Raw genomic sequence first — 144,179 nt, 5'->3', positions numbered from 1 at the left:
AGAAAATGGGGTAAAGGGATATTATGGTAATTTTAATTACGAGTCAACGAAAGAATAAGATACATAGAAGCGATAAGGAATAATTACAATCACACAAGGACGAAATGGACATTTAGACTTAACGGGTCAAATGGTGAAGCTATCACCATTTGACGATGTCGACTAATGATTGTATTGTCAAGTATTAAGAATTCACAGGGAGAATAGCGAAAGGATTTGCGTTGCTATTAACTAGCATCTTGGTGGACGACGTATTAAAACGGGTCTTAGCTTTGATCCGAGCCAGGTACGTGTGATTACAGTTGTAGTTATATCGTAAGATTGGTTAAATATGCAATGAAGTCCTTTGTTGTAAAGGATGGAGCAAAGTTGACAAAAACGCCCTTGATATGTATATCGGGCAAACGACCTTAAAAGTCATTCGAAAACAAGCTATTTGATTAGAGTAACGTTTTGGTCAAGTATGAAAGCGAAGAGTATGGTTTTGTATGTCATAGATCATTTAATGCGTAATTACCCATAACGGGTCAAAATAAGCTTTTGAGCGAAAATGGGTTAAGAGGATGCAAGACATCCAAGAATTTAATCTTTTATGATAGACAACGTTGAAATTATAAAGTTCATGAGAAATTGAGGTCAAATAAACAGATGATTTTGATAAATGCATGAACGGGTCAACTCTTTGTAAAAAGGTAATAAGTCGAAAGCTTAAAAGTCTAAAATTTTGTTAATCCGGATGTCGGATGTTAACTCCATGTGATGGAGAATTAAATTACGATCACGTAGGAAAAAGAATTGTGTAAAACGGATAAAAAAGGAGAGTTATGCTCGTTTCTGTAAAATTGGGTTATGCTGGGAATATGCAGCAACAACTGCAAACATTCTGTCCATTTTAGGGCGTCGCGCCACACGACGACATGGCCCAAGGGCCGTCACGCGACGCGACGGGGGCATGGTTCGGCGAAAGTTGTTTGTTTGTTCCGTTTTGTCTTGGGAACTCGTTTAAACGCGTTTTAAGTTACGCATGACTAATTTAACTTACGTTTTTATGAGCATACGTATATGCACACATGTAGATAGGTATTTATGTATGTATGTTTGCATGTATCTATACACGTATGTAGAAATGCGTGTAAGCATGTATGCACGTACGTATGTAAGTTTATAAGTGTGTGAGCAAGTACACACGGATATATGAAGGTATGTATGTGAGTAGGCATGTATGAGTTAGGTAAGTTGCAAGTAGGGATGTATGTATGTATATTGTATAACGTCATGAGTGTAAGTAATGATGTAGGTATGGGTGTATGTAGATACGCATGTAATGACGTAGATGTGTTTATATGTGGGTATGTACGTACGTATGTAATTGGTTATGTGTGAACGTATGAATATGTATAAGTATGTAAGAAAGTAGGTACGCATGTATCCAATGAAATTAGTACTAACGATATTAATAACGTGCCTGGTGAATGAAGTGTAACGTAGGAATAGCAAAGAAGTCTCACCGCGGATTGTATGATCAGATGGAAAGCCGGAATGTAAAGAGTTAACGGAACGAAAAGTAAACGTGAATAAATCTTGTATGTTTATGATGCATACTAATGTTATGAATTTTATGTGGTGAGCGCAGGTAGTACGAAACACGAGGATCATCAAGGGATAAAGATCAAAGACCGAGTCACATGAAGGATTGTACGGGGTTGTCTGAGAATGTAACTTGTTATACATAAGTTATGTTGTATTCTATAAATGAGTTAGATTGATGTATTCAATATAAAAGAGTTGTTTTAAAAATGAACTTTCAAGCAAGGCATAAGGTTTATAATGAAAGAAATTTTATGGCACGAATTTTCCACTGCGACTTTTTGTCAAATACGAACTAGGGTCTTACAAGTAACATTCTAAGACTGATATTTGAATATAGTTTTCCAGTTTACTTAGTTAGTTGTGTATATTTCAGGTTCAAGGTGCAAGTGCGGGTGCAGGATGAGAGTGGTAGTGTTTCTTTTGTTACGTTTGATAGAGATGTTCTAAAGCTTCTTGGATTAGCAGCGAGTGACATAAGAGAGAGGCAAGTTAAGGCCAATGATACTGGATTCCCTCATGAGATATTCCGATTGGTTGATAAGAAGGCTGCTTTTAAGATTGATGTTTCAGAGTTCAATCTTAAAAATGACTATCGTGTTTATACTATGCAAAAAAATGTGATGATCAAGTAATAATTGCTGAGTTGGTTGGTGGAGATGGTAATGGTGATGAAAATACTGATGAGGTAGCATATAAAATTACTCTTTCAATCTATTTATTTTTCTTTTGAGTTTTAAACACTGGATTCTGCACTTTTTATATGATATCATATATTATGATCCTTTAGGTTACTCAAGAGGTAGCTGACGTTAAAGATGTTAACCTTTCAGAATCTTCCCAGGTGTCTGCTGAACGAACTTCAAGGGTGAGTATTTATTTTTAAAGTATGTTTAGTATGTTTAGATAGAGTTCATTATTTTATTAAATGAGATCAATAGTTGTTTTGTGTTCTGTTGCAAGGATGCTGTCTCTGTTACGGCCGACTCTTCAGCAGTTTTTAAAACACTCTTATTTGTAACTACAAGTTGTATACTATTTTATTAATTTTGAGTCTTATATTTCTTTTTGTTGAGTGACCGGGAAATGTAATGTAAAATAGTAATGTTTAGATGCAAAATATAGTAATGTTTAGTTGAAAAATATAAAAAGGTAAAACCACAAAGTTTTGAAAGTATATACTAAGACTACATAACTTCATTCTTAAGTTAGTTTCCAAAGAAGAAATTTGTCCATCAAACATGTCAACTAAAACATAAATTATTAAAGGCTGAAAAGGCGTTCAAAGATCATGTCAACAAACTTCAAAGTGTATTTTATCTCCTTTTACACTTTTTTCTTCGACTATCTCAAACCTCAGCTTTTTCCCCACAGATATTCCCGTTTCATCCATGATACGCTGCCAGTTTGTATGCATCACTAGATGGTTGTTGTCGTCAGGTCTTTTAGGATCTCTCCTAACAACCAGTTGTACCAAAAACTTCACATGACCAAATGACAGCACAGCTCTACGGTAATCATTTAGCTGGTGTTCTCGGACGAAGTTCCTCGGTATTGTCTGTAAAGGAAAATTCTTTCTTTAGTTATTCATTCAAAACAACATATACTTTAAGTAATAACAGATAGATCCAAGATTATAAGTAAAATCAACCATATTAAAAGTATATATGTAAATACCAAGCTGTGTGTCTCTAAAACATGGTATTCAAACTGTTTTTTATAATGTGGACGCTTTTTGCGGTGTTGGTGATTGGTACGGCTGCAGTGATGTTTTGTCTCCCCGTGAAGTGCAATCCCGTATTTGTTAAAAACCTTCACAGTGAAGTTAAAGTCGTCTTCAGGAGTACTTCCCATCCATTGAAACAACAGTTGGCAACTTTCCTTAATGTCATTTTCGAAGCAAAAAGTTGTCCATCCTGGTCCCATAAAACCAGCAACTAATCCCTTTTTGTTTTCAGGAGAGAAAACATAATGCACATCAACTTTACTACTCTGCTTTGGTCCATGTACTTTTGCAACCAAGTTATCAATTTTTAATCTACTCTGCGACAACAGCTTCAGCAAATCGTGTGGTAAATGCTATAATTTTCATATATTTTAGAAATGTCATATTAGATTTTATATAGGATACAAAATATAAATTAGAAGTTTTTCTAACAGTCCAAAAGATACACTGGCAATATATAAAAATAAGTAGCAATTTTTAACCTGTTTGCAGTATGTTTCTTCTTCAGCCTGTATCAAGCAACCATGAACATAATCTCTGTTCGAGCCATTGTTTCTAATCTCCAATCCCTCATTGTTCAAAACATTTATCTCAAATTTTGCTTCCTTCAATTTTTTTTTAAACACAGCTTGTCTATGTTGTTATTTCTATAAGTTTCAACAAACCGAGTCCATTCTGGCCCGTTTATCCTCTTACTTTTATGACCAATGCTCTGTACTGCAATCTTATACTTAAAACCCGTATAATCAACCAACTTTATTACTTCACACTTTCTTGGTAATTGGTTACTCATTATCCTTGGAAGTACCTATGTATATAAAATACACAACATTTAATATATCTTTAATTTTATAAATACATTTTTTAGCATATAATTGTGATTTAAGCTAATTTGTTCTAAGAATATAGCTTACCAATCCCTCATTTAGGTCTGCCAATTCAGAGACGTTGATAATTATCATAAACTCCATCTGAAAGTAAAAAAATACAATAACAGTTAAATACTAAAACATAAAATCAGTTGTATCTGAAAAGCATTCTATTTAAGGTATATAAAATATCCAACACTCTGTAGGACCAAACTTATATGTTGTGTACTTCAATATGGTCCTTACAACCAACAATATGAATCTAACACTGTGTAAGATCAAATTTTTATTCTTGTATAAATAAAAAAGTATTATATGGCAATAAAGTTTTCAAATATCCATGTTTGTGTCAACTTTAAACTTCAGTTTTTTTTTTCAGCAGACAAGGCTATATTCACTTACAAATCAGACATATGAGTACTATAAACTGATTGCAGAATATTTTATCAAAATTAATATTGATAGAACAAATGTATCAACACTACATGGCAGTTCATACAATAATTCTAAAACCATTCGTAAAATTTTGAACCAAATATTTTGGAAACAATAATATTTCAGATTGTTATTTAGATGGAATGATCAAAATGTAACTAAATAGGTTGATATATATCTTATTATAAAATAAAGAAAATAAGTTCATATAAGTTTATCTATTTTAACATCAGTAGATTATGATTTTGATGTTTATATAATTTGAAATGAGGAAACTGAAAGGAACATGTCAAAGCATACCTGTAAAATACACAAGAGAACCAAAAAAAAAAAAATACCTGATCTAAAACTTCAAATTTCTGATCGTCAAGTCTGAGGAAGAAGAAACTGTAGAGTTTTTTCGCTGGAGAAGAAGAGGTGAGATTGTATTGGGATTGTTGAAAATAAGATATTTATCTATTAACTTGTAATTGTTTATTTATTTAACTTATAATAATCTTTAATATCGGGATTTAAAAACTATTTTTAATTATATAAATATAAATATATTAAATTAATAGATAAGTTTTTCGTATTTAACATTTTTAAATTTATAGTCAAACAATGGTTATTGCTCTGCAAAAATTGCGTTGTTTTAATGTAAAAGGGGGTAAAGTATAAATTTTACAAAACTTAATTTCAACCAACCAGTGTAAATGTAACATCTGTATTAACTCCATTTAATATACTTTTCTTCTCCATTATTGAATATAAGCTCCAGAAAACATATTCGGAAGTTTTCTCAAATAACTTTCTTATCAAAATCGGCAAGGTTCTATTGCATAATATAGATTACACGCTATAAAATCAAGTATTGTTTCTTTGAATTTATTGTTTGTATTATATATGTTAGATTAATCATTATTTGATGTTATGAGTATGTGTTTGTCACTGACGGCGTTTCATATTCTCTCTTGAAGCAAATAATAGTTGTTGTAATCCGGTGTATTTTTATTGATTATGTACTGCATTAACTTAAATGAAGTTACTGATAGCATTCTCTGTCACAATTTGTGCATGCATCTTCGTGATGTTGTCTTCTACATTACGATTGATAAATCAACCATATAATTTTTGGTTGATGCTCATTTGCTTAACTGTTGTGAGAGATGATGATTTTCGTTTTGTGATTTGTTTTTATAATACCTTAAGTGTGTGATTATACAAATAGTCCGGTTAATATTTGGTACTTTGTTCTTTAAGTGCTGATTTATTTTAAGGGATGTTAGTGATATCTATTTTATAATGTTGTTTGTCTATGACTTTTGTTGGATGTTGTTCATCTTTATAACTTGTATTTTAAATTGTTTATTGCAGATATGAATCTATCCAATCAAACACCATCCTTTTTACAATTCCTTAATGAAGATGATTTTATATTTTTGGTATGTTTTTTAACTTTCTTGCTACTATTAGGATTCTATGTTAATTTTTGATGTAAGATGTTTGTTAACTACTGTTGCAGAATATACCACTTGATTTTCAGACTCTGTTGTGGGACAAGGAGGTCCCGTATGGGCGAATTGTAGAGTTACTTGATGGTGACAAATCACGGTTAGTAAGAGTAAGGAAGAGAGATGATCATTGTATATTTACGGATGGATGGACAAAGTTTGTTAGAGATTGTTGTTTGAAAACGAAAGATGTTGTATTGGTGAAAGCTATTGGACGTTTGTCATTCGTTGTCTCATGTTTTAAAGAAAATGTCTACGAGAACTCTTACATTTCAGCAAATATTAGCCCTGAAGTTGGCATGACTGTAAGTAACGATATATTATTTTGTTACTTACTGTAAACGTTTTTTGCTAGCTCAACAGCTTGCTAACATCTGTTTGCCCTTTTAATGTCTGTTTCCTTATAATCTTAACATCTGTTAACTAACCTTTCTAACTTCTGTTGACTAAGTCTTTTAATCTCGGTTGACTAACATCTGATATTTAAGATCTGTCCACGTTGCAACCCTGCTGGACATAATGGATGACAGTTGTTACGAAACCTTTGTTGGATAGCAACATAGGTATGTAATAGTTGATAGCCAAACAGTGGTTAGGTTGTGTGCAAATACTGTAACTACTGTTGACTAACCCTATTGAGTAATTCTCATTTTAACTTTGTTTGACTAATCTGTTGTAACTTCTGTTGCTCATTAGTTCATATCAAATTTGTAAGGCTGCACTAAATATTCCTTTGCTTCTTCTATAGCTAATTGCTGACAAATTTTGGAAACAATTCTATGGTAAGAATTACGAGTATGGGATGGCAACTATCTATGTTGGCGAAAGGTTTTGGAATGTGATGATGAAAGGATGGACTGATGGATGCGGATTTACTGATGGATGGTTAAAATTGATTGAAGAAGTTCCCATAGCAGTTGAATCTTGGTTGGTTTTCACCATGATTGCATCTAAAACGTTTGAGCTTTCCGTTTTCCATTCCGAGACTGGAGCTGAGGTTTCCTTCAAGAAAGCTGATTTAGTTGTTTTGGATGATTTAGTTTATGGAGATGATGGGTTTGATTTATCGGCTGCGGTATAAAATTTTGAGGCTAAAATACATTGTTTGATAACATGACGGTGATAAGTAAATTTTATTATATTATGGTGATAACTTTTGAAATCTCATTTTGTAGGCTAAACACAAACAGCTTCTGGATTCCGGGGAAGTTTCTTTGGATGATGAGGATACTGGAGCTTCGGTTGGTAATTCTAAGCAGTTTACGGGTTTTGAGGATATTTTTAATGTATATATACACATGTAATATTTATATATTATTATGATTAAAATATGGTTTCTTATATATGATCCTTCTTATAAATATAGTTTGCTGATGATGGGCTATTTGATTCAAAGATTGCGCGTCTGGTTGACGAGTCAGATGTTAAAAATGTTGTAAATTTATAATTTTCTACGCATATATTTTATTGTATAATAAGTATAAGAAGTTTTTTTTTAATTTTGTTGTAGCCTGAAGATCATTCTTTAAAAATAGCTGATGATGTTAACGATCCTCACTATAGTCTAAAGATTTTCCTGTTCGTGACATTTCTGCCTCTTCAAGTGTTGTATCTAATGTAAGCGTTTATTAGTTTTATACTGTCTATTTTATTATTGTATCAATATATTGATATTCTTCTGTATGATTGAGTCTTAAACTTCAAAGCTGAGTTGAGAAGATAGTTTGTGTTGATAAAGAAAGTTATAAAATTTCAAGAATTTAGAGTTGTTATATTCTAAATTAATTTACTTAGGTGGATAAGATGCACAAACTTCGTGGCAAGACAATTGTAGAGGATAACCAAGCTGTTGATAGACTGTGTAAAGTTCAAAAGGTTCGTTTAGTATCATCCACTTCAGAATCAGTCTTACACTTCACCATACATGCTGAAGACAGACTTGTAAGCTTTTGCAGTCGTTGCTTTGTTTCGTTATTTCAACAATTTCAGTTATATCTCAATATTTTATAAAATTCACTATTCGATTTTCTGTTTTTTAGCATCTGCCATTAGATGTATCTTCTGCGTTGGATCTGCATACTGATAATCCTAAGCCTATCAAGATCCAGAATCTCAAAGGTGAAGTCAAGGAACTATTTACAACATCTCAAAAAACCAATAATGGATTCAACTACGTTGTTGTTGGATGGTCTTCTTATCTGAGATCTTGCAATATTGCTTTTGGTGATAAACTTTCGTTAGAGTTTCACAAGTCTACTCAATTGCTGAAGTTAAAAAAAGTTGTGCATATCGTGACAAAGATTATGTCCTCTTAGTTTCATGTCATGATTGTTTGTGGTTGTACATTTGGTTCGTTGGTGGTGCTAATTTTGCTTCTTAGACATGTTCTATATGTAGTTATGTCTATAAACAGCTTTCATTGTCAATGGGTGGGTGCTACTTTTTTTTTGTGGATTGGACAATTGATGTGTGTAAAATGCAACATATAAATCACATCAATTAAGGCATAAAACTAACCCTTTTTAAGTACTAATGTTGGAAAAAGAGTGTTTTTGTCTTCCTTTTGTATTTTCAGGATGAAATGAGCTCAAATTCACAAAAGAAGCAAAAAGACAACTAATTCTAGCATAAATACAAGAAAAGGAATAAAAGTAGACTGCCCGGACCCTCAACGGCATCCTCCAAAGCAAAGAAGAGAAAACAGAAGCCTGAACACGCCCCGTGCTCAGCCAGCACGGGGCCGTGCCCAAGAAGCAACATAAAATACAAACTTGTAGAAGCTTCCATTGCCCACCACGGGGCCGTGTCCAGTGAGCACGGGGGCGTGGTGAAAGTACAGCAGGCGCATTAATTGTAATTGGGAATTACAATTAATGAGGAGAGAGACTGTCAGACGGGCACGGGGGCGTGTCCAGCGGACACGGGGCCGTGCCCAGCCTTCTGTTCAGCCTATAAATAGGGGTGCTTGGTTTCATTCCATCTCATCCCTTGGCACACCACCTCTCTCACACTTCATCCACCACCCACCACCACCATAACACCATCATCCACCACCATCATCCATTGTCCATCATAGAGTGTGTGAGTCGTCTCGGGATCCAAGATTGATCGTAAGAGTTCTTGACAATCAAGGCCATGTTTGCCTAAGTCTCTTACATCACTTGGTGAAGACAAGTGTTTAGTATAATACTTTTTATTTTTAATCTTTTGCACTTTTTATTTGGTTTTGTATTAATGACTTTAATAACTAGTTGCTTATGTTGAAGGTGATCTTTCCTTATCGTTTGTCCGTGGTGTCTTGGCATTATTTTACTGTCTATATAAAATAAAAGATTTTCACCATTCATATCTCCACGGTCTATATGGAGGTATGTTGGCTACCTGGTCGGGGGTTAAGGGAACGGTTTGGTAAGGGTCTTGCCCTTGTTCAGCGTTTAGAGGTCCTGCTTGGGACCTAGGTCAAATTTAGTAGGATCTCCTTCAATGCCCATAGGTATTGGATGGCGGGGATCCAAACTCTTTGACCCCCTCATAAGTTAACTACTATTAATACTATAACCCGGCTATTTAGGACTGTATCCCTGCTGACTCAGACTACTTAGCCGAGGGTAACGTCACCGCCAAAAGCGGGGCCTACCATAATTTGCATTAATAACTTAATTCATTATCTTCCAATAATCCGACCCTTTAGGATTGTATCCTTGCTGACTCAAACTACTGGGTTGAGGGTAACGTCGCCTTCAAAAGAGGGGCCTACTACAATAACTAAGATAATCTCTTAAATAAGTGCAAAAGTGCGAAAATAATCAAAGGTTATACTAATACACGAGTCGGATCCAAGTGATTCATCTTGTCTATCTGTTTTTATTTTATTTTATTTTTCAGCATTTAGTTAGTTTTTATTTTCTTAGTTTAAAAACATTTTTCTCACTTTCTGATTTGATTAGACGTTGAGGATAAACCGGTATTAAAAGCTCTTGTGTCCTTGGACGACCTCGGTATCTTACCAACACTATACTACGTCCACGATGGGTGCACTTGCCCATATGTTTAGTAAATATCGTGTTTTATAAATTTAAAACTTGGCTAAAGGTGTAAAAAGGGCTTAATTATATATCTAAACTATATACACACCAAGACACATCAAGTTTTTGGCGCCGCTGCCGGGGACACAAGGATTTTAAGAAAGTTAGGAATCAACGGCCTAATCATATTTTTATTTTTCTTTTTAAATTTTTAGGATTTTTCTTAGTTTTTCAGCTTCTGCAGAGCTCAGCACGGGCCGTGCCCGCTGAACACGCCCCCGTGCTCAATCATTGGAACTGGCAATCCTATTTTAAGTCAGACAGTAAGCTGAACACGGGGCCGTGTCCACTCAACACGCCCCCGTGCCCAAGATTCTCTTACTGAAAACAGAACCGTTAGATCCCGGCGGTTGGTAATTTCTGACACAAACATGAGTGATAGTAATTCTTTTTACTTTCGGAACTCTTATGGTACGTGGTGTCGATTATGTGGAGGCGAACATGAAGAATTAAAATGTTATTTTCTAAATTATAGGCCCCACTATATAGACCCACCGATTCCTTATAACCTTAAGAGGGGCGAAAGTAAAAATAAGCACTATCTCTCCCTCGAATGCGCCCAGCCAGATATTCTAGGGGAAATGCTCCTTGACGAGTTATTTCAACTAGAAGAACTAATTCTAAATTGGTCAAAGGAACTTAGGAAGGATTTTATTGATCCGCCCCAAGACGATGACCATGAGGAAATGTTAGAACCGCATTCCGACAACCTCGTTGCTCCCGAAAATATCTTCATACCTAGAAAAGACTTGGATGATAGTCGTCCCTGTGCCGATTGTGCCGTGAAGGACTCTCCATCGACTTCGTTCGATGCATACATAGACCTGAGCGATTCGGCATACACCTTCTTTAACGAGAGCCCGGGAAAGGGTTGGACTTGTCCACCTAGAATGAAAATAGGAATTACCCTCACCGATAACCTCTTGCGTTCTCGCCTTAGTATAGGACAATTAAGGTATCTTAGGCACTTTGGGGTTGTCCCAACCAATCAAGAGCCACCCGATAATAGGTAAGTTCCATAAAAAAAACTAGACAACTTCATAAAAATATAGAGACCACTCGACACGGGGCCGTGTCCAGCCAACACGCCCCCGTGTTCACCAAAAGATTCCCTTCTGATCAGAACGTCAGAATACGGACAAACTGTGTCAGAATTTCATCTGCACACGGGGCCGTGTCCAGCGAACACGGGGCCGTGTCCAGAAGGCTGTCGTTTTCTATAAATGCAGCCAAGAATTCTGCACATTTGGACCAACTTGGGACAGAGATTTGAAGGAATCTTCTCTCAAACAATCCTAGGTAAGTCTAAAAGAAGGTTCCAACAACCCATCTTTTCCTTTCCTCTTCTAGCCATTTCCTTCTTTTTCATCTTTCTCCAAGAACTACCATCAAAAGTTTGAATTCTTCAACCTTTGTGGTAGGAAACAATGAGTTTTGTTCATGGAATCTTGGTAAAAACATGTTGTGTAACATTGTTTAAAGTTATTAATGTCCAAAAAGCCTACATAAATTCAGAAAATAACTTAAAAGCCCAAGATTCCTTGCTTCAAAATTCTGCAGAAAGATGAACACGGGGCCGTGCTCAATGAGCACAGGGCCGTGTCCAGATACTGTTTCATCACATAAACTGTTTTTCGGTTTATTTCATAGAATGGCGAGTGAAAATAGCGAAACATCATCCGTTCATTCATCAAACAGCCGAAGGGGAAGAAGGCCCTCCGTTGAAGCTACGCTTGTGCACTATGTGATAGCATTAAGGGAAGCTCTTGACGAAATGACGTCAGTAGAGGAGGTCCTGATTGACCGTATTAACGATCTTACGGTGGGACTCGAAAGTAGCTTCCAAGAAATTAACCTCTTGCACCAGAGGTTAAATATTCTTGTAGCACCCCCGATGGAACCAATCCTGCCACAACAAGACTGGAACTTGGCACTCGGGGTTAACAACCCTACCGGGTGGGAAGACTTTCCCGCGGAACCTCCCATGGAACACCCACAAGAAATTCCAGCGGAAATCGAAACTCCTCAAACTAATGCAAATGAGCCCTCTTTTCTCCTTCCAAGGGAGGTGGAGGAGTGGCTCGCCGACATGTGAGGCGGACCACGCCCGGAAGAAGGAGTTTCTAAAAGCCTTATCTAACCAAGATTAGTAGCTTCTTGGAAATTTTGCTAATTAAAATAAAACATAGGGCTAAAACTCCATGGTTTAATATTTATGTATTTTCATCTTTAGTTTTATGTAATGTCTCTCTATGTTTGCAATGATATGATGGTTTCTAAGATTGATGGTTATTGATGAATAAAACACACTTATGGTGGTAATGGATGAAAAAGGGAACGAGAAAAATGGCCCCATGCACAAAGAACAGAGCAACCCGACACAAATCTCCATCACAGAAGGCTCAACACGGGCCGTGCCCAACCAACACGGCCCCGTGCTGAGCCACCTGCAGAAAAACGCCCAGTTCAGGTAACTGGACACGGGCCGTGTTCACCAGACACGCCCCCGTGTCCAGGCTTCTGTCTCATTTCTTTAATTTCTGTTACTGGCACCTGACCACGGGGCCGTGCCCGGTCACCACGGGGCCGTGTCCAGACTGCAAGTAACATAAATCTTTGCTTTTTAACACTACACCACACATCCAATCAACCTAAAAATTTATTTTTGGGACACATTGAGGACAATGTGTAATTTAAGTGTGGGGGGGAAGCTAACACTTTGAAATTTTGCAAGTCCTAACAACAAGCCTTACACAAAAACTCTATTGGAACCGCTAAACACCCCAATTTTTATTCAAAAATCCTTTCATTTTTACTTGTCTAAAGTTTAAGTTGGGAATCACAAGATTAATAAGGTTATATTTTTAAAAAAAATTACAACCGAAAGCGTCGTGATAACAAGAACCAACATAAGAAAATTATGAAACGGCATAACAAGTGTAGTTAAAATTTAATTATATATACTTGATCACATTAAAAACCCATTCCCACAAAAGTGAGTTTTGAGCCTTTATTGAGCATACAATATTACATCTTTAGACTAAATGCTCATTTTTCGTTTCTTGTGTGAATAGCCGCTTGGTTCTTACAACTCTAGAACTTGCCACGACGATTCATTCCCGGTCCTTACCAACTTAAACCCAAGTAAGTAAATGATGGAGGCATTAGGACTAACCATTTTTCTTTCTACACCATTATTTTTCAATTTTTTTTACCACCTACCCAAAACCCCCCTAGTTAACCCCTTTGAGCCTAAACCTTTCATTTCATTACCCTAAAACCCTTTTCACCCACCAAAAACCTTTTTTTTATTTTTCACCCTTTATTTTAGTAACAAAGCTCGGTTTTTCGCAGACTCGTTCTTTTATGTGACTTAAAAAAAAGAAAAAAAGATATATATATATATATATATATATATATATGATGATGAAGTTAAAAACAAACAAAGCTATACAAACAAAAGCTTGTTTGGAGAAATACTTCAAAATAAAAAGTCACTAAATTTTTTTTTTCGAAAACCGACGCTTTTTACGCTTTTCGCCCTTTTACTAACCACTAACCTAACCACCCACCTTTAACCCAAGCCTAACCCTTCACCCAAAAAGTCCTCTTGATATTTACAAAGGTATAAAGTTAAAAATGAGGAGGATTGATTGCTTGGCAAGCCTATGGAAGGCGTGAGTTCCATGCCGCTCTCGAGTGATTCACTAAAAATACACCTACGGCCGAGTGTTGAGTGATTTATCCCGTGAGGTATGTGAACTTGTATATAAATAAAATTTTAAAAAAAGGCATGTTATGCCCAAATAAGTAATTTATCCTATGAGACGTTCTTAATAAATCATAACGAATAGGATTGTGAATAAATAAAAATAAAACCTAAAAAGATCTTTGGATTCCCGACACTCTATGACAAACCAAAAACATTCTCTTCTACCTATTCCATTTGGGAGTGTAAGCCACATTTAAAGAGTTTTGCTTGAGGACAAGCAAAAGTTCAAGTGTGGGGGTATTTGATGTGTGTAAAATGCAACATATAAATCACATCAATTAAGGCATAAAACTAACCCTTTTTAAGTACTAATGTTGGAAAAAGAGTGTTTTTGTCTTCCTTTTGTATTTTCAGGATGAAATGAGCTCAAATTCACAAAAGAAGCAAAAAGACAACTAATTCTAGCATAAATACAAGAAAAGGAATAAAAGTAGACTGCCCGGACCCTCAACGGCATCCTCCAAAGCAAAGAAGAGAAAACAGAAGCCTGAACACGCCCCGTGCTCAGCCAGCACGGGGCCGTGCCCAAGAAGCAGCATAAAAGACAAACTTGTAGAAGCTTCCATTGCCCACCACGGGGCCGTGTCCAGTGAGCACGGGGGCGTGGTGAAAGTACAGCAGGCGCATTAATTGTAATTGCGAATTACAATTAATGAGGAGAGAGACTGTCAGACGGGCACGGGGGCGTGTCCAGCGGACACGGGGCCGTGCCCAGCCTTCTGTTCAGCCTATAAATAGGGGTGCTTGGTTTCATTCCATCTCATCCCTTGGCACACCACCTCTCTCACACTTCATCCACCACCCACCACCACCATAACACCATCATCACCACCATCATCCATTGTCCATCATAGAGTGTGTGAGTCGTCTCGGGATCCAAGATTGATCGTAAGAGTTCTTAACAATCAAGGCCATGTTTGCCTAAGTCTCTTACATCACTTGGTGAAGACAAGTGTTTAGTATAATACTTTTTATTTTTAATCTTTTGCACTTTTTATTTGGTTTTGTATTAATGACTTTAATAACTAGTTGCTTATGTTGAAGGTGATCTTTCCTTATCGTTTGTCCGTGGTGTCTTGGCATTATTTTACTGTCTATATAAAATAAAAGATTTTCACCATTCATATCTCCACGGTCTATATGGAGGTATGTTGGCTACCTGGTCGGGGGTTAAGGGAACGGTTTGGTAAGGGTCTTGCCCTTGTTCAGCGTTTAGAGGTCCTGCTTGGGACCTAGGTCAAATTTAGTAGGATCTCCTTCAATGCCCATAGGTATTGGATGGCGGGGAGTCCAAACTCTTTGACCCCCTCATAAGTTAACTACTATTAATACTATAACCCGGCTATTTAGGACTGTATCCCTGCTGACTCAGACTACTTAGCCGAGGGTAACGTCACCGCCAAAAGCGGGGCCTACCATAATTTGCATTAATAACTTAATTCATTATCTTCCAATAATCCGACCCTTTAGGATTGTATCCTTGCTGACTCAAACTACTGGGTTGAGGGTAACGTCGCCTTCAAAAGAGGGGCCTACTACAATAACTAAGATAATCTCTTAAATAAGTGCAAAAGTGCGAAAATAATCAAAGGTTATACTAATACACGAGTCGGATCCAAGTGATTCATCTTGTCTATCTGTTTTTATTTTATTTTATTTTTCAGCATTTAGTTAGTTTTTATTTTCTTAGTTTAAAAACATTTTTCTCACTTTTTGATTTGATTAGACGTTGAGGATAAACCGGTATTAAAAGCTCTTGTGTCCTTGGACGACCTCGGTATCTTACCAACACTATACTACGTCCACGATGGGTGCACTTGCCCATATGTGTGTTTAGTGTTAGTAAATATCGTGTTTTATAAATTTAAAACTTGGCTAAAGGTGTAAAAAGGGCTTAATTATATATCTAAACTATATACACACCAACACACATCAACAATGGAAATACTCATATGTATTTTCTATATTAACTGATGATGCATATTTATAGTTGTCTTCTAGTTATAATAGATAACACGTTTTGGTACAATATCTATATGTTCTATCAATCTGTGTTATGCATGGTTTTCTAACATCTGATACTTACTATCTATCCATCTGGCAAGCTCTCTTGGAGATAATGGATGACATTTTTTAGGAAAGTCTGTTGGAAAGTAACAGAAGTTTTTAACAGTTAATAGACAACAATGGTTTGCTATCAACATAATGGAATTACACTAATTATTTTTTTTACTCTCTGTCAACATGTGCTATGCATGGTTTCTAAGAAACGACCCGTGTTTGCACCTCAGCATACATGTCACCCTATGGTTGATGCCAAATAAGCTGACACCTCAGCATACATGTGGCATAGCTTTACATCAAGGATTGTGAAGCTTATTTTGTACTTTTCATTCATATTCTCTCTCTCTCTCTCTCATTCAATCATTAACACAACCGATTACCCCCAAAACCCTAAACGGCGATTTGGCTTCTCTTTCTCTCAATCTCTCATTCATTCAATCATTAACACAACCGATTACCCCCAAAACCCTAAACGGCGATTTGGCTTCTCCCTCTCTCAATCTCTCATACATCGTTCCTCTTCTAAAACAAAACCCTAATTCAGTCTCTCTCTCTTCTCAATCTCTCAATCACCGATGTCACACCCCAACCGATGGCGGAAACATCGGGATGAGACGAACAAATTGCTCAAAACATCATAACACTATTGTGACAATATGCTTTAAATTCAATTTTCATAAATGCTAATTGTCATACATTGTTCAAATAAATCATACATGAAACAATTGTTCAAACATAATTTATTTTATAGGTGAGTTTCTAGTCCACCCTAATCTTGTTTCTTCAAGATCTTGGCTATCAACCTGCAACATGTATTAAAATAAAAATTAACAAATATGCTGGCGAGTATACAAATTTGATACATAGCATAGTAAAATAAAATGTTTAAATGTGCTCATATCCATCATGAATAAGATGATACAAGTTAACAACCATGCCGAAACGATGTAACTCTAGATACTCAAACCCAAGAATACAACGCAATTAATGTTGCCTATCCCAAAAGTTTAGCGGGAGGTTAATATGTTCAACTTAACAATACCCAAAAGAATAGCGGGCAGGGCGTTACAACCTATAGCATATGCATAATACCATTATTGTTAAGGTAGGCTTGTGAACAAGTTAATAAGCATATAGTCATGAAGTGTTTACATTAGCATCACATGTTTAACAAGCATCAAACTTTTCATGTGTAATTTGGATAGAGTGTGAATAAATAAAGTGTAACGTGTTTGTGAATTTGAATATGAATACAAATTACACCCAAAAGTGTTTAAAATGAAAATGGGATCATGTATATTCACATTAATTGCATTACGATTTCTTGTAAGTAACGCACGAGCAAGAGCGATTAACCTAAGTATGAAATATCACAAGAGAGGAGATCACTATAAGTTTAAATGTATATCATAATATTTATGATTTACAAATTAATAGTTTGTATATTCTATTTTGTCTCATTTATAAAATTTATTGTTATAAAAAGAAATAAAGTTGAAAATTTATTTATGTTATTAATAAATAAGTTAGAGAAAAAAAATGATGATTATTTATCTAAGATCTTAATGTACAAGAAAGGAAAATAAAAGGACTCTTTAAAAAAGGGGAAATGGAAACCATTTGAAAAATATGGAAAACTGTTGGATTTTAACACAAAATAAATAAACTAGAATTTAAAAATAATAAAACACCGAACCAAAATGGCATCGAACAACCCACTGTTCTGAAATTGTTTTTGGTTTACATCATTTAAAAAAAAATTGTTGCATGTCATCTTCTTTATAACATGCAAACGAAAGAAATAAACGATATACCGAATTGAAAGAGGTAAAAGGCGATCATCTTTTACGTTTTTAAAAATGCATACATAACTGTTACGTATACTCATACATCCGGTTCTTTGAATTGTTATAAAGTTCGGGATTTGATACGTATCAGCAGAAGATGGAACGCGAAACAAAAGGAACAAGAAACATATACCGAAACGGCCTTCGACGTGATGAGTTCGTGACGTAGATTCCGGTTCCGGCGAACATGCGGTTGAGCTCCGACGTCTCCGACGTGCGTCCCCGATCTCCGGTAAAGCTCCGGTGATTCGCGGGTTTATCCGACAAGTGTGCAAAGCTATACGAAGAGTGTTATGGTATGGTGTCGACTGTCGAGATGGGGAATCTTTGTGATGGTTTATATAGATGGTGATGTGAAGGTAAAGCCATGATTTTTGGTTTGGTTCTTGATTGATAACTAAAATAGAAACACAGAATGATTGAGCCATAAATTTGGAAACGCGGAAATAATCGAATATTCGAATCCCGATCGTTTAGGAATTTCGAAACAAAAAAAGGAAAGTGGTTGCTGTCTTTTTAGAGAAAAAGGCTGGGCGGCAATTGTTTTGAAACAGGAAACTCCGCTGAACGCGCGTATAAGATCAAGGTGTACTGAAGTCTTGCACCAAACCATAAGGTGGTGCAGTGGTGTGAGAATCGTTTGTGTAACTTGTAGACTCGGGTTCGATCTCTGGGTACTACATGTTTTTAATAAGCTTTATTATTATTTTTTTATTTTAAAAGGTTACGATAAGGCCCCCTTGACTTACATGCTTATAATAACTAACACTAACTTGGTTACTAACTAGGTTAACTTAAACTAACTTTAAACTTAACCAAGCTAACTAGATTATTTTATAAAAGCAAAACTTTTAATTTTAAAGTTAATTAATTTAATTAATTAAACAATTAAAATAAATAATTAACCATATTTAGTAACGGATTAAATTAACGATAATATCTTTCAACGATTATTTATTCGCGAAAAATTCCCGAGTTTCAAGGATTAGGATCCAAAATTTCAAAGCGGGTCAGATTTTGGAATCCAATTTGACGGATGTTACAACTGACACGCCACCGCAACCTCCTTCACCGCTACCTGCAATCGGAAACGTTGATTTATCATCTATTGAGAATATTAACAACAATTCGACTTCACTTTCGTCCGATGTGGATTTCAATTTCTTCGAGGAGGAGTTTCAGATGCAACGTTAAATCGATCTTCAAGACGCAATAATCTTACATTGACAGAAGTTTTTTTGCGTTTTTATGGTATATTGTTATTGCCCTTTACCTTAATTTTGTATTAATCTGGTAGTTTCGTTTGGATTTGGTGTTAGTTAATGTTTGCCAATTTGTCTAGAGTATACAATTGAGGGATTCAAGCACAGCAACGCAAGAGATGAATATAAGTAAGTTTTTAGGGTTTTGATTAGTATACGATTCTTGCTATCATTCTTGATGTGGTTTTTTTACAGATATGAAAACTGGGACAGAATGCCCTCATCGCCGCCTCGATGCAACGATGGCTAGGGTTCCGAATAGTTAATCTGAAGCCAATTCAGTTGACATGTCTCAAAACGTTTTTAGGTTTTTAAACATATTTAGGCTTTTTCCATGATTATAATTATCTGTTTTCATGTGCAAAAGATTAGTATGAGATTGTAGGATGTCCAAGTGTTCATATTGTAGAGGGTAGACCATAACCACTAAAGCTTCTATTCAATCCATACAATCTTAATGATTTGTTTCAATTCATGTGAACTGGTAAATCTTGAGCCTTGAGTTGTTAGTAATGATTTATATGTGTTGCAATTAAAGCTACAAACAATAATAACTTCCTCTAGATTTTTTTTTTTTCAGAAATGGATTGATCTATATTCAAGTACGACGATATAGAAAAATTGTTCCTGGCACTAGCTGTGACACCCCAGGAAAAACAGGAAACCATGCAACCTAACTAGCTTCCTCAGTAGCTACGTGCTAAATTTCGGGATGAAATTTTCTTTCAAGTTAGGGATGATGTGACAACCCGAACTTTCAAGGTTAGAAACGTGATTCTAACTCCTCAAATCTCTCTTTCTTTCACGCTCCTGTTATAGTAAACTTTTATCTAACTTCTTGTTTTCATAAACTTGTCGAATGTGAATCTATGTGGTTGTGACTAAGTGTATGGTTGGGTTCGTTTTAGTGGTTGGACTTGTTGATAAGGGCCGCACATGAACCTTGGGCTGTTATATATGTTTTTTTGGGCCGCAAGGGTATTGGGTACACACACGCACACACGGCTTGTATGTGGGCCGCGGTCAGCCCATACGTACACATCGGACCAAATCATTTGACCCCAATCCCCACCTTATTAGTATGTATACATAATTAGAGTAGATGTATTATTGTGCAACTTGTGGCAAACCCTAATTCCCCAAAGCCATCGTCGACAGTAGATCCCATCCGAGCACTCCCTTCCCTAGTCGAACTTCTTGGTTAGTAGTTCTTATTTATTGAAATTCGTATTTGTTTGATGTTGATTATATGTGAACTATTTAACGAAAATTATATATGTGTAGTAATTGGTATTCCTGATTCTTGTATGACATGTTGATATGTGGTTAAGTGTATAACCAAGCATGATAATAGAATTCATATGTGAACATAATGATCTTTGGACAATGGTTGTTGTGCTATTAAACAAGTGGTATGCAAATAAATCAACAGTGAGGTTTCTAAGGTATATTATACATGCGTATTTGATAGTTTAGTGCGTGATAGTATTGGTTGAATTATGCGAATCAGTGAAAGCCATGGGGTGTCTAATCCGCAATTGAAGACTGTGTAATATTGTTGGCATAAATTGTGTTAAAAACTGGCTGGTGATTGTTAATTTGTATCCCTTGATTATCCTTAACCATAAGAGTAACTGTGTTAACTTAGATGCTAAGGGCAGTAGGGTTTCTTTGCAAGATGAACTACATGACGACGAAACACTTAGAGTTTCGCCACCTCTCCTTGCCGACGAAACCCCATGTTTCGCCATACCTATCTTCACGATGAAACACTATGTTTCGCCACACATTCTAACCCCGATGAAACCCCATGTTTCGCCACACATAGTGTTTCGTCTCTGTGATGTTTGAAATGTGAGCTTGTTATACGGATTTATATGTATGCATGTTTGTAACACTTGGTTCACGTAGGAAAGTTATGTGCCGATAATGATTGATGTGTTTATGTGCTGTTAATAATTGATGTGCTTTCTATAGATTTGTAATGAATGAATACGAATATGATCTTGATTGAATATTATTTAAGTATTAGTGGAATGGCCCATGTGCTTTGACTGAATACTATTATATCGGTCCAATAGAGGTTACACACTGTCAGTGATCACATGAATCACTTTGATTTTTATAAATTGATGGCCCATGTGTCTACTGAAAAGCTAATAAATGAAATGGCAACCCGCTAACTCAATCGGCCCAATGATAATTGTGTGCATATGATATTTGTCGGCCATATGATAACTGTTTGCATTAAATGAGCCAACAATTTTCAATTGAACCTTGACGTGATGTCGTGGTCATTATCAAATTTAATCCAATTACTTCTAAATAGATAGTGGCAAGTGGGTATCGAACACAGGGAGTTTGTGGAATATGTGTTATTTGAAGTGTTTCTCTAAGTTAACTAAATTAAGCTAATTGCAAGAAAAGTAAAATTCAAGAGTTGATTTGAGTGAATTGGTTTAAAAACTAAATTTAACTAAATAAATTGCAAAAGAAAAGTTTTGGTTGTAAGCAAATTAGAGACGAATGACCATCCTAGATTTCCGGTTTGTTTCGACATTCATATTATCATTTCACTAGAAAGAACTACATAGACATAGCTCATGTGTGATTACTTGTAGTGATGAAAGGGAACTAAGTACTCAGATTCCTAGAACGTGAGGTTGTTTCCTGATGATCAATCAACCCTTACCCAAGTCTAACTATACCCATGATATCTCGATTGCCAACGGCACCAAGAACGTATGGTTTCTAATTAGTTCAACATAAGGATTAACAAGTTACTAACAAACAATCACACACCATAACAAACAAATCATAAAGATAAAGATTGTTATTCTAGAAATTAGAAAAATCAAACATGAAATGTCTCAACCAAACCTTCAATCCAGGACAATCATCAAATGTTTAGCCACTCATGGCTTGAAGCAACATCATACTACTAGTTTCAATGTTCAAGGAAATCACAAACATAAAACAAGAGATTAACAAGTGTTCTTCAAGCTCCCAGGTCTCTAAGATACTCCAAAATTCGTTCAGAAGCAAGTGGTAACCGATTACCAATGATAAGACTCCATAAAACCCCATCAAATGACCAATAAATGTGCAAGTTACAAAATAAGATCAGTCGGAGCCGTAACCTACGGCCCCCAGCCGTAGGTTACGGCTCTGAGTGGTTTCTTATGGCACATCTCTCCTGTTTTACGGCAGTGTATCTTTCTCAAGTGGAGGGCCGTAACCTACGGCAAGGCACCGTAGGTTACGGCGCTGAGTGGGCTTTTTCCTTCGTTTCTCCCTCAAAACTTGTTTTCTTCATCTCTTAATGATGCCATCTTCCCACATCCATCCAAGCTTCCTAAATCCTACACTTTGAGCGCCTTAACACCTGCAACATCAAAACTCTCGTAGTTACTAAGTTCAAACAATAAACCAAATTAAGCATGGAATGTATATGTATTTAGACATTTAAAGGGTTGTCCTACGGACCACCCGTCAAACCTCACAAACTTTGGCACATGCAATCCTGATTTAATTGGCTTGGGCCGTATAGTAGTAATGATGAGTCTGATTAATCTCTTGTGATTGGGCCATTATTGTTAGAAAACATGCACCTTTATGCAGCACTAGGCCGACAACCTTTAAAGGGTTAAACCTACTTGGTTATAATTGGACCGCATGTATGGACTTGACTTAGAAAAGTTATGGCCCGTTAAGTATTTCTTTTCTTGAAGTGTGAACTTGTGACGAAAAGCTAGCATGGGACATGAATACTTACTATTTGATTTCATGATGATGATGAACTGTTATGAATAAATGTTATGTGTTTGTATGAACTGATACTGTGAATTTGCATATGATCCAAATACTTGTTATATGACAATATGGATTGTTGAATAATTTCCTATTACGACTTGCATAAAAATATATGATTTGCTTGCGTGCAACTTGTGGAACGTATATAATGAATATGTAATTCACGTGTATACGAAACTGATTTGTTATTGGTAACTACATTAGGATTTGGTTGATTAATATGGAATAAGTAACTAGTCATACCGAGCAAACCAAGGTGAGTTCACACTTTCTATAAGGCATGGGATACCCGGTGGTTTGGGAATGGGTAAAGAAACTAAAACGAAACCTGCATATTCTCTTTGGGTAGAATATGTACCTCCATCCTCATTGAGAAGGATGACAACATTGAACCTGCGTATTCTCCTTGGGTAGATTACGTACCTCCGTCCTCAGTTGGAAGGACGACAACATATAACTTACTAGACAAAACTCTATCATGAAGTCCCTCACTTTTATATCGACTTAATCGCTGGGCCAATGGCGAGCGGGTCATTAGTTAAATAGCGCTATTAGGTTTGACAAGCCTCACACCGTGCCACAGAGGACGAGAGTGGACTAATGGATCTGGGCACTTAGTCAATGATGATAGACATTGACGTAGGGCACAACTTACTCCAGTCAGTTGTCAATATGGTAACGGTCTAGTGGTTAGATGGGGTAGCCCCCACTGGTTATGGTTTGGGAAACAAGGAATTGGTTAACTCATGGTTTACGAACGAACTTATGGTTTTTGGAACAACTTTAAAATGAACATCAACTGTGAACTCGCTCAACTTTGTTGTTAACTCGTTGTTACATGCCTTGCAGGCCTTTAGGTGCACATTGTTGGAACTTGCTGTCTGGGAGGCTGGAGTGGTCATGGGTCGAAATACATGGAAATCTCAATACAAACTTACTGGGTTATGTACACATGGTTTACGAAACACTTAACAAATGAGTTATGCTTCCGCTGTATTCAATGAATGATATGTAATGTTTGTAACACTTTACGTTGATGAATGAAAGTTTTCTTTAATTATATTTATGAGTTCAACGTGATTGGTGGCTTGGATCCTGGTACGTCACACGCCCCGCGGTGATTCCGCGCGTGGTATTTTGGGGGTGTGACAGATTGGTATCAGAGCCATTGGTTATAGTGAATTTGGTTTTAAAAAGGGGAAAAATGTTTTTGTAAAACCAGACTATAACCGAACAGTTCTGAAAACGTGAATACGACCATGACACTCAGCTCCAGATTGCAAGGTTCGTCTCTCGTATACTCATTGTACTGCATAACTAGTGAACACTTGCATATGATATTGCATGTGATTGCACATTTAGCACAACAGTATGAATTCATGTATTACTTGCATGTGTTATGTGACTGATAGGGTAGTATTTCCCTAAACCTTCATGACTTACGCTTCGTGATGCCCCTTGTTTGCTACTCGAGTTTGAGGAACCATTTGACATGAGTTAAGAGGAGCTGAGATGAGCATGCAAATCACAATATTATTGTGGGTGCACACATAATAATAATGTGGGGTGCATGCGAGTCCCAGTGAGGCCTAACAAGTGAAAAAGGGGTTTCGTTTCGTTATTTGATCGATGTGAAACATAACAAACCTATAGGGTCATAGCAGTGATTGTCCCCTACTCGAACATGAACTTTCCATTCCTCTCTGGATCCTTTTGAATCTTGACGCTATCGAGTATTACCTGAACACCCATCTGAACACCTAGCGAACTGTGTAGAATGTTAGGTGCTTGTACGAACATCCCTGAGTTGGATGTTGCAACGACAATGATTGGTCTATATCTTTCTCACCTTTCTTCGTTTGATGGAACTTAACGTATTGACACCTTGGTTCCCGAACGCGATCACTTCTGCAACACTCTCGTAACATACCGTGTATTACTCTAACAGCTTGCAACCTCGATGGATAGAAGGTTGAGCGTGGTACCTTACCGACCTCGGTACTTTGACGACCCTGATTACCGGCAACGAGCACCAGCGAATTGACCTCAATCGAATCCCTAACCTTTCTCAGCGACTCGTGGGAGTCAACTCTTACGAATCAATCAGGACATAAGCCATGGCAATTGACTAAGCAAGGAGTGGGTAACTGCCGGCACCGTGAGTAGCGCCTTAGAACGTGGCACGGAATATGAAAAAATGGACCCTGTTGATGTAAGATCGTAGAGCTCCTTTTCAAACAACAGCATCGGAGGCAACAGTCACGGCAACATCAAGGTACTTGAAATGGAGACCAACAGTATAGAAATGAAGGTGCCTACGACATGGAGTGGTTGTTGCTAAATCAAAACGACAACAAGAAAACGACAGCCGTACTGGAAATTCTCGCAACAAGTACAACCACACGGGAAATGATGCTCATGGAGGGGTATTTAGGATTGGCGTAGGCGACGCCAGGATTGTAATAACATGGTGGCATACACGTTCTTGGTAACAAATCACTTCATCTCTGTTCTCTATAACCCTGATACTTCCTGAGACCAGACCTGTTGTGGAATCGGCTGATGGCAAGACAATTGAAGCCTCGCATGTTTGAAGAGATGCAAATTCAACCGTGTGGGACAAGTTTTCGACATCGATCTTCCTTCTACTACCCATGATGGTGTTAATGCAGTGTAGGATCGATCCGTGACCCAAACGAGTCAATTAGAAGAGCTCTTGTCTGTTTCAGAGGCGGAAACAAAGAAACAGACTTTGAAAACAGCTGAATTCACTTTAAATTGCCTTGTTTATTGATTTAACACAGTTTACAATCAAACGGCACGTCGGCAGCACTTCGGTACCGGAATCACAGAATGTTACAAATGATTTCGCTTGGACGGGTATTTATAGGCTCGTAATCCCGCTTAAACAGGTTCCAAGCGGAATTAGAATTCCAAGCGGAATCTAATTCCGCACGGAATTACATCAAACACTTTCAAGCGGAATTACAAGAAAGCACATCCCAAGCGGAATTAACCCTACAAGCGGAATTAACCAATTTCTTGAACTACGCGCCGAAAGTGTTTGATGTAATTCCGTGCGGAATTAGATTCCGCTTGGAACCTGTTCAAGCGGGATTACGAGCATATAAATACCCGTCCAAGTGAGTCAATCAGAAGAGCTCTTGTCTATTTCAGAGGCGGAAACAAAGAAACAAACTTTGAAAACAGCTGAATTCACTTTAAATTGCCTTGTTTATTGATTTAACACAGTTTACAATCAAACGGCACGTCGGCAGCACTTCGGTACCGGAATCACAGAATGTTACACATGATTTCGCTTGGACGGGTATTGATAGGCTCGTAATCCCGCTTGAACAGGTTCCAAGCGGAATTAGAATTCCAAGCGGAATCTAATTCCGCACGGAATTACATCAAACACTTTCAAGCGGAATTACAAGAAAGCACATCCCAAGCAGAATTAACCCATTTCTCGAACTACGCGCCCTGATCTAACATACTTAGTACAAGACTCGATACAAGACAATGTCGATAGACGTATGCACCAACAGACTCCCCCTCGGATGTTGACGAGTCTTTCGTGTCGAGTCTTCAACGTCTTCAATCTTTATCAGTCTTCGGGCTTCCAGAATCTCTATCTATTTCTTGTCACATTCTAACTCTTTCTTCGGCTCATCTCCCCTTCGGATGATGCTCTATCAATCTCTTGCATCTTCAGGATCAAATTCCTAGTTCCTGCATCTTCAGTCTCTAACAGACTTCCCCTCAACTTGTACTGGGATCGTAGTCTGGCTTTTACAGGATTAGGATCGCAACCTAGCTCTCTACTCAGAATCAGAATCCAGGCTGTCCTGCACATCCTCTACCTCAAAGTAAAATTTACAAATTTAACAATTTGACAAATTTTATACTTTTGCAAGAATTGATCTGAAAGATTTAGCATTTAATATATCTGATGACCACTTGTAAATATAACTTTCAAACAAACTCTTTCCAAACCTGTTCATCATGTTTAGCACTTGGAATTTTGAAAATCAGCTTTTCATCATCAGTTGTCGAAAATCTTTTTGACTTTTTTTAAAAAAAGAAATTATGCTAAAACATACTGAAACTCTTTTTTTTTTGAATTTTTAATATTGAGCAGAAGACTTGTAAAGAAATATTTACAGACACTATTTTTGTGAGTTTGTGTAAGAGGATCATATTAGATTATGAGACAAATCACTAACACCGTTAAGCTTTAAACATTTTAAGTTCTAAACAATTCACTTAGATTGTCAGTATATTGGTCCACTTAAATTTTCACACAAAGTTCAATTGTTTCGAGATACGAGATTAGTGTTTTAAGCACTTAAACTTATTCGCGTGTCCCACCACTTGAATATACTCCCGTATCCAGATCCTAATATTCAGTCTTACAGGTGAGTATACCTAGATGATATCTGTGAAAGGGTTAAATGCGAAATCGTGAGAGCTCAGGTCAGAACTTCCGTTCAGCGAAGAGATGACGGCTCGTCTTTTAGTGTGTTCCCTTTAGAGAATCTTTTCTTCAACAACACATGATTAGCATTTTTCAATGTTTCATCATTTTTGTACTGAGGGCAGCGCTATATTTCAAGCAAGCAGAAAGTATTATATGGGGACTAGGCCATTGCTTCCGCAAAATCAGAAGTCCCGGGATAATATCCCAGATATCACTGAGTATAAAGACCTAGTATCTCAGAAAGAGGGATCTTTCAAACAAGATTTCGGGGGTTATCATATATCCAAGAAATGTTCCCCACGAGATAAGCAAGTTTGGTTTATATCCCGAAAACAATTTACTGAATGTGCAAAAACCTACTGACACATCCTTAGAGAGACCGTTTATCACATTTTAACTCTCCAATTCTTTAGCGTGTTGTGATAGTCTACTGATGTACTATCATTTCCACTTTTTCCAACCAAACTCATTTTGTATTTTATCATGTTTTTGGCTTTTTCAAATTTTCTAATGTTTTTGGATTTTCTGAAACTTTAAAGAAAAACTTGAAAATAAACTGTACATTCAAAGTGACAACTGATCTTCAAGCTTTAATTCGCCATCCATTTGGCATAAACAATCAGAACTCCCCCTCACAACAAACCATTTTCCCATTATGATTCAAAACACTTAAGTTTGTTTTAATCAAAATGGTTTTTCCGGAAAATTAGTTGTGTTGTTACCACTTGTAGGTTAGGGTTCAATTCATCACGTTGCTCTTTCGACCAATTTGAACAATTTTTACAATCTTAGGGTTTCACAACAACTACCACTTTTAGAAAATCAAGTACAACTTAATGTCCCTGATTTACCACTAGTAGGTCAAACCAATCAAACCTAATACAAAGAATGATGCCGATTCCTGCTCTACTCATACCAACCTGAGAGCTCCGGCAAGTCAGAATTTTAGTTAGGAAACACTTTCCCCCAAGCCTGACCAGCCTTGGGAGATTCTGGTACACATCTATCCCACCAACATTTTGATTTGTAAAATTCTTTTGCACCCTTTACTTTCCCATCAACAATTTTCCCGAAAATATGTTTAACTTTTCCATTAAACACTTTTTCAGCATCAAATTCTTTCTTACCAGCAAAGAATTGATCTGATATTTCAACCTTACCAACTTTCTTCTTCAAATTTTCCTTTGACAATGTTGGAAAATTTTCATCGTTCAACTCAGGAACGGAATTCACAACCTTTTTCTCAACAAATGACTCCTCTGATTTTATGGAATCAGATTCATTGTCAGAACTACTTTCAGATTTAACAACCCACTTTTGTTTGTTTAAATCACCTTTCCTTTTGTAAAAACGTTTTGAACTTTCACCAACTTCAGAAGTCGATTTATCAAATTTTTCTTTTGATTGTTCTGGTTTACTAACACATTTCCTTCTCATTTCAGAGTTAGAAGAAACTTCCTGTTTTGTATAATTTGATTCATGGCAGTTCCAAGCAATGTATCCAGCTTTTTGACACTTGAAACAGGTTCTTCTGTCAACTCTTGGAGCAAATTTCTTCACATTCTTCTTCACTTCAGCAAGAAACTCTTGATTAGACTGTTTCCAGAATGGTTTCTTCTGCTCTTCATCAGAACTCGCTCATGCAACAAATGTTGTTTTTGGTTTATAATTTTTCTCATTTTTATAATTTTTTGAAGAACTAAAACCCAAACCTTTCTTTTTGAAATTACTGTTATGGTTTGGTTTCTTTTGAAAACCATAACCACAACCGTAACCCATTTTTCTGTTTACTCTTTGTTGAATTCTTGAAGAAGTGTATTTGTTAGGTTTTTCATCAAGATTTAAATCTTTTATTTCAGAAATGTTAATTTCTGTTAATTTGAAAACTTGTTTGACCATTTCAGTTTTAACACTTCTTATTGGAAATTCTTTATCAGAATATAACTTGTCTGAATCATTCAAAGTATAAGCTACTTTGATTGATCCATCATTCAAATTAGATTTTGATAATAAAAATTCTTGATTGTAAACTCGTTTGACTGGTGAACCCGGACTCTTTTCTGACAAACTCGAACTTTCAGATTTAGACTCCGAGTTTGACTCTTCATCTGTATCTAACACCTGATCGACCACTTTCTTTAATAACTCAGACTCATGATCAGTGTCAGATGCTGTGAATGTGACATCAATATTGTCTGGTAATTCATCAATGATTTCAGACTTTAACTTGATGTTGAGAGCCTTATTAACTCGTTCCTCATTTGGCTTTCTGGGAGAATAACTTTCATAGATCGGGGGCGGACATCTGTTATACTTGACACTTTTTTTCTTACCAGTATCAGTATCTTCAGTCTTTACCTCTTTGAATGCTTCAAGACCTGCAACAGTAGGATACACACGATCAATCAAATAATCACATGTTGTATAACTCAACAGTAATCGTTTAATCCTTTCGCTCTCAATTTTCTCAAGTTCCAAATCCTACTTCAGCTTAGCAAAGTCTTCAATATACTCATTGATGACCTTCTACTTCATCATCAATGTCGAGTTCATTTTTGTCATTGCATTTTCAATTTCTGAATTCGTTCTCTTCAGACTATCAACTGTTTTGTTCAGCACATCATATGATTCCTTCACATACTTCACAACAGACAGTAAATCTTCTTTAATCTTCTCTAATTCAGCAATCTTCTTATCTTTCTCCCCACAAGCTTTGCAAGATTCTGAACACTTCAAACATGGTTTTTTTAACTTTAACCACTTTTTCAATTATCTTCTCAACCTCGACAGTCTTTTCAACTTCAATAAGTTTCTTACTTCGACTATTTTTTCGACTTCAACAATTTTCTCTACCACTTTCTCCACCTCCACGATTTTTTCTACTATTTTCTCAATCACTGATTCTTCAGATTCTATTTCAGCTTTCTGTTCTTCAGCTTCCTTTGTTGAACTTTCTTCAACTTCTGCTTTCTCAGCTTCTACTTTTCCTTTTTCTTCTGCAGCTTTTCTTTCTTCTGTCTCTTCCCATTCTCTTTTTCAATCAAGTAGCTCTTTTTTCTTTCAACATCTCGATCTTTTCTGTAAAAAACAAATTAAAACTATCAGTATCTAAACCTCTCCTAGCTTTTTCAATATATTCTTCTTCATCATCGGTATCTGCTTCAACTCCCAATTCTGGAAAAATCGGTATTCGTTTTGGTTTAGGGTTTACAGATGTTTCCTCCAAGATTTGAGCAACAAAAGCTGAGCTTAAGTGTGGATTTTCTTGAACGTATTTATCCCAGCTAAAACTTGCAGCCATTTTCTCATCATCTTGATCAATGATACCAAAATAAGCTTTCTTATTTGCATCTTTGATCATTTTCCTTTTTCCATCATCAATGTCCCGGGCATGTGCAGTTTGTGGTTCCCTTTGTTGAGTAATCTGATGAAAATTTGACTTCTGATAATAATCATTCTTTTCTTGATTCCCGGTTGTTTCTTTATCTGTACATTCTCTTTTAAAATGACCCTTTCCTTTACAACGGAAACATGTAACTTTTGATTTATCAAATCCCAAAGGAGAAGTAGCCATTCCCCGAAAATCATCTCTACCAGTGATTTGTTGAAACTTTTCTGCTCTCCTAAACGCACTGGCTAAGCACCACTTCACATCCATCAACTCCAGTTCTTCAGCATCGATTTGATCATAATCCTCTTTGATTAGCATTGGATTTCCAATTTTACCACCGATCAAGCTTTCATATGACTCTAACATAGTAGCAAGTGATGCCATATGTTGTTTTGCAACTTCTGGAGAAAGATTGTGACTGTTTTGAAAATTCAAAGTGACATTGCATTGCATTGAAGATTTGTTGAGTTTTGTCATTGAGGACTTGATGTTGTATGATTTGGATCAAAGCTTGAAAACGAAGACGAAGATCCACCATTCTGAGTTACATTACTACCCTTTGTTCCAGACGAACTGTCAGCACTAAAACCAGTTTGAGTCTTTGGCTGGAGCTGGGGGTAGCCTCAAACTTGTTCCCTCTGTAATATAAACTGACATCCTGTTGAGCATTCGGATTTGTCATGATAGCAGTTTTCTGAATATCCAATTCATGCTCTTCAATTTTCTGAATGAACGATGCCAAACTCATATTCTCAGACTTCCTCATGTGTTTCACAATCATCAAATAAGTTCCCCACTTTTGCTGTGGTAATGCTTCAGCTAGTTTATCAACCCACTCCTCATCATCTTTCTTTATATCCAATCTTCCCATCTCCAAAACAAGATGACAATATCTGTCGATGGTCGTTTTTGTTGATTCACCTTCGAAGGCTACGAACATATCAAATGATTTCTTCAATAACGCCTTTCTGTTTTTGATCATATCTGCACTTCCTTTGAACTTCTGAATCAACGCATTCCAAATCGATCTAGCAGTATTCTCATGTTGAAGCAAAACAAAGATATCTTCCTTTACTGCTTGTTGTAGAAGACTAATCATCATTTTCTCACTTGTATACTTCAATTTATCACTCTCAGAAAAATCACAAAAAGCTTTTTCAAGCCCACGCTCGTTTTTCGGTTTCTCGTAATCTTTGTTTAAAGCACACCATGCGTCAAACTTATATGCTTGCACCCAGTTCTCAAATCGATTTTGCCAACCTTTGAAATCTTCAACAAACATTAGCTTAGGTGGTTTTTGATAAGTTCATGTTTCATTCTCACTGTACAATGTTTCAGCAGCAGTAACAGGAGCAATCGGTGTCGTAAACGCATTGTAAAAATCGTCATCCATGTTTTGGCAAATTTTTCACAAAAATTCCAAGTTCAAACGGAATTAGAAGTTTCAAACGGAATATCTTTCAAGCGAAATTACTCCTCAAACGAGATTACCTGCACAACACTTTCAAACGAGATTAAAAGTTTCAAACGGAATTACTCACACGGAATAACAAGTTCACACAGAATTAGTAATTCCACACGGAATTACTCACACAAAATACCAATTTGAAACGAAATTAACTATTTCAAACGGAATTAGTTAATCTCGCTCGAAATTAGGTGATTTCGTATGGAACTGTTTTGTAACACCCCGAAAATATAAAACTTTATATTAGAATTATAAAGTATAAATAAATGAGAATTTACCAACTAGAAATTTTAACCTAGTTGGTTACAAGTTTAGAAATAACCTATAGTAGGGTTAAAAGCAACTAAATTAAATGTTGATCAAAATGGAGGGACTTAAGTTGTAAAAATTGAAACTTAATTTTAATTAATCAAATAAAACACACCAAACACCCCACAAGGAGGTGTCTGGTCGAACAAGCAGAGCAGGGGGGCGATCCCCACACATCAAAACCCTAAATCTTCACTAAACTTGCAAATTGAAGGCTCAATCCAAGTTTAAATCGAAATTAAAGCATAGATTACTGATCCTCATCACAAGAGGATTACAAGGTATGTAAAATTTCATAAAAACTCTCAATTTGAATTTCTCATGTAATTGGGAAAATCTGAAATTATAGTTGCATGTATGCCTTATGATGATTTAGGAACAACTAGGGTGTTTAGGGACAAACCCTAGACAAATAGAAGTTGAAATCATATGAAATTTTGGTGAATCCAAGAACACCATTGTAGGTGATTAATGGGTTATGTGTATTAGGGTGAACACTAGGAAATAGATAGTTAATCTAGTGTAATTTGGCAATTTTGAAGTGATTTCGGAAATTAGAAGTTAACAACCATGTAAAATGTTGATTTATGTGAAATTAGGGCTAAATGATAAACTAAAGATGTGATGTTTAATCATGTAAAAATCTGCTCATGAAGTGTTTGTTGAAATGCCTCTATGAAAGCTTAAAACTGAAATTTCAAGTTTTAAACGCATAATCATGATGTTTGGTGTATTATGCGAATTATGATTTGAAGAGAGAGTTCTAAACATATGATAAATGAACTCTATAGGAACGGGCGCAGGAGCGTCAAGCGGACAAGCGGGTGGCAAACCACGTTTAAAAGGCCTACTTTGAAGGTATGTAACTTGACCTGTTACATTAAGTAGATTTTGATGATTATTAAATGCGTAATTGGATTTTAGAATAAGGGTTGTTTTGAATTAAAGCGGTGATGTCGCTATATTGAATAATAGATCAAATTGGTTGGAACCCGTTGGTAGTCGTCACAATGGAGGATTCCTTAGACGAGCCAAACATGTCGAATAATCAAGTAAGGCATGGTTAATGCTCCGGATTATGATGGATTGATCTTTGATAATGGATAATTTAGAAATACGAGATTTTAATGTATTGGTATCCTAGAAACAGAAATCCGAGAGTTGGGTTTTAGTGTAATGATCAAATCAAACAAAAACATGGATTTCCAGGAACTACCGTAAGTTACGGTAGTACCGTAACTTACGGTAGAGGTCAAGAACTTACGGCGGTTCACCCCTGTTTTACGGTGGACCAAAAGCTTTCCAGGACTCACCGTAACTTACGGTGACACCGTAAGTTACGGTGGAACCAGAAAAACTTTTATTTTTCTTATTATTTAAAACTTGATGTTGGATCTCATGTTTATGTATTATATAACAATGTCAAAACTAATGTTTTAATGGTTTTGACCCTAGGTGACGAGGTGGATCTTATGGATGATGGTCAAGCAACGTCGAAGAACCGAACACGACTTTTGAAGCTTCCACAATGTTTTAATCTTACTTAGACTTTGTTCATGGGTTGTAAACAATTTCTTAAACAAATTTTGAATGTTCCAACTTAGTCATTAGTTGACTAAGGTTGACGTACTTATGAACTCCGTTGATGAATGTTTTGTTACTTAACTAATATTTTAGTAGAAATGGTGTATTTTGTTATTAAAATTAAGTGAAAAATTTAAGGGTGTTACAAGTTGGTAATCAGAGCTTAAGGTTGTCAACAAAGTGTTCGGTTCAAGCTTGATCGATCGTCCGGTAAGAATTAACTTATTATGTTAGTAGATTATGTCTTATGTAAGAAATGAGAAACGAATTGATATGCATGGGAAGAGCGTGTTAACACACTCAAACCCGGAAAGTGCATTAAATATGAACGGTTAAAGCAAGTTAGGAACTTGGCTAAACCGAAACAAACGAAGCAATGTTATAAATGAAATGTTTAACGTTTAAATGTAAACATTTCAGTTTCAAGATGTCTGATGGAAATGATGATAATCCGGTGCAAACAAGCACCGAACAAATGAAAGAAATAATTGCCGAAGAAGTAGGAAAGGCAATTGAAGGCAATCTATCCGGGTTTATAGACAAGATTCAAAGCACGGTGTTGTCGCTCGTAGAAGAATGAGTTAAAAGGTTGGAGGATACTGTCAACCTTATAAAAGACAAAACTGGAGAACGCAAAGGGTGTTCGTACAAGGAATTCATGGCGTGTAAACCGCCAATCTATAACGGGGAGGTTGACCCGATAATTTGTCAAAGATGGATAAGTGATGTTGAAGGGGTGTTTGAACAGACCCATTGTGAAGTAGGCGACTTTGTTGCCTACGGAATGGGTCAATTGAGAAACCAAGCCAAAGATTGGTGGGATAATAAAAAGAAAGAAATGGGAGCCGAAGCGGCGAGGGTTATGACTTGGGATGAGTTTAAGGTACCATTCCTTAAACACCACAGTCCCAAAGCGGGTATTAACAGGATCAAGGAAGAATTCATCCAGCTAAGACAAAAGGGTGAAACAATTGACAAGATCACGGGCATCTTCATGGATAAGCTGAGATTTCGTGACGAGTTAGTCACCACTGAAGAGCAAAAAATATATTACTATTACAACATGCTGAGTGCCGAGTACCGGGAGTTTATGACTCCGTCAAAATACGAAACCCTCACGGAGATTATCAACATCGCCCGGGAGAGGGAAATCGAGTTAAAGAAACAAGTTGAAAGGGGTGAACGAAGGGCACAAGATGTGAATCCAAGCCCTACAAAGAAAGCTAGAACTGCTGAATCGGGAAAGAAGATGGGGATTAAAGGCGGGTCGCCAAGCTGTATAGTATGTGGAAAGGGGCACAAGGGAGAGTGCCACTTCAAAGACAAACCGTGTCCGGTATGTGGGAAGACGGGGCACACTGCATCGCTATGTCTTGAAAAAGTTTCCGTTTGTTACAAATGTTATCAACCCGGTCACAAGAAATCTGAATGCCCCGAGTTGGTGGGAACGAGAGACACAAAAGAGTCTCCAACAGAAGCTCCCAAAGCAAAGGCTAGGCCCTTCCAACTTACCGCAGCTGAAGCGAAAACAGAACCCGATGTGGTTTCAGGTATATTCACAATTAACTCAATTCCAGCACGTGTATTGTTTGATACGGGTGCGAATAAATCCTTCATTTCGCATGGGTTTATTCGACATCCTTCATTTGTATTGACGAAATTACCTGTGCCCTTAGAAGTTGAAATAGGGGATAACAAAAGCTTTATAGTTTGTGATGTTTGTCGAGGCTGCAAATTAAGCATCGACGATGAGGAATACTTGATAGACCTAGTTCCGATGTCAATGGGGGAATTTCAAGTAGTCATTGGGATGGATTGGCTAGCCCAACACCATGCAAAAGTTGTGTGTTTCCGTATAGAGATAAAACTAATATCTCTGAGCGGGAAACACGTCACCATTTATGGCGAAAAAGGAGGTAACCCCATAGCGTGCTCAATGTTGAAAGCTCACAAGCTTATGAAGCGAGGATGCAAGGCATTCATGATATACGCAAATGAGCCCGAGAGAGAATCACGGAAGATTGAAGATGTACTGGTAGTACGAGATTTTGGAGATGTGTTTCCGGAGGATTTACCGGGAATACCGCCTGAACGGGAAGTAGAGTTCGGAATCGAATTGATTCCAGGAGCAAAACCCGTAGCTAAAGCTCCGTACCGACTCGCACCGTCGGAATTACAAGAGTTGATGTCCCAAATTCAAGACCTACTTGACAAAGGATTTATAAGGCCGAGTGTGTCTCCTTGGGGGGCACCAGTACTGTTCGTGAGAAAGAAAGACGAGAGCATGCGGATGTGTATCGATTACTGGGAGTTAAACAAATTCACGGTAAAGAACCGATACCCGCTTCCACGGATAGATGATTTGTTCGACCAATTACAAGGTGCGAACTGGTTTTCAAAAATTGACCTTAGGTCTGGGTATCACCAACTAAGGGTCAGAGAGGAAGATGTACCGAAGACGGCTTTCCGCACAAGATACGGACATTACGAATTCCTCGTAATGTCATTTGGGCTAACAAATGCACCCGCGGCTTTCATGGACCTCATGAACCGGGTTTGCAAGCCAATGTTGGATAAGTCGGTCATTGTGTTTATCGATGATATCTTGGTATATTCGAAAAGTGAAGCTGAACACGCACACCACTTACAAGAAGTGTTAGAGACACTTAGACGAGAATGGCTGTATGCGAAATTCTCTAAGTGTGCCTTTTGGTTACGAGAGGTACAATTTCTTGGCCACGTCATAAGTGTCGATGGAGTATTGGTGGATCCGTCCAAGATAGAGGCTGTGTCAAAATGGAATCCCCCGAAGAACCCTTCGGAAATTAGAAGCTTTTTGGGGCTTGCGGGATACTAAAGGAGATTCATTCAAGATTTCTCCAAGATTGCATTACCGCTAACAAGGCTAACCCAAAAGAAAGAGAAGTTCATTTGGGGTGTCGATCAAGAAAGAGCGTTTCAAACGCTAAAAGAGAAGTTAACACAAGCTCCGGTACTGACATTGCCGGACGGGGTTGAAGATTTAGTAGTTTATTCTGATGCTTCACTATCGGGGCTCGGATGTGTTTTGATGCAACGGGGCAAAGTTATAGCTTATGCCTCGAGGCAATTGAAGATACACGAGAAGAAATATCCCACGCACGATCTTGAATTGGCTGCGGTGGTATTTACCTTAAAAATATGGAGGCACTACTTATATGGAGTAAAGTGCACCATATTCACTGATCACAAGAGCTTAAAATACTTCTTCGATCAGAAGGAGTTAAATATGCGACAACGGCGATGGTTAGAAACGGTGAAAGATTTTGACTGTGAAATCCATTAACACCCCGGAAAGGCAAATGTGGTAGCGGATGCTCTGAGCAGAAAAGCGGATTATGTTCCAATACGAGTAAGGTCGATGCAGCTCGTGGTGACCTCGAGTATACTTGAACGTATTCAAGAAGCGCAATCTGAAGTAGTGAAAGAAGAGAACTGGAAGAAAGAAAGAATAATCGGCCAATTGAAAGATTTGTCGGATAGGAATGACGGGTTGAAGACTCGATCCGGAAGGATATGGGTCCCAAACACTTGTGGGGTAAAGACTCTTCTATTGAATGAAGCTCATAAATCCCGATATTCAATCCATCCAGGGGCGACCAAGATGTATAATGATTTAAAACAAAGTTATTGGTGGCCCGGGATGAAAAGAGATATTGTGAAGTACGTGGAGAAGTGTTTGACCTGCTTGCAAGTTAAAGCAGAGCACCAAAAGCCATATGGTAAGCTGCAACCGTCGGACATTCCAGTTTGGAAATGGGAACAAATCACCATGGATTTGTTGACCAAATTGCCCAAAACTAACCGTGGGTTCGATGCTATATGGGTAGTCGTAGACAGACTAACGAAAAGTGCTCACTTTATTCCCATACGTGAGACTTATACATCCGAGAAGATGTCAGAAGTGTATACCAATGAAATCATAGCACGGCATGGGGTACCGATATCCATTGTGTCAGACAGGGATACTCGGTTTACTTCAAAATTTTGGCGTGAATTCCAAGAACAAATGGGAACTAAATTGTTCATTAGCACTGCTTACCATCCACAAACGGATGGGCAGAGTGAAAGAACAATACAAACGTTGGGAGATATGTTGCGGGCTTGCATTATTGACTTCGGAGGTAGTTGGGATGTCCATCTACCCTTGGTCGAATTTGCATACAACAATAGCTATCACGCGAGCATTAAGATGGCCCCGTATGAACTGTTATATGGCAGAAAATGTCGAACTCCAGTATGTTGGGGAGAAGTGGGCCCATGAGGGCTAGCACCTACCGATATAATCCGAACTACGAATGAGAAGATCGACATAGTTCGGGCACACTTGAAAGCGGCTCAAGACAGGCAAAAGGCGTATGCGGATAAAAGGAATAGGCCCATTGAATTTCAGGTTGGCGACATGGTTATGCTAAAAGTTTCCCCATGGAAGGGCATTATTAGATTCAGAAAAAGGGGAAAACTAAGCCCAAGATTTATTGGGCCATTCAGAATCACTGAACGGGTTGGTAAAGTAGCTTATCGTCTTGAATTACCCGAAGAGTTGGGTGGGATTCATAGCACATTCCACGTGTCACATCTCCAAAAATGTTTGGCCGACGAAACTGCTCATATCCACTACGATGATATCGAGGTGGATAGCAGCCTCAACTATGCAGTAAAACCAATTGCGATTTTAGATCGTAAAGAGAACAGTTTGAGGAACAAGGTGATTAATCAAGTCAAGGTTAAATGGGAGCACAGAAAAGGTTCGGACACTACGTGGGAATCCGAAGAGGAGATGCGACGTCTCCACCCTACATTATTTGGTACGTACTTCGGTTTCAGGGACGAAACCCTTTTTAAGGGGGGTGGACTTGTAACACCCCGAAAATATAAAACTTTATATTAGAATTATAAAGTATTAATAAATGAGAATTTACCAACTAGAAATTTTAACCTAGTTGGTTACAAGTTTAGAAATAACCTATAGTAGGGTTAAAAGCAACTAAATTAAATGTTGATCAAATTGGAGGGACTTAAGTTGTAAAAATTGAAACTTAATTTTAATTAATCAAATAAAACACACCAAACACCCCACAAGGAGGTGTCTGGTTGAACAAGCAGAGCAGGGGGGCGATCCCCACACATCAAAACCCTAAATCTTCACTAAACTTGCAAATTGAAGGCTCAATCCAAGTTTAAATCGAAATTAAAGCATAGATTACTGATCCTCATCACAAGAGGATTACAAGGTATGTAAAATTTCATAAAAACTCTCAATTTGAATTTCTCATGTAATTGGGAAAATCTGAAATTATAGTTGCATGTATGCCTTATGATGATTTAGGAACAACTAGGGTGTTTAGGGACAAACCCTAGACAAATAGAAGTTGAAATCATATGAAATTTTGGTGAATCCAAGAACACCATTGTAGGTGATTAATGGGTTATGTGTATTAGGGTGAACACTAGGAAGTAGATTGTTAATCTAGTGGTAATTTGGCAATTTTGAAGTGATTTCAGAAATTAGAAGTTAACAACCATGTAAAATGGTTGATTTATGTGAAATTAGGGCTAAATGATAAACTAAAGATGTGATGTTTAATCATGTAAAAATCTGCTCATGAAGTGTTTGTTGAAATGCCTCTATGAAAGCTTAAAACTGAAATTTCAAGTTTTAAACGCATAATCACGATGTTTGGTGTATTATGCGAATTATGATTTGAAGAGAGAGTTCTAAACATATGATAAATGAACTCTATAGGAACGGGTGCAGGAGTGTCAAGCGGACAAGCGGGTGGCGAACCACGTTTAAAAGGCCTACTTTGAAGGTATGTAACTTGACCCGTTACATTAAGTAGATTTTGATGATTATTAAGTGCGTAATTGGATTTTAGAATAAGGGTTGTTTTGAATTAAAGCGGTGATGTCGCTATATTGAATAATAGATCAAATTGGTTGGAATCCATTGGTAGTCGTCAGAATGGAGGATTCCTTAGACGAGCCAAACGGGTCGAATAATCAAGTAAGGCATGGTTAATGCTCCGGATTATGATGGATTGATCTTTGATAATGGATAATATATAATCTATTAGAAATACGAGATTTTAATGTATTGGTATCCTAGAAACAGAAATCCGAGAGTTGGGTTTTAGTGTAATGATCAAATCAAACAAAAACATGGATTTCCAGGAACTACCGTAAGTTACGGTAGTACCGTAACTTACGGTAGAGGTCAGGAACTTACGCGGTTCACCCCTGTTTTACGGTGGACCAAAAGCTTTCCAGGACTCACCGTAACTTACGGTGACACCGTAAGTTACGGTGGAACCAGAAAAACTTTTATTTTTTCTTATTATTTAAAACTTGATGTTGGATCTCATGTTTATGTATTATATAACAATGTCAAAACTAATGTTTTAATGGTTTTGACCCTAGGTGACGAGGTGGATCTTATGGATGACGGTCAAGCAACGTCGAAGAACCGAACACGACTTTTGAAGCTTCCGCAATGTTTTAATCTTACTTAGACTTTGTTCATGGGTTGTAAACAATTTCTTAAACAAATTTTGAATGTTCCAACTTAGTCATTAGTTGACTAAGGTTGACGTACTTATGAACTCCGTTAATGAATGTTTTGTTACTTAACTAATATTTTAGTAGAAATGGTGTATTTTATTATTAAAATTAAGTGAAAAATTTAAGGGTGTTACAAGTTTCAAACGGAATTACACACAGAAGCGAAATTATGAATTTCAAGCGGAATTATGTAAATTCGTTTGAAAACAAGCTGGTGATTCTGAACGGAATTAGGCTGACGTCATCAATGTCACACCCCAACCGATGGCGGAATCATCGGGGCATGGCACTGAGCGAAACAGATTGTCCAGAAGTTTCCATAACAACTATCATTACTATTCAATTTATATAATACGTCCCATACCGTACCTCAAATAGCAAACAACTTATTACAGATAAAATCTAGTCAAATGTTCTGTTTCGATAACTCAGATTTAAATATAAATACAGCAATTGTTTATCTGCTTCTAGAGACCCATAATTTGACCACTACAGACAACTATTTGTTGGGCTCTAGAGCTTTATTCTAGCCTCGCTTTCCTAGCAGATAAGCATCTTAAACACCTGTCACATACGTTAAAATAAAGTCAATACATAAAATGTAAAGGTGAGCATACAAGTTTGATAATAGCATAATAGAGTTCGAAATAGTTTACGCATAACCAGCACGTACACAGAGGAAAACAAAGCATGTTAATTATCGACATGGATCTATCGATACCAATGACTACGGGTTGACTGCCCGAGGCAGTTTGCAATACATGATTACCACCGTAATCCATGCAAGTAATTATCCTTAACAACCCCCGTGTAAACGGGTGCTGAGTCCAAACTATAGTACTATCGTCGTTAAGGCAGGTAGACAACATTCCACGTGTAAACATAACAACAAGCATTCATTTAGTCACGTAATACATGCGGTAACGGTTAGCATTTAAAGTAATTGAGTAGTTTGTCGATTGTGATTTAGAATAAGTAACCTATGTAACACCCAAAAGTGCTAAAGCAAAAAGGGTTCGAGTATACTCACAGCGATTGCTGGATTGAAGGGAACACTTGAGAGTAGGGTTAGCCTGAATAGTTCGATAGTATAACGATAAGCAACGCGTAAAAACGAAAAACAAGTGTTGGAGGGTCGGACAGCTGGTCGATTGGACGGTAGTCCGATCGGACGGCTGACCGTTCGGCTGACAGTCCGTTCGGACAGCTGTCCGGTCAGTCGGTAGGCCGATATGATGGCTGTTCGAGTGGATTGTTTCTTCCTTTGAGAAGGATGTGTTGGTGTATGATGGTGTGACTTTTGAAATTTTCGTTGAAGCATTTGAAAACATTGAAGTATTCTTACCTTTCAGGTCGATCGATCGAACGGTCGTTCGATCGGCTGGCTAACCGATCGGTTAGGTACTTCAGCAGACAAGTTCTTAGCAGGGTGTCACCTGATCGGACCGCTGTTCGATCGGGTGGCACTCCTAGTGCATTGAACACGTTGAAAATCGACTAAGTATTGAAGTATAGTATCTCATGATCCGAAGAGTAATCCGATCGGACAGTAGTCCGATCGAACAGCTGTTCGCTCAATACTAGTCTAATTGATTAAGTGTGGGACCTTGTGCTAGCCGATCAGCTGGCCGGTCGTTCGGCTGACTGTCCGATCGGCTGGCTGTCCGTTCGGACAGCAGTCCGATCGGTCAACATCCTGACCTGGTCAGCCTGTTCGTCTAACACTTAGCTGTTCTGATTTGTTTGTAGTTATATCGAGGCGCTTTGACAACGAGTTGAACCGTAGAACCCTCGTTCTTACTTGTTCCTCCTGATCGGACAGGAATCACCCAAATCCAGCCGGTGAACTGTTCGGAACAGAGTTTAACGTTCAACCCGAAATCGGTGAACCTCGTGGATAGAATCCGAATCTTGAGTCATGTAACCACCGGAATGATTAGTAAATCGGAAACAAGCTCCGTTTCTACCGGTTTTGAAGGCATTGAGTGTAAAAGAGTTAAAAGAAAGTTGGAAAGACCATCTTTTAATCCTTTTCACCGTGTAAACGTTTAGATCCATGAAAGATCTTTGTTTGTTTATGTGGAAATCGGCTAGATCCAAGTTATTCTTGGTGGATTGAGGCCAAAACATGAAGTTCTTCAAGAACACCAGGATGACATCATCCTAGAACACTTGAATCGTGATGATTTCACGGTTAAAAGTTAAGATTTGAAAGATAGAAAGGTGTAGGAGTGCGTGTAGATCAAGAAAGTACAAGATTTAGGATGAAATCTTACCGGAATCGAGAGAAATCTGAGAAAAAGAGGGGAGCACGAGCTGGTCGGTCAGAAGTTTCCAAAAGTAGAAAGTTTGAAAGTGACAAGGGGTATTTATAGGATGCCATAAGAGGAAAGTGCTGGCCGATCGGCTAGGCAGCTCGATCGGACAGCCTGTCCGATCGGATAGCAGTTCGATCGGCTGGCTGTTCGATCGGCTGGTAGCCTGATCGATCAGTCGCCTGATTTGAGTGTTCGGTGAAACGATTTTTGATATTTCGATTTCGATTGAGGAAGATGCGAGTACGATAGAGTTTCCTATTCAAATTACTTTTAATCCCAACCACTATATCTGACATACAATCATTTATATCTCGCGCTATCTCTTCTCGACCAATTATCATGATTCGATTTCGATTGGGTTTCGATTTCAAGTCGAGTTTCGATTGATTACCACACATAACATAAAGTAGACACGCACAAGTAACATATAAGGCACACACACACGTATATTAATACCAAAGTTCGTGTAATTTGAGTCTCAAGTTCGATGATGATTAGATTAGCTCGATTATTGATTAATTGACTTTATCGCATTGTTACTTCCTATTATTCACAGTCGTAAAGCGATTCGCATTGATAAATAAACTTCGATTAATTCGATTGCAATTAATTACTCCACATAATACAACTAACGTAAACATAAACAAAAAATAGACTAACTACAGTCAAAGAAGTCAATCTTGACTTTGACTTTGACTTTCGAAAACACAGGGTGTTACAATGAAATTTGATATGCATTTAACGCGGAATTACAGTTTTTATCAAATTTTGATTGAATTAAGGTCCAATTTTCTCAAGGATTCATTAAAACACCATTGTGCACATAATATGTGAAATTCAAGACTTTTTGACCTTGAAAACTAGTTCAATTATGAAAAGAAGGTGTAGAAGACAGAAATTATGGCTGTTTTGGCAAGAACTCTTCTTCCTGAGCTCTGATACCACTTGTAGGATCGATCCGTGACCTAAACGAGTCAATCAGAAGAGCTCTTGTCTGTTTCAGAGGCGGAAACAAAGAAACAGACTTTGAAAACAGCTGAATTCACTTTAAATTGCCTTGTTTATTGATTTAACACAATTTACAATCAAACGACACGTCGACAGCACTTCGGTACCGGAATCACAGAATGTTAGAAATGATTTCTCTTGGACGGGTATTTATAGGCTCGTAATCCCGCTTGAACAGGTTCTAAGCGGAATTAGAATTCCAAGCGGAATCTAATTCCGCATGGAATTACATCAAACACTTTCAAGCGGAATTACAAGAAAGCACATCCCAAGCGGAATTAACCCTACAAGCGGAATTAACCCATTTCTCGAACTACGCGCCCTGATCTAACATACTTAGTACAAAACTCGATACAAGACGACGTCAACAGACGTATGCACCAACATGCAGTAGTCAGTATAGGTTGGTTAACCAGACATCGCGCAGTTATACCCTGTGAGGGGAAGGTTGTCACCTATCATAAAGTGTCCGAGTGGTGCAGAGGTTTGCATCAATTCAGTAGTGAAGGCCAGAAGTGTCCATGGAAGGATTACCCCGCCATGATAGCACTCGTTACTGATATCAAAGCCAAGGAAAGGAGGATCGAGGATCCTCCAATTGTTCGTGATTTCTCCCTAAGTGCTACCAGAAGAACTATCAGGTTTACCTTCACATCGTCAGATGGAATATCAGATCGGTATCATGTCAGAAGCAGCCCTTGTTACTAGTATTCCTTGTTGTCATACACCAGGAAGGTTGCGAGGAACAAGCTTCCATTCGAGGATTGGCTAGCGAACGAACTATCATCAGATGGAAGTCCAAGAGGAGACCGCTTTTAGAACAGCATGTCGGACACAATGCAGCCATTTCAACTTTGTACACCATGATCATTGAGTTGATCAACACACCAGCAGCTTCAGGGATCACATGAATCGACCGTATTTGTTGACAACGTTCTGAATCATGACCAGGAGAAAGGAACACCATGGGTGGTATTTGTATCTTATTTTAGAACCTCTGAGGGAGGAGCCACTCCGCGCAACGTCTTGTTAAATGTAATTTCTGGGTTCGAGAGGTACCTTTTGGACATATGATCAACGAAGTGGGAATACACATGGATCTCGCTAAGACCCATTCTGGTTAAAACCGATCGACACCAAAGATTTCTGCGGGGATACAACAATTCATTGGTTTCGCTAAATACTATCAAAGATTCATCAAGGGATTTTTAGAAATTGCGCTGCTGCAACCTCTTTAGCATAGCAGGGTGCTGTTTTCGTGGAAGACAAACAGGGGGACGTCTTTTCAGCTTTCGAATTTCGACTCTGCAATGCACCGAGCATCGTCTTTACCCGAGGCTATGGGTGATTTAGTGGTATACCATGATTGTTAGTGCATACATCTGTCGACTTCGTCTTGTATCGAGTCTTGTACTAGATAGGTTAGATCAGGGCACGCTGTACGAAAAAATAGGAAGTTTAAGGTTTCATTAAAGGTGATTTCGCTTGAGAGAGAGATTCCGCTTGAATCAGTTTGGAGCGGAATCAACAACAATCTTATTCCACTTGAACCATTTCAAGCGGAATCAAATCCCTATAAATAGCATGTCGAGCGGAATCATTTGTAAGAATTCTGATTTTGACTACCGAAGTGCTGCCGGTTTGTCAAGTGCGTGTAATCAGTGTTATATCAATCTAAAAGGTGTTTAAAGTAAAGTACAACCTGTTTCTAAGTCAGTTTCTTAGTTTCCGCCTCTGAAACTGATCAAAACTCCTCTGATCGACTCGTTTGGGTCAGCTACACGATCCTACAATTGGTATCAGAGCTCAGGAGGAGGAGTTCTGCATATTACAACTGTTTTTCATTGTGTTTTCTTACTTCTACACCTTCTTTCATCAATAGAACGACTTTTGACGGTTAAAATCGGCCAAATTTTTCATAGATTGTGTAAAAGTGTGTATTAACAAAACCCTGAAAGATTTAGACCAAAATTCACATTAAAAATGACCAAAATGAACCTAAGAAGTGATTCCGCTTGAACGAGCACTTTCTGATTCCGCTCGAAATTGTGATATTGCTTGACTGATTCCGCTCCAAAGTACCTGATTCCGCTTCAAACTTGTTATCTCGCTTGAATGTCTCAAGTGAAATCAGTGATTTCGCTCCAATCAGATTCCGCTTGAAGGTTGATAGTGATTCCGCTTCAAAGGATTTGGTTATTCCGCTCCAACCGGTATTCCGCTTGAGATTGGGTGGTGATTCCGCTTCAAGACACTATTTCGCTTGAACAAGGTTTGAGTTTGAAAGTTTGATTTCGCTTCAGTGGGTTTACTGCTGAAACTGGTTCTTTCGCTTGAATAGTGCTGTGTTGTTGAAAAACGTGGTACCGAATCATGAGTGAAGAATTCTACAACGCGTTTGCCATATCTCCGACTACTCTGGCTTCCATTGCTCAGAACATGAATTTGGAAAATGAAACTGGAACTACACAAAAACCCCCGAAGCTAATGAGCATTGAAGAGTATTATGGTTGGAAAGATCGCTTTGAAAACTGGGTTCAAGCTAACCATTTGAGATCATGGGAGTGTATTTTGAAGAGACATGTTCTACCTCGTACTGAACTGCAAACTGAAAAACAAATCTCTGAGTTCAATGACAAAGAACGAGAAATGTATAGAGCTGAAAAATGATGATTAGTTTACTTCAGCAAGCTATTAAAGAAGACATCTTTGTCTTGCTTCAACATGACAAAACTTCAAAATCAATTTGGGATGCTCTTAAAGTCATGTTTGAGGGTAGTGAGAATATAATTAAGAGTAAAAAGGCACTGCTTAAGAAAGAATTTGATCTATTCACTAGTCTGCCTGGAGAAGATATAAAGAAGCTTATTGAAAGATAATGCCATTTAGTGCGATCCATGTCGATGCTGAGCATAACCAAAGATCGTGAAGAATGGGTCGACAAGTTGGCTGATGCTTTACCTCAGAAAGAGTGGGGTACATATTTGATGATTTGAAAAACACAGGGGTATATGATGGGTTAACAATTTCTCAGTTCACTGAGAAGATTGAAGGTCAAGATCTGGAACAGCAAAAGATTGCGAGGATGAACAATCCGAGTGGTCAACAAGACGTGAAAATGTATTACAAAGGCAGTGTTCCAGAAGCTGAAAGAAGTCCAAAGATTCAAACTGCTTTTAGTGCTGGAAATTCATCAGAAAATGTTGATCAGGGTTCCAACAACAGCAGTGGTTTTTCTTCATATCCGAGTGTTAATCCAAAAGATGCAACATCAAGCTTTCAGCATCAAAGTTCTAAAAGTGGAAATGGTTATGTGATACAATGCAACATTGCTCTAAATCTTCCTGATGGTCAAAGTTTCTCTGAAGAAGTTGCGAAAGATCACATGGCATTACTTGGTTCCATGCTACTATCCTATGAAGGCTTGGTTGCAGGGAGGATCGGGAATCCTATGCTGACAAAAGAGGATTATGATCACATAGACGCTGAAGAGATGGAGCTCATGGACATCAAATGGTGTCTAGCTAGTGTCCTGAGTAGAGCTGAAAAATTCAAACTAATTACTGGAAGAAATGACTTTCTTGATGCACATGTTTCAACTTTGGGTTTTGATAAATCTAAAGTTACTTGTTTCCGATGCAGGGAGAAAGGTCATGTCAAGAGGGAATGCAAGAACAGAGAAGCAAACGAAGCAAAGAATCCATTCGGAAAAGATGACTACTACCGGAAAACCATATATCAACAAGTTGGTCAACAATAACAACAAGAACCACAAGTGGCTCATGGTAGAAAAGTGATAGAGGATTCGAAGAGAGCATGTTTGGTGAATCAAGAAAATTTTGACTGGAACAAATACATTTCATCCCACAACAAAGTATGCCTAATCAATCAAGATGATGAAAGGTTACCTGAAGGCTTTAGCTAGGATATGTTTGTGGATGAAAAAGGAGAGTTTAAAGCTTTCATTGCTAAAATAGTGAAAGAACCAGATATGTTTACCGAGTGGATAAAATCAATTGGTGTTAGTGTGAAGAATGAAGAGGAAAAGTCTGTTTCTTCTGATGAAAGTTCACAGAGTTCAGATGGAAGTTCAGAAAGAGAAGTTGTTTTTGATCAAACACCATCTGATTCTGGTTCCTCGGATGATAGTTATGAAAAGTCAATCGAGTTTGATCAATCACCAATTGATGATAGCAGTGTCTAAAAATTGATATGATTCTCTTTCGCAAACTCACAAAAATAATGTTTGTACATATTTCATTTCTGCATTTAATTTATGTTATTGCATTTATGTTTCATTTTCGAAAAAATCCAAAAAGATTTTCGACAACTGATGTTGGAAAACTGATACTCAAAATCTCAAAGGCTAAACATGATGAACAAATGGTTTGGTTAATTGGTTTGAAATGTTTAAAATGATTCATTAAGTTGAATCAGAATTTGGAATGTTTTAAATTCTTGATCAATTTTAAATATAAATGATTCTCAAAGGTTTAGTTGATTCATTAAGATGAATCACAAACATTGTTTGTTTGTAATAGAATGTTTGAGATATGTAGGTATCTGATCCTGTTGCTACGGAAAGCCAGGAGATGCATCAGAACCTGAGAAGAGCTTAAACTGAAAAACCAGGAATTGATTTCAAAGGTGATAACAAATTCCAGACAGTGATCCCAGCTCGATGATAGGGGGAGTCTGACGAAAGTTAGAACCAGAGAAAGATCCAGGTACATGATTCCAGTAAGAGTTCCTGAAGAAGACCGATCAAGATTGAAGAATTGTCATGTTGAAGACTCTCACTGAAGATTCCGTCAACATTTAAGGGGGAGTCTGTTGGTGCAGTTGTCTGTCGACTACATCTTCGTTCGAGTCTTAGGTTAGGATTGTTTATACAGTGCACGAAAATCAAGAAAACATGTTTTAGTGTTGATTTTGCTCATAATGACCTCTTGTCATTTGGAGCGAAATCATCAACATCTTGATTTCGCTCATAGAGTCAGTTAGTGTTTGATTTCGCTCGTATTGTATAGTCTGATTTCGCTCCTAATGCACTTGCATGTTGGAGCGAAACCCCTTGACCTATATAAAGGTCATTTGGGGCGAAATCAGTAGAGCAGTTCAAGTGTGTGACGGCGAAGCCCTGCCAAAACGTCTCCAGTGCTTGTACATTGTCATCAGATCAATAAAAGAGACAGTAAATAGTATTTCCTGTGTTATACAAGCTAAACAAAGACAGAATCAATGAATTCCGCCTCTGATTCTGTCTGAGCACTCTTCTGATCGACTCGTTAGGTCGTTTTGCGATCCTACAGTTCCAAGTGCTAAACATGATGATTTTTTGTGAAAAGGAGTCTGTTGTGTGGAAACAAATGTGTTTTGATCAAATCTACAAATGGTTCATCTAGATTATAGTTAAATTTGATGGGGAGTCTGAATACCTTAATTTGAAATGATTAAATATGTGAAATTTACTTTGAGGAAGAGATTGTGCAGGTGTAAGTCTGAGCCAGGTAACGATCCTGAGCTGAATGAGAACCAGGTCACGATCTTGAAACAATATCAAAGGAAGTTTGGATATAGCAGAGTCAGGTTAATCGATCCTGAGAAGTTTGTGTGTGAAGAGCCAGGTTTCCAATACCTGAGGACTCTGTGGAGAAAGTTTGAGCCAGGAAACGATTTTGAACCAGTGAAAGCTAGATTACGTTCCTGAAACAGATGATGCTGATGAACTTAAGGAATGCCAGCACATCGTAAGGGGGAGCCTGAAGATTTTAGAGAGAAGATTCGAAAGAGTAAAGCCCGAATACTGATAAAGATTGAAGACGTAAAGACTCATGCTGATGAACTTAAGGAATTCCAGCACATTGTTAGGGGGAGTCTGTTGATACTGATAGCAAGAGTAAAGCCCAGAGACTGATAAAGACTGAAGATGAGAAGACTCGACACGAAAGACTCGTCAACATCTGAGGGGGGAGTCTGTTAGTGCATACATCTGTCGACTTCGTCTTGTATCGAGTCTTGTACTAGATAGGTTAGATCAGGGCACGTTGTACGAAAGAGGTTGCATTAAAGGTGATTTCGCTTGAGAGAGAGATTCCGCTTGAATCAGTTTGGAGCGGAATCAACAACAATCTTATTCCGCTTGAACCATTTCAAGCAGAATCAAATCCCTAAAAATAGCATGTCGAGCGGAATCATTTGTAAGAATTCTGATTTTGACTACCGAAGTGCTGCCGGTTTGTTAAGTGCGTGTAATTAGTGTTATATCAATCTAAAAGGTGTTTAAAGTAAAGTACAAGCTGTTTCTAAGTCAGTTTCTTAGTTTCCGCCTCTGAAACTGATCAAAACTCCTCTGATCGACTCGTTCGGGTCAGCTACACGATCCTACAAAGATGGTTCGAATTAGAGTCCCAGTTACACACCGACGCAACGCGAGAGAGTGATGACTTACGTGATGGAGTTACAGAGAGGAACTGCACGACACACAACTGGCGGTGAAAACCGTGGCCTTGGGATTTTAGATGGAGGCATTACTTTGACGGTGCCAGATGCGTTATTTAGACCGATCGCAAGGGCCTCCCGTGTAACTTGGCTTCGACAGAGCTAAATCAGTTATTGGCATTGATGGATGGAACTTTAGGATGATTACAACTATGAAACTTGAACGTGCACGAGCTTTGCAGCTCACTATCGACACTAACCATGACAACTGGCACCAAACCGGTAATTTCCGTACACTTTAATTATTGCGTAATGACTACAATTATATGCTTAATTGTCAGCAATGGCTGAACACATGCTAAACAAGTGAATTCATGCACGTTGTATACTACAAAAATATTGCTTTATGCATAAACGAGAACGTCGCGTCAGAAATAATAGTAAACTCACCGGTAAGACACACTGTGTCAACAGAACTGCAGAAAGTAGTCAGACATTAGAATTGAGGCCTAGGTGTAGGTCCGACGACAAATGTAAATTAAAACCCAAGAGTAAATGAAAGGGGTTAATTTATAGACATTGCGAAAGCAAAAATAAGCACTAAAAAGCACCCGAAACGCACTTTAAGTGCAGAATTTTATATAATTCAGCAATATTTCAGCATTTAGACATATGAATATTATGCAGGAATGTCATTTTCTTATCCAGAATATTTCCCTAAGTGTTGGGAATTAAAAGGGATACAAAAAGGTACTTAAAGGGTACTAAAAAGTGTAATTTAGCACTTTAACGGATTAATATCCAACCGAACAACCGAACTATACTCGAAACATAAAAATATTGTCATTGACACTATTTTTCTTTTTCTAAGCCAGTTAGGGTCCCCGAATACCCTAACACCCGTTATATATAATAACACACTAGTAAACTATTGAATCCCCTAATTAACTAACCAAGCACTAACAAAATGGTTAAAATTCAACCATAATTACCCCACCCCATGAAACGAACGGTTCCCACTAGGGGACACCACCTTTACTTTTTATGATTATAATATTAAGTTGTCTCATATCTAGAATACATTGTACTCAATGGTTGTTAGCTCAAAATGGTTTATAATAATGACCACCATATCACATTACCAATTACTCCAACAACACAAAAACTTTTGTTCTCTTTCCCTCTTGCTTGGTGTTCGGCCAAGAGCACTCATACACCCACCACCACTTCAAATTTTCAATCTTGCAATTCTACATAATTACCAAGGTGAAAGGGTTCATACAAGGAGGCTCGGTGCTTACGAAATCGCGAGGACCTCACCACAACGCTATTAACCACCCGTTTTTCGTCTAGTTTCTTCCCTAGCCTCGAGCTAGTAGTAAGTGTTCTAAAAGATCCTATTGATCTTGTCTAAAGTGGTTAATAAGAGATTTGTCGGATAAAAATTATGAACCCTAGAGACCAAAACTAAAAGTCTACTAAAAATAATAAACTTGGTGGTTAATGAATGAATGTTAGTGTAAAACTTATGGAACTTGTTTTGTGATGATTATTTTGTGTTGTTTAATGCTAATAGTAGTTCGGATCGTCATCTAACCCGACTAGGTTATGTTCATAAAACATGACCTAGAGTATGTTAAAGTGTGAAAGTGGTTAGATGAAGAACACTACTACATGGTAACATGAACTTGTGTAAAAATAATTTTTCTTATGAAATGGAGTTCTAAACTAGTAGATCTAAAGATCTACAAGTGGTATTTTCGAAAAACCAACTGTAAGACGAAACCATGTTTTAAAACCGGATCTTTCATGAACTAGTGGTGTTTTTATGAACAAACAAGTGTGTGGACACTTGTGTAACAAAAGTTTTAACAAAGAAATAATTTTCGTAAAAACCGACTAGAAGTTGTGAAACTTCATATTCTTTAAAAATAAAGTTTTTAAGAAATTAAACTTATTTTTAAAGATAACAAGACTTACTAAATGTGCTAGTAAGTTACTACACATTTTTGTAAATATTCAAGTTCATGAAATGGAGAAATTAGTGATTGTTGTTGATGATTATTGTTTATAATTGTTGTTGATGATTGCTGACGATTTAAAAGAAAATAAACGCATGTTTTGAAAACATGGGAAACCTCCATTTTTAGGGGAAACTCTGTCAAAATTTTTATAAAATTTGACACTTAGAAAAAAATATAAGTTTTTGAGAAACTTATTCCCTAAAAATGTATTTAAGAGTATTACCAAGGTTTCCCTAATTTTTGGTGATAAGAAATGAGGATTTCTTCAAGAATAAAAATGGATACTAAGTATGTATATTTTTGAGGAAAATATATATATTATTTGATCACCAACTTTTGTGCTAAATGTATATAGTATGTGTTATACGTATTAGTGTATTAAGACTTAAAAATACACAAGATACTCATGAGAAGTATAAAACACAAAAATACACTTGCAATATACAAGACACATAATTCGGGTGCAAAGTGCAAAACACGAGATACTTATATTAATTTGTGAGAAAATAATATAAGTAAGATACCTAGTTAAAAATATAAAAATATTTTTAACACAACTATACGAATACAAAAGAGAGTGACTGTACTTGTGCGACGCAAGTCTAGTAACTAACATTAAGAAAACGCGTATAGGTTACGACGTTAATTAAGCAAACCCGGTGATGTTTACGACGCAAGGAACGCAAAGTTGTAAGTTCATCCTCCCCCTTTTCTCTTAACTGTTTTCAGTTTTATAACTTCGGGGGTGAAATACATGTTACAAATATTTTTATGTTTAACAAATGGTATGATAACAAAACGCACACTTGGTGAGAACGAGTACCAAGTGTGTTGTGATATAAGAATACAAGAAACACACTTGGTGAGAACGAGTACCAAGTGTGATGTGATATAAGAATTCGAGAAGCGCACTTGGTGAGAACGAGAACCAAGTAGGATGCGTTATGAGAAATGATACGAGAAATCGTGTCACGAATAGGGTACATAAGAACCATTAATCAACAATATATCTAGACCGCAGAACAAAAGGTTAGATCTAACGGGTGTCGGGCAGCCACACTCTCGGTGAGGGCGAGAATCGAGTAGTGCTTTTGTGTCTCAGAATATACCAATTAAATGCCTAAGGTTTGGTGACTTCCTATGTCGTGTCACATGTTAATGGCCTTGCAACCCATTAACAATCCTGGTAACTTACAAGAATACTTTGTATACTTAAAGACTCATACCATACTAAAACTTGATTTATACTTGAGTACGTGGGGTACTCAAGAGAATGGGAAATTATACTTGAGTACGTGGGGTACTCAAGAGAAACGTGAATTATACATGAGTACGTGGTGTACCCATGAATACTTGATCTATTTATGAAAACTTGATTTATACATGACACAAACTACGTTTTCATATAAAGTATACAAACGTGAAATACAAAAACTGCATGAATTCACACCAACATTATGTTGACGTTTTTCCAAAACTCACATGTATTTCAGGTAACTAGGATGGATGTGCGCGTGGTCTTACTTATGCTCGTGGATGTCGCTTTGTTTATCGTTAAATAAAGTTGTAACCTTTAAGACAATATGCTATCATGTGTTGTAAACACTTGACTTATGTTTTCGGTAATGTAATGATTGAAGTTATTTTCGAGCATATAGTATGTTTACCTTTCGAATGCAATGAGAACCTTTCATGATCACACCTCGTGCTTCCGCCGCAGAAAGGGGTGTGACAGATTGGTATCAGAGCTGCGATTGTAGTGAACCAGGATTCCTTCTCGAGTCTAGTCTACAATCTCTAGGATCCTATCACGAAAACGATTTTTCAAAAAGTTTTCATTGCATAAAACGTCCCGCGACATCCATTACCTGAAACTGTCTACACGAGTCGAGAAAAGACACTACGAGACTTACGGTGCACCGAAGTAGCACCTGTCTTTAACTTAGAAAATTACTTGCAATTATGTGTGATAATTAGCATATACTAGAAGTAGAATGTCACAAGTATACGCGACTTTACCTGAAAACAATGGCCCATCTGAAGGAAGAAATACGAGGATGAAACGAACTGTGCGGACTGTGCAAGGAGTTACGTAATTATGGATGGATACATAATTATGGAATTCAGTGCACAGAAACCACAGCAAGTCTTGTCACGTATAGATACCCTCAGTGCAAGCCTACTAAGTACTCTGCTAGAGTGATAATTGTTTGATGTCACTTATGTGGCATATCCCTGTGAATATATATGCTACTACTGTTTAGTTCGACAACATCAAACAAACGTTTAACCCTGTTGTGTTATGTTCTGTCAGAACATGGCACCCAGGAAAGCTGTGAATGCTCGGAATGGTGATCAACCTCCTCCTCCCCCACTGCCAAAGACTGCTGAAGAGCTGAACGCTCTACTGGAAGAAAGGATCTCCGCTGCTATTGCCCAGTACGAGGCGAACCACACTCAAGACAGTGGTGGCCCAAGCAATGCTAGACGTGACGGGCATGGAGCTTCGTCTGGAGGAAACGCAGCTCAAGGTAACCTTAAAACAATTTGCTAAGCATGAAGAAATTTATGAACGGTCCTTGTTTCATTATTTCTTCGATTGCTCATAAGTGAATTGGTTGGGTTAATTACAGGCTGCACCTTCAAGCAGTTCCTCGACTGCAAACCAATGAACTACGATGGCACAGGAGGAGCGGTAGCATTTGTGCGTTGGACAGAGAAGACTGAGGCCACTATCCGCATGAGCAAGTGTACCGCGGATCAGCAAGTCACTTTCACTACTGGACTGTTTGTCGATGAAGCACTGACATGGTGGAATTTGCAAGTTCAAACGCTCGGTGATGAAGCCGCGTACGACATGACTTGGGATGAACTGAAGGAGAAAATCCAAGAGAAGTACTGCTCTCGTGCCGAACTCCAAAGGTTGGAGACAGAGTTCTGGCACTTGACTATGGTAGGTGCTGACATCACTGGGTATACTCGAAGGTTCCATGATTTGTCCAGGGTGATTCCTTATATGGTGACTCCGGAATTTAAGCGCGTTGAACGCTACATTTGGGGACTGGCCCCGGAATTTCGCGGCATGGTGACTTCAGCCAAACCCCAGACAATCACTGAGGCTGTAACTCTGGCTGTCAGCCTTACTGAAGACTGTGTTCGCATGGATAAGCTATCATTGAACCCGACAGAAAACACCGAGACGCATGCTGAGTCGTCCAGTGACAAGAAAAGGAAGCGTGCAAACCTGAATCAAGCAACTCGCAACAACAAGGGTTCCAACAAGAAACGTGACACCAACCCCCCTAAGGAGGCAAATACCGCAGCCAAAGGATACCAAGGCACCATGCCTAAGTGCCAAAAATGTAAGTATCATCATGATGGAGCTTGTCGCATTCCAAGGTGCGACAAATGTGGTAGATTGGGTCATCAAACGGAAGACTGTTGGGGTAAGGGAAAGAATCGAAATGGAAACGGTGCTGGTAACAAGAATGGTAACGGGAAGGGGCGGAACCAAGGATGCTTCCGTTGTGGAAGCAATGATCATTTCATGAAAGACTGCCCAAAGAAAGACAATGCTCAGGCTCGAGCATTTGTGATTGGAGCAAAGGACGCACGCGAGGACCTAACGTGGTCACCGGTACGTTTCTCATTAACAATCACTTTGCATCCATATTATTTGACACTGGTGCCGATTATAGTTTCATGTCTGTGGAATTTAAACGTACGCTTGGAATAGAGTCTAGTAGATTGGATAATCCATACTCCATAGAACTAGCCAATGGTAAACTTGTTGAATCGGGCGAAGTTGTCAGAGGCTGCACACTAGAACTTGGTGAACGAAGATTTAGCATCGACCTCTTACCTATTCAATTGGGTAGCTTCGATGTAGTGGTCGGAATGGACTGGCTGCCCAAGAACAAAGCTAAAGTTATTTGTTATGAGAAAATCATTTGCATCCCTTTAGCGGATGGTGAAACTCTCATCGTACATGGAGAAAAACGAGACGCGCCTCTTCGAATCATCAGTTGCATGAAGGCACAAAAGTGCTTAAGGAAAGGATTTGTTGCCTTCCTAGCACACGTTGTAGATAAGAAGGCTGAGGAGCCAAAACTCGAAGATATTCCTGTGGTGAAGGAATTCCCTGATGTTTTTCCCGAAGACCTGCCAGGACTACCTCCGCAACGACAAGTCGAATTCCGTATAGACTTGGTTCCAGGAGCCGCTCCTGTAGCCAAGGCACCCTATCGACTTGCACCATCCGAAATGCAAGAATTATTCACACAACTCTAGGAGTTGTTGGATAAAGGATTCATAAGGCCAAGCTTCTCGCCCCGGGGAGCTCTAGTATTGTTCGTGAAGAAGAAGGATGGAACTTTGCGAATGTGCATCAATTACAGAGAACTGAACAAGCTCACTATCAAAAATCGGTACCCACTACCGAGGATTGATGACTTATTTGATCAGTTGCAAGGATCAAGCTACTATTCCAAGATCGACCTTCGATCAGGATATCATCAGTTAAGGATACAAGAAGAAAGCGTACCAAAGACGGCATTCAGAACACGCTATGGACATTACGAGTTTCTTGTGATGCCATTCGGGCTGACGAATGCACCAGCAGTCTTTATGGATCTGATGAACCGCTTATGCAAACCATATCTCGTTAAATTCGTGATTGTATTTATCGACGATATCTTGATCTACTCACGGACAAAAGAAGAGCATGAGCAACACCTCAGAACCATTTTAGAGCTACTGAAGAAAGAGAAACTGTATGCAAAATTCTCAAAGTGCGAATTCTGGATTCGCGAAGTACAATTTCTTGGTCACGTGGTGAAGGAGAAGGGCATTCATGTAGACCCGTCCAAGATTGAAGCCATAAAGAATTGGGAAGCTCCTAAAACCCCGACTGAAGTTCGGCAATTTTTGGGCTTAGCGGGCTATTACCGGCGATTCGTAGAGAATTTCTCAAAAATAGCTCAGCCGCTAACGACCCTTACGCAAAAAGATAAGAAGTATGACTGGGGTGTTAAGCAAGAAGAAGCTTTTCAGCTACTCAAAAACAAGCTATGCGATGCACCAATATTGTCACTACCCGAAGGCACGGAAGACTTTGTGGTATACTGCGACGCCTCGCGACAGGGACTGGGTTGCGTGCTCATGCAACGCCTAAAGGTCATCGCTTACGCTTCAAGGCAACTGAAGGTGCATGAAAGAAACTATACCACTCACGACCTGGAGCTGGGTGCAGTAGTATTCGCCTTGAAAATCTGGCGACACTATCTATATGGTACTCGATGTACAATCTTCACAGATCACAAAAGCCTGCAACACATACTTGATCAGAAGGAACTGAACATGCGACAGCGACGATGGGTCGAGCTGCTAAATGATTACGACTATGAGATCAAGTACCATCCTGGAAAGGCAAACGTTGTAGCGGACGCGTTGAGCCGAAAAGAAAGGGTTAAGACCCTAAGGGTTCGAGCATTGGAAATGACTATTCGAACGAACCTCACTTCACGTATTCGTGACGCACAACAAGAAGCCCTTAAGGTGGAAAACCGCAAAGCTGAATACCTCCGGGGTGCATTGAAGTACATGGCGCCAAATGAAGAGGGAGCCTTATACTTTAAAAAGCGTATTTGGGTTCCGCTCTATGGTGGCCTACGAGAAGTCATCCTTGATGAAGCGCACAAGTCAAGATACTCAATCCATCCAGGATCAGACAAGATGTATCAAGACTTAAAAGAATATTATTGGTGGCCAAGACTCAAAAGCGACGTTGCTGTCTATGTTGGAAAGTGCCTGACCTGCGCTAAGGTTAAGGCTGAATATCAGAAACCGTCTGGCCTACTACAACAACCAGAGATTCCCGTATGGAAGTGGGAACAAATCTCGATGGACTTCATAACGAAGTTACCTAGGACCCCTAGAGGGCATGATATGATATGGGTGATAGTCGATCGACTAACGAAATCTGCGCATTTCCTACCAATCCGGGAGAAGGATAGCACCGGAAAGCTTGCAGAGATATACCTAAAAGAAATTGTCACGCGTCATGGAGTGCCAATCTCCATTATTTCAGACAGAGATGGACACTTTGTCTCAAGAATCTGGCAATCATTCCAAGAAGCCTTTGGGTCTCAGCTAGATCTGAGCATGGCATTCCATCCACAAACAGACGGCTAGAGCGAACGGACTATACAAACGTTAGAAGATATGCTTCGCGCATGCGTCATGGATCTAGGCGGCAGCTGGGATACTCACCTACCTTTAGTTGAGTTTTCCTACAATAACAGTTATCATACAAGCATAAAGGCCGCACCGTTCGAAGCTCTGTATGGCCGCAAGTGCCGATCGCCCTTATGTTGGGCAGACGCCGGAGATAAACGCATGGTTGGTCCTGAACTTGTACAAGAGACAACCGACAAGATTGTGCAGATCCGAGAGTGCATTAAGGCGGCTCGAGATCGACAGAAGAGCTACACTGATCAAAGACGAAAACCGTTAGAATTCGAGGTGGGAGACAAAGTGTTGTTAAAAGTCTCACCTTGGAAGGGCGTAGCCAGATTCGGAAAGCGTGGGAAGCTGAATCCACGATACATCGGACCATTCAGAATCTTGGAGAGAATTGGTACCGTGGCATACAAGTTGGAGTTACCGGAAGAACTTAATGGAGTACATGATACGTTTCATGTATCCAACCTGAAGAAGAGTCCAACACAAGAAAACGTGATCATCCCGATGGATGAAGTGCATGTTGATGTGTCACACCCCGATTTCCACGTGTCACCGGTGGGCCCGGTGTGGGGTACAGTGACGTAGTTGGCATCGTCATAGACAATCAACACAATATATTAATGCACAGCGGAAGCAGAATAGAAACATTTCAACTTTAAATAAAGTGCAATAATAAATATCACAGTAGTTGAAATGGATCCACAGGCGGATCAAATAAAATAAGATAAAAATAGTTCAACAGATATATTGTCGTCCGAGCTTGCGAGACTATAGCGGACGCTCTTAGGAAACAACCAGCCTATTTCCGTATAGTACCTGCACTTAACCTTTTGGGAAAAATACGTCAGTTTACACTGGTAAATACAAATCGACTGACTCATTTTGAAAATGATTGAAAATTTATTTAAATGCACAAGGCATAAATATTTTTATTAACTTGGGATAATTATATAATATAAACTTGTGAACGAATTACATGCACTTATATCTCTGGTGGCCCGGGATCTACTGTCCGGGCTAGAGATTTAATTGACACACCACATTAAAGAGTTATACACGACGGGTGTACGCCTACACCCCGTGCTCTGGTCGTGGCCATCTCGTAAGATAATGCCAAGGATATCCGGGACACGGTCAATAACCCCCCAAAGCCTTTAAGTAAGACAAAATTGTTTAAACGAAGTCGCACAAGCTATTCAAGACTGTACACCTATAAGGCGCAGGACTTGTGCGCCCGATCAAGCGGTATTTTAAATACCGTACCCCAAGCCCGTATAGGGAAAATAAGTCAAAATGTATTTACCTGAGCAAGTATAAGTCACAAATGCTAAGTGTTGGTAGCTTTTACCGGGCCTCCTAATCTGGAACAAAGGTTTATAATTAACCTATTAGATTCCTAACGGCCTTTTATTTAAGCTTAAGCTTTGACCGGTTAGTTTTAGGAATGATACGGTTTACGCACGATTAAGCGATAGACCGGATAGAATGTGATTTAGACCCGACAAGTTTGAATACTTGTATAATATGGGTATACTAAATACATTCTGGATTTTGAAATAAAAATGATATCGTTTGACCCGTTTCGGTCAATTTACGCAAACTAGTTACGTAAACCGAACCGAACGCGAAAAGGGCGATACGGGTAGACCAATGATTCAAATGCAAGTTCCCTGAGATAATATGCTTAAAATATGATATTATATCAGTAAGTTATGTTCTATATTGCCCGGAATAATTTTAAACCCAATTTATGCCTTAGAAGGGCATTTTGGTCATTTAAAAGATAATAAAAGGGTAAAATTAGAAATCTGAGTTTCGGGTCTGGTTCATATAGTAAATATACTTAATATATCATATTATATCAGTAAGGTATGACCCATATATCAAATTTATCATTTAAAATCAAACTATGCACCGTAGGGGTATTTTAGTAATTTCACAAGGGCTAAAAATGCCAAAACTGGAAATCTGAGTTCATATACTTATACTTACTGTTTTTATATGAAAATATGCTAAACACATCAGTAGGTATAGGTCTTATATGTTAAAAACAAGTATAACGCTTACTATGCGCTTAAAACGCTAAATATGCGATTTAAGGGTGTTTTCGGGTTTTCACAATAAATCTGAGATTTTTATATTTCCAGAATACTTAAAATAATTTATTTAACATTTAAAATCAGTAGGAAAAAGGTTTCGGGTCAAAAGGATGTGAAAAACTCATTTTATGGCAAAAACGGTCAAAACCGACATAAGCCGAAATGACTAGGCGATCTAGGATCCGTTCAGCCAAAAATTAATTAAAAATCATCAAAATTCCCAGAATATTATATTACTTCTGTTGGTAAAAAGTTTTATACCAAAACGTGGCCAGAAACGGGTTCTACGCGAAAAGGACCGTTTATGTAAATTAAGAACATAGTTTTACGCTAATGGCTATAACTCACAATCTGGACCACCAACTGATCTGAAAATTTCGGTGCAAGTACATATATTAGAAATAAAGATTTCTATCCTTTCACTTTTCCAAAAAATCCCGTTTTAAATCAAAAAGGGCAAAATAGTCAACTTTATGCATAAATCGGAAACATGCATTCGAATAGGCTAAGCATAGACTCAATCAAGGAAAATTCCAGAAAGTTTAACTAAAACAAAAATAGTCAAAAATACTTTCCAATGCAGATCTCGAACATGCATGTACGAATCCGAATCGATGGTCTACGAAATAATCGTTTTACAAGACTTTCGGTTCCGATTCGTGTCTATACTATAGATTGTCGAGTTGATGATGATTAAGACACATTCTTATATGTATTACAAGTTATTTATGATGATCAATCAGATTGCATGTCATCTATTTCATTAATCATGTCATTTTTCACAAAAATCGCTTCTGTTGACTTTTTAGAAATAGGTTTGACTCGACATTTAGCATGCATGTAGTGGGAATCAGAGAGTACCCTAAAGAGGGTTTGTTTCCCACATAAATACCAATCTATAACAAGTTTCAATTCGAGAAATGACTGAAAGAAATCCGTTTAATCGGAAAGTCAAAGGTTATGAACACCCAGTTTGACTTTTATCAATAATCACAACAAGAATGGATTAAAGAACGAATTGAAAGCTTACAAAGGTCCTATAGGTGTTTAGTGGACACTAGAAGTCGGCCTTGATGATCAGCTTAGCTCCAGAAGTCTGCCTTGAAGTTCTTGAATGTTGAGAGCACTTGGTTACTATGAAAAATGATCAAGAAATGGCCTTTCAATCTGATTTAAAGAGTGAAATTCGTGGGTTACTGTTGCCTAGCCATGCATGGCTTCTAATTGGTGCAAAAGGAGGCAAGAACCAGCTGTATCCAACCCAAAATCGGACCCAAATCAACCCAAAACGAATTTCTGGTCGCTGGCAGCCCCACGCGGCCCGCTTGGGCTTTACCAGGCGGGTCGCCTGACCCTGGTTCAGCCAAAACAAGTTTTAAACTTGACAGCTTTGGCCCCTGGACTTGTACGCGATGTTTCGGCTACTTTTCTCGACCCGTAAACCCCCAAACTTGGTTTTTAAGAACCTTAGGACTTTTACCAACATGGTAATATCCTCGGATAACTTTGCGCTCAACCGAAAAGCCCTGAAATTCGACGTTGACGCTTTTAGTCCCTTAAGTACGGTTTTGGCCATAACTTTCTCATACATTGACGAAACTTCACGAAATTTTTACCACATATTCTAGTGAGTATATTTTAGCTATACAAAGCTTCGGGTCTGCCAAAAGTTCACTCAGAGGTATAAATTAAACATGTTGACACTTTTGGCCCCTATAGTTTACAATACTTCACTTTTGTGCAATTTCCGCGTCGTATGATCCATGAACCATCCGTTTAAGGTCACAAACATTATGTAGGGTTATCATAGAACCTATTTACCCATTGTTGACACTTTGGACCCTTACGTTCCATAGTTTTCACTGTTTGTCACTTTTAGTCCCTCTAAAGTATGTTTTCACATAACGGAACCTTATGACACGTGTCAAGACATTATTGGACGAAATTTTTTCGAGGTGTTACATCCTCACCCCCTTAAAAGAAATCTCGACCCCGAGATTTATTCAAACAAATGGGGATATTTCTCTTGCATCGTGGATTCCACTTCCCACGTGTATTCGGGACCTCTACGGGCATCCCATTTGACCTTTACAATAGGCACATGCTTCCTTCGAAGCTTCTTTACCTGTCGATCCTCAATCGACAAAGGTTTTTCAACAAACTTTAGACTTTCGTCTATGTGTATATCTGTATGCGGTATAACCAGTGAATCGTCAGCGAAACACTTCTTCAAATTACAGATATGGAACACATTATGAATAGCACTAAGCTCTTCAGGCAAGTTTAACTTGTAAGCGACTGACCCGACACGTTCGATAATCTCGAAAGGTCCTATGTATCTCGGGCTCAGCTTGCCTTTCTTTCTAAATCGCATTACACCTTTCCAAGGTGATACTTTAAGCAACACTTTTTCACCCACATCAAAGTGAAAATCCTTGCGCTTAGGATCCGCATAACTTTTCTGCCTATCCCTGGCAGCTTTCAAACGATCACGGATCTGAACGATCTTGTCTGTCGTCTCAAAGACGATATCTGGTCCAGACAACTGGACATCTCCAACTTCTGCCCAACAAATGGGCGATCTACACTTTCTACCGTATAGGGCCTCGAAAGGCGCAGCCTTGATGCTGGAATGGTAGCTATTGTTGTAGGAGAATTCAATCAGTGGTAGGTTCTTATCCCAACTACCACCTAAGTCGATCGCACATGCACGAAGCATGTCTTCCAGAGTTTGAATAGTACGCTCGCTCTGACCATCGGTCTGAGGATGATAAGCCGTACTAAAATTCAAACGAGTGCCCAACGACTGTTGGAAACTCTTCCAAAAATGCGACGTATATCTAGTATCTCTATCGGAGATAATAGATATAGGTATACCATGTAGCGCTACTATCTTATCGACGTATAATTGAGCTAACATATCTGAGCTATACGTCTCTTTGATGGGTAGAAAATGAGCTGACTTAGTCAGTCTGTCTACTATGACCCATATGGTATCATTTCCCTTTTTCGTCTTCGGCAACTTGGTGATAAAATCCATTGCCACCATTTCCCATTTCCACTTGGGAATTTCAGGTTGCTGAAGCAAACCTGACGGCTTCTGATGCTCGGCCTTGACTTGCGCACAAGTCAAACATTTGGCCACATACTCGGCCACGGACTTTTTCAAACCAATCCACCAGTAGTTTGATTTCAAATCCTGGTACATCTTATCAGCTCCAGGATGAACGGAATATTTAGAGCTGTGGGCTTCCTGGAGGATAACATCCCGAAGTCCTCCATATACTGGAACCCATATTCGTCCGTTTAGTCGTAGCATTCCATCCTTGTCGTGAGATAACTGCTCCTCAGTTACTCCCAACTTTTCTGCAGGATAGTTAGCTTCCAGCACAGCTTCCTTCTGTGCAGCTAACACCCTTTCATTTAAATTATTTCTTATTTCAATGCGCTTGGCATTGATTCTGATCGGTTTAACCCTTTCCTTTCTACTTAAGGCGTCGGCAACCACATTTGCCTTGCCTGGATGGTATCTTATCTCACAGTCATAATCATTGAGGGTTTCCATCCATCGCCTTTGACGCATGTTCAATTCCTTCTGATTGAACAGATGCTGAAGACTCTTGTGATCCGAATAAATTATGCACTTGGTTCCATACAAGTAATGTCTCCATAATTTCAAAGCAAATACAACTGCACCCAATTCCAAATCGTGGGTGGTGTAGTTCTTCTCATGCACTTTGAGTTGTCGAGAAGCGTAGGCAATGACTTTGCCTTTCTGCATGAGTACACAACCCATGCCAGTATGTGATGCATCACAATACACCACAAATTCATCTATACCATCAGGCAATGTCAACACTGGCGCATTGCTCAGCTTCTGCTTCAGAATGTCAAAGGATTCCTGCTGCTTAGGGCCCCAGTCAAACTTAATCTTCTTACGGGTCAATGAGGTTAGGGGCGCAGCAATCCTTGAGAAGTTCTCGATGAATCTCCTATAATATCCTGCCAATCCGAGGAAACTGCGAATCTCGGTAGGAGTCTTCGGCTCCTGCCAGTTCATGACTGCTTCTACTTTAGCGGGATCTACTTGGATACCACGCTCGCTTACAACATGTCCAAGGAATTGGACTTCTCGAAGCCAAAATTCACACTTCGAAAATTTGGCATAAAGTTTCTCTTGATGCAAAAGTTTGAGAATACAACGAAGGTGTTTCTCATGATCAGCTTGGCTCTTCGAGTAGATAAGGATGTCGTCAATAAAGACGATGACGAACTTATCTAAATAAGGTTTGCAGACGCGATTCATGAGATCCATGAACGCGGCTGGTGCGTTAGTGAGCCCAAACGGCATCACTAGGAACTCGTAATGTCCATAACGAGTCCTAAACGCGGTCTTGTGTACGTCTTCTTCTTTGACCTTCAACTGATGATAACCTGACCTCAGGTCAATCTTGGAGAAATAGCTTGCTCCTTGCAACTGATCGAACAGATCGTCGATCCTGGGTAACGGATACCTATTCTTGATAGTGACCTTGTTAAGCTCACGATAATCGATGCACAGACGCATCGAACCATCCTTCTTTTTAACGAACAAGATTGGCGCTCCCCAAGGAGACGAGCTAGGTCTAATAAAACCTTTGGCTAAAAGCTCATCCAACTGTGTCCTCAACTCCTTCATCTCCGTTGGTGCCAATCTGTATGGTGCTCTTGCTACAGGTGCTGCACCTGGTATGATATCTATCCGAAACTCTACTTGCCTATCCGGTGGCAAACCGGGTAGCTCTTCAGGAAAAACTTCAGGATATTCCGAGATAACAGGGATATCCTCAATCTTCGGCTTCGGCTCATCAATGGTAACTTGTGCCATATAAATGACACATCCTTTCTGCATGCACCTGGATGCCTTGAGCATGGACACTTGCTCCGGCAATCCATGCTGGGTATCTCCTTGAATAGTAAGTGACTCACCAGACGGAGTCTTAACTATTACTTGCTTTCTATTGCACAGAATCTGGGCTTGGTTACTCGACAACCAATCCATGCCTATCACTATGTCGAATCCAGCTAGCTTAAAGGGAAGCAAGGATAACGGGAAAGAATGATTCCTAATGGATATAACACATCCATCTAGAACAGTCGAGGCGGTTTCTAAGGTTCCATCGGCTAATTCCACCTCATATTTCACACTTAAGGTTTTAACAGGAAGGTTCAACAGTTTACAAAACTTATCATCTACAAACGACTTATCAGCTCCTGAATCAAACAAGACTCTAGCAAAAACATCATTTACAAGAAACGTACCGGTAATGACGTTATCGTCAAGGACTGCTTCCTTTGCGTCCATTCTGAAGACTCTCGCATTAGTCTTCTTCCCTTCCTCGGCCTTCTTTGCAAACTTTGGGCAGTTGGGCCGAATGTTCCCTTTCTCGTTGCAACCAAAACAAGTTGCATCCTTCATTTTCTTGCAATCCACAGCTTTATGGTCTGTGGACTTGCAGATTCCACATCGTTTCTCCGAAGACTGGGATTTCGTTTCTAACCGACACCTCCCGAAGTGGTGCCTCCTGCAGATCTTGCATCTGGGTTTCTCACCCGACTGATGATCACTTTTCCTAGACCCCGACCCTTTCCTGTGGTCGTTGTTCCCTCTATGTCGCTTTTCAGACCTTCGTGAGGTGTCATCCTCACGTTTCCGTTTGTTCTCCTCAGAGCTCTTCATGGCTCTCAATCTAACCACGTCTTGGGTGAGGGAGAGGGATAGATCAGCTACGGATCTAAATGTTGTAGGTCTTGAAGCTTTGACACTTGCTTTTATCTCCGGTGCCAGACCCCCAATAAATCGAGCAATTCTTCGCGGCTCCGGGGTCACCAAGTAAGGCACTAAACGAGACAACGTGTTGAACGTAGTAAGATACGCTTGACAATCGAGGTTCTTCATAACTAAGGACACAAAATCCGATTCGATTCGCTCGACCTCGTGCTGCGGACAGAAGTTCTCTTTAATCAGGGCCACAAACTGTTCCCATGACAAACCGTACAGTGTGGTCTTACCGGCAGCTTGTAGGAGTGACTTCCACCATGCTAACGCATCTCCTTTGAATGACTGGGACACGTATTTCACGACGTCCCTATCAGCACACCCGCTGATATCAACTACAGTGTCCATCTCGTCAATCCACGTCATGCAGTCGACGGCTCCCTTTTCCCCAGTGAAATCTCTGGGCTTGCAAGATACAAAATACTTGTACGTACAGGACCTGCTGTACGTGTCATGTTTCAGCTTAATCTCCTGCTTTGGGACGCTGCTGTGGTTGGAGGAGTGATTATCATCCTCAGCTTTCTTCGGCTCACTCTTTTTAGATGGCGGCTTACTATGGGCCTCAGAATGAGTCTTGGGCTTTGCGTGCGTTTCTGCTCGGGTCCTACTCCGAGTACCACTAGATTCCTTGAATTGCCTATCCATAGCTTTGGCAACAGCGTTATCTATCAGTGCTTGTAACTCTGCACCGGTAACGTGAATCTTTGCATTATCTGAGTGTTCCCCAGAATGACTGTTGGTCTCCTCCGATTTGGCCATTGTAGCTTTAAGCTACAATAAAGGACAAGGTCTAATTTAGAACCTAACAGTATTATCGTTCTAGACGATTTATTAACCATGGTATCAAGAACCTTAGCAGTTAATTTAATAAGTTTCATTCAGGCTCTTAATAGCAATCAAGGAATGAAAATATATATATTGGCACCATAGGCCTAGTCACATGGACAATTACTAAATTATAAATTTAGATTTTTATAGGATTATAAATTGTATAATTAAACAAATAATCCTTTACTAGACAGAGAGTCATAAACCACAACTGTCACTATATAACATAGTTATAACCCGTAGGTATCAAGTCATAAACAGACTTGTGTACAGATATAATCTGTAGATAATTCTTTACTAGGCAGGGAGTCATAGACCACAACTGCCACTATATGACCTAGTCATAACCCGTAGGTATCAAGTCATTAATAGACTTGTATACAGATAAAATCTGTAGGTAACTTATTAAAAAGGGTGGCTTGTGTGATTTTACAGATCACGCTTGGCCAGGAATGTTAACATGTTCTCAGATGTTAACAGGGAGTTGAATCCTTTCAACCAGGTTTTACCATCAGGGCCAGGCCTGTTAATAAGGCACTCAAGCTAGGTTATACCTTACTAAGATTCTTATAAATGGCAAATCAAATAAAAATTGATATTTTCCATTATTTTAATATTATTCATGCATATAAATAAAATGATAAATTCAAACTAACCATATTTGCCCTAAACGGGACTTTGAAATAACATGGATAACATGAATAACATGAATAACATGAATAACATGAATAACATGCCCGCGCAGGGGCTAAACAAGTAACAACAATAACAAAAATAAAATAAAGCAAACCCACGCAGGGGCCAACAGAACAGCATACCCACACAGGGGTAGAATAAGATAGATATACCCACGCAGGGGTAGAGTACAAGGGTAGATGTCCACGCAGGGACATGGGTACATGAGACAATAATCGAAGGATTCAATGATCCCTCTTGCTCTTACCCTTGAGCAGGTCAAACACCTTCTTGAACATGCCACGGTTGTGACGGCGATCACTTTGCAACTCCCGTCGCATGCTATCAATCCCATGCAGGATCTCCTGAACCTGCGGCGGCGACATCATAGGCGCCGGTGGCGGTGGCTGGAAGTGCTGAGGCTGCGGCGGCTGGTACGGCTGCGGCTGCGGTGGCTGCTGGTAACCCGGAGGGTAACCAAAAGTAGACTGCCCAGCAGTCCAAGTGTCTCCCAAAGGACCACTAGGAGGGAGTGAGCTGTAGTTCACAGCTTGCCAGTAAGGGTCTCCTGTGTAATCATAACCCTGAGGGAAAACATGCTCGAACGGGTTGAACTGAGCGGCACTAGCATAAGCCGGAATCGGCTCTCCATAGTTCTGCGGCGGCAGAGGCGGGATCGGTACAGAAGTAACCTCTGATACGGGATGCTGAGACTCCCCTGTCTCGGACTCCCCGGGAAGAGACGTGTAGCGGCTGCTACTAACATGTGGAGGGGTGCCTATGCGAATCCCTCCGCGCGTAGACATGCGCGCATTCCTCCTTGGCCTCTGAGGCGGAGGAGGTAAAACTGGTGGCGGCGGTGGTGACGGAGTGATCACGTCACGCCATAGGGCCTCAGATAGGTCCTGCGGTAAAGGCGGCTGCTGCTGGAGCTGCTGCTGCTGCGAGTGGTGCTGCGAGTGCACCGGCGAAACCTGGTGAGACTGGAGCATTGGAGAGTTGTGGCTGGGGGTGTAATACCAATCATGCTGCTTAAATCTCTCCTGAAAGCTGTCCCCACCATTGTAGGGTGATCCCCTAAATGGCGACCCATCCGATATCTCAATCGGATGGTTAGGCGTACCTGACGGTGGTAGCGAGGGGTCCGTATCTTCGTCGACGTCCATCTCGTGACCTCCAGAAAAGTGGTCCTCCGGTCCAAGTGGGTTATGACCCACTGGCTCATCCCCAAAAGCATCAGGGTTATACAAACCCTGGTAGACTGGCGCTGGATACTGGTGCGGTGACTGCTGCAAAGGTATGTAGGATCCATGTGAACCATGGGGCCCATTCTCCGAGTGGGGCCCAAACGAGTGGGGTAAAGACGGTGAAGTGCTGGCGGATACCGAGTGTCTAGCAGGCTCGGCGAAAGACCTCCAAAGGTCGTTGGCGGCTGTGTTGTGCGTGGCGGATGGTGCTCGCCTATGTGAGGGCCCTGCCTCATGGTCGTGGGTTGTAGCAAATCCTCCTCGACCTCTCATTCGTGGCGGCATAGTGATCCTGTCAAAAGTCAAACAAGTTGCACAACAAATATATAAGACAAAGCTAAATAATAAAAATAAATTAAACGAAAAGTTGAACATTTCCTAAGTTCTTTGTCTAGACTCGAAAATCGAGGAATGTGCAATTGTGTAACTGAGATTAAACACAAAAGACTAGTGTTTAATTCACTCAGCGTTGGCTCTGATACCAACCTGTCACACCCCGATTTCCACGTGTCACCGGTGGGCCCGGTGTGGGGTACAGTGACGTAGTTGGCATCGTCATAGACAATCAACACAATATATTAATGCACAGCGGAAGCAGAATAGAAACATTTCAACTTTAAATAAAGTGCAATAATAAATATCACAGTAGTTGAAATGGATCCACAGGCGGATCAAATAAAATAAGATAAAAATAGTTCAACAGATATATTGTCGTCCGAGCTTGCGAGACTATAGCGGACGCTCTTAGGAAACAACCAGCCTATTTCCGTATAGTACCTGCACTTAACCTTTTGGGAAAAATACGTCAGTTTACACTGGTAAATACAAATCGACTGACTCATTTTGAAAATGATTGAAAATTTATTTAAATGCACAAGGCATAAATATTTTTATTAACTTGGGATAATTATATAATATAAACTTGTGAACGAATTACATGCACTTATATCTCTGGTGGCCCGGGATCTACTGTCCGGGCTAGAGATTTAATTGACACACCACATTAAAGAGTTATACACGACGGGTGTACGCCTACACCCCGTGCTCTGGTCGTGGCCATCTCGTAAGATAATGCCAAGGATATCCGGGACACGGTCAATAACCCCCCAAAGCCTTTAAGTAAGACAAAACTGGTTAAACGAAGTCGCACAAGCTATTCAAGACTGTACACCTATAAGGCGCAGGACTTGTGCGCCCGATCAAGCGGTATTTTAAATACCGTACCCCAAGCCCGTATAGGGAAAATAAGTCAAAATGTATTTACCTGAGCAAGTATAAGTCACAAATGCTAAGTGTTGGTAGCTTTTACCGGGCCTCCTAATCTGGAACAAAGGTTTATAATTAACCTATTAGATTCCTAACGGCCTTTTATTTAAGCTTAAGCTTTGACCGGTTAGTTTTAGGAATGATACGGTTTACGCACGATTAAGCGATAGACCGGATAGAATGTGATTTAGACCCGACAAGTTTGAATACTTGTATAATATGGGTATACTAAATACATTCTGGATTTTGAAATAAAAATGATATCGTTTGACCCGTTTCGGTCAATTTACGCAAACTAGTTACGTAAACCGAACCGAACGCGAAAAGGGCGATACGGGTAGACCAATGATTCAAATGCAAGTTCCCTGAGATAATATGCTTAAAATATGATATTATATCAGTAAGTTATGTTCTATATTGCCCGGAATAATTTTAAACCCAATTTATGCCTTAGAAGGGCATTTTGGTCATTTAAAAGATAATAAAAGGGTAAAATTAGAAATCTGAGTTTCGGGTCTGGTTCATATAGTAAATATACTTAATATATCATATTATATCAGTAAGGTATGACCCATATATCAAATTTATCATTTAAAATCAAACTATGCACCGTAGGGGTATTTTAGTAATTTCACAAGGGCTAAAAATGCCAAAACTGGAAATCTGAGTTCATATACTTATACTTACTGTTTTTATATGAAAATATGCTAAACACATCAGTAGGTATAGGTCTTATATGTTAAAAACAAGTATAACGCTTACTATGCGCTTAAAACGCTAAATATGCGATTTAAGGGCGTTTTCGGGTTTTCACAATAAATCTGAGATTTTTATATTTCCAGAATACTTAAAATAATTTATTTAACATTTAAAATCAGTAGGAAAAAGGTTTCGGGTCAAAAGGATGTGAAAAACTCATTTTATGGCAAAAACGGTCAAAACCGACATAAGCCGAAATGACTAGGCGATCTAGGATCCGTTCAGCCAAAAATTAATTAAAAATCATCAAAATTCCCAGAATATTATATTACTTCTGTTGGTAAAAAGTTTTATACCAAAACGTGGCCAGAAACGGGTTCTACGCGAAAAGGACCGTTTATGTAAATTAAGAACATAGTTTTACGCTAATGGCTATAACTCACAATCTGGACCACCAACTGATCTGAAAATTTCGGTGCAAGTACATATATTAGAAATAAAGATTTCTATCCTTTCACTTTTCCAAAAAATCCCGTTTTAAATCAAAAAGGGCAAAATAGTCAACTTTATGCATAAATCGGAAACATGCATTCGAATAGGCTAAGCATAGACTCAATCAAGGAAAATTCCAGAAAGTTTAACTAAAACAAAAATAGTCAAAAATACTTTCCAATGCAGATCTCGAACATGCATGTACGAATCCGAATCGATGGTCTACGAAATAATCGTTTTACAAGACTTTCGGTTCCGATTCGTGTCTATACTATAGATTGTCGAGTTGATGATGATTAAAACACATTCTTATATGTATTACAAGTTATTTATGATGATCAATCAGATTGCATGTCATCTATATCATTAATCATGTCATTTTTCACAAAAATCGCTTCTGTTGACTTTTTAGAAATAGGTTTGACTCGACATTTAGCATGCATGTAGTGGGAATCAGAGAGTACCCTAAAGAGGGTTTGTTTCCCACATAAATACCAATCTATAACAAGTTTCAATTCGAGAAATGACTGAAAGAAATCCGTTTAATCGGAAAGTCAAAGGTTATGAACACCCAGTTTGACTTTTATCAATAATCACAACAAGAATGGATTAAAGAACGAATTGAAAGCTTACAAAGGTCCTATAGGTGTTTAGTGGACACTAGAAGTCGGCCTTGATGATCAGCTTAGCTCCAGAAGTCTGCCTTGAAGTTCTTGAATGTTGAGAGCACTTGGTTACTATGAAAAATGATCAAGAAATGGCCTTTCAATCTGATTTAAAGAGTGAAATTCGTGGGTTACTGTTGCCTAGCCATGCATGGCTTCTAATTGGTGCAAAAGGAGGCAAGAACCAGCTGTATCCAACCCAAAATCGGACCCAAATCAACCCAAAACGAATTTCTGGTCGCTGGCAGCCCCACGCGGCCCGCTTGGGCTTTACCAGGCGGGTCGCCTGACCCTGGTTCAGCCAAAACAAGTTTTAAACTTGACAGCTTTGGCCCCTGGACTTGTACGCGATGTTTCGGCTACTTTTCTCGACCCGTAAACCCCCAAACTTGGTTTTTAAGAACCTTAGGACTTTTACCAACATGGTAATATCCTCGGATAACTTTGCGCTCAACCGAAAAGCCCTGAAATTCGACGTTGACGCTTTTAGTCCCTTAAGTACGGTTTTGGCCATAACTTTCTCATACATTGACGAAACTTCACGAAATTTTTACCACATATTCTAGTGAGTATATTTTAGCTATACAAAGCTTCGGGTCTGCCAAAAGTTCACTCAGAGGTATAAATTAAACATGTTGACACTTTTGGCCCCTATAGTTTACAATACTTCACTTTTGTGCAATTTCCGCGTCGTATGATCCATGAACCATCCGTTTAAGGTCACAAACATTATGTAGGGTTATCATAGAACCTATTTACCCATTGTTGACACTTTGGACCCTTACGTTCCATAGTTTTCACTGTTTGTCACTTTTAGTCCCTCTAAAGTATGTTTTCACATAACGGAACCTTATGACACGTGTCAAGACATTATTGGACGAAATTTTTCGAGGTGTTACATGATGAAGACCTCCAATTTTCAGAACAACCCATTGAGGTTACCGACTGGAAAGTCAACAAGACCAGGAGGAGCAGCGTAAAACTTGTCAAAGTACGTTGGAGCTCTAAGCACGGACCCGAGTACACATGGGAACGTGAAGACCAGTTCAAGGAAAAGTATCCCCACCTATGCAAGAAGACTCCAAGCGAGAGTTAGTTCAGCTTGAATTTCAGGACGAAATTCTTTTAACGGGGGGAGACTGTGACAACTGGCACCAAACCGGTAATTTCCGTACACTTTAATTATTGCTTAATGAGTACAATTATGTGCTTAATTGTCAGCAATGGCTGAACACATGCTAAACAAGTGAATTCATGCACGTTGTATACTACAAAAATATTGCTTTATGCATAAACGAGAGCGTCGCGTCAGAAATAATAGTAAACTCACTGGTAAGACACACTGTGTCAACAGAACTGCAGAAAGCAGTCAGACATTAGAATTGAGGCCTAGGTGTAGGTCCGACGACAAATGTACATTAAAACCCAAGAGTAAATGAAAGGGTTTAATTTATAGACATTGCGAAAGCAAAAATAAGCACTAAAAAGCACCCGAAACGCACTTTAAGTGCAGAATTTTATATAATTCAGCAATATTTTAGCACTTAGACATATGAATATTATGCAGGAATGTCATTTTATTATCCAGAATATTTCCCTAAGTGTTGGGAATTAAAAGGGATACAAAAAGGTACCTAAAGGGTACTAAAAAGTGTAATTTAGCACTTTAACGGATTAATATCCAACCGAACAACCGAACTATACCCGGAACATAAAAATATTGTCATTGACACTATTTTTCTTTTTCTAAGCCAGTTAGGGTCCCCGAATACCCTAACACCCGTTATATATAATAACACACTAGTAAACTATTTAATCCCCTAATTAACTAACCAAGCACTAACGAAATGGTTAAAATTCAACCATAATTACCCCACCCCATGAAACGATCGGTTCCCACTAGGGGACACCACCTTTACTTTTTATGATTATAATATTAAGTTGTCTCATATCTTGAATACATTGTACTCAATGGTTGTTAGCTCAAAATGGTTTATAATAATGACCACCATATCACATTACCAATTACTCCAACAACACAAAAATTTTTGTTCTCTTTCCCTCTTGCTTGGTGTTCGGCCGAGAGCACTCATACACCCACCACCACTTCAAATTTTCAATCTTGCAATTCTACATAATTACCAAGGTGAAAGGGCTCATACAAGGAGGCTTGGTGCTTACGAAATCGCGAGCACCTCACCACAACGCTATTAACCACCCGTTTTTCGTCTAGTTTCTTCCCTAGCCTCGAGCTAGTAGTAAGTGTTCTAAAACATCCTATTGATCTTGTCTAAAGTGGTTAATAAGAGATTTGTCGGATAAAAATTATGAACACTAGAGACCAAAACTAAAAGTCTACTAAAAATAATAAACTTGGTGGTTAATGAATGAATGTTAGTGTAAAACTTATGGAACTTGTTTTGTGATGATTATTTTGTGTTGTTTAATGCTAATAGTAGTTCGGATCGTCATCTAACCCGGCTAGGTTATGTTCATAAAACATGACCTAGAGTATGTTAAAGTGTGAAAGTGGTTAGATGAAGAACACTACTACATGGTAACATGAACTTGTGTAAAAATAACTTTTCTTATGAAATGGAGTTATAAACTAGTAGATCTAAAGATCTACAAGTGGTATTTTCGAAAAACCAACTGTAAGACGAAACCATGTTTTAAAACCGGATCTTTCATGAACTAGAGGTGTTTTTATGAACAAACAAGTGTGTGGACACTTGTGTAACAAAAGTTTTAACAAAGAAATAATTTTCGTAAAAACCGACTAGAAGTTGTGAAACTTCATATTCTTTAAAAATAAAGTTTTTAAGAAATTAAACTTATTTTTAAAGATAACAAGACTTACTAAATGTGCTAGTAAGTTACTACAAATTTTTGTAAATATTCAAGTTCATGAAATGGAGAAATTAGTGATTGTTGTTGATGATTATTGTTGATAATTGTTGTTGATGATTGTTGACGATTTAAAAGAAAATAAACACATGTTTTGAAAACATGGGAAACCTCCATTTTTAGGGGAAACTCTGTCAAAATTTTTATAAATTTTGACACTTAGAAAAAAATATAAGTTTTTGAGAAACTTATTCCCTAAAAATGTATTTAAGAGTATTACCAAGGTTTCCCTAATTTTTGGTGATAAGAAATGAGGATTTCTTCAAGAATAAAAATGGATACTAAGTATGTATATTTTTGAGGAAAATATATATATTATTTGATCACCAACTTTTGTGCTAAATGTATATAGTATGTGTTATACGTATTAGTGTATTAAGACTTAAAAATACACAAGATACTCATGAGAAGTATAAAACACAAAAATACACTTGCAACATACAAGACACATAATTCGGGTGCAAAGTGCAAAACACGAGATACTTATATTAATTTGTGAGAAAATAATGTAAGTAAGATACCTAGTTAAAAATATAAAATATTTTTAACACAACTATACGAATACAAAAGAGAGTGACTGTACTTGTGCGACGCAAGTCTAGTAACTAACGTTAAGAAAACGCGTATAGGTTACGACGTTAATTAAGCAAACCCGGTGAAGTTTACGACGCAAGGAACGCAAAGTTGTGAGTTCATGCTCCCCCTTTTCTCTTAACTGTTTTCAGTTTTATAACTTCGGGGGTGAAATACATGTTACAAATATTTTTATGTTTAACAAATGGTATGATAACAAAAAGCACACTTGGTGAGAACGAGTACCAAGTGTGTTGTGATATGAGAATACAAGAAACACACTTGGTGAGAACGAGTACCAAGTGTGATGTGATATAAGAATTCGAGAAGCGCACTTGGTGAGAACGAGAACCAAGTAGGATGCGTTATGAGAAATGATAGGAGAAATCGTGTCACGAATAGGGTACATAAGCACCATTAATCAACAATATACCTAGACCGCAGAACAAAAGGTTAGATCTAACGGGTGCCGGGCAGCCACACTCTCGGTGAGGGCGAGAATCGAGTAGTGCTTTTGTGTCTCAGAATATACCAATTAAATGCCTAAGGTTTGGTGACTTCCTATGTCGTGTCACATGTTAATGGCCTTGCAACCCATTAACAATCCTGGTAACTTACAAGAATACTTTGTATACTTAAAGACTCATACCATACTAAAACTTGATTTATACTTGAGTACGTGAGGTACTCAAGAGAATGGGAAATTATACTTGAGTACGTGGGGTACTCAAGAGAAACGTGAATTATACATGAGTACGTGGTGTACCCATGAATACTTGATCTATTTATGAAAACTTGATTTATACATGACACATACTACGTTTTCATATAAAGTATACAAACGTGAAATACAAAAACTGCATGAATTCACACCAACATTATGTTGACGTTTTTCCAAAACTCACATGTATTTCAGGTAACTAGGATGGATGTGCGCGTGGTCTTACTTATGCTCGTGGATGTCGCTTTGTTTATCGTTAAATAAAGTTGTAACCTTTAAGACAATATGCTATCATGTGTTGTAAACACTTGACTTATGTTTTCGGTAATGTAATGATTGAAGTTATTTTCGTGCATATAGTATGTTTACCTTTCGTATGCAATGAGAACCTTTCATGATCACACCTCGTGCTTCCGCCGCAGAAAGGGGTGTGACACTAACTTATCTGATCCGATTCTCCCTGTTTAAACTAGAGAACTGAAGGAGGGGATTTTCAAGTTGAACCCATGCGGGGTATGGAGAAGCAACCTTGGCAGGTTAGACGATATTCGCTACCACATGGAACGAGTGTGAATCTCATTATACGGCAACTGTAGGGAACTCGTGTAAGGACCTGCAAAAATGTCCCTAAACGACCCGTAAGTGAAAACCCGGACCTCTGAAACCCTAATGTGCATGAAAAACAAAGAAATCAAGAAATTTGGGTTTCACGCGGGCCGCGTAAACCATAAGATAAGGTCACGCGGGCCGCGACAACTTAAAAAGTCTCCAGATAAGCGAATAGGCCACGTGTCGCACACGTGGCGGACCTACCGGTGACACGCTAGCCCTAGTTGTAGACTAGGTGGCCCTTGCGGGCCGCGTAAGCTCTTATTAAGTTTTACGCGGGCGGCGTAAAACTCATTTTTCTGCTATAAATTGCCTGTGCATGGCCTGATCGTCTGTGCTCGAGAAAAATTTCAAAATCACACTTATTCTGTTCAAAAATCAAGTTCAAAGTAGGAAAACGCAGCTACGATACAGGGTATTAACTCGATCATTGCTACGATATAATGTCCGATCGATTGAAACTGATCCGATGGATGTTTAAGTGTTGCCTGTATTTGGGCTATACTTTGTCATTCGTCGTGAGGGTTTTAATTTCGTGAGCTTATCATAAATGTTGTATTAAGTTACTTACCTAGTTTCGTGTGCATTGTTGTTTAAATTAGGTTATCAAGCTTATCAGTAGGCTAAACTCTGCCCAACTAAACTTGCAATGTGAGTCATTCTCTTTTTATTAACAATGTTTTACAATACTTCAATTATTTTCAAGGTTATAATTACAGGGATTAAGTCGTAATATCTTGAATCACTGGCAACTGGGGTATTGTGCATATTACTAATTTCTCACGGTTAGGTTCACAAACCTAACAGTGATAATCATCACTACTTGGGTGAAAGGACCCAATAGTGGTATGACCATCGTCACCAGGGTGTGACAAGACACCAGATAAAAATAAGATAGTAGCCATTGTAATCCCTCTTATGTTGTAATTTATAGCTATGTGTCGTTTTATCAAATTTGAGTGACTCGCCAGTATTTCCCCGCTGATGAAATATTTTTAAAACATGTTTCAGGTGACCTACTGTGAATCAAGGAAAAGTGCTACGGAGCACTAATAAAGCTTGAAGTGGTGGCTCAGTTAAATAAATAATCATGTTTTGTAAAACAGGGAATCTCATCGTGAAATTCCTCTATTGTAAATTACGGGGTTTGTCCCAAATTATGAAATAAAATAATTGGGCATTTTCAAGTTTTAAAGGATCCTGTTAAACTTCCACTGTCAACTCAAATAATAAATACCATGGGTTTCTGTTCCGCGGCTCCTGAACCGGGTCACACTGAGCCGGGGGCCGTGACAGAAACAAGTGGTATCAGAGCCATTGATTTAAGCCAATTAAGTATTTAGAAATACTTAATTTTTCTGATTTCCATTCTGTGATTTCGTGAAAATTTACTTTATAATAAATAAAAGTTTTACTTAAGTTTGTGTGTGTCTTCATGTGTGCTATCAGCATGAATGAACTGTCGGAGGCACTCTGAAACTTTACTATCCATAGCACCGATATGGATACTACCGGCACTTTTACTGGCTACCAGGCTGATACTGAAGAGCCAATGGTGTTCCAGGCCCAACCACAGGAGAAACCAAAGCCGAAAAAGAGAAGAAGACTTGTAGGTTGGTGGCGTGTGCGTAGGAAGAAACTAGCGGTACAGAAAGTTATAAAGACTGAGGATCTGAAGGATAAGGGGAAAGGAAAAGAGATTGGGGAAAGTTCCGGGCAAGCCCAAGAAATGCCATCATGGGAGGAGCTGGATCGTAAACTGGCACTTAGTGACCTCATCGGACCTGCCGATGAAAACCTTTTCAACTACCCAGTTGAATCACAACTTCCAGTTAATCTAGAGCCTGCTATCCCAGATCCCATTGTCAAACCCCGACCACTACAAGGAGAGCTGGAAGAATGGTGGACCATTGACTGGCAATTTCAGAATCTCTTAAATAACCCTAATACCTTTTTCCCCCAGTTTGACCCTGAGCCTGCACCAAACCCACCTATGAGCACAGAAAACTTGGCTGAACTCCGTCACTATGGCGAGGAGCTGATGGATGCAGGAAATCGAATCCGAGAAGTGGGGGAACAGATCTCATGGAAATACGACGAGAGGGAGCATCGTTTCCGAGATGCCAGCGGACTGTGGTTGTGTTATGTGGTTATGTGTTTAATAATAATAAAATAATAATAAATAATAAAAAAATATAATCAAGTAAAATAACTTAAAATAAAACTTTTGTAAGATAACTAGTGTGTACGGATGCCTACTAAAATATAAAATATGAAAGTCGCAAAGTCGACAATTTTGGCTATACGTGTTGACGTGATTTTTGTCCGATTATTTTATTTGCGTTTGGTTGTTATTTATTTGTGCCAATAACTTGTATATACTGTTAATTATCAGATGGAACACGCTGTTAATGAACCAGTTAATGAAGTTAATCAATCGGAACACAATAATGAGGATCATTTTCTAAATCGGCAAGATATAGAAAACATCGTCGCCCAGGGAATAGCCAATGCTATCCCGGCAATTGTCGCCGCTGTTAAAAGTCCTGTTGAGCCTTCACAAGCCAACCCCAGTAAACGCACGCGCGGCGATAATTTCAGTAACAATGTTAATAGAGGCGGCATCAATGAGAATAATGTGGTTCAAGCCCCAGTACTCAAGAAAATGAAAGTTGCAACATCTGGTTGCACTTACAAGGAATTTCTTGCCTGTAAACCAGCCGAATTTGCAGGCAATAAAGGGGCGAAATCCGCACTACGTTGGTTAGAGAAAACTGAAGCAGTAATTAAAATAAGTAAATGCGCAGAGGAAGACAAAGTTATGTATGCTTCTCACCTTTTCAAGGAAGAGGCATTAGAATGGTGGAATACGGTATTGCAAGCCAAGGGAAGTGACATGGCTTATGCCATGAATTGGGAAGAATTTAGACCATTGGTGGAAAGGAAATTATGCCCCGAATATGAAAAAGAACAAATGGCAAACAAGTTCCTGAGCCACCGAATGGTGGATGTGGACTGTCGAGGGTATACTTTGAAATTTTTCGAGTATGCCAGAATTGTGCCAACTCTGGCTTCGCCAGAGCCGGTACTTATTTCTCGCTACATTTGGGGTTTGATTAGCGAGATTCGTGATATCATCAAAGCTGCAAGACCCCGCACGATTGACGATGCGGTAGAGTTAGCCAACACCTTGACCGACGGACCGGTGCGTACGCGAGAAGAAAACAAAAAGAAGGAATTGGCTCAGAAGATTACTCAAGGATTCCGAGGGGGTAATACTAGTAACAACTTTAAGAAAAAAGGAACTGGGCAATCCTCCACTGCTCCATTTTGCAGTACCTGTAAAAGAAAGCACTTTGGTAAATGTAAGGGGTACTGTAACTTCTGTAAAATCCCGGGGCACCAGGAAGAAGATTGCAGAAGAAAGAACTCGACAATTTGCTTCAATTGTGGAGAAGCTGGACAGTTTAGGCCAGATTGACCTAAACTGGTTAAACCAGCTAACAATAAGGCTAAACCCACAGAAGGAACTACCAAAAAGAATGCAAGAGCCTTCCAGTTGACTACACAGGAAGCAGATCTGATTTCGGATGTGATAACGGGTACGTTCCTAGTTCACAACGTTTATGCGAAAGTATTATTTGACTTCGGTGCAAACCAAAGTTTTATAAATACTTTGTTCTGCCAAGCTCTTAAGCTACCTTTAACCAAACTTAGGCAGATTTATACAGTAGAAACAACAGACGGTAACTCTTAGCATAGATCAAATTTTGCAGGAAGGTAAGATAGAGCTTTCAGGTCATAAATTTTCTGCAAACCTGTTACCTATGAATTTAGCTGGATTCGATGTTGTGTTAGGAATGGATTGGTTAGTAGCCAACCATGCTCGAATCCTCTGTGATAAGAATTCCATAGAAACCCGTGCGCCATCAGGAGAAATAATCGTGGTTGTAGGAGATAAGCCACGTAAGTCTACAAAGTTCATTTCTATAATGAAAGTTACTAGTTATAAACGAAAGCAAGGAATAGTGTATATGATTTCAGTAATCATTAGCACTAATGGTAAGGAACTTAAAGAAATTCCTGTAGTATCAGAATACCCGGATGTATTTCCGGAAGAGCTACCAGGATTACCTCCGGATAGGGAAGTAGAATTTAGAATTCATCTAATTCCTGGAACTACACCGATAGCCAAGGCACCTTATCGGTTAGCACCCACCGAAATGTTAGAATTGAAAAAGCAGTTAGATGAATTATTAAGCAAAGGATTTATACAACCTAGTTCATCCCCGTGGGGAGCACCAGTGTTGTTTGTGAAAAAGAAAGATGGTTCGATGCGAATGTGTATCGATTATAGGGAATTGAATAAAGTTACAATTAAGAATCGATACCCATTACCTAGGATTGATGATCTTTTTGATCAGCTTTAGGGAGCTAGATATTTCTCTAAGATAGATTTACGCTCCGGATACCATCAGTTGAAAGTACAAGAAGAAGACATACCTAAAACCGCTTTCAGAACTAGATATGGTCACTATGAGTTCACAGTTATGCCATTTGGATTAACAAATGCTCCTGCAGCATTTATAGATATGATGAATAGGATCTGTAAACCGTATTTGGATAAATTTGTAATTGTCTTCATCGACGACATACTTATTTATTCCAAAAGCTAGGACGAGCATTGTGAACATTTACATGCACTCTTAACTTTGTTAAGAAAAGAGAAGCTTTATGCCAAATTCTCAAAGTGTGAATTTTGGCTTCTGGAGGTGCAATTTTTAGGACATATGGTGAACCATGAAGGTATTCACGTAGATCCCTGCAAAATAGAAGCAATCACCAAATGGAAGGTTCCGCAATCAGCTACGGAAGTTTCGAAGTTTTCTAGGGTTAGCCGGATACTATAGGCGACTTATTAAGGATTTTTCAAAAATAGCCGTGCCATTAACTAAGCTAACCTGTAAAGCAGTAAAGTTTGAATGGGGACCTAGGCAAGAAGAGGCTTTTAAGATTTTAAAACAAAGGTTAACAAACGCCCCAATTCTAGCCTTACCAGAAGGGACAAAAGATTTTGAATTTTACTGTGATGCTTCTAAGCCAGGATTAGGATGTGTATTAATGCAACACAAGAAGGTAATTGCGTACGCCTCAAGGCAGTTAAAGAAACACGAGGAGAACTATACAACACATGACTTATAACTAGGATCGATAATTTTTTCCCTTAAGATTTGGAGACATTATCTGTATGGAAGTAAGTTTACTGTTTGTACAGATCATAAGAGTTTAAGATATATATTTGGGCAAAAAGAATTAAACATGAGGCAAAGGAGATGGATGGAAATTCTAAGTGACTACGAATGTGATATTCAATATCACGAAGGAAAAGCAAATGTAGTCGCAGATTCTTTAAGCCGTAAGTATCATGAAAAGAAAAAGCGAGTTCGCGCTCTTAGATTAAATCTACGGTTAGATTTAATGGAACAACTGAAGAATGTTCAAGCAATAGCAATCAAGGATGATGCTGAAGGAATGAAAGGAAGGATAAAAGAACTAGAGCAAGGCACCGATGGAATTTGGAGATTCCACAAGAAAAGAATTTGGGTACCTAAGCAAGGAGATTTAAGAAATAAAATTTTAGAAGAAGCTCATAAATCTAGGTATACCATGCACCCTGGAAATAATAAGATGTACCAAGATTTAAGAAATAATTTCTGGTGGATAGGAATGAAAAAGGACATAGCTAGATATGTATCTAAATGTCTGACCTGCTCGCAAGTTAAAGAAGAACACCAGAAACCTTCGGGTTACTCCAACAGTTAGAAATGCCTGTGTGGAAATGGGAACTAATAACAGGGTTGAGATCCTGTACAAACAGTGCTAATTATAAGAACCGTAAGAACAGATCTGAACCATTGTTAATTTAAATCAAGGGTTGATATTGATTATAAATAAAACTCTTATAATTAAAAATTACTACTAACAAATTAGGGGTAATTTTGTAAAATTGCATGTCATTTGACCATTTTCTATTAAATACAAATTCCACCAAGGTTTTTTAAACTAAAATAACTTTTATATACTTCATTATTTTTTTTAAAAATATATACCATAAAATCAAGTATTTTTTTATCTTTAATATGAGTACCATATTTCTATACCTTTTTTGTATTTATAAAAGTGTTTTTTAAAAAAAGTTAACAAAAGGTGTTTTATATTTGTGCTAATAAGGTGCTGATTATGTGTTAATTACAAAATAATACAAACAAACACCAAAAGTAGATATAATCAGCACATCTGGTGTGCTGATAATGGAGAACGATTGAAGATGTTGTGCTAATGTCGTTTATGTTGATAATGGAGAACGATTCGAGGACGATGTGCTGATAATGAAGAACGATTAATGATGTTGTGCTAATTATATAGTGTTGTGCTGATTATATTTTTTGTAACTATTTTTAATTAGTTATAAATAAATATGGTCAAAAAGTCTAAATTACCCCTAAACTAATTTTTTATTGATGGACACTTGTCAATTATGTATTGGTTCTTATGGTTCTTACAAACTTAAGTGTTTGTATTTGATCCCATTCCACTAATAACAATGGACTTTGTTACTAAGCTACCCAAGACCAGAAAAGGTAACGACGCAATTTGGGTAATTATGGATCGATTAACCAAATCAGCTCATTTTCTACCCATGAAGGAAACCTTTAGCATGGAAAGATTAGCCAAGTTATACGTAGACGAAGTAGTATCCTTACATGGAGTTCCACTCTCTATTGTATCAGATAGAGATAGTCGTTTTACTTCGCATTTTTGGACAAGTTTTCAAGAAGCCATGGGGACTAGACTAAACTTAAGCACTGCATACCATCCGCAAACAGACGGGCAAAGTGAAAGGACGATCCAAATCCTGGAAGACATGCTCAAGGCATGTGTAATAGATTTTGGTGGAAACTGGGATGACTACCTACGCTTAAATGAATTCTCCTCTAACAATAGTTACCATTCAAGCATCGAAGTTGCCCCGTTCAAAGCACTGTATGGGCGAAAGTGTAGAACTCCAGTTTGTTGGGTAGAAATAGGAGAAAGTCAATTATCAGGTCCCGAGATTCTGTAGGAAACCACCGACAAAATCACTCAAATCAAGGAAAGATTGAAAACAACTCAAGATCGCCAAAGGAGTTATGCAGACAATCGGCGCAAGCCATTGGAATTTCAAGTTGGAGACAAGGTACTCTTAAAAGTTTCTCCTTGGAAAGTGGTAGTCCGCTTTGGTAAGAAAGGAAAGCTAAGTCCAAGGTACGTAGGACCATTCCCAGTAACTCAAAGAATAGGACCCGTTGCATATCGCTTACGACTACCAAAAGAACTAGCTGGAGTACATGATGTATTTCATGCATCTAACCTCAAGAAGTGTCTATCTGACGAATCACTGGTAGTACCTCTTCCGGATATAGAGGTGAATGAAAAGCTAAAGTTTGTTGAGAAACCACTCCAAATAGAAGACAGAAAGGTCAAGTTTCTCAAACACAAAAGACTAGTACTGGTCAAGGTTAAGTGGGATTCAAAAAGAGGACCTGAGTACACCTGGGAGCTGGAATCGGAAATGAAGCAAAGTATCCTCACTTATTTCAGTAAATCTCAAGGACGAGATTTTAAATAAGGTGGGGAGGACCTGCAAAAATGTCCCTAAACGACCCGTAAGTGAAAACCCGGACCTCTGAAACCCTAATGTGCATGAAAAACAAAGAAATCAAGAAATTTGGGTTTCACGCGGGCCGCGTAAACCATAAGATAAGGTTACGCGGGCCACGACAACTTAAAAAGTCTCCAGATAAGCGAACAGGCCACGTGTCGCACACGTGGCGGACCTACCGGTGACACGCTAGCCCTAGTTGTAGACTAGGTGGCCCTCGCGGGCCGCGTAAGCTCTTATTAAGTTTTACTCGGGCCGTGTAAAACTCATTTTTCTGCTATAAGTTACCTGTGCATGGCTTGATCGTCTGTGCTCGAGAAAATTTCAAAATCACACTTATTCTGTTCAAAAATCAAGTTCAAAGTAAGAAAACGCTGCTACGATACAGGGTATTAACTCGATCACTGCTACGATATAATATCCGATCGATTGAAACCGATCCGATGGATGTTTAAGTGCTGCCCGTATTTGGGCTATACTTCGTCATTCGTCGTGAGGGTTTTGATTTCGTGAGCTTATCGTAAATGTTGTATTAAGTTACTTACCTAGTTTCATGTGCATTGTTGTTTAAATTAGATTATCAGGCTTATCAGTAGGCTAAACTCTGCCCAACTAAACTTGCAATGTGAGTCATTCTCTTTTTATTAACAATGTTTTACAATACTTCAATTATTTTCAAGGTTATAATTACAGGGATTAAGTCGTGGTTATCTTGAATCACTGGCAAGTGGGGTATTGTGCACATTACTAATTTCTCACGGTTAGGTTCACAAACCTAACAGTGATAATCATCACTACTTGGGTGAAAGGACCCAATAGTGGTATGACCATCGTCACCAGGGTGTGACACGGCGCCAGATAAAAATAAGATAGTAGCCATTGTAATCGTTCTTATGCTGTAATTTATAGTTATGTGTCGTTTTATCAAATTTGAGTGACTCGCCAGTATTTCCCCGCTGATGAAATATTTTTAAAACATGTTTCAGGTGACCTACTGTCAATCAAGGAAAAGTACTACGGAGCACTAATAAAGCTTGAAGTGGTGGCTTAGTTAAATAAATAATCATGTTTTGTCAAAACAGGGAATTTCCTCGTGAAATTCCTCTATTGTAAATTACGAGGTTTGTCCCAAATTATGAAATAAAATAATTGGGAATTTTCAAGTTTTAAAGGATCCTATTAAACTTCCGCTGTCAACTCAAATAATAAATACCACGGGTTTCTGTTCCACGGCTCCTGAACCGAGTCACACTGAGCCGGGGGCCGTGACAAGTCGTGTTGAGCAAAGCACATCGGCTTCGATATTCTAGTCGTCTGGGTTTTGATGAGAGACATTAGGATTTATAAACTTTGTACTGGTGATCGGGCATGAAGGTCCACCTAGCTAGGTATGGGAATGATATTTGACTTATGGGAAAGTCAAGGTGAAGTGTTAGCATCCAGAAACACCTATATGGAAAGCGAAAACAGACTGCCATGGATTTGGCCGCTAGTCTACTTACAACTCGAAACGGAAACAATATCACCTAGATGATCGTTGATTGTCTCATGTAACCAACACACTTTCTAGCCATCAAGGAAACAGATTGTCACACCCCCGATATTTCCACGTATTACCGGTGGGCCTGGTGGGGAGTATCATGACGTAGTTGATATCATCATAGTCAAACAACACAAATTTAAATGCACAGCGGAAGCAGAAAGACAGATTCATTTCAACCAAATAAAATGTAATATTAAGTATCACAAAGTAGCTGAAATAGATCCACAGGCGGATCAAATAAAAAGGAAAACTGTTCAACAGACTTTGACATCTAGAGCTTGCGAGACTTGATTATTGATGCCTGGAGTAGCCAGCCTATTTCGTCTAGTACCTACACTTAGCCTTTTTGGAAAATACGTCAGTTTACACTGGTAAATACAACTTAACTGACTCATTTTGAAAATGTTTAGAAAATTGATTTGAATGCACTTAGGCAAAAATATCTTTTATAACTTGGGACAATTATTTAAAAATAATCTTGTATACAGTTTTACTTATTTGTCATCCGTCAGAGCCGGTTTGTTGGGCCGGTCTAGATTAACTGACACGCCACAGGTATAATACCCACAAGGTTATTTCCTTTAAGTGGGCTACCAGTTTTTACATATGCATCTGTCAGGTGTACGCCTACACCCCGTGCTTAGGTCGTGGCCATTTCTTTGAATGATGCCAAGTATATCCGGGACATGGTCATTTAACCCCCAAAGGCCATACAGCAAATAATACAGAATAAAACAGGTTATGTAAATACATCAATCACAATACGATTTAAATGACTACATACACGACCAAGCGGTATTATTATAATACCGTATCCCAAGCCCGTATAAGGAAAATAAGTTAAGAGTATTTACCTGAGCAAAGTATAAATCAAATACAGCAAGTGCACGTAGCTTTTACTGGGCTCCTAATCTGGAACGAAGGTTTTTAATAACCTATTAGAATCCTAACGGGTCTTTAATTAAGCATAGACTTAGACCGGTTAGTTTTCAAAAGGAAGACACGGTTCAAACGCATGATAAAGCGAAGACCGGTTTAGAATGTGGTTTTGACCCGACAAGCTTGCATGCTTGTTTAATATGGGTAACTTAAACACATTCTGGATTTTTGGGACAAAAACGATATGGTTTGACCCGTTTCGGCTAATATATGCAGCAAACTAGTTACATAAGCCGATCCGAACGCGAAAAGTGCGTAACGAGTAACCATATGAGTCATATGCAAGTTTCCTAAGTTAATATGCCTTAAACATGTTATGACATCAATAAGATATCTTCTATTATGCCCCATACGAATTTAAACTCAAATTATGCCCCGTAAGGGCATTTTGGTCATTTAAAATGTTATAAAAGAGTTTAAATATAATTCTGAGTTTCGGGTCTGATGTAATCAGTAAAAAAATACTTAATTTACTAAGTTATATCAGTAGGGTATAACCTATATGTGAAATTTATCATTTCTAACCATATTATGCACCGAAAGGGCATTTTGGTAATTTCACCTAAGGTTTAAAGGTCAAATCCGGAATCTGACTTCAAAAACCTTTACTTACTGCTAAAATATAAAAGTTTACTTAAAATATCAGTAGGTATCAAGTCTTACATATCTAATATGGTTTTAATACATACTATGCACTTAAAACGCGTAAAAAGGCGATTTTTAAGCGATTTTCGGGTTTTATAAGAAAAGCTGATATTTTTATTATTCCAGAAGGCTTAAGATATTCTATTTATCATATTAGATCAGTAGAAAAAGGTTTGGTGTCAAAAGGTTTGGTAAAACCCATTTTATAGCTTAAAAGGGCAAAACCGACAACTACCGAATTAAGCTTAGAACTCTAGGTTATGATCAGCCTAAAAATAAATAAAAATCTCCAAAAATCCCAAAATATTATTTTATATCAGTGGGTAAAAAGTTTGGTATCAAAAATTGGGTTTAGATAGGCTATATGTTAATTACGCCATTTAATTACTAAAAAGTTTTCTAATTACGCTATTGAGCGTAACTCTTAATCTAGACCACAAACTGATGTCAAATTCTAGGTACAAGTTTATAAATCAGTACCTAAGGTTTCTACTCTTTTACATTTTCAAAATTCACGTTTTAAGGTCATAAGGGCATAATAGTCAACATTTAGGCATTTAACGGAAATATGCATATGAATTGGATAACTAATGAACCAAGTTGTATAATCACAGAGGGTTATACTTATATGAAACCTGGTCCTAAATAAGCTCTAAGGCATTTCTAAACTATGCTCAAACGGGTCAGAACTGAAAGTCAAAGCAGAAGTCAAACTATGCGACTTTCGGTCCCGAACCGAGCCTAAACTGAAAATTGTCGAGTTGAACATGTTTAGACATGTTCTTACATTAATTACCAAGTTATATTAATAACAAAACAGGTTGCATAGCTTCTACATTGCTAATTATGCATTAATTTGAAAATAAGCTTTCTGTTGACTTTTTAAGATCAAGTTTGACTCGACAATTGATCTAGTTAGAATGGGAATCAGAGGGTGCCCTTTTAAGGGTTTATTGCCCACATAATTACCAACTCATAGGTACTTTCAATTTGAAATTTGACTAGACAAATTAAGATTAATGACGAAGTCAAATCTTAGTTACGACGGTTTGACTTTACGCTAAATAACTAAGCTAAACTGAATTAAGGAAGGTTAATGATGCTTACCAAGGTCCTATGCATGACTAATGATCACTAGGAAGGGTGCTTGAGCTCCAGGAATCCTCAGAAGTGAAGTTGTCAAGCTTTGAATGCAAGTGTCCAAGTCTTGCAACAAATGGGTCTTTATATAGGGGTTTAAATTCTCTAAGATCTTGCCAGATAAGTCTATGGGATGATTCCTGATCATCCCAAGTGTCCCTAGGCCACCAAAAACCATTAATCAAGCCCCTAGAATCAAGAAATGGTGAATTGAGGCGGTGTAACCGGCTGAAACAGCCACCTGTGACGTTTTTCTGTTGTTGGCAGCCCCAGGCGGCCGGCGTAAGGTCCCCATAGACCCTTACGCGGCCGGTATGAGGGTCGGGTCAGGTCACATAACTATCGTTTATTACATTTTGGCCCCTGATCCTTTTCAAACGTGGTTTTGAACTTGTTTCTTCCACTTTTGGCCCTCTAACCTTACTTTTAAGGGTCTTAAGACTTAACCAAACTCTGTTAAGTCCTTGGTTAACTTTGTGATCACCCGTAAGGCCTTAGATTTCAACGTTGACGCTTTTAACCCCTCGCATACGAATTTTATCATAACTTTCTCATACGATAACGAAACTTTATGAAATTTTTATCACACATTCTAGTGAGTATAATTTATCAATACAAAGCTTCGGGTTCGCTAAAAGGTCACTCATAGGTATACTTTAAACATGTTGACACATTTAACCCCTGTAGTTTGTAATTCCTCACTTTCTTTCACAATTAACTTCGTATGATCCATGACTCATTCGTTTTAGGGTATAAACATCATGTAGGGTTATTGAAAGATATATTTATCCGTTGTTGACATTTTGAACCCTTTTATACACGTAGATTCTTTGTTTGTCAACTTTAGTCCCTCTAAAGTAATCTTTTGCACGTTTAAAGTCCATGACATGTGTCGATACATTATTGGACATGAATTTTCGAGGTGTTACATCCTCACCCCCCTTAAAAGAAATCTCGACCTCAAGATTTACTGAAATAAATGAGGGTACTTTTCTTTCATTGTGGATTCTACTTCCCACGTGTACTCGGGACCTCTGCGGGCATCCTATTTAACCTTTACAATAGGCACATGCTTTTTTCGAAGCTTCTTAACGTGTCGATCCTCAATCGACGAAGGTTTTTCCACAAATTTCAAGCTCTCATCTATATGCACATCTGTATGTGGTATGACTAGCGATTCATCTGCTAGACATTTCTTCAGATTGCAGACGTGGAATACATTGTGAATACCACTAAGCTCTTCAGGTAAGTTTAACTTATAAGCCACTGTTCCTACACATTCGATGATCTCGAATGGTCCTATATACCTTGGGCTTAACTTACCTTTCTTATCAAATCGCATCACCCCCTTCTAGGGTGATACTTTAAGCAAGACTTTATCACCAACCTCAAACTTTAGAGGTTTTCGCCCTTTTATCAGCATAACTCTTCTACCTATCCCTGGCAGTTTTCAGGCGGTCACGAATCTAGACAATCTTGTCCGTCATTTCAAAGACTATGTCAGGTCCTGATAATTGAGCTTCTCCTACTTCTGCCCAACAAATAGGCGTTCTGCATTTCCTACCATATAATGCCTCAAAAGGCGCAGCCTGAATGCTTGTATGGTAGCTATTGTTATAGGAGAACTCAATCAATGGCAGGTGCTTATCCCAACTACCACCTAAATCAATTACACATGCACGAAGCATGTCTTCCAGAGTTTGGATGGTACGCTCACTCTGCCCATCCGTCTGAGGATGGTAAGCCGTACTAAAATTTAAGCGCGTGCCCAAAGACTGTTGGAAACCTTTCCAAAAATGAGATGTGTGTTAGGACCGGAGGCTGTCATGATTGTGTTTGTTTGTATAATTTAAACATTAAGTGCAGCGGAAATGAACAACAAACTTTGTAAACACAATCAAAAAGAGAAATAGATTTGAGAAACACATGATTTGCATCAGTCAAAAGATTACAAAGTAAATCAAAAGATTACAAAGCATGCTTACAAAACTAAACTCCCCCTCAGCCTGATGCTCCAATATTGATTGCACAAGATGAAAGGATTAGACATGAGGAGAAGAACTCGCTCAGTCAATCAAATGTAACAGTACAGGGCACTGTTACATGTATAGGCAAACCAAATCACTGAGGCATCTCAGATGACGTCACCATGAAAATGACATCTAACAAACTACCAAACTCTATCTACTGTTCTATAACAACTGACCATACAAACACTGATTACATTCTATTCACTGATGTATAAACACTGATTCTTCATTCCACTGATGTAATCAACTACTGTTGTTTGAGCATCAGTGCTTTCTTCAAAGGATGATCAGACCTTGAATGGGCAGTGCTTTAATTCTTCAGTAATGCTTGGATTCCGTCAGTAGATTGAGCTTCAGCCTTTAAACTTCATCAGTGCTTTGGCTTATCAGTAGTTTACAGGATCAGCAGTTGTTGATAAGGGCGGTACTTGGAGCATATCAGATGTTGGAGTCACTGTCAAGGGGAAAGCTTAATGTAAACAACTGCTTATGACTAATCCACTGTAGTGATCCGGTTTTGGCTTTCATTATATATTCCTCTGGTAGGGTTCAATCCCAACAATCTCCCCCTGGAACAGATAATGCCAAAACCCTTCATTATTCTGGATTTTTATTTCTCATCAGAAGTTCCTTAACTTGTCTTTTAAATTCTACTTCAAAGTCCTTGGAACTTGAGTCATCCTCATTCCTGCACAGTGTAAGTTCAAGGAGATCCTGTAGATCTTCAACACCAAGGCCTAGTGCTTGTTTCCTTGATATGTACTTCACTTCACCATTGGATCTGAGCAAGGTCAATACATGGGTCTTTTGATCAGACATCCACTTTAGTATTTTTTAATCCAATGGGTTTCTTGGAAGAGATTTATTCACTGATGAGATTGGAGATATTGGCCTTGAGAAAAGTTGTGAACTTTCAGCAGACATTTGTTTGAAGGCCATTTCGATGACATCATTTGCTGCAGCTATATCTTCTGCTGTCTCTTTTTCAATCTGCTCTTGTCTCTTTTGTTAATCTGGCTCAATGTCTAATATTTCTGCTGAGTTGTTTGGTGATGATGGTTTGTTCAGAACCTTTTTGGCAAGGTCTTGAAGCTTTGCTGATCTGTCTTTATCTAAGGCCATTTTCTTGATGGCTTCTTCAAAGTATTCAGCTTCCTTTTCCTTTTCATCTGCACTGGTCAACAGTTTCCCTTTTTTCTTGGTTTATCACAAGGATAGGGTTATCTGCTGATGTGATCAGTGGTTTAAGAGCACTAATCTGTTGTTCTAGCTATTTGTAGTCAGGCTTCTTTGGAGTGTCTGAGACTGTTATCCTCCTTTTGTTAAGCCTTTCATAAGCCTCATCGGTATACTGCTTTGTCCATTTTGCTATGGCTTCAGCAGTATCTACCTTAGCATCAACCAGCTCCTGCTTCTTTCTTTTGTACTCAGATGTAAGGTCAACAATGACCTTTTTGTATTTGTTCCAATTTGGAGCTGTCTTCTTATTTCTTGGATCATTTTTAATCCTTTCAGTTATGTTTGCCTCATGCTTTAAAGCAACTATTGGCCATTCTTCAAATTGCTTTTCTTCAGCGGGATAGAATTTTTCTTTCATGATGTATGCAAGATATTCTTTTCTCATTTCTTTTCGTAGATCTGCTTTTTCTTTGCTCAGATCTTGTGCATAGTCTTCCATCAGCTTGACTTTAGTGAGCAAGAATTCCAATTTTTCAGAAATGGCTTCGTCACTTTGACCTTCACATTCAATTTTGGCTCTTATCTTAGCCTGCCTTGCTTTGAGCTTGAGATATTCATCCATATTTTCTGGGACTATGAAGCCTATGAGAGAAGGAAATCTTCTATTTGAAGGATCATCCTCGGTATAGAATTGTCTCATCTCACTTTTTATAGCTTCCAGTTCCAGTGGATATTTTGCAGCAATAGGATCATATTTGTCCTCATTTGCCTGAGTAGTTTTCCTTATCTGGTGTAAAGCCTTTTTGGAGAAGGGAATTTTGGTTGCGATGTGGAAATATTGAGAGTAGTGGTGGATGGTTGACTGACAGCTGTTGGAACAACTAGTGTTTCAACCTCTGTTGTCATTACAACTACTGATGTGTCAGTAGATGTCTTCTGCTTTTGAGCAGGTGTTGAAATTGCAGTGGTTTGGGTGGTGGAAAGTGTCTGACTAACAGGTGTTGAAACAACTGGTGTTTCAACCACTGTTGTCATTACAACAGATGTTGTAACATCTGTTGTCTTCTGCTTTTTGGCAGGAGGAGATGATGGGGTGGCTGTTTTTGGTAGTGAGTTTGGTTTTGGTAGTGGTGATGTGATCATAGATAATGATGGTAGTAGGGCAGTGGTTGTGGTGGTGTGTGGTGATGTGGTGTGTGTTGATACAGTAGCTTTGGTTTGGCTATCTTTTTCAGGTTCAATATAGATACCATCTTCAATTCCCTTTTTCTTCACTTGATCTTCTCCCCCTTTTTGGCATTATCTGGAAAGGGTTCATTCATGAAAAGTACAGTGGGAGGAACTTTTCTAGTGGTACTTTGGATGTGAGCCTTGATAGCTTTGATGTCTCACTGAGTATCTTTAAAACTTGACTCCACCATGTTTGTCAGCATTTGTACGTGTATTGCATGCTGCTGATCATCCATTTGTTTTTGTTTTTCAAGCAGTTGTTGGAATACATTTCATAGCTCATTTGCAGCAGGTGCAGGTGCTTGAGCTGGAGCAGCAATGGATTGTGGTTTTTGAGCTTTTAACAGCTGTTGCACCATATCCTTTATTTCAGCTACTGAAGTTTCAAGATTTTCAACTCTGCCTGTCAATTCCTGATATTTTAAATCATCACCCAAGTTAATGGGATCATCTGATTCCCCACCAGCAGTGGTTGTACCAATGTGTGACTTAGGAACTGAATCCCAAAAGTCATTCATTGATGCCCCTTGTTCTTGGTACTGGGGACTTCTTCCTTCAGCACTTGATAACCTTTTGAAGGTACCAGTGGGTATAACAAACTCACTGGTGGTTCTCAGAGGTGCTATTGAAGAAATTGCCTTTAAGGGAGTCTTATAAATGTAACCACTGTCCAAATGTAAACCAGTGGGTTCAACATTTGTAGTGGCTGCTCCACTTGAACTACTGTCAGGAATTACTTGTAATCCCTGCAGTGTAACCTCCTCAGCTGTTGCTGGGATTGCAAAAGTATAAACATCAGACCCAGTCACTTGTGGGAGTATACTCTCGGTGATAGGTGATTGAGAGGAACTGGTTTGTGTCTGAGCTATATCAACTGCATGCAACAAAGGTAGCATGGATTATGGTAATGTGAGGGGTGAAGATAGGGGCGTTGAAAGAGACATGCCCTTGGGATCAGGACTGAGGAAGATGGATCCGAGTGGGTCTAGAGCTTCATATTGTGGGGTCCCTGTGTTTACAACCTGATCCTTTTGTGAGGATGCAGGAGGAGTTTGAGGCAAGGGTGGAGATCTTTCTTCCATCTGCTGTGAGGAAGTAGCAGCAGTGGTTATTGGTGACATTTGTGTTGTCACTGGCAGTGGCTCTGGGATCTCATCTTCCAGAGGTGCCTTTCTTTTGGGTTTGGGGGGCTTTCTAGATGTTTTCTTTTTGGTCTTTTTGGTAATAGCAAGTGTGGGTTTCAAAGCAGTGGATGTGCTGATGTGATCACCTGGAGCAGTGGGCTCAGCAGCCGATACCTGAGGAGCAATGTCATCTACTAAATTCTGCTTAGGTACCTCTGCTTTTGTTTTTGAAGGTGTTAACATTCTTGAGAATGTCTCAGGTGTTAAACCATTTATTTGAAAATATGTACCTTGTTTAAGCAAATTTTCATGTTCTTTTCCAAATTTTTGTTCAAAATAATAGCTTAAAAACCTTGGAAAAAGCAAAAATGATTTGCTATCAACATTTTTTACCAAGTCATTAAAGATCTCCTGGGAGTAATTATAATTTTCATTATTTAGAATAACATATCCCAGACCATGGATCTTTAATGGTATTTCGTTAAAAGCAGTTGTTTTATTTGAAACACACATCAAAAGAATGTGAAATAGAACCCTTGGTGCAGAAGGGAAATAGCCTTTTTGTAAGGTATCTCTTTTTGGTTGTTCTGCATACCCCCTATTCAAGAAATCATTTTTCAACTCAGTTTTAGAAAAAGAAGTTTTACCTTTCTGATCATCGAGTTTAAAGACTTCCAAAATGGATTGTGGAGTAATTTGAATTGCTTTACCCTGTATAGAGGAGTTAATGGCTATGACGATGTCATCTTGTTTTTCAAGAATGGCATTTTTCCAGAACTCTCTCTGGGTTTGTTGGTAAATGGGAGCATCTGTTGTTAGCAAATTTTTGTACTTTGATGCAGATAGGGTTTCGATGATGGAGTCGAAGGTGTTGGTGGTAGTGGGTTTTTTGAGTAGACCCAAGTAGTTGTGAGGGGCTTTGTATGGTATGTCAATGGGTTTAGCGGCCATTTGAGTGGCGTCTTTGGAAACAGTGGAAGAAGATGATTTTGATTTTGATTTCGATTTTGATGAAGAAGATCGAAGAATGATTTTGGAATGAAGAGTGGGAAACTGCTTTGAGAAGAGAATTTTGGAATTCAATTCGACAGTGAAACTTTGTTTAGGGTTTTGGTCAGGGTTTTATTTAGGGAAAAAGTGAATGCTGATGTGGCCGCAGTTATAACGATCTGATGGCTAAAAACTGAACACGTGCCAACCCCTGATGAAAGATTAAATAATGGAGGACAGTTGTTTTGAGAGCCACTGATGGATCAACCATCAGTAGTTTCAACGGTAACAAATGAAACAGTGGGTGATTTTTACTATCAATGGATAGCACATCAGTGGATAGAACACTGGTTTTGAACAACAGTGTTTATCAAGGAATATGGGAACAGGGGATGACTTTCAGCAGTGGACAGACTTTAGAAAGCAGATGTTTGGGCACAACAATAGTTAAGGGAAAGACAGTGGTAAGAAAATGAAAGACCATTAGCTCAGCAAATGTTAGTGCAACAGTGTTTGAACTTTTGACAATTAAAATTTGAGCATCTGCTTGTTTAGATGTGGAAATTGATTTTGTCTTGTGTAAACATAATATCATGTCCAACACCTGTCAATCTGCTGAAATGCTATACTTAACAAATTACATTTTAGATGCAACTTATCAAGTTTAATTTGTCAGCAATTTTTCAAGGATTTATGTTCAAGGTTTTACCACATGTTTTCTACAAGATTTGAAACTTTTATAAATTCCTGACAGTGGTTTAGTACCCCAGATGATGAAATCTATTAGCAACCAATTTTTAGTCTGTGACAAAACAAACTTGAGGTTGATATGACCTTGGCACTAGTACCTTTTCCTTTTGATCAGTTTTTTAAGGATAATATCACCAACAAAAATAGAGGTTCTATATCCTGACAGGAGATTGATATTTTTACAATAAAAAACAAGTAAAAATACAAAATATATTATTCTAAAAAAATAAAGAATAATATATCCTGTTTTATTGAGAAAAACCTTTTCAAAAAATAATTAAAGGTTATTCTGAAAACAATCTTCAAAAGGAGTTCTGGTATATTTTCCAATTAAAACTCATAGTCATATCAGTCTCAAGTTTTAAGAGAATGGTTAATGATTTGAAATGACTATTTTGTGTGACCATTTCCTTGTTAACTGATTGCAAGAAGAGGAAACATGTGAGGAGATTTGTCTAGTCCTCTTATCAGTTTCATCATTGGTGATACCATTGTTACCTGAACTTCCTTGAATCAATGAATGCATAAAATTGCTTGATGACCACTGTTTACCCAACTTTGGACTCTAAAGTGTTTTATATTTATACTCCTTTCTTTTGACTTCAAAAGTTTTGAGATAAACACACTTTTGAGTTTTCTTAATTTTCTTCTTCCCTTTTTACCCTTCCCATTCATAAGTACAAAAATACTTACTGGGAGGTTTTATTGAGGAGATATCCATACCAGAATCATTTTACAGCAATGTTTGGAGAGACTTGGACATTTTTGCATAAACTTATGTCAAATCTCACATCACGTATGATTTAGTCTGTTTTTCATCTGATTTTCTCGATGTGTTCTTAACAGAATTGATTTGATCCTTTTTAACAGGATTCTCAACCTGTTCTTCAACACATAAGATGTAATAACTAAAGTTTTAATTTCCCTCCTTTTATGTTAACAAAAACACTGTTGTTTTGATGAAACTAGGTTTTTGTTGACAGGAGGTTCTACCTTAGTATTCAACATGATGGAAACAGCACAAACTTCATATTAACACTTGAAATCAATTATGCAAAGGAATTATACCATAGTTATCAGACATATTTCTAGATCTGAGCACTATAGGTGTTTTATGCATGATATCACTTGTTATGTGAAATTTGTGTGTCTTATGACATCTTGGTTGTTTTACAGAGTTTTTGAGTAGTAACTTTGAACGTCCATACTCGTTACGCTGTTTTTCAACAAAACACAAACAACCTTAGTATCAATGAATTTTGAGCTGAACTGTTATGTCAAATTGATTGTTAGATCAAATTTGACTGTCCGTGCTCTGATACCAATTGTTAGGACCGGAGACCGTTATGATTGTGTTTGTTTGTATAATTTAAACATTAAGTGCAGCGGAAATGAACAACAAACTTTGTAAACACAATCAAAAAGAGAAATAGATTTGAGAAACACATGATTTGCATCAGTCAAAAGATTACAAAGTAAATCAAAAGATTACAAAGCATGCTTACAAAACTAAACTCCCCCTCAGCCTGATGCTCCAAGGTTGATTGCACAAGATGAAAGGATTAGACATGAGGAGAAGAACTCGCTCAGTCAATCAAATGTAACAGTACAGGGTACTGTTACATTTAGAGGCAAACCAAACCACTAAGGCATCTCAGCTGACGTCACCATGAAAGTGACATCTAACAAACTCTATCTACTGTTCTATAACAACTGACCATACAAACCCTGATTACATTCTATTCACTGATGTATAAACACTGATTCTTCATTCCACTGATGTAATCAACCACTGTTGTTTGAGCATCAGTGATTTCTTCAAAGGATGATCACACCTTGAATGGGCAGTGCTTTAATTCTTCAGCAGTGCTTGGATTCCGTCAGTAGATTGAGCTTCAACCTTTAAACTTCATCAGTGCTTTGGCTTATCAGTAGTTTACAGGATCAACAGATGTTGATAAGGCAGTACTTGGAGCATATCAGATGTTGGAGTCACTATCAAGGGGAAAGCTTAATGTAAACAGCTGCTTATGACTAATCCACTGTAGTGATCCGGTTTTGGCTTTCATTATCTGTTCCTCTGGTAGGGTTCAATCCCAACAATGTGTATCTAGTATCTCTGTCAGAGATAATAGATACTGGTACGCCATGCAAAGATACAATCTTATCTACGTACAATTGGGCTAACATGTCGGAGCTATAAGTCTCCTTAATGGGTAGGAAATGTGCTGACTTAGTCAGTCTATCTACTATCACCCAAATAGTATCATTTCCTTTCTTGGTCTTTGGCAACTTGGTGATGAAATCCATTGTCACCATCTCCCACTTCCATGTGGGGATTTCAGGCTGTTGTAGCAAACCTGACGGCTTCTGATGTTCAGCTTTGACTTGCGCGCACGTCAAACATTTAGCCACATAGGCAGTTATAGACTTCTTCAAGCCTATCCACCAATAATTCGCCTTCAGATCCTAGTACTTCTTATCAGCTCCAGGATGAACGGAATATTTAGAACTATGGGCTTCCTGGAGGATGACATCCCGAAGTCCTCCATACACTGGAACCCATATTTGTCCATTTAATCTTAGAATTCCGTCCTTGCCATAGGATAACTGTTCTTCAGTTACTCCTAGCTTTTCATTAGGATAGTTAGCTTCTAGCACAGCTTCCTTCTGCGCAGTTAACAACCTTTCATTCAAGATATTCTTTAACTCAATGTTCTTGGCATTGATTCTTATAGGCTTCACTCTTTCCTTCCTGCTTAAGGCATCGGCAACCACATTTGCCTTGCTTGGATGGTATCTTATCTCACAGTCATAATCATTCAAAGTTTCCATCCAACGTTGCTGCCTCATGTTCAAATCCTTTTGATTGAACAAGTGTTGAAGGCTTTTGTGATCAGAATAGATCACACACTTGGTTCCATACAAATAATGCCTCCACAGTTTTAGTGTGAATACAACGGAACCCAGCTCCAAGGCATGGGTGGTGTAGTTCTTCTCGTGCACCTTTAACTGTCGTGAAGCATAGGCAATGACCTTGCCTTTCTGCATAAGCACACATCCCATCCCGGTGTGTGATGCATCACAATATACCACAAACTCATCAATTCCATTAGGCAACGTTGATACGGGAGCATTGCTTAATTTCTGCTTCAAAATATCAAAAGATTCTTGCTGCTTAGGCCCCCAGTCAAACTTGCTATTCTTGCGGGTGAGTAAAGTCAGGGGTGCTGCAATTCTTGAGAAGTTTTCAATAAATCGCCTGTAGTATCCTGCCAGTCCTAGGAAACTGCGAATCTCTGTGGGCGTCTTTAGCTCTTGCCAATTCATAATAGCTTCAATTTTAGCGGGATCTACTTGGATACCACGCTCACTAACAACATGTCCAAGAAACTGGACTTCACGAAGCCAAAATTCACACTTTGAAAATTTGGCATAGAGGTTTTCCTGTTGAAGTAGCTTAAGAATGCAACGGAGATGCTTCTCATGGTCAGCTTGACTCTTCGAGTAAATGAGAATGTCATCGATGAAGATGATGACAAATTTATCCAAGTAAGGCTTGCAGACGCGATTCATGAGATCCATGAATGCGGCAGGTGCGTTAGTGAGCCCAAAAGGCATCACTAAGAACTCATAATGACCATAACGAGTCCTAAACGCAGTCTTGTGTACATCTTCATCTTTAACCTTCAATTGATGATAGCCTGACCTCAAATAGATCTTAGCGAAGTAGCTTGCTCCTTGTAGCTGATCGAACAGATCGTCGATCCTGGGCAAAGGATACCTATTCTTGATAGTGACTTTATTAAGCTCACGGTAATCGATGCACAGACGCATCGATCCATCTTTCTTCTTGATAAATAGGATTGGCGCTCCCCAAGGAGACGAACTAGGTCTAATAAAACCTTTAGCTAGCAAATCAACTAGTTGTGTCCTCAATTCCTTCATCTCTGTTGGTGCCAACCTATAAGGCGCTCTCGCAACAGGTGCTGCTCCAGGGATGATGTCGATTCTGAATTCTACTTGCCTATCTGGTGGTAAACCAGGTAGTTCCTCAGGAAATACTTCGGGGTATTCAGAAATGACTGGAATATCTTCAACCTTGGGCTTCTGCTCATCAATAGTCACTTGTGCCATATAAATGACACAACCCTTCTTCAGACACCTAGATGCCTTCAGCATAGACACTTGCCCAGGTAACCCATACCGGGTATCTCCTTGAATGGTAAGTGACTCACCAGATGGAGTCTTGACCACCACTTGCTTCTTGTTGCAGTCAATCTGGGCTTGGTTATTAGATAACCAATCCATGCCTAAAACTATGTCAAAACCGACTAATTTCAAGGGAAGCAAGGACAAAGGAAAAGAGTGGTTCCTAATGGATATAACACATCCATCTAACACGGTTGATGCGGTTTCAAGGTTCCCTCAGCTAATTCCATCTCATATTTCACACTTAAGGTTTTAACAGGTAAATTCAGCAACTTACAAAACTTATTATCTACGAATGACTTATCAGCTCCTGAATCAAAAAGCATTCTTGCATAGACATCATTTATGAGGAAGGTACCTGTTATCACATTGTCGTCCTGAACAGCTTCCTTTGCATCCATCCGGAAGACCCTTGCATTGGTCTTCTTGGCTTCCTCAGGCTTTTTAGCGTATTTAGGGCAGTTGGTCTTAATGTGCCCTTTTTCATTGCAATTGTAGCATGTGGCATCTTTAATCTTCTTGCAATCAATAGTCTTATGCTCTTTAGACTTGCATAACCCACATGCAGGTGGTCCTGATTGAGACTTGGTCTCAAGCCTGCATTTTCCAAAGTGGCGTTTTTGGCAAGTCGCGCACTTTGGCTTCTCCTCTGTTCGCTGATTACCTTTGTTGGACCCAGACTCTTTCTTGTGGTCCGTATTACCTTTGTGCTTCTTCTCAGATCTTTGTGAGGTATCATCCTCACGCTTCCTCTTACTCTCTTCAGAGTTCTTGAGCGATCTTAGCCTGACTGCATCTAAAGTGAGGGACAAAGATAGATCAGCTGCCGACCTAAAAGTAGCAGGTCTTGAAGCGTTAACATTGGCTTTGATTTCTGGGGCTAAACCCCCAATGAAACGAGCAATCCTATTGGGTTCCGGGGTTACCAGATACGGAACCAATCTGGACATGGCATTGAAACTGGTGAGGTAAGCTTGACAATCTAAGTTCTTCATTACCAGCGATAAGAAATCTGATTCAATCCTCTCAACCTCATGCTGCGGGCAATAATTCTCTTTAATGAGAGCAACGAACTGATCCCATGACAAATTGTATAATGTGATCTTTCCAGCAGCTTGAATGAGAGACTTCCACCAAGCTAATGCCTCTCCCTTGAATGATTGGGATCCATTCTTCACTATATCCCTTTCAGCACAACCGCTGATATCAACAACAGTGTCCATTTCATCTAACCAGGTCATACAATCTATTGCCCCTTTCTCCCCAGTGAAATCCTGGGTTTGCAGGAAACAAAGTACTTATAGGTACAAGACTTGGTACGTGGTTCATTATCGAACACAATCCTCTTGGATGGAACACTGTGTTGGTTTGAGGAATGTTGAACATCCTCTTTCTGGGTTCATCTTTCTTAGAGGGTGGCTTGCTGTGAGCTTCTGAATGAGTTTTAGGGACGGATTTAGAGTGGGGTGCTGAAGAGGTTCTACTATGCGTCCCGCTAGATTCATTATACTGTCGCTCCATAGCTTTTGCAACAACATTATCTATCAGTGCTTGTAGTTCTGCTCCGGTCACATGTATCTTAGGATTTTCATGATTTTCTACCGGATGACTGTTTCTCTCTTCTGACCTAGCCATGTAGCTTTAATTGCTACATAAAGAAATAAGGACAAGGTTTATATAGAAGCTTATTCAGCATTTGATGATTTATTAATCATGGTTTTAAGAACCATTTTAGTTAATTTGCTAAGTGTATAATTATTCCGGATCTTTATCATAACCCTAAGTTATAAGTTAATAATAGCACAAAAAGGCCTAGTCACGTAGACAAGTTTAATTTATAAGCCCAGATTTTATGGAATCGAGGCATTAAGGTTTGAATCAAAGTTCATTACCTTTTCTTGACAGGGAGTTGTAGGCCACCACTGTCTTTAGTCCCAGAGGACGTTAATTATAGCCCGTGGGCACTTCATCCTTAAGGGATGGTTATATAAATAAGGGAATTTAGAATAACTTAATTTAAGAATGACTTATGTGATTTTATCGAATCACATTTGTCAAGCATGTTAATATGCTTTCAGATTTTTTAACAAGGATTGAATCTTTTGAATAGGTTTTACCATCTTGGCCATGTCTGCAATGACATTTAGGCTAGGTTTTACCTTTAAGATTCTTTTTAATATTTAACGCAGAACAATCCTAAATTGAGATGTTAACAAGGATCTGAATCTAATTGAGGAACTACCATCTTGGCCCTGTCTTTAGGTGACACATGGCTAGGTCTTGTCCCTTTTTAGATTTTGCCATTTTATTATAACGAGTTCACGTCAGCCCGCGCGTTGTAGCGGGATGATGACTATGAATGTATTTAATGTCACTATGTAAGAGGCGAGAATTTTTTATTTTATGCAAATCATTATTTTCATTTAGCTTTATCCTTATTCTACAACAGCATACTAAAACATTTTACTCAATAAAATATTTTACTTTAAAATACAGATAAAAGTGTTTTAAGAAATAACCCAATTCCAAAACCAAATGAAATTTAGACATTACCTTTGACATTAGACCAGGGATGAGCATTTGGTACCGGGTACCGGTACGGTACCGAACCGATATATTCGATACCGATACCACTTTTCCCCGTATTTCGGTATCAAATGGGTACCGTGCTCATCTCGACACGGGACTTCTAACTGGAAAAAAAACATGGTTTCATTAAATATTATAAAAGACATTGTTGCACCATCACTTTTATCTGTAACCCCACCCCCACCCACACACACACACACCTTTTCCCTCAAAGCTTAGACCACACGGTGTGAAGAGGCTTGAAGAAAGGGCATGGAGCGACACGTGGCAATCACATCAGTATGATGGCGTGGAGAAAAAAGAACGGGGTGGAGGGGCTTGAAGAGAGAGCGTAGAGCGACACGTGGCAATCACGTCAGTATGGTGGCGTGGAGAAAAAAAGCACGGGGTGGAAAAGTGGCGTGGGAGAGAATAAAAAATATATATCAACCAATCAAAACAAACCTAAACGACACCCACCAATCAAAATCCTCCACATTTGTCCCACGCCGATGGAAATCCTCAAACCCAACCCACACCGCCTTTCACGCCATACGCGGATGGTGTTCCCGGCTTGCAGGGGCTTCCACGCCAAGACCATATGCTATTATGGTTTTAAACCTCTCCTGCGAATCTTCTTTTGTCTTGATCGGCTCTGGCTTCCACGTTTCAGTCTTTTCTTATTAACAAAACAAATGCAGCAAATTCTACACACTAAACCTATTCCTATTAACAAAACAAAAAACAACTCCCCCCACTTCTATTAATATCAAAATTCTTTTCTTGATTCCATCCATCAATCTTCAAATCATCAAAACTGAACATTATGATCTAACATCAAAATAGAAAATAAACTCACCTTTATATATCACATCGGTTTGTGAATCGTTCTTATCATCAATCCATGATTGTTTAACTGTTGATTGTTTATTCAAAAAAAAAAAGAGAATATTGTTCTAAAGTATAACTATTTTAACATGTTATTCATTAAGATTGAAAAAACAATATAAAAATGAAACCTGGACAACAATGGTAAAATGAAATCGTCGCAAAGATACGCAAACCGTGATGATGTAACAGTGGCAAATCTTCAGTTAAGGTCGTAATTAACTTGGTACTCCGAACTCCAAACCGAACCATCGGAATCTTACAGATGACAACCAAACCAACGCCAAACTGACGCACCCCCTTTACATGCGTAACCGTCGCTCATCGTCTCTGGAGGCTGGCATAATTGAATTTAAAGGATATGACAATTTGGTTGTTATTGATTAAAAAATGATGCAGCAAAATGGAAGTTTTGGTGTGCGTTGCATACAACCTTGGTTGCTTTCGATCCTTTAGAATTGATTGATGTTGGCATCGAGTATGTATTATCGATGTAGATTTGGGTATTAAATTAATTAGTTCGCAAAACAGGGGATTACATTGAATCGATATGTGTAGATTTGGTGTCCAATTGAAAAGGTAACATAACAACGAAATGGTGGAACGGTGCTAATGAAAAGGTATGTGTAAGTTGTATGTTTGAAACGGTGTGGGTGCCTCGGTTCAACGTGAAAGGTGACCCAACCCAAGTTTCTTAATTAAATGAAATTGTATGAGGAAAATAAACTAAAGGGTGTGACTTTTAAAAAATGGGACATGGTGTGAGTAAAAGGGTGCAACTTTTAAACAAATTGGACATAACCCAAGTTGGTTAATTACTTGAAAGGGTGTGAGTAAAATAAACTAAAGGATGCAACTTTTAAACAAATTGGACATAACCCATGTTGCTTAATTAAATGAAAGGGTGTGAGTAAAAAAAACTAAAAGGTGTGACTTTTAAACAAATGAGACATAACCTAAGTTGGTAAATGTATAAGGGTATAATGGTAGATCTTATAATAAGAATGTTATTTTAAATCTAACCGTTCCATTAAAATTTAAACAAGTACATGGTTGCCCTAAACGGGACTTCTAACTGAACTGACTTGCCCATGCAGGGGCTAATCAGAAATAATCAGAAAATAAATAAAAGGACAAAATAAAACGAATTAGGATTAGTCCTAAGTTCTTTGTCTAGACTCGAGAATCAAAGAATGTGAAATTGTGTAACTAAGATTAAACACAAAAGGCTAGTGTTTAATTCACTCAGTGTTGGCTCTGATACCAACCTGTCACACCCCGATATTTCCACGTATTACTGGTGGGCCCGGTGGGGAGTATCGTGACGTAGTTGATATCATCATAGCCAAACAACACAAATTTAAATGCACAGCGGAAGCAGAAAGATAGATTCATTTCAACCAAATAAAATGTAATATTAAGTATCACAAAGTGGCTGAAACAGATCCACAGGCGGATCAAATATAAAGGAAAACTGTTCAACAGACTTTGAAATCTAGAGCTTGCGAGACTTTATTATTGATGCCTGGAGTAACCAGCCTATTTCGTCTAGTATCTGCACTTAGCCTTTTTGGAAAATACGTCAGTTTACACTGTTAAATACAACTTAACTGACTCATTTTGAAAATGTTTAGAAAATTGATTTGAATGCACTTAGGCAAAAATATCTTTTATAACTTGGGACAATTATTTAAAAATAATCTTATATACAGTTTTACTTATTTGTCGTCCGCCAGAGCCGGTTTGTAGGGCCGGTCTAGATTAACTGACACACCACGGGTATAATACCCACAAGGTTATTTCCTTTAAGTGGGCTACCAGTTTTTACATATGCATCTGTCAGGTGTACGCCTACACCCCGTGCTTAGGTCGTGGCCATTTCTTTGAATGATGCCAAGGATATCCGGGACATGGTCATTTAACCCCCAAAGGCCATACACCAAATAATACAGAATAAAACAGGTTATGTAAATACATCAATCAGAATATGATTTAAATGACTACATACCCGACCAAGCGGTACTATTATAATACCGTATCCCAAGCCCGTATAGGGAAAATAAGTTAAGAGTATTTACCTGATCAAAGTACAAATCAAATACAGCAAGTGCACGTAGCTTTTACTAGGCTCCTAATCTGGAACAAAGGTTTTTAATAACCTATTAGAATCCTAATGGGTCTTTAATTAAGCCTAGACTTAGACCGGTTAGTTTTCAAAAGGAAGACACGGTTTAAACGCATGATAAAGCGAAGACCGGTTTAGAATGTGGTTTTGACCCGACAAGCTTGCATGCTTGTTTAATATGGGTAACTTAAACACATTCTGGATTTTTGGGACAAAAACGATATGGTTTGACCCGTTTCGGCTAATATAGGCAAACTAGTTACATAAGCCGGTCTGAACGCGAAAAGTGCGTAACGAGTAACCATATTAGTCATATGCAAGTTTCCTAAGTTAATATGCCTTAAACATGTTGTGACATCAATAAGATATCTTCTATTAGGCCCCATATGAATTTAAACTCAAATTATGCCCCGTAAGGGCATTTGTTCATTTAAAAGGTTATAAAAGAGTTTAAATATAATTTTGAGTTTCGGATCTGATGTAATCAGTAAAAAAATACTTAATTTACTAAGTTATATCAGTAGGATATAACCTATATGTGAAATTTATCATTTCTAACCATATTATGCACCGAAAGGGCATTTTGGTAATTTCACCTAAGGTTTAAAGGTCAAATCCGGAATCTGACTTCAAAAACTTTTACTTACTGCTAAAATATAAAAGTTTACTTAAAATATCAGTAGGTATCAAGTCTTACATATCTAATATGGTTTTAATACATACTATGCGCTTAAAACGCGTAAAAAGGCGATTTTTAAGCGGTTTTCGGGTTTTATAAGAAAAGATGATATTTTTATTATTCCAGAAGGCTTGAAATATTATATTTATCATATTATATCAGTAGAAAAAGGTTTGGTGTCAAAAGGTTTGGTAAAACTCATTTTATAGCTTAAAAGGGCAAAACCGACAACTACCGAATTAAGCTTAGAACTCTAGGTTATGATCAGCCTAAAAATAAATAAAAATCTCCAATATCCCAAAATATTATTTTATATCAGTGGGTAAAAAGTTTGGTATCAAAAATTGGGTTTAGATAGGCTATATGTTAATTACGCCATTTAATTACTAAAAAGTTTTCTAATTACGCTATTGAGCGTAACTCTTAATCTAGACCTCAAACTGATGTCAAATTCTAGGTACAAGTTTATAAATCAGTACCTAAGGTTTCTACTCTTTTACATTTTCAAAATTCACGTTTTAAGGTCATAAGGGCATAAAAGTCAACATTTAGGCATTTAACGGAAATATGCATATGAATTGGATAACTAATGAACCAAGTCGTATAATCATAGAGGGTTATACTTATATGAAACCTGGTTCTAAATAAGCTCTAAGGCATTTCTAAACTATGCTCAAACGGGTCAGAACTGAAAGTCAAAGCAGAAGTCAAACTATGCGACTTTCTGTCCCGAACCGAGCCTAAACTGAAAATTGTCGAGTTGAACATGTTTAGACATGTTCTTACATTAATTACCAAGTTATATTAATGACAAAACAGGTTGCATAGCTTCTACATTGCTAATTATGCATTAATTTGAAAATAAGCTTTATGTTGACTTTTTAAGATCAAGTTTGACTCGACAATTGACCTAGTTAGAGTGAGAATCAGAGGGTGCCCTTTTAAGAGTTTATTGCCCACATAATTACCAACTCATAGGTACTTTCAATTTGAAATTTGACTGGACAAATTAAGATTAATGACGAAGTCAAATCTTAATTACGACGGTTTGACTTTACGCTAAATAACTAAGCTAAACTGAATTAAGGAAGGTTAATGATGCTTACCAAGGTCCTATGCACGACTAATGATCACTAGGAAGGGTGCTTGAGCTCCAGGAATCCTCAGAAGTGAAGTTGTCAAGCTTTGAATGTAAGTGTCCAAGTCTTGCAACAAATGGGTCTTTATATAGGGGTTTAAATTCTCCAAGGTCATGCCAAATAAGTCTATGGGATGATTCCTGATCATCCCAAGTGTCCCTAGGCCACCAAAAACCATTAATCAAGCCCCTAGAATCAAGAAATGGTGAATTGAGGCGGTGTAACCGGCTGAAACAACCACCTGTGATGTTTTTCTGTTGCTGGCAGCCCCAGGCGGCCCCCGTAAGGTCCCCATAGACCCTTACGCGGCCGGTATGAGGGTCGAGTCAGGTCATATAACTTTCATTTATTACATTTTGGCCCCTGATCCTTTTCAAACGTGGTTTTGAACTTCTTTCTTGCACTTTTGACCCTCTAACCTTACTTTTAAGGGTCTTAAGACTTAACCAAACTCCGTTAAGTCCTTGGTTAACTTTGTGATCACCCGTAAGGCCTTAGATTTCAACGTTGACGCTTTTAACCCCTCGCATACGAATTTTATCATAACTTTCTCATACGATAACGAAACTTTATGAAATTTTTATCAGACATTCTAGTGAGTATAATTTATCATTACAAAGCTTCAGGTTCGCTAAAAGGTCACTCAGAGGTATACTTTAAACATGTTGACACATTTAACCCCTGTAGTTTGTAATTCCTCACTTTCTTTCACAATTAACTTCGTATGATCCATGACTCATTCGTTTAAGGGTATAAACATTATGTAGGGTTATTGAAAGATATATTTATCCATTGTTGATATTTTGAACCCTTTTATACACGTAGATTCTTTGTTTGTCAACTTTAGTCCTTCTAAAGTAATCTTTTACACGTTTAAAGTCCATGACACGTGTTGATACATTATTGGACATGAATTTTCGAGGTGTTACACGGATAAGTTTTCTACACTTGCAGTCATCCACCTGAAAGAAGTGGGTGCTAGGCACGGGGTGCCAACCTCCATTATCTCTGATCGCGACCCACGATTTGCATCTGATTTGTGGCAAGCGATGCACAAATCCTTTGGCTCACGTCTAGACATGAACACAACATATCATCCACAGACGGATGGGCAGACTGAACGCACCATCCAAATTCTTGAAGACATGCTTCGAGCATGTGTAATCGACTTTGGTAACGGCTGGGAGCGGCATATACTTTTAGTGGAGTTTTTGTATAACAACAGTTAGCCCACTAGCATCCAGGCTACTCCGTTCGAGGCATTGTGCGAACAGAAGTGCCAATCACCTCTTTATTGGGCAGAAGTTGGAAACAGCCAAATCACTGGCCCAGAGCTCGTCGTAGACACAACAGAGAAGATTGCTCAGATACGACAACAAATGGCGGCAGCTCGTGACCGTCAGAAAAGCTACGCTGATAAACGCAGGAAACCACTCGAGTTCCAGGTTGGGGATCGAGTACTACTTAAAGTCTCACCTCGGAAAGGTGTAGTTCGTTTTGGTAAACGAGGCAAACTCAACCAGCACTATATTGGACCTTTCGAAATCACGGAGAGAATTGGCAAGGTGGCCTACAGATTGAATCTACCCGAAGATCTCAGTGAAGTTCACAACGCATTCCATGTGTCGAATCTGAAGAAGTGTCTGTCAGATGAAACCCTTATAGTTCCTTTTAAGGAGCTCGCCAACGACGATCAGTTGCGATTTGTCGAAGAACCAGTGATAATCTTGGACCGGGAGGTCAAGATTTTCATGCGCAAAAGGATACCTATTGTTCGAATTCGTCGGAACTCCCGTCGTGTCCCAGAGTTACCTGGGAACGAGAAAACCAAATAAAACACAAATACCCCCAGTTAGTCGAGAACAATGAAACCACTACTGAGGCTGAAGCTACTGCGGAATTTTGGGACGAAATTCCAAACCAGCGGGGGGATGATGTGACACCCCAGGAAAAACAGGTAACCATGCAACCTAACTAGCTTCCACAGTAGCTACGTGCTAAATTTCGGGATGAAATTTTCTTTCAAGTTGGGGATGATGTGAAAACCCGAACTTTCAAGGTTAGAAACGTGATTCTAACTCCTCAAAATTCTCTTTCTTTCACGCTCCTGTTATAGTAAACTTTTATCTAACTTCTTGTTTTCATAAACTTATCGAATCTGAATCTATGTGGTTGTGACTAAGTGTATGGTTCGGTTCGTTTTAGTGGTTGGACTTGTTGATAAGGGCCGCACATGAACCTTGGGCCGTTATATATGTTTTTTTGGGCCGCGAGGGTATTGGGTACACACACGCACACACGGCTTGTATGTGGGCCGCGGTCAGCCCATACATACACATCGGACCAAATCATTTGAGCCCAATCCCCACCTTATTAGTATGTATACGTAATTAGAGTAGATGTATTATTGTGCAACTTGTGGCAAACCCTAATTCCCCAAAGCCATCGTCGACAGTAGATCCCATTCGAGCACTCCCTTCCCTAGTCAAACTTCTTGGCTAGTAGTTCTTATTTATTGAAATTCGTATTTGTTTGATGTTGAATATATGTGAACTATTTAACGAAAATTATATATGTGTAGTAATTGGTATTCCTGATTCTTGTATGACATGTTGATATGTGGTTAAGTGTATAACCAAGCATGATAATAGAATTCATATGTGAACATAATGATCTCTGGACAATGGTTATTGTGCTATTAAACAAGTGGTATGCAAATAAATCAACAGTGAGGTTTCTAAGGTATATTATACATGAATATTTGATAGTTTAGTGCGTGATAGTATTGGTTGAATTATGCGAATCAGTGAAAGTCATAGGGTGTCTAATCCGCAATTGAAGACTGTGTAATATTGTTGGCATAAAATGTGTTAAAACTGGCTGGTGATTGTTAATTTGTATCCCTTGATTGTCCTTAACCATAAGAGTAACTGTGTTAACTTAGATGCTAAGGGCAGTAGGGTTTCTGTGCAAGATGAACTGCATGATGATGAAACACTTAGAGTTTCGCCACCTCTCCTTGCCGACGAAACCCCATGTTTCGCCACACCTATCTTCACGATGAAACACTATGTTTAGCCACATATTCCCACCCGACGAAACCCCATGCTTCGCCACACATGGTGTTTCGTCTTTGTGATGTTTGAAATGTGAGCTTGTTATACGGATTTATATGTATGCATGTTTGTAACACTTGGTTCACGTAGGAAAGTTATGTGCCGATAATGATTGATGTGTTTATGTGCTGTTAATAATTGATATGCTTTCTCTAGATTGGTAATGAATGAATATGAATATGATCTTGATTGAATATTATTTAAGTGTTAGTGGAATGGCCCATGTGCTTTGACTGAATACTATTATATCGGTCCAATAGAGGTTACACACTGTCAATGATCACATGAATCACTTTGATTTTTATAAATTGATGGCCCATGTGTTTACTGAAAAGGTAATAAATGAAATGGCAACCCGCTAACTCAATCGGCCCAATGATAATTGTGTGCATATGATATTTGTCAGCCATATGATAATTGTTTGCATTAAATGAGCCAACAATTTCCAATTGAACCTCACAAACTTTGGCACATGCAATCCTGATTTAATTGGCTTGGGCCGTATAGTAGTAATGATGAGTCTGATTAATCTCTTGTGATTGGGCCACTATTGTTAGAAAACATGCACCTTTATGCAGCACTAGGCCGACAACCTTTAAAGGGTTAAACCTACTTGATTATAATTGGACCGCATGTATGGACTTGACTTAGCAAAGTTATGGCCCGTTAAGTATTTCTTTTCTTGAAGTGTGAACTTGTGACGAAAAGCTATCATGGGACATGAATACTTACTATTTCATTTCATGATGATGATGAATTGTTATGAATAAATGTTATGTGTTTGTATGAACTGATAATGTGAATTTGCATATGATCCAAATACTTGTTATATGACAATATGGATTGTTGAATAATTTCCTGTTACGACTTGCATAACAATGTATGATTTGCTTGCGTGCAACTTGTGGAACGTGTATAATGAATATGTAATTCACGTGTATACGAAACTGATTTGTTATTGGTAACTACATTAGGATTTGGTTGATTAATATGGAATAAGTAACTAGTCATACTGAGCAAACCAAGGTGAGTTCACACTTTCTATTAGGCCTGGGATTCCCGGTGGTTTGGGAATGGGTTAAGAAACTAAAACGAAACCTGCATATTCTCTTTGGGTAGAATATGTACCTCCATCCTCGTTGAGAAGGATGACAACAGTGAACCTGCGTATTCTCCTTGGGTAGATTACGTACCTCCGTCCTCAGTTGGAAGGACGTCAACATATAACTTACTAGACAAAACTCTATCATGAAGTCCCTCATTTTTATATCGACTTAATCGTCGGGCCAATAGCGAGCGGGTCATTAGTTAAATAACGCTATTAGGTTTGACAAGCCTCACACCGTGCCGCAGAGGACGGGAGTGGACTATTGGATCTGGGCACTTAGTCAATGATGATAGACATTGACGTAGGGCACAACTTACTCCAGTCAGTTGTCAATATGGTAATGGTCTAGTGGTTACATGGGGTAGCCCCCACTGGTTATGGTTTGGGAAACAAGGAATTGGTTAACTCATGGTTTACGAACGAGCTTATAGTTTTTGGAACAACTTTAAAATGAACATCAACTATGAACTCGCTCAACTTTGTTGTTGACTCGTTGTTACATGCCTTGCAGGCCTTTAGGTGCACATTGTTGGAACTTGTTGTCTGGGAGGCTGGAGTGGTCATGGGTCGAAATACATGGAAATCTCAATACTAACTTACTGGGTTATGTACACATGGTTTACGAAACACTTAACAAATGAGTTATGCTTCCGCTGTATTCAATGAATGATATGTAATGTTTGTAACACTTTACGTTGATGAATGAATGATGTGTGTAAAATGCAACATATAAATCACATCAATTAAGGCATAAAACTAACCCTTTTTAAGTACTAATGTTGGAAAAAGAGTGTTTTTGTCTTCCTTTTGTATTTTCAGGATGAAATGAGCTCAAAATCACAAAAGAAGCAAAAAGACAACTAATTCTACCATAAATACAAGAAAAGGAACAAAAGTAGACTGCCCGGACCCTCAACGGCGCCTCCCAAAGCAAAGGAGAAGAAACGGAGTCTGAACACGCCCCGTGTCCAGCGAACACGGGGGCGTGCCCAGGAAGCAGCAGAAAAGACAAACCAGTAGAAGCTTCCATTGCCCACCACGGGGCCGTGTCCAGCGGGCACGGGGGCGTGGTGAAAGTACAGCAGGCGCATTAATTGTAATTGCGAATTACAATTAATGAAGAGAGAGAATGTCAGACGGGCACGGGGCCGTGTCCAGCGGGCACGGGGCCGTGTCCAGCGGACACAGGGCCGTGTCCAGCCTTCTATTCAGCCTATAAATAGAGGAGCTTGGTTTAATTCTCTCTCATCCCTTGGCACACCACCTCTCTCACACTTCATCCACCACCCACCACCACCATAACACCATCATCCACCACCATCATCCATTGTCCATCGTAGAGTGTGTGAGTCGTCTCGGGATCCAAGATTGATCGTAAGAGTTCTTGACAATCAAGGGCATGTTTGCCTAAGTCTCTTACATCACTTGGTGAAGACAAGTGTTTAGTATAATACTTTTTATTTTTAATCTTTTGCACTTTTTATTTGGTTTTGTATTAATGACTTTAATAACTAGTTACTTATGTTGAAGATGATCTTTCCTTATCGTTTGTCCGTGGTGTCTTGGCATTATTTTACTGTCTATATAAAATAAAAGATTTTCACCATTCATATCTCCACGGTCTATATAGAGGTATGTTGGCTACCTGGTCGGGGGTTAAGGGAACGGTTTGGTAAGGGTCTTGCCCTTGTTCAGCGTTTAGAGGTCCTGCTTGGGACCTGGGTCAAATTTAGTAGGATCTCCTTCAATGCCCATAGGTATTGGATGGCGGGGATCCAAACTCTTTGACCCCCTCATAAGTTAACTACTATTAATACTATAACCCGGCTATTTAGGACTGTATCCCTGCTGACTCAGACTACTTAGCCGAGGGTAACGTCACCGCCAAAAGCGGGGCCTACCACAATTTGCATTAATAACTTAATTCATTATCTTTCAATAATCCGACCCTTTAGGATTGTATCCTTGCTGACTCAAACTACTGGGTTGAGGGTAACGTCGCCTTCAAAAGAGGGGCCTACTACAATAACTAAGATAATCTCTTAAACAAGTGCAAAAGTGCAAAAATAATCAAAGGTTATACTAATACACGTGTCGGATCCAAGTGATTCATCTTGTCTATCTGTTTTTATTTTATTTTTATTTTCAGCATTTAGTTAGTTTTTATTTTTCTTAGTTTAAAACATTTTTCTAACTTTTTGATTTGATTAGACGTTGAGGATAAACCGGTATTAAAAGCTCTTGTGTCCTTGGACGACCTCGGTATCTTACCAACACTATACTACATCCACGATGGGTGCACTTGCCCATATGTGTGTTTAGTGTTAGTGAATATCGTGTTTTATAAATTTAAAACTTGGCTAAAAGTGTAAAAAAGGGCTTAAATACTCATAAAAAATATAACACACTTCACGCACATCAAGTTTTTGGCGCCGTTGCCGGGGACACAAGGATTTTAAGAAAGTTAGGAATCAGCGGCCTAATCATATTTTTATTTTTCTTTAATTTTTTAGGATTTTTATTTTTAGTTTTTCAGCTTCTGCAGAGCTCAACACGGGGTCGTGCCTGCTGAACACGCCCCGTGCTCAATCATTGGAACTGGCAATCCTGTTTTAAGTCAGACAGTAGGCTGAATACGGGGCCGTGTCCACTCAACACGCCCCCGTGCCCAAGATTCAGTTGCCGAAAACAGAACCGTTAGATCCCGGCGGTTGGTAATTTCTGACACAAACATGAGTGATAGTAATTCTTTTTACTTTCGGCACTCTTATGGTTTGTGGTGTCGAATATGTGGAGGCGAACATGAGGAATTAAAATGTTATTTTCTCACTTATAGGCCCCACTATATAGACCCACCGATTCCTTGTAACCTTAAGAGGGGCGAAAGTAAAAATAAGCACTATTTCTCCCTCGAATGCGCCCAGCCAGATATTCTAGGAGAAATGCTCCTTGACGAGTTATTTCAACTAGAAGAACTACTTCTCAATTGGTCAAAAGAACTTAGGAAGGATTTTTTAGATCCATCCCAAGATGATGACCATGAGGAAATGTTGGAACCGCATTCCGACAACCTCGTTGCTCCTGAAAATACCTTCTTACCTAGAAAAGACGTGGACGATAGTCGTCCCTGTGCCGATTGTGCCGTGAAGGACTCCCCATCGACCTCGTTCGGTGCATACATAGACCTGAGCGATTCGGCATACACCTTCTTTAACGAGAGCCCGGGAAAGGGTTGGACTTGTCCACCTAGAATGAAAATAGGAATTACCCTCACCGACAACCTCTTGCGTTCTCGCCTTAGTATAGGACAATTAAGGTATCTTAGGCACTTTGGGGTTGTTCCAACAAGTCAAGAGCCACCCGATATAGATTAGCTCCTTAGTAGAGACAAAACTTCATAAAACAGCTTTCCAACACGGGGCCGTGCCCGGCCAACACGCCCCCGTGTCCACCAAAAGATTCCCTTCTGATCAGAACGTCAGAATACGGACAAACTGTGTCAGAATTTTATCTGCACACGGGGCCGTGTCCAGCGGACACGGGGCCGTGTCCAACAGGCTGTCGTTTTCTATAAATGCAGCCAAAAATCCTGCACATTTGGACCAACTTGGGACAGAGATTTGAAGGAATCTTCTCTCAAACAATCCTAGGTAAGTCTAAAAGAAGTTTCCAACAACCCATCTTGTCCTTTCCTCTTCTAGACATTTCCTTCTTCTTCATCTTTCTTCAAGAACTACCATGAAAAGTTTGAATTTTCAATCTTTGTGGTAGGGAACAATGAGTTTTGATCATGGAATCTTGGTAAAAACATGTTATGTAACATTGTTTAGAGTTATTTACTGTCAAAAAGCTTGCATAAACTCAGGAAATAACTTAAAAACCCAAGATTCGTTGCTCCAAAATTCTGCAGAAAGATGAACACGGGGCCGTGCTCAATGAGCACGGGGCCGTGTCCAGAAACTGTTTCGTCATATAAACTGCTTTTGGTTTATTTTTCGTAGAATGGCGAGTGAAAACAGCGAAACATCATCCGTTCATTCCTCAAACAGCCGAAGGGGAAGGAGGCCCTCCGTTGAAGCTACACTTGTGCACTACGTGATAGCACTGAGGGAAGCTCTCGACGAAATGACGTCAGTAGAGGAGGTCCTCATTGACCGTATTAACGATCTTACAATGGGACTTGAAAGCAGCTTCCAAGAGATTAACCTTTTGCACCAAAGGTTAAACATTTTGGTAGCACCTCCTATGGAACCAGTCCTTCCACAACAAGACTGGAACTTGGCACTCGGTGTTAACAACCCTACCGAGTGGGGAGACTTTCCCGCAGAACCTCCCATGGAAAACCCACAAGAAGTTCCAGCGGAAGTTGAAACTCCTCAAACTAATGCGAACGAGCCCTCTTTTCTCCTTCCAAGGGAGGTAGAGGAATGGCTTGCCGACATATGAGGAGAACCACACCCGGAAGTAGGAGTTCTAAAAAGCCTTATCTAACCAAGATTAGTAGCTTCTTGGAAATTTTGCTAAATTAAAATAAAACATAGGGCTAGAACTCCATAAGTTTAATATTTATGTAATTTTTATCTTTATCTTTATGTAATGTCTCTCTATGATTAGTAATGTTATGATGGTTTTTAAGATTGATGGTTGTTTTAACGAATAAAACACACTCATGGTGGTAATGGATGAAAAAGGGAACGAGAAAAATGGAACCATGCAAGAAGAACAGAGCAACCCGACAAAAATCTCCATCACAGAAGGCTCAACACGGGCCGTGCCCAACCAACACGGCCCCGTGCTGAGCCCCCTGCAGAAAATCACCCAGTTCAGGTAACTGGACACGGGCCATGTTCAGCGGACACGCCCCCGTGTCCAGGCTTCTGTTTCAATTCTCTAATTTTTGTTACTGGCACTTGACCACGGGGCCGTGCCCGGTCAACACGGGGCCGTGTCCAGGATGCCAGTAACACAAAACTTTGCTTTTAAACCCACTTTTACACATTCTAATCAACCAAAAACATTATTTTTGGACACATTGAGGACAATGTGTAATTTAAGTGTGGGGGGATGCTAAAACCTTGAAATTTTGCAAATCCTAAACACAAGCCTTACACAAAACTCTATTGGAACCGCTAAACACCCCAAATTTTTTCAAAAACTTTTTCAATTTTTTTATTTACTTGTCTTAGTTTAAGTTGGGAATAACAAGTTCTAAAAAGGTTATATTTTTACAAGTTTACAACCGATAGCGTCGTGAAAAAAAAGAACCAACATAAGAAAATTATGAAACGGCATAACAGGTCTAGTTAAAAATTTGATTATATATACTTGGTCACATTAAAAACCCATTCCCACAAAAGTGAGTTTTGAGCCTTTATTGAGCATAAAAATATACATATTTAGACTAAATGCTCATTTTTCGTTTCTTGTGTGAATAGCCGCTCGGTTCTTACAAATCTAGAACTTGCCACGACAATACATTCCCGGTCCTTACCAACTTAAACCCAAGTAAGTAAATGATGGAGGCATTAGGACTAACCATTTTCTTTCAAAACCATTATTTTTCATTTTTTATCATCTACCCAAAAATCCCCCTAGATAGCCCCTTTGAGCCTAAACCTTTCATTTCATTACCCCAAAAACCCTTTTTACCCACCAAAAACCTTTTTATTTTTCACCCTTTATTTTAGTAACAAGCTCGGTTTTTCGTAAACTCGCCTTTTCATGTGAAAAAAAAAATGATGATGAAGTCAAAAACAAACAAAAGCTATAACAAAGCTTGTTTGGAGAAATACTTCAAAATAAAAAGTCACTAAAAACAAGGTATTTTACGAAAACCGACGCTTTTTACGATTTTCGCCCTTTTTACTAACCACTAACCCAACCACCCACCTTTAACCCAAGCCTAACCCTTCACCCAAAAGTCCTCTTGATATTTACAAAGATAAAAAGTTAAAAAGGAGGAGGATTGATTGCTTGGCAAGCCTATGGAAGGCGTAAGTTCCGTGCCGCTCTCGAGTGATTCACTAAAATATACACCTTCGGCCGAGTGTTGAGTGATCTCCCGTGAGGTATGTGAACTTGTATATAAATGGAATTTTAATAAGGCATGCTATGCCCAAATAAGTAATTTATCTTATGAAACGTTCAAAATAAATCATAACGAATAGGATTGTAAATAAATAAAAATAAAACCTATAAAGACCTTGGATTCCCGACACTCTAGGACAAGCTAAAAAACTATGAACTCGCTCAACTTTGTTGTTGACTCGTTGTTACATGCCTTGCAGGCCTTTAGGTGCACATTGTTGGAACTTGTTGTCTGTGTGACAACCGGCAAATTTTCAGGTTAATCCGTACGATCTAATCACGATTTATTTATTAAATTTCGTGCATTTAGACTTAATTATATGATTAACTGAGTCCATAAAGTCTAGCAATGTCCGGGTAAATGCATGGGTTCGCATTTGATGTCGTTTGGTATCATCTTATTGTGTAGCGATAAGAGTATATAAAAAAAAGAAGAACGAGCGTTGGTGGATTATCCGGTACACCATAATATATATATATATATATATGTATATATATATATATATATATATTATGTTATAATATATATAAAAACACTTGAGAATTCTTGGATAACTACCCACCAACGCGTCGTAAGAATTAAACACTTTTATTTAAAAAAAAGGTTAACATCTCGTTGTCTAAACAAGTTTGGTGAACGACTTGTCGGGTAGACGCGTATATATACCTAGTGTCTTATTGAATTAGGACACGTGTAGGTCGGGAATTATTTTGGACATTTGGTTAAGCTAGCATTGCACAGGAATGTCGTGGTGAGTTCATAACCCCCACTTTTTACTATTTTACATTTTTATAAATGTTTTCGGGGGTGGAAAGACATGCAAGTTTTGCAAAAATAAACAACTTTTCGATGAACGAAAACTCATATTTCTAAACCGTGTTGCGAATGAATTTCAAGGAACTTAAATGGTTTACGAATGATTTCGATCAAACATACCGGTTTTACAAAACGCCTTCATATTTACGAAACGTGCATGATTTTCTAATGGGTACGGGCGACACAGTCGAGGTGATTCGACACAGTCGAGGTGATTCGACCCAGTCGAGGTGATTCGACACGGTCGAGGTGATTCGACACGGTCGAGGGGATTCGACACAGTCGAGGGGATTCGACACAGTCAAGGGGATTCACACAGTCGAGGGGATTCGACACAGTCAAGGTGATTCACACAGTCGAGGTGATTCGACACTAAAAACCGTCTACACAGGTTGAGTACTTCCTATGTCGCTGCATACGTTAATGTCCTCGCGAAACATTAACGATCAACCTGTTCATAGACGCTTTACATACCCATTTACAACACTAAAACTTTCATGTATTCATAAGATTCATTTGATGGAAACTCACAAATACATGAATTACAAACTTTGGTAACGTTTTTCAAGTTATACCTAAGTAAGAGGAAGCGCTGATCCTGCTTACAAAGGTTCGTTTGGGCTTGACCCATTCTCTCTCGTGCAATGCACAAAGACTATTGTGGGCTAGCCTCACAGTTTTTCATATATCATGCCAAGAAAATAATTTTACTATATTTTCTCAACAACTTTAAAACCGGTTATCAAAAAGATTTATTTTAAATCTTTTCAAAACAAACTATGAACTCGCTCAACTTTATGTTGATTTTTCGCATGTTCTTTCTCAGGTTGCATTTTCAAAAATATGGAACGGTTGGAATAGGAGAACCCATGGTGATTTGAGTACTTAGCGGGCGTTCACTGTTTAGAAGTCTTAGCTTATTGCTTCCGCTGTGCAATGAAGATACCGGTCCAGTCACGCCAGCTCTGATAATTTCGGGGTGTGACAGATTGGTATCAGAGCTATAGGTTACAGCGAATTAGGTTTCTGTAGAGATACCTAGGCTCTAACCACACTATACTCTGGGGTCTTAGATTATTAAGACTTAAACGCATACCGAACGCCTAAGACTCGAATATGGGTTCCAACCGTTGCCGAGAACAATGAGTCAACAGTTTTGTTTTTAAACAAACACAAGTGTTGTGGTTGATACACGGTTCACGAAACATATTCATACATTAAGCAAGACTTTGAGAGAGTTTTGGATAACATGCATTTAGGACCTTTGTAAAGCTTATTTTGAAACTCATTAAAGGTCCTCACTTAGAAACCGTGACTAACAACTCGAGCAAACACCATTCTTTCTTTTGAGTGTAGAAGTTAAAGTATGGTGTAGTTTGACCTTAGATGGCATGATTATATAAGTTATAATAAAATGCAACATACATATATCTACACTTATAGAAAAAAAAAACTTAATTTTCCTTCTTTTCACTCCATGTCTACGACCCAAAACATCTCCACCCCATGCTCACCATATTTCGGCCAAGCAAAGGGGACCCACACCCATTCCTTTGAATTTGAGTGTTGTAAGGAAAGCATGGAAAGTTTTGACTTTAGGAAGTTAGTTGTTGTGTGAAGATAAGAAAACTTATCATTTTATTAATTCACCACAACAATCGTTTCTCTATTCTCCCTACCTCATGGCACATGCCCACTTATATCATACCTTTTTCTTTCCAACTTTCCTTTAAAAATACAAGGCAATTCATGGAGTTCTAAGGTGTTTCAAGGAAGAAGGAGCATACTAGGAGCCATTTTCAATTCACCTCAAACTATCTTTCATCATTTAGGATCTTGTTCTTCCCTAGACTAAGATCTAGTGGTATGAATCTACACTTTTTTTTATATATACATTCTTATAGAAGTGTTATCTCGCAAGTATAGTTCACTAAGAAGAGATGTTAACATATATTTTTTCTCAAAACCAAGAAAATTCTTGTATAAAAAAATAGAAATATAAAGGACATACAAGTATGTATATATGTGTATTTTACAACCGCATGTATGCGTGTGTGTGAACCGTAGTATGTATATATGTGTGTATACATGAGAAGTTTTATCAAAGGTCACTTAAATGCCAAGATATAAAACATGGTTGTTAGGGTCTTATATGGATCAAGTTAAATATGGGTTTTGACTTTTTAGATCACTTGAGAATGGAAATATATATATGTTTGTATGCAAGCCGTAGGTACATATGTTTATGTATACATGTTCTTCACTTTTCAAGGTCACCAAATACATGCAATCTTTGTGTACTAAAAAGGAATATGTGTGTATTAGATGATTCCGAACGACATATCCATTTATGGAGTTAAGTTCATATTTTGGAGTTTCTTATAAATATATATATATTATGTGCTAGCATCAAGTATACTTGTTGTTTAAATACTAGTATGTTAGATGGGTGTTTTGTATGAAATTAGCTTTTATATATGTTAGTTGCATTTTTGGCGGTGGTTTTTATATTAAACCTTATTATAGAGTATATGATTATTTTGGTTAATAAAATGATGTCAATATAAAATGTGGGGTTTAAGACTTAAAGATGTGTTAGTAAAAAAAATAATATCTAGAGGTTTCGTATAAATATACGTGATGTTAGTAAAACAAGGCAATTAGATATTGTTATAATATATGTTGTGTGATATATATATATATATATATGTTTATTTTATATATGTTGGAACCACTACAAGAAAACTGAGTTTTTAGTACGCGCAAAAGCGTCCTAAAATGCTATTTTATAGGACCTTTCATTTAATAGGACCAACGGTAAAAGCGTTTCATGTAAAGGGGTCGTAATAAGTCCCAAAACTAAAAAAGCGTCCTAACATCGCAATTAAGATTATGAAACCAATTTTTATGGTCGCGTAATATGTCTTTGAACAACCAAAATAGTGTCCTAATAAAAACATGTTAGGACACTTTTACAATGTTCTAACATGTGCTTACATACTTTTAATCTTTTAATACACTTACAAGCGTCCTTAGAAATTAATTGATAGGACCCTTATGATGTAACATTATAGCTAATTTAGTACCAAGAAAAAGGGTCCTAATATACCAAATAAGATTATGAAACCAATTTTATGGTCGCATAATATATCTATAGACAACTTAAACAGCGTCCTAAAAAGAACATATTAAGACACTTTTATAATGTTCTAATATGTGATTACATACTTTTAATCTTTTGATACACACCCAAACGTCCTTAAAAATTAATTTATAGGACTCTTATGATATAACATTATAGCTACTTTAATATCAAGGAAATGATCCTAATATCCCAAATAAGATTATAAAACCAATTTTATAAACAGACCATCAACATATCACATCATAATAGTTATTGTATAACATCAACTAATAAAAGAAATAAAACTTCATTATACTTCAAATAATCATGTTCATAACAATAACACTAACCATTATAACATTATCTAACATAAAGTCTTAACATTTAACAAAGAAATTAAAAGCAATTAAAAAAATAAGAAACATAAAATCTTTTGTCATCATGCGTCCTCAGTCCTCATAGACTACCTACAAATAAACCATCCATGTATAAGCATTAAGTTCCTTGATATTAAAATTAAAATTATTTGTATCACAAGTTTAACAAATACATACCGAGATGAATGAATAGGGGCCATGCGATGGACGCACCAATACAATCTTGAATTGTAGAAAATAAACCATATGGTCTTACCAAGTTTTCATCTTTTTTACTGGTACTTGAACGTTTACCTCACACCATTCTGGTCTCTGTACCACCAACTAGATCATTTGGGTCCAAGCTCTAGAACCTTACTCTCGCTACAGTCTCGGTCGAGTTTAGAATGCTTTTGAGGAAAACTTCATCTCCGACCTAGATTTTAGTTTTCAACAAATATTTACTAAACACTAGTCATAATAGTGCAAAAAATCATTTTACAAAAAAATTAATAAAGTTTTACACTAGCAGGCCCACTTGCCAATGTGCGGTCCACTAAAATTGTGACCCAGCTGTGCAAGGCTGTACATAGTGCATTATGTGATCAAACACAATACAATTATTTCAAACACCCAAAGTATATTTCATCCAAATCAAACACACTACGGCACCTTTTCATTTTGCGAAATTTAAAGCCACAAAGAATTTAATCGCAACCAATCGGCCAACATTAGACTTCTTTTAACATTTTGTCTTTTATCAATATATCCTACACCATCATATAAAGAGTTCGTACACAATTATCCTAAAACATGCTTTAATCTTATTTCTACCAAACAATGCACAATATATAGTTCTAATAAAAAAAAAACCACAACATGTAAGGGAATCAAAGTTCTTATCATGCCATCCGACATATTTTCACAGCCAAGACTTTTATATATTTATAAAAGTCCAAAATAAATCAACAAACAAACATATGTGCAGATCGATTTGTCTCGAGAACATTGTCGACTTTTATCATCATGTATGATCAAACAGTATACATTTTTCTTCTATTTCAACTATAACTAACGAGATTCTAATCAGGCTAAGCGACAATCACATTTTCAGCAATCATTTTTGTACTACCAAATAAGTATTCCAACAATCAGCCATATTCAAAGCAAGTTTCAATATTCTTTAACATACTTTGAGCTAATTTTCACCCGAAACAGTTTACAAATCGACCTAACAAAGGAAATCTCAGAAATGTAAGGCAAATCAAAATACATACCTATTGTGCGACGAGCTACGAAACGAGGGGGGTACAGAATCCATCGGAGTCGCGTGAAAAACCGTCAGTGGCCGTCTTCTAGGGTGGCCGTCGTCGTCGGCGGCGCCGTGAAGTGTGGTCGGCCTAATTTCTCTTCCGATTACACCGCTCTACAAATCTCTCTCGGTGACTGACCCTAAACCCGGTGATTTGACAAAGCTTACAGCCGTCAAATTTGTGCTGAAGCTTCACTGTGTGGCATCTGAGCACAATCATATTGTGTACTCCCTTACTATACTGGCCACCTTGTGCGGCCACCAGGTGAAGGTGATCGGCCGTTTGGTTATCTGAGCACGAGAAGAGGTGGGTAGTGACAGTACGGTGCTGGCCAAAGGAGGGTGTAAGTCAGTGCAGAGGGAAGAGAGGGTTTCAGAGGCGCAGGTGTCTTGCCGGAAAGTTGGCCGGAGAAGAGAAGCTCCGGTGACTAACTTGCAGAGAAAAGGGTGTGCGGCTGTAGTGTATAGTTTAGGGTTTTTGACTTGATTAAAGGTGAGGGGTGGGGTATACGGTTTAGGGGAGAGGTTGGGCCAAGCCCATGGTATAAACCCGTCAATTTCCGTGTTCCATTAAAAAGGTTAACATAGCGATCTCGTGTTTATGTTAAGTTATACATGTTTGGCTCGGGCTAGTCGTTAAACGAAACGTTTCTCTCGATGCGGTTATTATTATTTAAACACTAATAATAATAATAAAGATAATAATGACGGCAACAAAAATAGTAATAAATAATATCATATCCTTCTCTCGACGATTAGGGTCGAGAGTACAGGTTGCCACCACCACTACTCACCACCACCACCACTCACCACCACCACTCACAGGCCAACACCACCACCACTCACCGGCCACCACCACCTCTCACCAGCACTACCAGCACCACCACCTCTCACCAGCACCACCACACCACCACTCACCGACCGGCCACCACCGCTACTCACCGGCCACCACCACTACTCACCACCACCACCACTATTCACCACCACCACCACCACTCACCACCACCACTCATCGGCCGCCACCGCCACCATTCACCGGCCACCACCACCTCTCACCACCACCTCGCACCATCACCACCAGTACCACCACCTCTCACCACCACCACCACCACTCACCGGCCACCACCACTACGCACCACCACCACCACCGGCCACCACCACTCACCACCACCACTCACCGGCTACCACCGACCACCACCACTACTCACCACCACCACCACTACCACTCACCACCACCACCTCTCACCAGCACCACCACCTCTCACCAACACCACCACCACCACTTACCGGCCACCACCACTACTCTCCACCACTCACCGGCCACCACCATTACTCACCACCACCACCACTCACCGGCCACCACCACTACTCACCACCACCACCACCACTCACTAGCCATCACCACCACCACCACCACCACCACTCACTGGCCACCACCACCACTCTCACCAGCACCACCAGTACCACCACTAACCGGCCACCACCACTACTCACCACCATCACTCACTGGCCACCACTCACCGGCCTCCACCACTACTCACCACCACCACTCACCACCACCACTCACCGGCCACCACCACTCACCACCATCACTCACCGGCCATGATTAAGCGGGTCAATAACCTAGTGTTATTATAAAAATCTAGCGAATAAACGTCCTATAAAACTTATGTTTTACGACTCAAATATCAAGTGTCCTATTACGGTGTATTATAATAATACCATAATGATTAAGCGTTCTATAAAGGTTAAAGTTATTAGACCCTGGTGTCAAGTGTCATATTAAGTTATGTTATAATAGAACTCTAGCGAATAAGCGTCCTATAAAACTGATGTTTTATGACTCAAATATCAGGTGTCCTATTACAGTGTATTATAATAACACCACAATGACTAAGCGTCCTATAAAGGTTAAATTTATAAGACCCAAGTGTTAAGTGTCTTTTTAAGTTATATTATAATAAAATTTTAGCGAATAAGCGTCCTTTAAAACTAATGTTTTATGACTCAAATATCAAGTGTCCTATTACAGTGTATTATACTAACACCACAATGATTAAGCGTCCTATAAAGTTTAAAGTTATAAGACCCAAGTGTCAAGTGTTCTATTAAGTTAAGTTCTAATATGACTTCGACTAGAAAGGGTCCTATCACACTGAACATTTTATGACTGAACTACATCTTGTCCTATTAAGTTATGTTATAATAGGACCTCAGATGATCAAGTGTCCTAATACAGTACCATATAATGGGACACCAACAACTAAATGTCTTATAAAGTACTTTATTAGGATCTACATTTTAAGTGTCCTATTAAATTATATGATAATAGGACCCCAAAAAATCATCCATCCTATTAAATAATTTATTAGGACACCGGTTTAGTAGAGTATATTATAAAAGGACTCCAAAAGCTCATTAGTCCTATTAAATAGTTTTTTAGGACCCTCTTTTACAAGCGTCCCACAGAAAAGGTCCTAAAAAGCCATTTTTGTTGTAGTGAACTTACATGTTTATTTTATATATGTTGTGTGATATATATATATATATATATATATGTTATAATATATATAAAAACACTTGAGAATTCTTGGATAACTACCCACCAACGCGTCGTAAGAATTAAACACTTTTATTTAAAAAAAGGTTAACATCTCGTTGTCTAAACAAGTTTGGTGAACGACTTGTCGGGTAGACGCGTATATATACCTAGTGTCTTATTGAATTAGGACACGTGTAGGTCGGGAATTATTTTGGACATTTGGTTAAGCTAGCATTGCACAGGAATGTCGAGGTGAGTTCATAACCCCCACTTTTTACTATTTTACATTTTTATAAATGTTTTCGGGGGTGGAAAGACATGCAAGTTTTGCAAAAATAAACAACTTTTCGATGAACGAAAACTCATATTTCTAAACCGTGTTGCGAATGAATTTCAAGGAACTTAAATGGTTTACGAATGATTTCGATCAAACATACCGGTTTTACAAAACGCCTTCATATTTACGAAACATGCATGATTTTCTAATGGGTACGGGCGACACAGTCGAGGTGATTCGACACAGTCGAGGTGATTCGACACAGTCGAGGGGATTCGACCCAGTCGAGGGGATTCGACCCAGTCGAGGTGATTCGACACGGTCGAGGTGATTCGACACAGTCGAGGGGATTCGACACAGTCGAGGGGATTCGACACAGTCAAGGGGATTCACACAGTCGAGGGGATTCGACACAGTCAAGGTGATTCACACAGTCGAGGTGATTCGACACTAAAAACCGTCTACACAGGTTGAGTACTTCCTATGTCGCTGCATACGTTAATGTCCTCGCGAAACATTAACGATCAACCTGTTCATAGACGCTTTACATACCCATTTACAACACTAAAACTTTCATGTATTCATAAGATTCATTTGATGGAAACTCACAAATACATGAATTACAAACTTTGGTAACGTTTTTCAAGTTATACCTAAGTAAGAGGAAGCGCTGATCCTGCTTACAAAGGTTCGTTTGGGCTTGACCCATTCTCTCTCGTGCAATGCACAAAGACTATTGTGGGCTAGCCTCACAGTTTTTCATATATCATGCCAAGAAAATAATTTTACTATATTTTCTCAACAACTTTAAAACTGGTTATCAAAAAGATTTATTTTAAATCTTTTCAAAACAAACTATGAACTCGCTCAACTTTATGTTGATTTTTCGCATGTTCTTTCTCAGGTTGCATTTTCAAAAATATGGAACGGTTGGAATAGGAGAACCCATGGTGATTTGAGTACTTAGCGGGCGTTCACTGTTTAGAAGTCTTAGCTTATTGCTTCCGCTGTGCAATGAAGATACCGGTCCAGTCACGCCAGCTCTGATAATTTCGGGGTGTGACAGTCTGGGAGGCTGGAGTGGTCATGGGTCGAAATACATGGAAATCTCAATACAAACTTACTGGGTTATGTACACATGGTTTACGAAACACTTAACAAATGAGTTATGCTTCCGCTGTATTCAATGAATGATATGTAATGTTTGTAACACTTTACGTTGATGAATGAATGATGTGTGTAAAATGCAACATATAAATCACATCAATTAAGGCATAAAACTAACCCTTTTTAAGTACTAATGTTGGAAAAAGAGTGTTTTTGTCTTCCTTTTGTATTTTCAGGATGAAATGAGCTCAAAATCACAAAAGAAGCAAAAAGACAACTAATTCTACCATAAATACAAGAAAAGGAACAAAAGTAGACTGCCCGGACCCTCAACGGCACCTCCCAAAGCAAAGGAGAAGAAACAGAGTCTGAACACGCCCCGTGTCCAGCGAACACGGGGGCGTGCCCAGGAAGCAGCAGAAAAGACAAACCAGTAGAAGCTTCCATTGCCCACCACGGGGGCGTGTCCAACAGGCACGGGGGCGTGGTGAAAGTACAGCAGGCGCATTAATTGTAATTGCGAATTACAATTAATGAAGAGAGAGAATGTCAGACCGGCACGGGGCCGTGTCCAGCGGACACGGGGCCGTGTCCAGCCTTCTGTTCAGCCTATAAATAGAGGAGCTTGGTTTCATTCTCTCTCATCCCTTGGCACACCACCTCTCTCACACTTCATCCACCACCCACCACCACCATAACACCATCATCCACCACCATCATCCATTGTCCATCGTAGAGTGTGTGAGTCGTCTCGGGATCCAAGATTGATCGTAAGAGTTCTTGACAATCAAGGCCATGTTTGCCTAAGTCTCTTACATCACTTGGTGAAGACAAGTGTTTAGTATAATACTTTTTATTTTTAATCTTTTGCACTTTTTATTTGGTTTTGTATTAATGACTTTAATAACTAGTTACTTATGTTGAAGGTGATCTTTCCTTATCGTTTGTCCGTGGTGTCTTGGCATTATTTTACTGTCTATATAAAATAAAAGATTTTCACCATTCATATCTCCACGGTCTATATGGAGGTATGTTGGCTACCTGGTCGGGGGTTAAGGGAACGGTTTGGTAAGGGTCTTGCCCTTGTTCAGCGTTTAGAGGTCCTACTTGGGACCTGGGTCAAATTTAGTAGGATCTCCTTCAATGCCCATAGGTATTGGATGGCGGGGATCCAAACTCTTTGACCCCCTCATAAGTTAACTACTATTAATATTATAACCCGGCTATTTAGGACTGTATCCCTGCTGACTCAGACTACTTAGCCGAGGGTAACGTCACCGCCAAAAGCGGGGCCTACCACAATTTGCATTAATAACTTAATTCATTATCTTTCAATAATCCGACCCTTTAGGATTGTATCCTTGCTGACTCAAACTACTGGGTTGAGGGTAACGTCGCCTTCAAAAGAGGGGCCTACTACAATAACTAAGATAATCTCTTAAACAAGTGCAAAAGTGCAAAAATAATCAAAGGTTATACTAATACACGTGTCGGATCCAAGTGATTCATCTTGTCTATCTGTTTTTATTTTATTTTTATTTTCAGCATTTAGTTAGTTTTTATTTTTCTTAGTTTAAAACATTTTTCTAACTTTTTGATTTGATTAGACGTTGAGGATAAACCGGTATTAAAAGCTCTTGTGTCCTTGGACGGCCTCGGTATCTTACCAACACTATACTACGTCCACGATGGGTGCACTTGCCCATATGTGTGTTTAGTGTTAGTGAATATCGTGTTTTATAAATTTAAAACTTGGCTAAAAGTGTAAAAAAAGGGCTTAAATACTCATAAAAAATATAACACACTTCACGCACATCAATGAAAGTTTTCTTTAATTATATTTATGAGTTCAACGTGATTGGTGGCTTGGATCCTGGTACGTCACACGCCCCGCAGTGATTCCGTGCGTGGTATTTTGGGGGTGTGACACTAGCTGCATCAAGACTTGAACACACTATATCACGGTGTATAAATGTACCAATGGTGCCTATGTAAGTACTATTCACTACTGCGATCATTTGATTATATTAACAATACACCAACCAAAAACCGTACCTCATGTCGATATGCATTTTTACATTTTATAAAAAAATATGAATCTGATAGTTGCATTTACTACAATAATTGAATCATAGTAACAATACACCAACCAAAAACCGTACCTCATGTTGATATGCATTTTTTACATTTTATAAAAAAAATATGAATCTGATAGTTGCATTCCCAAACATTGATCTAACTCTGTATTCTATAAATATGTTTTCAAAGAGAAGTTCTTTAAAAGATGACGGTGAATCTTTTGATAAACCACATCTGTGGTACTCAACATCAGGAGTTATATGTGCATTAAAACTCTTCATTAAAGGTGGTAAAGATATATTTAGAATGCTATTTTCATTTACATTTTCTTATGAGAATAATGTTTATTGTCAAAATATGCTTATTATTTATACAACTAATCCCATTTCAGGTAATTTATCATCTCTGTGTGGTAATAGTGATGAAAATGCTTCTGAACATGACTTTCTTAGAACTAAGGGTGGCCCTGGTGCTTTTAGTTACACCATCAACGAAGCACTTGCTCTCATTAAAAGTATGGTTGACTTGCTACTAACACACTAAAATCTATCAGTAGGTGCTTAGTCGATTTCATATATTCTCCAACAGTAAAGAAGGGTATGCTTCAATTGGAGGTGGTTGATGTTACGACCCATGTAAGTGACACTGGCCCAACCATGCAGTCTCGACCCAAGCGTGTCATCAGCAAGCCCATTCGTTTTCTCAACTAATAGAAGATAATAATATGGAAATTGCTATCTCAATTTAGAAAGACATGCACTCACGGCAATATTTATGGAGAGGAATCATTGGACTTTTAAGTGGCTATCCTTGAAAGTAGTTTATTTCCTTGTTTATTTTGAAAGTATTTTTCCATTTACCATATTTGCATTTCCAAGTTGATGTATTTAAATTCCCTTTGATTTTCGTTAATGGATCATCAGAAAAAGTTATCTCATATTCTCTTCTTCCTTGTGTTTTCTTGGAGATCCGGTTCATCTCGAATAGAACCATAACATTGGTGCTTTCATTCACGTACGTCAATGCCTCCGCGTCGTGAAAATCCAACCATGGAAGAGTCCATCGCCGCCTTGGCTGAAGCACTCTCATCCAGTTCCAAAGAAAATTCTCTAAAGATTGATGCTCTCACAACCCAAATCGCAGCTCAAGCTGAGCAAACAACTCTCTTGATTGCAGCCCTAACCAAAACAGATTCTAAGCCATCTTCTTCGAAACCACCCCTACCAGAAAACAACCTCGAAATACGACCCCCCAAACTGATTCTGTCGACATTTGACGGCACAAACCCACTGGATTGGTTGTTCCAAGCTGAGCAGTACTTTGCTTTTTACAAGACCGATCCCTCACAACGGCTAACCATAGCATCTTTTAGCATGTCCGGAGAGGCACTTAGTTGGTATATATACCTACACAACAACAAACTCCTAACCACCTGGGATGAATTCACCCGTATGCTTGAAATCCGATTTGGTCCATCTTCATATGAAAACCACCAGGCCGCTCTTTTCAAGCTTTGCCAAACCTCCACAGTCACCGCTTATATTACGGAGTTCGAACGGCTAAGTAATTGTGTCGTTGGCCTTCCACCGGACGCATTGCTCAATTGTTTCTTGTCGGGCCTCCGCAAGGATATTCAAAAAGAATTAGCCATCCATAAACCCCAATCTCTTGCCCAAGCTGTTGGGTTAGCAAAATTGGTTGACGACAAGCTTGGTGACATCCAATATCGTCCTAAACTAAACCCTCCTTTTCGTGCAACACCTACTGTTTCCCTTCCACCAATCCCACCCACCACTACTCCCAAACCATCCACTACAAACACCTCCACACCACCAATATTACCGACACCCACAATCACCAACCAAACCTTGCCCTTTAACCGGTTATCTCATGAAGCCCTTCAACAACGAAAAGCCGCCGGGTTGTGTTTTCGTTGTCCAGAGAAGTATCACCGCGGTCACCGATGCAATCCTCCTCAATTTCATCTCATAGTTGACAATGACGAACCTTATGAACCACCGCCGCTGATTGATTTCAGTGAAGATCAACTTCCACAGACGGAGCAACCGACTCAATCTCAATCGGACACTATAATTCACAAACAATTCCTTTCGTTGTCACCTGCCGCTTTACTCGGTGTGGCATCGCCAAAGGCGTTACGGGTCACGGGCCTTATTGCGGGTCATTCAGTATCTATCTTAATTGATTCGGGGAGCACTCATAATATTGTACAACCACGGGTGGCATCTTTCCTAAACCTCCTGGTGAATCCTATCCAACCCTTTTCAGTAATGATAGGAAATGGTGAGTTAATAAGTTGTGCAGGCTTTTGTCCTGAGGTTACATTGATTCTAGCCAAACATCCTTTTCACATCCCGTTATTCGTTCTTCCCATAGAAGGGGCTGACATAGTTTTGGGAATGGCTTGGTTGAGTTCCTTGGGTAAAATTATGGCAGACTTCTCGGTCCCATCGATCTCCTTTACACACCAGGGAAATAGTATTACACTCACCGGTGAACCTATATCGTCTCCCGCAAGCTCCACTAACATACACCATCTTCTCCACAAGGATGCCATCGCATCCATGCACACCCTAATTTTTCAACACGAACCTGACACACCCACTCTAATCACCCCTCCACACCCCAACCCAAACATCCAAACCCTACTCCAAACTTTTTCCCATGTATTCCAGACCCCGTCCATCTTGCCCCCACCTCGCCAACACGACCACCACATACATCTACATCCCAACAGCCAACCCGTTAACGTTCGTCCGTACCGCTACCCTTACTACCAAAAGGAGATCATGTCTAATCTCATCAAGGATATGTTGTCGGAAGGGATCATTAAACCAAGCACAAGCCCATATTCATCCCCCGTATTATTAGTCCGCAAAAAAGATGGCACTTGGCGTTTTTGTGTTGACTATCGAGCGCTAAACGCCCTCACCATCCGGGACCGATTTCCTATACCAACTGTGGATGAGCTCCTCGATGAATTACATGGTGCTAAAATATTTTCTAAACTGGATTTAAGAGCCGGGTATCACCAGATTCGAGTGGCGCCAGAGGATACGCAAAAAACGGCTTTTCGCACTACCGATGGTCACTACGAGTTCCTTGTTATGCCATTCGGGTTATCGAATGCTCCTTCCACGTTCCAAGCTGCAATGAACGATATTTTTAGTGATGTTCTTCGCCGGTTTGTATTAGTCTTCTTTGACGACATACTTGTTTATAGCAAATCGGAGTCGGAACATGTTGCACATCTTCACCAGGTCTTCCAAACCCTTGCAACCCATCAATTCTATGCTAAATTATCTAAATGTGTGTTTGGAGTCGCAGAAATCAATTATCTTGGTCATGTCATATCCCAATTAGGTGTTTCCACCGACACTGAAAAAATTGTCGCCATTCAAAAATGGCCAACGCCTACATCACAAACAACCCTTCGCGGGTTCCTCGGTTTGACAGGGTATTACCGACGGTTTGTGAAGAGCTACTCTCATATTGCCGGCCCACTTACAGATCTACTAAAGGGCAATCAAAAGTTTTTGTGGTCTGCAGCAGCTCAAGTTGCATTTGAGAAACTCAAACAGGCAATGGTAAAATTACCTACACTAACATTGCCTAATTTTACCTTTGTTTTTGATGTGACCACAGATGCATCAGATTATGGCATCGGTGCGGTTTTATCTCAACAAGACAAGCCTATCGCCTTCTTCAGCAAGAAGCTCAGTCCAAAAATGAAAGCCGCTTCGGCTTATATCCGTGAGTTATATGCCATCACCGAAGCCATAAAAAAATGGCGACATTATTTATTGGGTCGCCGATTTCGTGTTTTTACCGACCAACGTAGCTTACGGCATCTCTTGACGCAAGTTATCCAAACACCAGAACAACACAAATGGGCAAGCAAACTGATCGGGTATGATTTTGAAATCTATTACAAACCGGGTAAAGAAAACCATGTGGCAGATGCATTAAGTCGAGTAACCGATCCACAACTGCTCACACTGTCTGCACCCTATTTTCCGTGGTTACATGAACTCAGAGACTACTATACAACTACCAAAGAAGGTCGAGACATGATTCGGCAAATTGCGGAATCTCCGGACCAACACCCGAATCAACAGTTGCATGACGGGTTGATTTATCGTGATGCTAAGCTTTTCATTCCAATCATCCCTTCCCTACGGCTCAAGCTACTACATGAGTTCCACTCCAGCAAAGTCGGGGGACACTCAGGTATTACAGCTACTATCAAGAGGATTAAATGTTCCTTTTATTGGTCTAACCTTAGAGATGAGGTCACACAGTATATTAATAATTGCAAGGTGTGTCAACAAACCAAGTATTCTACACAAAAACCTTATGGTCTGCTCCAACCTTTGCCCATTCCTAACCAAGTTTGGGAGGAAATATCCATGGACTTCATCACCAACTTACCCCCATCAAACGGAAAAACCGCCATTTGGGTCATCGTTGATCGGCTCACCAAGTTCGCACATTTCATTTCGTTACGGCCAAACTACACAGCCACCTCCCTTGCCACCATATTCCTTGATCAAATTTATAAGTTACACGGTCTCCCTAAAAGCATACTCTCAGACCGCGACCCCGTCTTTGTAAGCAAGTTCTGGAAAGAATTATTCAACTCCGTGGGTACTACTCTCTTGCATTCTAGTGCATACCATCCTCAAACGGACGGCCAAACCGAAGTGGTTAACCGTACATTGGAGAGTTACTTAAGATGCTTCGCATGCGATGAACCAAACCGTTGGACCAAATACTTATACCTGGCTGAATTTTGGTATAACACGAGCCACCATAGTGCCATCGACATGACCCCGTTCCAAGCACTTTATGGGCGACCGCCACCTTCTTTACCCCACTATACGCTCGACAAAAATAGAGCCACCACGATCGAAGAAACCTTACTTGAACACCAAAGAGTACTGGACCTGCTAAAATCCACGCTGCAAATAACCCGACAACGGATGGCAGATCAAGCTAATAAACACCGCCAGGACAAAGAATTTTCGGCCGGTGATTTAGTGTTGCTTCGTTTACGCATGTATCGGCAGCAGTCGGTAGCTTATCGGGGTGTCGAAAAGTTAAGTCGTCGTTACTATGGTCCTTTCATGATCATTGAACGTATCGGGAAAGTTGCATATCGTTTGGCGTTACCACCGGGCTCCCGTATCCACCCAGTATTTCATGTTTCGTTGTTACGTGCTTGCAAAGGAGACTGGCAGTCAGAATTCACTCCCTTACCCCCAGATTTTATAGCTACAGTGCAGTTAGACGATGGTTCCGGCCTTGAGGGCAAGGCCGTTTTCGAAGGGCGGGATAATGTTACGACCCATGTAAGTGACACTGGCCCAACCATGCAGTCTCGACCCAAGCGTGTCATCAGCAAGCCCATTCGTTTTCTCAACTAATAGAAGATAATAATATGGAAATTGCTATCTCAATTTAGAAAGACATGCACTCACGGCAATATTTATGGAGAGGAATCATTGGACTTTTAAGTGGCTATCCTTGAAAGTAGTTTATTTCCTTGTTTATTTTGAAAGTATTTTTCCATTTACCATATTTGCATTTCCAAGTTGATGTATTTAAATTCCCTTTGATTTTCGTTAATGGATCATCAGAAAAAGTTATCTCATATTCTCTTCTTCCTTGTGTTTTCTTGGAGATCCGGTTCATCTCGAATAGAACCATAACAGTTGACCTCTGAGAAAGATAACAAATGAGCAGTCAACATATATTATATATGACCTGCTGGAATTCTTGGTTATTGGTATTTATTCATCAGAAAATTTGTAATGTTAATATTGATTACCTTAACATTGTTGTTTTTTTGTAGGTTGATGCTCTTAAAATGCCACTTGAAGCAAAGAAAGTGGTTGCTAATGTCTATGTTGCAATGCGTTACTGGCACCCATTTACTGAGGAAGTTGTTCAGTAGTCAAGTAAGTATCAAGTTTTTAATAAACAATCATTCGAAATTATTAAATTATCTATAACTTTTAATTTACAAGACGAAGCCAACATGCCAATTAAGATCGTTCCTTCCGTACAATTTAGAAACAAAATTCTATCTTTATACCTTCAAATATAATCATATCTTTGTAAGATATGTATGAAATATATATATGATGCTGAGATGGAAATGATTTTCTCTCCGCAAAGCAAATGTCTTTTATTTGTAATAAATTTAATTATTGCATAAAATCATATAAGAAGTTGTACGCATTAGTTATATAATTCAAACGACGTTCAACCCGTTCAGCCAGTTTGACCCCTTCGAGTTTAGTTTCTTATTTCTCTGACCCATTATAGATTCAAAAAAAAATCCTAAATCAACCTTTTTATACAGAAATTTTTATCTAATTGTATGCATAAATAAAACCTTCGTTAAATCCACCTTGAGATGTATTTTGACCAATTATACTACATCGAGATAGTTCTTCTGCATAGTTGGCCTACTGAGCTACATTTACCACCATTACTAATGTGTTTTATTGCAACAAATTAACATAATAATCTAACATTATGAGTTTCAAGTTGAGCAGCAAGATAGGGAGAGAGGTTAAGGCTTGATAAGGAGGAGATAGAAAAGCAAAGACAAAAAGGTATTTTTAGAGTTGTGTTTATTCGAAATTTATTTTCTTGTGAGTTATTATCACATCTTTTGAACGGGTTTGGTGTTTGGGATGTGGATCTTGAGATCATGCTTTCTCATATAAAAGAAGCTCTAAATCCATCAACACATGAATTTTACTTTCTAGAATTAAATAAATTTGTAATGTATTAAGAAAGTTACGTTAGACACATAATATTCCCAATTAAAAGATATAACATAAAAGTAGTATGTTGTTAGTTTTATTATAGGACCTGTATTAGTTTTGAATTTGAATAAGATAACCTTGACCTCTAACTATTGTCGAACATAAATTTATCATATTTTGAAATCAAATTTTATTTGGCTCTAAAGATGAATTATAGTTGAAATACGGTTAAGGGTGAACTGTTAAATTTGATTTGGAATGGATGGTGATGAATTTCTTTTTAACAGGTTACTTGCTTTTTTTTTTTTTTGATAAGTAATTGGTTTTTCTGTTTTTTAGGTTATGGGGTGCGCAAACGCAACGATCTTTGCAGAATTCTGAAATCGGTGGTGAGTGTGAAAGAATGCCTGAACTGATCATTCGCTATTTGTTAAGTTTCGTTTTACATTAGTTACTAGATCATTTGGTAAATGAGATTACATGCGTTTAGGTAAACATGGAATCGGTGGTTCTTTCATGATGAATATTGTAATTACATTTATTCAAAAGTGTTCAAAATGTTTTTACATACTCTATCTATTTATAGGCTGATGTTGAAGGTGTGTATTCCTTACCTGAAGTTGGAACGTCTAATGTTGATGTTCTAGTGGTCGCACCACCCAAGAATCATATTTATGAGTTTGTTAGGGTTGTTGATCGGCGTTCATCACTTTTGTTAACGATGTGATATAAATGTGTCTGATGATGGGTTTGTGTCGAAAAGATGTGGTAAAGCATGAGTCTATGAAAAAGATAATGATGCGAGTATACCTTGATGGTGAACTAAGTTATATTAGTTTGAGAATGAATACAAACATGTGTACTTTTGACCTGTTTGCTTAGGCCATGTGTAGTCAAAAAGCCCCTTGTGGGGCGTTATGCGACAAGTGGTGGATGTGTAAGAGAGGGGCTTTATATAACTTGAGTGTGTAGCGAGATTATATATGTTTCTTCCAATGTATGCGTTTGTACAGAATATTACATTTCAAAGTAAATAATATGGTTTTGGTTGAACCCGCGTATTACGCGGGCATTAACCTAGTTATCTATATACAATTATTTTTAAAGTTTCCTTTTATACAATAACAATCATTTTTACATACAAGTTGTTGCTACAACTATTATGTGGTGGTAATTAAGTATGCATTATTGATATAACAAGACCCTTAGGTCCAAGGATAAGTGTTATGATTACATAGGAGGAGTACAAATAAGAGAAGTAGAATGGAAATACAAAGGAAGAGTATACAAATTACAAAGGATGAGTAAGTGAGAAAATTGGTCTACAAGTATAAGGTTTAAGCCTTGAACATATATCAGTGGTGGTGGCGCGATCGGAGATGATGGCAGTGTTTGCGGTGGTGGTGTCATACTGGAGATGATGTCGGTCTGTGTTGGGAAGTAGGGTTTTTGGCGAAATTTTTGTGGGGGAAAGGGTTAAAGGAGTGTGGAGAGGTGGCCAGATTTGGTGGTGCCGGAGATATATGGTGGAGCATTGACGGTGAGTTGGTGTAAGCGTTTTGAGATGAAATTGGGATGGAGAGATGATATATGGACACGTATAGATGCCGACAAACAGAACACACAAAGAAATTACCAAAATATCCTCATATACTATTCACAAAGTTTGATTTTTAATGGAGTGATAAGTGCTTACCTTTTAAATGAAACTAGACAGTTTCTGAACATATATCAGTGGTGGTGGTGCGATCGGAGATGATGGCGGTGTTTGCGATGGTGGTGTCATACCGGAGATGATGTCGGTCTGTGTTGTGAAGTAGGTTTTTTGGCGAAATTGTTGTGGGGGAAAGGGTTAAAGGAGTGTGGAGATGTGGCCAGATTTGGTGGTGCCGGAGATAGATGGTGGAGCGGTGATGGTGAGTTGGTGTAAGCGTTTTGAGATGAAATTGGGGTGGAGAGATGATATATGGACACATATAGATGCCAACAAACAGAACACACAAAGAAATTACCAAAATATCCTCATATACTATTCACAAAGTTTGTTTTTTAATGGGGTGATAATGATAATGATAATTGATCCCGTAACATCATTCTATACCTATTATATTCACTATCATTAAGAAACTATTTTATAAGAGAAAATTACTAAAATAGTCAAAGCTAAAATATTTTAAAATAGACATGGAAATTTAGCCTTTACAAAAGTGGTAAGCACTAGTTTTTCTAATTAGAAACCGTCACATCACCTTCGCCGACTGAGACGACTAGAATTTAGCTTACACTTTTGGCTAAGACGACTAGAAAAACGCTAACTAAGACCACGTGTTTGATGAAAAGCGTTAGGTAAGTCTACGCTTTTGAATGTTGGCTAAGGCTTAATTAGCACACACTTTTCTGAATGACTAGATATACAAGTCTATTATTGAAAACTTTTGGTAAATTTAACTGTTTTATCCGTTTTATAATCAATTTTCTCATTAACTTTATTGGAAGTAAATCAGAAAAGAATTAATATTATTAATTAATTTAGTTTGAAGATCTCATAAATTTGAAGCAGTTTTTTTGAAAATTCATAGCGATCGTTTTGAATGTTCATCGGCTACTTTATTCAGTTATTTAGTTTCTATTTAGTATATTTTTTGCTGTTAGTTTTGAATTTGTTTAGATTTTTTGTTGATATGTATGATGAAGTGATTCATCTGTTTTAATTAAATTATTCGCGATTGAAATTGTTCTGATCTCGTGCTTAAAACAACATCCATTGCAGATTTTGTTTGTGACAAGCATGTTTTTTAAAAATTTCATAGCATTTTTTATTGTTTCGTAGCTACTCCAGTCAAATGTGTGGTTTCTATATAGTATATTATTTATCTACTGTCAATTTTGAATTTGTTGAGATTTTTTTTGGTGATAACTATGATAAACTGATTCATCCCTTCTTCTTAAGATTGTTCTAATCTCGTGTTTAAAACAAATCTATTACAGATTTCGTTTTCGATAATCCAGGTTTGTTTGTTTTTTTTAAACTCATTTTCATGCGGCTACTCTAATCAAATTTGTAGATGGAAAAATCACCAAACTAGGAATTTATGGAAACTCACTTAAAGTACATCGAGCACGACAAACGAACCAGTCAAAAAGTAACACATGTAAAAACGGGGCTAAGCCTCAGCTAACGGATAAAAACAAGGGCTAAGCCTTAATCGGCGGATAAATATTAGCCATCATTTACACGTGTATTGGTCTATTTGGCTATTTTCATGGCCTTTAAAGATGACTAGTTTATTTGGCTCATGGCCTTTAAAGATGACGTCTAAAATTTATCCGGTTGTGCTTTTTTAGTGTTGCCTGATTAGTTGGTTTTTAATGTCTATTTTTAAAATATGTGAAAGTCAATGCCTACTTTATAAAAGATTCAAACATGTCTATTATTCACGATTTTCCCTTTGTAGTTTATGTAGTAAATTATCTGCTTTCAGATATTATGGTGATACATAATTAGATATGACAAAATAATCAATTTGTATCTTCATCTAATCATTGCATTTTAAATTGTTTAGATCTCGTGTTTAAACTAAAATCAAACATAGTGCAGATTTCGTATACGATAAGAACTTGTACAACGTGTTGGAGGTGAACGAAATGGGCTACGGAAACTGCAGTGATCAAGGTTTCATCTTCAACATCACGCGAGGTGCAGGACGTGAGATCTTTGAGCTTTCTCAACCGAAACGATATTATTTCCTTTCAAGTGGAGGTTACTACCACAATGGTATGAAAGTTAGCGTCAATGTGGTTGAATTCGTTCCTCCTACTTAAAAATCTCCACCCGAAAGTGGTTCTGATATGATTTCAACAATCAATCCGCTCGTCTTGTCGATGGTGATTGCTGTTTGGGTTGTTTTGGTTCTTAATTGATGAAGATTCAAACAAGTTTCACTAAAATCCACGCTTAATGTTTAATGCCAGATGTAATGTAATGTCTGATTATCTTGTAGTGTAAAATATTGGATTTTTTAAGAGTTCTTGATTGTTTTGATTATCTTGATTTAATGTTTTGATAAATATATTTTAATGGCACGTCTACTATGTCCATAATAAACTCCTCCTCGTTGCACCGAAACAGATGTTTGATTTAAACTCACACTCCCTGAATATTATTTTTTAATGGTTTAAACCTTCCGTGAGTTTGTGAGAAATATGGTACGCACTCATATTTTAATATCTTTTTGATATTTAAGTAATTGTTTTAATAAAATAAAGTATTTTATATAATGTTGATTTTAATATATTTATGATATTTAAGTAGTTGTTTTATTAAAATAAAGTATTTTATATAATGTTGATTTGATCTTGGTCTAATAAAGTTTTGAAAAAAATACTTCATTGTATATGTAAAAATAATTATTTGAATTTGTGGTATTATGTTTATAAGTTTTGTGTATCTAATAAAGTTTCGAAATGATACCTCATCGTATATGTAAAAGAGTAAAATGTCAAAATAGTACATAAGTTTAGGTCACTTTTCCCATTTCAGTCCCAAAATGAAAAAAATAAATACACTTTTAGGAGAGTATACATACCCCATGGAGTTTTTTCTCAAACGAGTGTTGGTGGAAAAAAATATTTACCAAAATAGGTGATTTAAAAAGTATTTACTAAAATGAGTGTTTTTCCTTGTTTTTAACTAGTCTTTTATAATTTGTTTATCTCTCTTCTAATAGTCATTTTTGGAGGAGAAACTATGCGTTTTTGGGATTTGCGCGCTCCTTGGTTAGAACCTCTAAGGGGTCCAAATGGGTTGGACTTGAGTCGGCTGAAAAAAGACATACAACCTTGGCAAGAACGTCGTTCCGCAGAATATATGACTCATGCTCCTCATTGGATATAACCTAATTCAACATTAACTAAAGAAATTAGGGAATTGCTATTTACTAATTAATATTAGGTTTGTATAAATTATTGATTAAAATTTAAAAGAAATCATTCCGTTTATGGTATTTTATTAAAAGTTTTTTTTTAATTCCTCTAAATATGTTTTCTTAAACAAGTTTTAGTGAATTTTTTAATAGGCAAGTTTTCAATTTTTTAGATATAGAATTTAAAAAAAAAACTTTTTAGAAACGTTTTGTTTTACTTTTGTTTTAACTACATATATTTTTAAGTACATTTTTAAAATCAACATGTGTTTATCTCATTCGCTTTTGATACATTTGGTTTCCTAGCCCCAGAGGCCGTGGAATTCCTAAACAGGGTACAATGGTTTGTGAATAGTAATCTCTCAACCTTTAAGGGTCATGTCGTCTTTAGTAGGATTGATTTTGCAATTCAAAAGATGGTTGTGGCACAGCTTGTTGACTGTTTACCTGCCACTTGTTTGTAATTTGTTACTTTGGCATTTTAATAAAGATGAAAAGGATGAGCTTCCTGGGAAAAAAAAATAAAATAGTTTAGAGAATATAATAAGAAATGTTTTTACAATATTTCTTTTAAACTGACTAAAATTGAACAACAACTTTTGGTGAGAAGCTTTAGAACTTGATTTTATTTTACAAACTAATTTACGTAAGATTAAATAGCGTTGTTTGACCTGTCATTTTTCTAAAGCTTAAAGCTCCAGTAAAAGAACTAATAAAAACAACTTTATTAATCATTCCAGTTCAAGTTGAAGCTCATAAACAAATTAATGCATAATAGCTAAACTATTCGGACTACGAATTAAATAAAATTGAGTTTTACTATTTTAAAAGGAATGTTCTTAAAAAAAAAGCAGATACAGGCACGGAAACATCGAATGGAAAAACAAAGATATATAATAATAATAATAATAATAATAATAATAATAATAATATTGGAAAAACAAAGATAAATAATAATTAGATAATAAAATTGCATTAGTTATCATTAAATTAGGTTTTATCCAATTAGATTAGGAGAGAGGAAACAAGTTTTTGTTTGAAAAAAAAAAACATATTTTGGTAAATATTTTTCAAACCACCCATTTTGGTAAATATTTTTTCCATCAACACCCATCTGGGAAAAAACTCTACCCCATGCGTGTGCATTCCTACCTAGTAGCTTTGGCTTGATCATTAGCATGGCATTCAATGCCCGCCAATGAACAAAGTAGCAATTAGTAGTTCAAACAATCAATGAGGTGGTGGTCCATTAGTAAAGGCAGAATCTTTAAACACCTAGGTCAGGGAGGGGGAGATATCGGGTTCAAGTCCCACAGATGACATGAAATTAAAGAAATTTACCGTTAAAAAATTAGCTCGAAACATATACTGTACACATTGTACTTGATGTCTTTCTCTAATATTTATTCAAAGCCATTTCAAACAAGAAACTTCATCCATGGGAAAAGGAAAGAACAATACTTATTTGAATTCTTTTCAAATATATGATAAAAAAATCAAAATAAGGTTTCAAGATATGCTTAATCTATCTATACTTTCTATAAAAGGAGAAATCCAAGTGACATAAGAAAAGCTGATGTGTCAGCTAGAGAGCATGTCCAACAATGCTTTTCTTATGTCATCCGCGATGAGGTGGCAGCGATAGAGGAAGCATAGTGACATCAAATTCAAAGATCTGCCATCCAAACCACTGCCCTAACTTTTAATTTCAAAGGTCTGGCCCACATTCAATTATGAAACCGCTGATGTTTATTGAAATTTCAAACGGCTGATGCTCATTAAAATGGGAGTGTAATTTGAAATTTAAAACTCATAGGGATATGTAATTTGCATTTAATGTCATCAGAGCTTCAATTCTTCTCTCTCTCAAATATAAATTCAAACCCAAATTCAAAGTCGATCATAATTTCAAAAACCCATTTCAATCTCTCTGTCTACTCTCTCTCAACTCTCTATTTTTAAAACTGTAGATACAGAGAAGAGGATGAAGACGACAGAGGCGTTGCATTTATCATCGATTTGAATGGTAGTTTGAAAATGGATATTTTTTTTATTTTTTCTTTTTATCACAAACTGAAGGTTTGTATGCTAAATGTTCTTCAGGTAGATCTTGCTGGATTTGTTATTTGGTGTTGAAGTCTTGAGTTCATTGGCCGAGAAAAGAATGTGATCAAGGTTATAAAATGGATCTCAACTTTATTGATGAAGAGGTAATGTCTGTGTGTGTT

The 144,179-nt window shown here is 38.4% G+C and overlaps 1 long non-coding RNA gene across 1 annotated transcript; it reads left to right on the top strand.

Annotated features, from left to right (window-relative positions):
• The first annotated feature begins 136,000 nt into the window (after nucleotides 1-136,000).
• Nucleotides 136,001-137,529, top strand: LOC118487246. Its single transcript, XR_004880949.1, has 3 exons — nucleotides 136,001-136,210; nucleotides 136,814-136,873; nucleotides 137,369-137,529. It is a non-coding gene; the product is annotated as an uncharacterized LOC118487246 (long non-coding RNA).
• Nucleotides 137,530-144,179: the final 6,650 nt, after the last annotated feature.

This window comes from Helianthus annuus, chromosome 15 (assembly GCF_002127325.2).
Source record: "Helianthus annuus cultivar XRQ/B chromosome 15, HanXRQr2.0-SUNRISE, whole genome shotgun sequence".
Taxonomy (NCBI): Eukaryota; Viridiplantae; Streptophyta; class Magnoliopsida; order Asterales; family Asteraceae; genus Helianthus; species Helianthus annuus.
The sequence above is the reverse complement of the archived record's forward strand: the minus strand, read 5'-3'. Positions and strand labels throughout refer to the sequence as shown.